Source organism: Molothrus aeneus, chromosome 15 (genome assembly GCF_037042795.1).
Source record: "Molothrus aeneus isolate 106 chromosome 15, BPBGC_Maene_1.0, whole genome shotgun sequence".
NCBI classification, from domain to species: Eukaryota; Metazoa; Chordata; class Aves; order Passeriformes; family Icteridae; genus Molothrus; species Molothrus aeneus.
This window is the reverse complement of record NC_089660.1, coordinates 16,481,550-16,611,781: the sequence shown is the minus strand read 5'-3', so window position 1 is coordinate 16,611,781 and position 130,232 is coordinate 16,481,550. Positions and strand designations below refer to the sequence as shown.

General features: G+C 54.7%; 2 protein-coding genes across 2 annotated transcripts; both read right to left on the bottom strand.

The window, feature by feature from the left end:
* Positions 1–41,596: 41,596 nt before the first annotated feature.
* Positions 41,597–106,163, bottom strand: LOC136563227 (uncharacterized). The gene is made up of 8 exons (XM_066560465.1): positions 103,550–106,163; positions 102,171–102,401; positions 99,578–102,115; positions 97,100–97,194; positions 93,460–96,298; positions 63,322–63,380; positions 48,778–48,866; positions 41,597–43,997 (listed from the first exon to the last, which is right to left on the bottom strand). Exons 1-8 carry the CDS (start codon positions 106,034–106,036, stop codon positions 43,771–43,773), a joined length of 8,565 nt encoding a protein of 2,854 aa, XP_066416562.1. The 5' UTR covers positions 106,037–106,163; the 3' UTR covers positions 41,597–43,770.
* A 6,312-nt stretch (positions 106,164–112,475) lies between these two features.
* On the bottom strand, positions 112,476–115,067 carry LOC136563226 (protocadherin gamma-A7-like). Its single transcript, XM_066560464.1, has 2 exons — positions 112,611–115,067; positions 112,476–112,523 (listed from the first exon to the last, which is right to left on the bottom strand). The coding sequence occupies exons 1-2, from the start codon at positions 115,065–115,067 to the stop codon at positions 112,476–112,478; spliced, it is 2,505 nt and encodes an 834-aa protein (XP_066416561.1).
* Between the last annotated feature and the right edge of the window lie 15,165 nt (positions 115,068–130,232).

The following is a 130,232-nucleotide window of genomic DNA, read 5'->3' as shown; positions in this document are numbered from 1 at the left end:
CCCTCCTGCCTTGAAACACTCAGGGAGAGATTGCAGGGTTTGCCATGGGCCCTTTCACCCCCAAACCTTTCCTGGGGCTTTCCCTGCTCACCCCATTTCAGGTGGGGCTGGTTCTCCCTTTATATCCATCCTCAACCCTTTTTCCCATCCCACAAGAGAAAATTTGGGTGCTCATCCTAATGTGGAACTTCATATAAATGAAATGTAATGAAATTTCTCCCACATGGAAAACTGCATCACTGTGCAGGGCAGTGGCATTAATTTTTAAGAATTGTGTGTGTGAAATATTTTGGTTTTAATATAAATTGCTGTCATTTTCCTGAGGATTTTAAATGTAACACAGCAAGGAAAATAGAAGTGTAAAATGGAAGGAGAGGCAACCAGGGGAGCTCAGGGAGTGACAAAGCTGCTAAAAATTTGTTAAGCAAAAATAATTTCAGTCTCAGATCCAGCAGGATTTGGCTCTAAATGAGGTCACCCCATGTCAGGTGGGAGCTGATTCTCCCCTCAAATCCACCTTCAACCCTTTATCCCATCCCACAAAAAAACCCACAAAGTTTTGGGTGCTCATCCTAATGTGGGACTTCAAACAAATGAGATTTAATGGGTTTTTTCAAACTTGGAAAATTAAATAATTGTGTGGGGCACTGGCAATAATTTTTCGGAGCTCTGTGTGTGAAATATGTTGATTTTAATACAAAATACTCTCCTTTTTCTGGATATTTTGAGTGTAACACAGCAAGGAAAGCAGAAGGGAAAAAGGGAAGGGAGAGGCAACCAGGGGAGCTCAGGGAGTGACAAAGCTGCTGAAAATTTTTAAGCAAAAAGAATTTTAGCCTCAGATCCAGCAGGATTTGGCCCTAAATGAGGTCACCCCATTTCAGGTGGGGGCTGCTGCTCCCCTCAAATCCACCTCCAGCCCTTTATCCCATCCCAAAAAAGAAAACACAAAGTTTTGGGTGCTCATCCTAACATGGAACTTAAATGAAATTTAAAGTTTTTTCAAACCTGGAAAATTATATAATTGTGTGGGGCACTGGCAATCATTTTTAGGAGCTGTGGGTGTGACAAACGCTGGATTTAATACAAAATACTCTCATTTTCCTGAGGATTTTGAATGTAACACAGCAGGGAAAATAGAAGTTTGAGAGGGGATGGAGAGGCAACCAGGGCAGCTCAGGGGGTGACAAGGCTGCTGAAAAAAAAATTTTAAAAGAGAATTTCAGCCTCAGATCCATCAGGATTTGACCCTGCACTGACACAGTCCTGGATTAATAGTTGGATATGCAGGGAGCAGCTTGCAGGGTTTTCCATGTACCCTTTCACCCCTAATCCTTTCCAGGCACCAAACCTGGTCACCCCATTTCAGGTGAGTGCTGGTCCTCCCCTCACGTCCATTTTTAACCCTTTTTGCCATCCCAAGAGAGAAAATATCAAGTTTTGCGTGTTTGTCCTAACATGGAACTTCAAAAAAATTAAATTTAATGGGTTTTTTCAAACCTGAAAAATTCCATAATTTTGTGTGGCACTGGCAATAATTTTTAGGACCCGCGTGTGCAAAATATTTTGGTTTTAATACAAAACACAGTTATTTTGGGGGGGATTTTGAATGTGACACAGCAATGAAAATATAAATGTAAAATACGTGGCAGGGAGAGGCAGCCAGGGGACCTCGGCGGGTCACAAGGATGCTGAAGCTTTTTAATCAAATATTTTGACTATCACAAGAATTTTAATCACCCGGTTAGGGAAATTTGGGGGTTTTTTGTTGCCTGGGGTGTGCGGGGCTGGATCAGGGCCGGCGAGCTCCTGGCGCCCCCAGACCCATCCAGCAGCAGAGGGTGCTCATGCACTGCTGTGAGATTCCTCCTTCTCCCTCAGCCATCTTAGGGAAACATTTCCCTGCCCTGCAGTCTCCATTTTATGTTCCTGACGCAGAAAATAAAAAGGTCAGCACGGGGGGGAGGGAGGATGGGCCGGGGGGGATGCGGGAGGAGTGAGGCAGAGCTTGGCTGTGGGGTCTGGGGTGCCAGGGCGGGATGTGGGGCTGCAGAGGGGGGCACTGAGGGTCTGGTGCCCAGGGGGGTGCAGGGAGAGGGGCTGCAGGGAGGGAGGGCAGGACTGGCCAGGGGGGAGGTGGAATTCCAGCTGGAATGCTGCTTGGAGCCCCCAGGGCGGGGCTGCCCCCTCCCTGCATCCCTTCCTCCATCCCTGCATCCCTCCCTGCAGGATGCTGCAGCTGCAGGCTTTTTTTAACCCCTGTCTCCACAGGAGGCTGAGCAGGTCCCCCAGGCTGCCTGGAAGCAGGATGGGGTAGAATGGAGCTCAGGATGGGATCAGGATGGGATCAGGATGAGCTCAGGATGGGGTAGGATGGAGCTCAGGATGGGATCAGGATGGGCTCAGGATGGGATCGGGATGGGCTCAGGATGGGGTAGGATGGGATCAGGATGGGATCAGGATGGGATCAGGATGGAGTTAGGAAGGGGTCAGGATGGGCTCAGGATTGGGATCAGGATGGGGCTCAGGATGGAGCTCAGGATTGGGATCAGGATGGGCTCAGGATGGGCTCAGGATGGGCTCAGGATTGGGATCAGGATGGGGTAGGATGGAGCTCAGGATGGGATCAGGATGGGATCAGGATGAGCTCAGATGGGGTAGAATGGAGCTCAGGATGGGATCAGGATGGGATCAGGATGGAGCTCAGGATGGGATCAGGATGGGCTCAGGATGGGATCAGGATTGGGATCAGGATGGAGCTCAGGATGGGCTCAGGATGGGGCTCAGGATGGGATCAGGATGGGATCAGGATGGGATCAGGATTGGGATCAGGATTGGCTCAGGATGGGGCTCAGGATGGGGTTCAGGACTGGGATCAGGATGGGATCAGGATGGGATCAGGATGGAGCTCAGGATGGGGTTCAGGATTGGGATCAGGATTGGGATCAGATTGGCTCAGGATGGGATCATGATGGGCTCAGGATGGGATCAGGATGGGGATCAGGATGGGCTCAGGATGGGATCAGGATGGGGTTCAGGATTGGGCTCAGGATGGGATCAGGATTGGGATCAGGATGGGCTCAGGATGGAGCTCAGGATGGGGCTCAGCTTTCAGCCCTTGCCAGGCTCCCCAGCCCGGAGGAACTTTCCTGTTTTCATTGTTCAGGACACCAAGATCTGTCCTTGTTCTTTCTTTCCTTCCTGCCTGCACACATTCGGGAGGGGGTGGGGGTTGCCCCAGCTCCGTGACCAACAAACCCTGGCAGCAGCAGCAGCACCTTCCCCAGCTGTGTGGAGAGTCCCAGGAGAGCTGCCAGCGTTTATGGAGCAATTGTTGTCATCATTCCCATTTGTGGGAGCCTTTTTTTGTTACTCATCGCTGCCTGCTCCGTGCTGAGCAGCGCTGAGGGGTGAGCAGACACCCCCAGTCCGGGATATGAAGCAGCCCAGGCGCCCAAACTGCTCCAGTTCCACCCACCCACCCAGCCAGGGATGCTCAGGATGGGCTGTGGTCCCCCCTGGCCCCTGCCTGTCTGTGCCCTGTGATGGGCACAGCACATCTCCCCCTTCCATGAGGGCTCTGGGAGCTTCCAAAGGTTTCCTGGGATTCTCTGAGTGCTTTCCAGGCTAAGGAGAGCAGTTTGGGGTTTGGGGAGGGGTTTTTTGTGGCACCTCAAACCTGAGAACCCAAGTGCTGTGCCCTCCCCTTCACAGGACCGTGCACAGAGACAATCGGGGCTGTTGCTGCATCCAACAAACTTCAACCAGCCCGAGCTGCCAGCTCCAAAACCTGCCCGAGGTGGGGATTAAACACTCCCAAACTGGGGCCAAGTCCATCAGCAAACTCGAACAAAAACCCTGGGAGAGCTGACTTGTGTGCCCAGGCAGCTCATCCCTCAGAGCCAGGGAGGGGAGGAATCCCTGTGGCACCATTCCCAAATCCCTGTGGCACCATTCCCAAATCCCTGTGGGACCATTCCCACAAATCCCTGTGGGAGCATTCTCAAATCCCTGTGGGACCATTCCCACAAATCCCTGTGGGAGCATTCCCAAATCCCTGTGGGACCATTCCCACAAATCTGCTCCTTCCACATCCTGCCTGTCCTTGGGCTTATCCTACACCCAGTTTATTGCAAACTCTTTTATTCCTTTCCTAAAAGCCTGCTTTTGCAGCTCAGTGGAGTCAGTTTTGGTCCGTTTTGGTCAGTTTTGGTCCATTTTCATCAGTTTTGGTCTGTTTTGGTCAGTTTTAGTCAGCTTTGGTCCGTTTTGGTCTGGTTTGATCCGTTTTGGTCAGTTTTGGTCTGTTTGGTCTGTTTTGGTCTGGTTTTGGTCAGTTTTTGGTCGGTTTTGGTCAGGTTTTGGTCAGTTTTGGTCAATTTTGGTTCATTTCAGTCAATTTTGGCCTGTTTTGGTCCGTTTTGGTCAATTTTGATCCATTTCGGTCTGTTTTGGTCAGTGTTGGTCAGCTTTGGTACATTTTGGTCAATTTTGGTCAGTTTTTGGTCTGTTTTGGTCAATTTTGGTCCATTTCAGTCCATTTTGGTCCGTTTTGGTCAGCTTTGGTCAGTTTTGGTCAGTTTTGGATCCATTTTGGTCCATTTTGGTCCATTTCAGTCAATTTTGGTCCATTTTGGTCAGTTTTGGTCGGTTTTGGTCCATTTTGGCCAGCTTCGGTCCATTCTGGCCAGTTTTGCTCAGTTTTCCCCCAGCTGCTCCATCCCTTTCCCGCATCCCACACGAGGATGCTGCCGGGCAAGGAAACATCCCAAAGCCTCTGTGCTTTCTGGGGACACTCAGCTCACTGCGAGCGACTTTTCCTTTAAATACCCCGAGCTAAAGCTCCCTTTGTCTGTCATCTTGCTCCTGCCTGGAGACGAAAATAGGTCAGTGATTCCCGATTCCGTGCCGGGCTGGCGGAGGCAGCGCTGCCCCAGGCGGCGGGAGGGCTCGGGAGGCTGCCGGAGGCGGCCCGGCCATGGGGGAGGGATGCTCGGGATGCTCGGGATGCTCGGGATGCTCGGGATACTCGGGGTGCTCGGGATGCTCGGGGTGCTCGGGGTACTCGGGGTGCTCGGAATGCTCGGGGTGCTCGGGGTGCTCGGGATGCTCGGGGTGCTCGGGATGCTCGGGGTGCTCGGGGTGCTCGGGATGCTCGGGGTGCTCGGGGTGCTCGGGGTGCTCGCAGAGCTGGCTCAGCCATTGGCTGTCACAGATATATTTTCTGAAAAATCCCTTCTCTGGGGTTTTTCTCTTGAGAAGCTGAGAGGCTTCAGGAACAAAATGCAAACAATAATTATCTGATAGCTGTGGAATGTAGTTTGAAGATCGTTTACTAACAAGGGGATCTTTGGTTGGTCTCATGTGAGTTGTTTCTACTTGATGACCAATCACAGGTGCAGCTCTGTCGGGACTGTGATCAATCACAAGATTTTATTATTCATTCTCTTCTTTGCGAGCATTCTGCTGTCTTCTTTTCTCTTTCTTTAGTATCGTTCTAATAGATCATTTTCTTTTCATATAACATAATACCATAAAATAATAAATCAGCCTTCTGAAACATAGACTCAAAATTCCCATCTCTTCCCTTGTCCTAAAAGCCCACAAACACCACCCCGACAGGCCAGCTCCGGGGCAGGGATGCTGGCCGAGGTGGCCATTGGCCAATGGCTGGGGCAGGGATGCTCGGGATGCTCGCAGAGGGGGCCCAGCCATTGGCCAGCGCCGGGGGAGGGATCCTCGCCCTCCCTGCGCTGTTGCCAGGCAGGAGCCGCGCCCGGGGCTGCAGGGGGAGCAGCAGCAGCCCCGTGCCCACCTCTCACCCGGCACAGTTGGGTTTTCAGGATGCTTTTCGTGATGTCTTTTTGAGGGCAGAAAATTAAGGGAATAAAAAGCAGTTCATTTATTGAAGGGCTTTCAGGTACATTTAGGGCAGATGAAGCCCATCCAGGGCTGTTGGAAGCCTGGATGCTGAGGATTTTAAACTTTCGGTGCTGAAAGGCACAGACCCGCAAGAGAACACTGCATTTGGCCTGAGGCTGTGGAGAGGACTTCCAAAATGGAATGATAGCAGATTATGAGATGGGGGCTTCCAAAAATGGCTTCCAAAATTGAATGATAGCAGATTATGAGACAGGGGCTTCCAAAAATGGCTTCCAAAATTGACTGATAGCGCAGATTATGAGACAGGAGCTACACCCAAAAATGGTCACGGGTTTTCACACTTTTATAAGTTTCGTCCATTTGCATATTGGGGGTTAATGTTCTAATTACAGCTTCAGGTAATGAAGTCATTTACCCCCAGTTTGCTCCCTCCCAAGTCACTTTTGTTTTACATTTCTCAGGGCCTGAGGTGTTCTTGATTCCAGGCCTGGAGAGGAATTGTTGTGTCTGCCCAAGCTGGGGAAGCAGCAGCTCCCACTGTACATGGAGTTCAGGGCTCTACACTAAAGAACTGCAGGGTTACAAATAGATGAAAAATACAAAAGCTGAAATCCTGAGGCCTATCCCTGCTCAGGGTGCAAGATTTGGCATTTGTGGGCACCCCAGGATGGGCACAGCCCCCGTTCCTGCTTGCTCCAGCCCAGGGTGAGGCACTGAGCGTTTAGGCACTGAGCAGGGAACAGTAAAGGTAAGAAAGCTTTGAGGAAGTTGTGAAAGCAGGCCTCAGAAACAGAAAGGAAAAAAAACCAACAAAATAACAAAAAACCCCAAAGAAAAACACACCAAAAAACCAAACAAAAAAAAAAAAAAAACCCAAAAAACAGAACAAAACCAAACCAAAAAAAAAAAAAAAACCAAACAAAAAAACCCAGGAACTTTGAGCTAGCTGCAGCTGCAAATCTAAAAGTAGAAAAGTTAACAATGGTACAGCAAGCAAGGACATGAAACAATGGTTTGAGTTTTGGGCTTGGCCAAGATAGACCTTAAGACTGCAGAAAAATCTGCTTAGCAAGGTAGCAGAAGGTTTTAAGCTTAATAATAGAGTATTGTGTGTTGTTGATAGAAAGCAGACAAGCGAGCTTTGTGTGAAGCAGGTGTACGTGCACTTTGAGTGGTTGGCTAAAAATCTTTATTATTTATTTCTTTCTTTTTAACTATTAGCTTTAGCAATGTGCTATTGGCTAGAAAGTGTTCAAGATGCTCTGGAGCAAAGCAATCTTTGGCTGCTGCTGGCTGTGCATGGGCTTTGCCACCTTCCCACTGTCTCAGCCATGCAGTGAGGCTGATCCTATGAGCATCCTGGATACTTTGTTCTCCTATGAGGGAAGGCTGAGACGATTGGGACTGCTCAGCCTGGAGCACAGGAGGGTCTGGGGACACCTCAGAGCCCTAAAGGGGCTCCAGGACAGCTGGAGGGGGACTGGGGACAAGGGATGGAGGGACAGGACAAGGGCTCATGGTTTTAACTAAAACTGGGGGGACTCAGACTGGATACAGGGAAGAAATCCTTCTGGCAGGGTGGGCAGGCCCTGGCACAGGTGCCCAGAGCAGCTGGGGCTGCCCCTGGATCCCTGGCAGTGCCCAAGGCCAGGCTGGGCAGGGCTGGGAGCAGCCTGGGACAGTGGGATGCTCCTTTAAAGCCCCTTCCAGCCCAAACTATTCTGTGACTTTTCATACATGCAGAGATGCTCTCAGCACCTTCTCCTGAGAGAAAAATTGCATTCATTCCTGCTTTTCCCCCACTCCAGCTCCTCCTCTGTGCTCCTTGCAGCATCTCTGCATTTCCCCTGGTGTTGGCTAAAGGTGCCCAGCCAGCCTCACGCACAAATCCATCCTCAGCGTCTGCTGAGCTTGTGCTAAACACCAACTACAGCAGGAAAATTCCTTTTTCAGGCGCAGGGAGGAGGAATAAATAGGGGAAAAGAGCAAAAAGGAGAAGGGAAAACTCCCCAGTGGCCACCTGGGCTGAGAAGCAGCAGGAATCCCTCACTGATCCCTTTCTCCAGGGTCCCCCGGGTCCTTCTCCCACTCTCTGAACCTCCCCATGGTCAGACCCGAGGCTGGAAGTGCTGACTGGAGGGGGCTTTGATTAGGAGCAGATGCTAATTCCCCGTTAATTAGCCTGCTGAGCCCTGGTGATGATTAGCGCTGCTTTAATGCCCCTTGTCCCCTCTTGTTGTGGTCTGAGGGTCCCAGGCTGAGGTCAGAGCTCCAAGAAAGGGCAGGAAAAGGGAGAGGAGCATTCCCAGCCCTTGTAATTAACTCTTGTAATCGCTGCCACACACAGCCCCGGGCTGGGCTGGTTTTGAGATAAGGGTTAGAGATCTGCAGCTTAGGGCACTGTGTGGCCTCAGGGTTAGTCCTAGGCCGGGATTTGGCAGCTTTCCCAAGGAGAAAGACACTGGAAAATCTCTTCTGCCTGCCCCACATCCTGTCTGGCAGCAGGGCCTTTATTTCCATTTCCTTTATTTCTAGTTTTCTTCCCCATCCTGCTTTCTGGGAATGGTTTTTAGTTATGACCAGCCAGAGATGAATTCAAGTCCTGGTAAAAGAAAAAAAAAAAAAAAGAAATGAGAAAAAGAAAAAAAGAAAAGAAAGAGAGAAGGAGAGAGAGAGAGAGAGAGAGAGGGAGAGTGAGAGAGAAAGAAAGGAAGAAAGAAAGGAAGAAAGAAAGAGAGAAAGAAAGGAAGAGAGAAAGAAAGAAAGAAAGAAAGAAAGAAAGAAAGAAAGAAAGAAAGAAAGAAAGAAAGAAAGAAAGAAAGAAAGAAAGAAAGAAAGAAAGAAAGAAAGAAAGAAAGAAAGAGAAAGAGAGAAAGAAAGAGAGAGAGAAAGAAAGAAAGAAAGAAAGAGAGAGAGAAAGAAAGAAAGAGAGAAAGAAAGAAAGAAAGAGAGAGAGAAAGAAAGAAAGAGAGAGAGAGAAAGAAAGAAAGAGAGAGAGAGAAAGAAAGAGAGAGAAAGAAAGAAAGAAAGAAAGAAAGAAAGAAAGAAAGAAAGAAAGAAAGAAAGAAAGAAAGAAAGAAAGAAAGAAAGAAAGAAAGGAAGGAAGGAAGAAAGAAAGAAAGAGAAAGAAAGAAAGAAAGAGAAAGAAGGAGAAAGAGAGAGAGAGAAAGAAAGAGAAAGAGAGAGAAAGAAAGAGAGAAAGAGAAAGAGAGAGAAAGAAAGAGAAAGAGAGAGAAAGAAAGAGAGAAAGAGAAAGAGAGAGAAAGAAAGAGAGAAAGAGAGAAAGAGAGAAAGAGAGAAAGAAAGAGAGAAAGAGAGAAAGAGAGAAAGAGAGAAAGAAAGAGAGAAAGAAAGAAAGAAAGAAAGAAAGAAAGAAAGAAAGAAAGAAAGAAAGAAAGAAAGAAAGAAAGAAAGAAAGAAAGAAAGAAAGAAAGAAAGAAAGAAAGAAAGAAAGAAAGAAAGAAAGAAAGAAAGAAAGAAAGAAAGAAAGAAAGAAAAAGAAAGAAAGAAAGAAAGAACAAGGCAGGCTACCAGTGGCTTTCACCTCCATGGACATCAATTCATCAATTATTCCCCTTGCACTGATGAATTCCAGTTTTGTTCCCTAAATTTCCAATAAATAAACCAACCCTATTCCTGTAGGGAAGGCAGCTTTAGCATCACATTTCAAAGTGGGGAGCATCTAGATGAGGGAATTTTGGACTGGATGGATTTTGAAGATCCAAGCAATAATTTTTTATATATATGTTCTAGAAAATCTATTTTCCCTGCCCTTGTTCCCATTCAGAAATGTGGTTGCTTGGCTTCACACCCCCATCCTTCTTTTTTTAAAGGCAGGAAAAAGGGAGAGTTAAGAGCTCCCTATTTATATTCCCCAAATATCCTGAGAGGGTCTCAGTTGTCCTGGATTTTTCACAGAAATCCTGGGTTGTCCACATTGGAGAAATCTGGTCTTTGAAATGGGAAAACTTCAGTGGAAAAAGTCATTTTCCCCGGACACATTTAATTCCAAACAGAAATAAAACATTTTGGCTCTGCAATGTCAGTAGGAAAATCTCATTGTGATTTTTTCCCCTTTCTGCAGTGCAAGAAGTCAAATCTAAGTTGTCAGAACTAAAAAAGTTTCCTGCAGAAGAATTTAAGTGAAGAATTTAAGTGTTCCTGGTGCTGTTTAGCCCTGCTGGGGGATAATGGGGGGAAGGGAGTGGGGTGGGAATGGGGAGAGCAGGGTCCTGACCCAGGGATGGGGCTCCCAAAACCAGGACCTCAAAGGAGAAACAGGGCAGTGGAAAATGAAGCCAGTGCTGTCCCCAACACAAGGTTTGAGAAGCACAGGGAGGGTGGAACACCTTGGAAATGGCTTTTCCTGTAATTTTTTCCCTTTAATTGATCAGAGCACTATTTTTACCCAGTTCAGATGCACTCAGGGCTCAGAGGCTGCTCTCTGGGGAGGAGGAGGAGGATTCTGTCCTTGCTGATTCATTCAGCCCTGGCTCAAGATCTTTCTGGAAGCATCTCCTGTGCCCAGGTGTCAGAGTTGGGACAGAGACAATACAAAGCAACACATTCCATTCTCAGAAGGCTTTGAACTGTTTTTATAATAGCCTGAATGCTTTTTATACATTCTTACAAACCTCCTAAGTTTACACTTTACTCATTGGTCAGGAGAGACAAACAAAGTGCTCTTTGGAGCAGGTTTCTCTTATTTCTCCTTCTTTCTTTCTTGGTTTCTGTGTCAACGACCTTGGTAGGAAATTCTTTCAGGGGTAAACATTAATCTCTTACCAAACTCCTCTCTGGCTCACAGAAGTTATTGTAAAACCTCTTCCACCCCCAGGTGTGTGTGTAACCTGTCTGCAGTTGGCACCCTGAGATTCTCCTTCCTCCTCCTCAGCTCCTGGACATCTCTCTAAATCCATTTCTGGCCCTGATCATGGACACTCAGGCTGAGATCTTGTAAAGAGGGCAGGGTTAGATTTAATTTCAGAAAGGTTAGATTTGATTTCAGAAAGGTTAGATTAGATTTTATGAAGGTTAGGTTAGACTTTACGAAGCCTAGATTAGATTTTAGGAAGAAATTCCTCCCTGGCAGGGTGGGCAGGCCCTGGCACAGGGTGCCCAGAGCAGCTGTGGCTGCCCCTGGATCCCTGGCAGTGCCCAAGGCCAGGCTGGACACTGGGGCTTGGAGCAGCCTGGGATGGTGGGAACTGTCCCTGCCATGGCAGGGGTGAGATGGGATGGGCTTTAAGGTCCTTCCAATCCAAAAGGCCCAAGGATGGGGTCTGAGTGCAGAACTGCTCTGAAGACAGAATCTGCCTGTTCAGAAAATGTTCCTGTTGCTGTAACAAGTTGGGAAGCAGCACAAGAGCAGCTGTTTCTCATTAAGTGCCTGTTCCCAGGCCTGTGGGGCTCCAAAAAGCAGCAGGTCTCTCCATGAGCTGCTGCAGGACCTGGGGCACAGCCATGCTCAGCTCAGGAAGCATCTCTTGATCTCTGCTGAAACACATCTTTGCCTCATCCTCCTGCTGCTTTCTGGGCTTGTCCCCGTGCTGGGCTCTGCCTCAGGCCAGCAGGACACAAATTCCTGATTGGGCTGAGGCCTGTGGGGCTGCAGGAGTCCTTTAATGCTCTCTGCATCTGATGCAGCAGGTGGGAGCTGGGGATGGCAAGGGAAAGCTCCATCCCTGCCAGGGCTGTGCCTGCACAGCTCTGCCCCTGCCAGGGGGCACAGAAGGGCTCAGGAGGGGGGACCTTTAAAGGCCTCTGCTCCACCCCTGCCATGGCAGGGACACCTCCCACTCTGCCAGGTCTCCAAGGTCCAATATCCAGCCTGGCCTTGGGCACTGCCAGGGATCCAGGGACAGCCACAGCTCTGGGCACCCTGTGCCAGGGCCTCCCCATCCTCACAGGGAAGAATTTCTTCCTAAAATCTAATCTAAGCTTCCTAAAGTCTAACCTAACCTTTCTAAAATTGAATCTAACCTTTCTGAAATCGAATCTAACCCTGCCCTCTTTACAAGATCTCAGCCTGAGTGTCCATGATCAGGGCCAGAAATGGATTTAGAGAGATGTCCAGGAGCTGAGGAGGAGGAAGGAGAATCTCAGGGTGCCAGCTGCAGACAGGATACACACACCTGTGCCAGGGCCTGCCCACCCTGCCAGGGAGCAATTCCTGATTCCCAATATCCCATCCATCCCTGCCCTCTGGCAGTGGGAGCCATTCCCTGTGTCCTGTCCCTCCATCCCTTGTCCCCAGTCCCTCTCCAGCTCTCCTGGCGCCCCTTTAGGCCCTGCAAGGGCTCTGAGCTCTCCCTGGAGCTTCTCCTCTCCAGGTGAGCACGCCCAGCTCTCCCAGCCTGGCTCCTGAGGGGCTCCAGCCCTGGAGCAGCTCCATGGCCTCTCTGGACTCATCCAGCAGCTCCAGGTCCTTCCTGTGATGCCTTGTGAAGGCCCTAGAACAGAGACCAGACAGAGCTAAAGAATAAAGCAGGGATTTATTAGGAGGCCTCAATGGATCCACCTTGGGCAGCACAAGAGCCCAGCCAGGGCTGCGCCCAAAATGAAACAAAATGGTCACAAAATGCACGGCCGGGCACGGGGTCTCACACTCTGATCAGTTCTGCTCCATTTACATCTTGCAGTTCATTGTCCAATTCCAGCTTTAGCCCATGCAGTCCCATCCTGCTTGTTTTTCTCTCTCCAGCCCACATTGTTTGTGCTCTTGGCGCTGAGATTTGGATCCTTTGTCCTTGGTCCCCAGCTGGAGCAGGAATTGTTTTGTCTCCCTGCTCTGTGCACAGAGCTCACCATGCCCTGATATGAAGCACAGACCCACACACTAAAGCAGCAGAGAATCTGAAAATATAAAAGCTGAAACCTGAGGCATCACCAGTGCTGTGGCCTCCAGGGCTGGATGCTCCAGGTGGGTTCCAGGAAGAACACCACAGGATTTCCAGTTCCTGCCAGCCCCTGCTGCTGGCCAGGCTCCCAGTCCCTCCTGCACAGTCCCCTTTTCCTGCTCAGATGTTTTCCTGACCAGATTTCCTCACATCCATCTCCAAAAAACCCAGTCCTGGGATCAGAGTGATGCCAGGGCAGGTGAGGTGATTGCTGGGGGTGGGGAACAGGGAGCTGGATCATGGCAGCTCCAAGCAAAGCCAATTTTAGCTCCTTGCTGAGTCTGCAAAGCCCAGGGCTGCATCCCAAAGATGCTTTATTTGAGTGGCTGCAGTGGAAAGCTTTTTATTCTGAAAGCTGTGGCTGTGCTGGGCTGCACTGGGAGGGAATTATTGATGGAATAAGGGGATGTGATGCCTGGGAGGAAGGATACCTATTGTTCTGTCTGGGATGAAAGGCTGCTGCTGCTGCTGCTGCTGAGTCAGTGGTGGGAGGAAGGAAAGCAGGAGCAGGATATGGAGAGCAGATGCATCCGTCCCTGAGGGGCTGAAAGCTCTGCTGAACCCCTGACTGTGCCCCCAGTGCTCTGCTCTGCCTGACCTGCTCCAATGTTGGCATTCAGCCCCAAATCTTCTCCTAACCCCCCAGAAAATCCCAGCCCCTCCCCTGTCCCAGGCTGCACTGGAGCTGGGCACTCCTCAGAATCTTTTTACTGCTCAAGCTCTTCTTTCAGTCTTGAAACATCTTCGAGCAAATCCAAAGGAATCCCCCTTTTTGTTTCACCTTGCAGACTGGGAAAACATTCAGATCTCCCCTGGTGAGTGTGTCCCAGACCAAAACACTGTAAAGGAAGCTGGGGAGAGCCTGGGTGCTGCCTTGGGGAGCATTTATGCTGCAGAGAGCTCAAACCTGCCTGGGAAATGCCCAGGAACAGGAGTGTGATGAGCTTTGCCCATGCTCTGAGCACACCCCCACATCCAGGGGTAGAAGGATGAAGGATCACATTTCCCAGATCTGCTGCTCAGAAATTGCCTGAAGCAGTTCATTCTCTTTTGGGGGGGTTGTTTGTCTGTATCTAAAGAAGGGGGGTGAGCCCCACTCCTGGCAGGGAGGTCAGACGGTTCTCAGAGGGTACAGCTGGAGTCCTGATGACTCCAGGATAGGAACTGCTCCTGCTTAGAACAAATATTTTAGGAATGTCTTCCTCTATTTTTATGTCTTTTTTTTTTCAGTGTCTGCTGAGAACTTGAAGAAAAGCTTGAACAAGACAAGGGGATGGATTTTGAATGTGCAGTGGAATATTCTGAACTTCCCAGCTGACACAGATAAGATAAGAGTGACAAATCTGTGGGGGAAAATTGACAATATCCTCTTGCTCTTAGGGAGAAAAACGTTTCAAAGAGGATGTGAGCTATGACAAAAGGAGGCCATTTCCCCTTGTCCACCCTTCCCACAGGAGGTGAAATGTCACCCCAGCACTGAGCAGATTAGGCTGGGCTCATCTTTGAGTGCCCTTGAGCTTCTCTGGGCAGCTGTGCCAGGGTCTCACCACCCTCCCAGGGAAGAATTCCTCCCCAGTGTCCCCTTCCAGCTGCCCTGCCATCCCCAGGAACATCCTTAACTGGAGCAGATTTCCCAGAGCCCCACTGCTCAGCTCTGCCATGCTCCTCACTCCCCCTTAAAGAGGATTTAACCCCTTTTGTGTGGTATTCCCCCTCCCACCCATCACAGCAGCTGTTCCTCCTGTCCTGCAGGAGCTGCCATGGACAGGCAGGAAACTCAATCTGCCAGGCTGGGGAGGGGAGAGGCAGAGGAGAAGCAGCAGGGAGCAGCTGCTGGACATGGATGGGGTGCAGCTGGGTGTTTGGGGCAGCAGGAGCTGTGGGTTGGATGCAAAGAGAGCTCCAGATGAAGAGAGGGATGCTCTGGAGCTGGATCCCCAAGGATGGAGACTTGGGGCAGCACAAGGGGCATTTCAGTGAGAGGAGAAGCCTCGAAAGCAGCAATTTCAGGTTTGCCTGCAGAGCTCCCCCTTCATCTGAGGGACACCCCACAGCAGCCCCAGGGCTGTGCAAAGGCTGCTGAGCTCCAGAGAACCTTCTCCATGCCCACGTTGTTTGTGCTCTTGGGCCTGAGGTTTGGATCATTTGTCCTTGGTCCCCAGCTAGAGAAGGAATTGTTTTGTCTCCCTGCTCTGTGCACAGAGCTCACCATCCCATAATATGAAGCCCAGATCCACACACAGCAGCACAGAATCTGAAAAAATAGAAAAACTAAACCCTGAGGCATCACCTGTGCTGTGGCCCCCAGGGCTGGATGCTCCAGGTGGGGTTCCAGGAAGAACCCACAAAATGGCTTCTTTTGGCCCTAAAAAATGCAGCAATTTGCAGCCCAAAGGCTGTGCACCCCTGCAGTGCTGCACTCCTGTATTCCATCTCCTCCTGGATTTCCTGGGAAGCTCAGTGGGTGTCAGCACCAGAGCTCTTTTCCCTCTTCCCAAGCTGTGATGCTTGCCAGAATCCTCCATTCCAACCACACACATTTCACATTTATTTCAATGTGGTTGAAAAGGGAGGAGGGGACAGGCCATAAATATTCTTTCCCAGGGCTGTTGTCTGAGCCTGGGAATACCCAAAGGAGTGGAATGGCCCCAGTGGGGTTGGCTCTGTGGGATAGACCTGTGCAGCCCCTGGTGGCTCTTTCACCACCCCAAATGTGTCTGTACCCCTGGCTGAGTAAATCCCCCCACAGCAGACAAAGTTTTGGGGAGCAGAGAGGACCTGGCCTCGCTCCTGGCACTGCCCATATTTTCACATTTCCACTTTCCTCCCTGGCTCAGTACATGCTCAGGGACATGGGTGTAGAACAAACCCTGTCATTTTGTGATGAAGCAGCCATTTCCTTCACATTTTTCCTACATTACCCACGAAATTTGGAAGTTACTGAGTGTAATTTTGGAAACCTCCTGAGCCTGCAGCCAGCCCAGGCACAGACCTGCAACAGTGACCCCTCTCAGCAGTTGTGGCTGCTCTGAATTCAACCTTCTGCTTGGCCCTGGGGGTTAATGTGGCTCTGCATGTCCCCTGCTGTCCCCACGGCGTGGGCCTGCTCCCTGCTACCAGATGCATTCTTTGCTTCCAACATATGGCCTCAATTACTGTCCTCTCCCTTGATTTCCTGCCTCTCTGCCTTTCCTGAAACTCATCCCCTCCTCCTGGCAGCCTGAACTGCCTCCTCTCTCCTGCACTGAGATGCTTTGCAAGCTCTCACATTCCTCCCTGCCTCCCTGCTGCTGCTCTGCTGCCTCTGACCAGGGGGTGCTGGTGCAGAGCAGGCACAGAGGAGGCTCAGACCCCCCAGGTGCTGTCACTGAGCCCAGGAGCCCCAAGGTCTGGCTGCTCACAGCCAAACTGCCCAGCCCAGTGTCCAGCAGGGCTTTGTCCAGAGTCCCCCCCTCCCTGAGCACCCATCCCACACCCCCCTGCGGTTTTCAGGGGTTTTTTTGTGTTTGATTTGCAAGGCTCAGGCTCCTTTTTATTTCCATCCCTCCTGAGGCTGGGGGCATTCCCAGCCTCTGCCCTTTGAAAGGATCATCAAACCACTCTGGGTTTCCCCTGGGCACTGCCTGGCCTCGTTCCTGGGCACTTACCCCTGCAGAAAAGCCATGTGCCCATGGCTTCTGCCTCTCAAAGCTTTGGAGGAGGGGAGAGGGCTCTGTCAGTGGCTCTTTGTGGGAAATGGATTTGTAGAAAACCCTCAAAACTTGACAGAAGGCTCATAGAGTGTGTAAAACCTGGAGATAAGAAATGCTGACTTGGAAATGCCATGGAATAGGACAGACATTGTTGAGAGAGAAATGGAGCTAGAAACAAGTTTCAAAGGATGGCCTTGTAAAAAAGGCTAGATACTTTGGAGACATAGAACTATGAAAAATGCATTGTAGTGGGAGCCATGAGGGGTAATTTCGTATTATTGGCTTTAAGGCACTTACAACATGGTGTGACAAAAGCTGATAGGCCAAGAAATGTTTATAGTGTATTGTAATTAGGAAATAATTGGCTTCTGATTTATAACGTGTATTGTCTCACCCTTCTCATGAGACTGAAAATAGAAGAAAAGTTTTTAAAACACCTCTCAGCTGCCCCATCTCTGGGTTAAAAAAAAATCCAACATTTCTTCAGCCCCTTCCTGCTGCTGGGGGGAGCCCCAGGCCCTGCAAATCCTGAGCAATCTGAGCTTATTCAGGGCTCAGGGGGAGCTGGGACCGGTTCAATCCCACAAACAGCCAGTTAATGATTCCCATCCCCTCGCTGGCACGTTTCAGGCTTTGGAAGGGGGTCTGGCCAGCAGCTGTGCCAGCAATTGTAGCTCCAAAAGAGCATTTTCTTTCTGTGTCAGCTTTCAGCCGTGGCCCCTCTGCATTCCCCTGGTGCCTGTAGATGCCAGAGTTTCCAGGACTCCTGCTGCTCCAAGCCCCTGGGAGTCTTCCCTCCCATCCAGCCATGGAGCTGTGTGATGGGGAGGGGGTGAAGAAGGCACTGCTGGCCCCGTGTTTGCTTCCTCTTCCTGTCCCGTCCTTCCCTGAACGTGGGAGAGGCTTTTTCCCAGGATAAAAGCAGCTCAGCAGCATTTGGGAATGGCAGGAAAAGCTGAGAGCTGCACCTCTGAGCACAGCAGTGCAGGGGAGCAGTTTGGGATGCAGTGGGGGATAACAACATTTACAGCTGAGCAGCCACAGCCATGTTCAGCTGCAGCAGCCCCCTTGAATAATAAGGTTTCTATATCATATATATAATTTTTATCTATATTAAATATTGGAAAAAATATTTTTACAATATATAAATAATATATTTTTACAATATATAAATAATATATTTTTACAATATATAAATATTGTAAATATAATACATTTTACATTTAATACATATTTTATAAAATACAATAAATATATTTTTACAATAGATAAGTACTGTAAATATTTTAAAACTGTATTATTATAAGCCTGGACACTGGTTTCTGATTTTCTGGTTGAGCAATGCCAACAGGAGCATCATTGGTGGAGTCACCATCTCTGGAAGTGTTCAAAAAGTGTGGATATGGCACTTGAGGACATGGTTTAGAGGTGAACACAGTGGTGCTGTGAATTTGATGATATTAAAGTTGTCTTCTCCAACCTCAACGATTCTGTGATCCCCTGAAATGTGTGGCACCTCCCCAAATTCCTCCTCACCTTCTCCTGGTGCCTCTTCCTGTTGAGAGCAGAGGTGGAAGCGTGGAGAAGGAAAAGTCCAAATTTCTGAAATCAAATTCTAAAAATCAAAGCATTTTTAGAAATCCTGGAGTGCACAAAAGCTGGAGGGGAGTGGATGGAGCACAGAGCTGAGGATCCAGATCACAACATCCCTCCACAGCCCTTGAGTGGTTTGGATGAGTTCATTCCAAAGCTGCCACAGGGCCACCACCCTGTCTCCCCCTCAGAGACACTTTACAGCTCCCCAAACCCACTCCAAGCACCCCAAAAGCCCCAGCAGGTGTCAATCACTCAAACCTCCCCCAGAACTTCGAGGGGTGAATTTGGGCAGGTTTGTCCCTACCAACTCAGATCCCAGTGCTGGGGCTGCTCCTTCCCAGGACACCCCAAAGCTTCAGGGGCTATAAACCAGCACCCCAAAGCTTCAGGGGCTGTGAACCGGCACCCCAAAGCTTCAGGGGCTGTGAACCGGCACCCCAAAGCTTCCTGGGGCTCGGGGCTGTGAACGGGCACCCTCAGCCTCCCGGCCTCCCCTCAGTAGCCCCAGGGGCTCTCCGGTACCGGCCCTCACAGACCCAGAGGCGGTTCCGGTGCCGGCCCTCACGGCCCCAGGGGCTCTCCCAGCCCTCACGGACCCAGAGGCGGTTCCGGTACCGGCCCTCACGGCCCCAGAGGCTCTCCCAGCCCTCACAGCCCCAGGGGCTCTCCGGTACCGGCCCTCACGGACCCAGAGGCGGTTCCGGTACCGGCCCTCACGGCCCCAGGGGCTCTCCCAGCCCTCACGGCCCCGTGCCCGCGCTGGGATCTGGGGTGCCGGCAGGTGGCAGCCTGGGCAGGCGGCACGGGCAGCCTCTCGCAGATGTTTAATGGGATTTCGGAGCTCTGGGATCCATCGGGAGCTGTTGTCACGGAAACGCAGATCTGCGAGAGCCCGGCCTTAACCCCCTCGGTGCCGGGGAGGATGCGCCGGAGGGGAGCGCTCCGTGCCCGGGGCTCCCAGCCCCTGAGTGGCTCTGTAGGGTCAGCTGTTTTATTTAGGATTGGAGTTCCGATTGCCTTTTAAAACCTGCCTCGGTGCTGCTGGAGCCCCGGTGCCCCAGGAGGGATGTCCTGTCGCCTGCCTGCGTGTCCTGCTCCTCTCCTCTTCAAATTTGGGAGGTTCCCACACCAAAAGCTGGACCAGTGGGTGAGGTTGGGTGCCCATCTCCCATCTTGGGGGACAAATATCCTACTAATGGCTGCTCCCAGCGCATCCCACCCCACTCGGGGCTGGGGCTGGACGGGAGAGGGCACCAGAGCTGCGCTGCCACGGGGGCGGTGGCCGTGCATGTGTCACCCCCGCACGTGGGGGACAGCCCAGCCCTGTGCCGGAGAGGCCGAGCAGCTGCGGCCGGGTTAATCTGCTTAGGCTGAGCACAGCACGGGAGTGAAAGGGAGATTACAGGGCAGGGGGGCTCCGGCAGCCCGGGATGCTCATTGGAGAGGCACCAAGAGACACCTGGGGCGAGCACAGAGGGAGAAGAACCCGGGGGAGATGAGAAGAGCAGCCAGAGAGGCCTCAGTGGGCAGCAAAGAATAGCTGGGGGCTCAGAGGAATGGAAAGGCTTTAGGAACATGCCCAAAAATCCTTGTGGAGCATCCCCCACCTCCTTCTCCCCAGGAGGAAGGTGTTGCCAGGCAGTCTGGGCCCCAATCCATTCCCTCCATTCCAGAGGGGGGAGTTGGATGCATTTCCAGCCCCCAGTCACACTCAGGGGCATAAAAACATTCCCTAAAACATATTCAGAATGGAAACCCACTGGACTTTACCCTCTCCCTGAAGGACATGGGATATTTGCTGTGCTTTCCTAGGGTAGGAACAGGATGCCATTTTCTGGAGCAGAGCAGGGTGTGAGGCTGCTGCTCACAGAGGCTCCGTGAGGGATTCAGGGGCTGGAATTCCCTGTTCCTAACACGCTGCTCTCACAGGTCTAGTGTTTTCCTTGCCTGTGGCTATTGGGGCACAGTGATGGATGTTCCATGGGGAGTCCTGCACTCCTGCCATGTAGAAGAGGTTTTACAGTGACTTCTGTGAGCCAGAGAGAAGTTTGATAGGAGGATCCATGTTCAACCCCTGAAAGAATTTCCTACCAAAGTTATTGACACAGAAACCAAGAAACAAAGAAGGAGAAATAAGAGAAACCTGCAACTGCCTGTTCCAATGAGCACTTTGTTTGTCTCCTGACCAAAGAGTAAAGTGTAAACTTAGGAGTTTTGTAAGAATGTATAAAAAGCATGCATGCTATAATAAAAACAGGTCTGAAGCCTTCTGAGAATGGAGTGTGTTGCTTTGCATTGTCCCCATCTCTACCAGGACACTGCTGGGGCAGGGCAGCGTGGCAGGGCAGGAGTTGCTCACTGAGCTGTGTCTCTGCTGTGCTCCTTCCACAGGGTGCTCCAGGGCTGGGAGGGATGGAAAAAAGCAGTACCTGCTCTTATTTGTAGTGTTTGTTCCTTCCTCTCAGCTGTCAAGGAAACCATGGCATGGGCCACATACCCAGCTGGGGTTGCTGTGGTTTCTGACATGTTCTGGCCTTTTAATTCAGATCCAAAATAGCTTCTCCACCCCTCCATTTGTGCTGGCTGACAGAGCACCTTCCTCAGTGCCATCGTCTGTTCTCCTGCCCGGGAATGAGGCCCAGAATGCCAAAGTGTTTCTTAGAATCATAAAATCACTGAATAGTTTGGATTGAAAGGGACATTTAAAGGTCATCTGGCTCCAACCCCAACCACCTTCCACCAGGGCTGAAGAGTGGGGAGGAAGATCTCTCAACCAGGCATTTGGAAAAAAAAAAACAGAGTAGAGAGGTAGAAGTGGGGATGCTACAACTTTTCTATTTCTCACACAGAAGGAGGAGAAAGGTCAGGAGAAGCATGAAGAGAAATCTCCAAAGTTTCCACAGCCTAGGCTGGCAGTGGGATTTTTGCTCATCTTTTACATGCAGAAAAGAGCAGGGATTTAAAGTAACATTGAGAGGTTGGAGCATGTCCAGGGCAGGGAACGGAGCTGGGAAGGGGCTGGAGCCCCAGGAGAGGCTGAGGGAGCTGGGCAGGGGCTCAGCCTGGAGCAAAGGAGGCTCAGGGGGCCCTTGTGGCTCTGCATAGCTCCTGCCAGGAGGGCACAGCCGGGGGGGCCGGGCTGTGCTCCAGGGAACAGGGACAGGAGCAGAGGGAACGGCCTCAGGCTGGGCCAGGGCAGGCTCAGGGGGGATTTTGGGGAAATTTCTTCACTGAAAGGGCAGTCAGGCCCTGGAGCAGACTGCCCAGGGCAGTGCTGGAGTCACCATCCCTGGAAATGTCCAAAGGCCACATGGATGTGGCACTGGGGACACGGCTCAGTGGTGACCACAGCAATGGTTGATGATCTCAGAGACTTTTCCAACCTAAACAATTCTGGGATTGTAATGGACTCTTCTGTCTTTTGGCCACAGTGGGTCTGGGGTTAATCTGTGCTTAGCCCAGCCTTGCTGACCCAGCAGCCAGCAGCAGCTTGGCCCCTGCCATGTCCTGGTGCTGTGACACTCGAGGTGTCCCTGTACCCCCTCCCTGATGGCATCAGCTGTGGGCACAGCACCCCATGTGTGCCCAAATGCCACCTCAGCTGGTGGTGACAGTGTTCCCTGTGTCCCAGTGACACTTCCCTGAGCTGGTTTCACCCCTGCAGCTCTTTCCCAGAGGATCACTGTGTGCTCAGACCACAGGAATCTCTCTCACTGCAATCAAAACCCTGAGGGGACACTGAGCACTGTCACAGCCATTCCAGACCCAGCTTCCCTTGGAGGGGAGGAGTTCCCCTTCCACAGCTGCAACAACAAGGGAGGGTGCAGGGGACACAAGGGCTCCACTCATGGGGGTAGGAGCCAGGGCAGGGAGTCCCAGGCCCATGAGCCTGAACTCTGCCTGTCCCCATGGGATTTTCTTCTCCTGACCCTTGGGTTTTCCCTTTTTCTGCTCTTTTCAGAAGGTGATCTCAGGGCAGGGTGGCATCTGTGTGGTCCTGTCATGGCTGAACCCTGGTGAGCTGCTAAACACCAGCAGCTGCTCAGTGACCAAACACCTGCCAAGGAGAAGTGATGAATGAATTCCTTATTTTGCTCTGTTTGCAGGCTCAGCTTCTGCCTTATCTATCAAACCACCTTTATCTCAACCCTCACCCTTGCAGTCCTGCCCCCATCCCGCTGTGTGGGGCAGAGCTGCCAGGCCTGGGCTGGGTCTGGCATTGCTCTGGGTGGGATCCTGCTGGAGCTGGTGCTTCCCTGAGCCCACCTCCCCATGGACCCCCTCTCTGATGCTCTGTGCAGCTCTCCCAGTGGGGTTCTCCTTCAGCTGTCAGGACATTTCTCCATGCCCTGTCACAGTGCCAAGGAAGGCAGGAGGAGCTCAGTGTGGGGGCCGTGGCAGCTCTGATCCCCATTCCCACTTTGCCCAGGCAGCTGAGCCCATTCAGCCTCCTGCAGCTCCATCCCCAGACTTGGGAGGAAGGGGAAAGCTGTGGGGCTACTGCTTGAAGGAGCTGTTGTGGGGCAGTGAGGTCAGGGAGAGGGAGAAGCTGCAGTACCATCCAGGGAGGGGAGAGGACCAGGGCAGGGTGTAGCAATGTACCTGAACAGCTCAGGCTGCAGTGAGCACCAGCCATGCCCCTTGTAACTGCTCTTATCAGAGTCTTCTCAGGGCCCTCTGGATTCCATCGAGGTTACTAAGACATAAACTGTGCTAAAATAAGAAAAAAGAAGCTGAGAAACTGAATTCCAAGACCACAAGAACTGGATAATGGGGAGGGATGAAGCACCTGGACTGTCAGCAGTAAGAGCCTGAAATGAGAGGTGTGGGACTGCAGGCAGCTCTTCAAAATGTGTTCATTGTATACAAAATGCTGTTTATTGTGTGGAAGATGTTACAGCAGTCTCAGGTCGTGGGTGACAGAGCCAGGCCTACAGCTGACAGCTATAGGCAAGCCTGAAGACAATTTAATTTTGGTTACATTGCATTATATATTTTTCTTTGCTGAGCATCTTAATACATAACTACCAATCAACACCTTTACTATTACTTACAGCCTATCACAACTACCATCATTACCACATTATCATCATAACTATCCAATCACATGAGTTAGTATGTTACAGTTTAAGATTAAAGTTGTTTTTCAGTTTTCTTGCAGTGGAAAATTCTTAGACCTTTTTTCAACTTGCCACATGGCATGTCTGTTTGTCTGTGGTATCTTCCTGCTTCTTCTAAGATCTATTTCTGCTTGGTAAAAACATCTTTTTGTTTGTGGTCAACATATCCTTTGCTCTAGTCATAAAACCTCCTTCCAACTCAACTTAACCTTCGCTTTTGTAGTTGTCCAGTAAGACTGGCTCAGCAATTGCCAATTTACACATCTATTGTTCTTCTATATCAAAACTTGCTTCCATCTCTGTTCAGCTCTCAGGTTCCACATTCAGAGAGCTTTCTGCCAAGCACACATACCTGTGAAACTTCTTCTTGTCCAACTTTCATCCTTCCCAGTGACCAGTCCCATACTCTGAGAGGTGCACACGGAGCAGGTGGACAAGACAAAGGCACCAGTAAGAAATGTGTGACCAGCATGTGAAGAGAGCTAGAATGCATAAATAAGTGCATAATATAAACAATAAACAGCTTCTGATTCATCATATTGGTAAGTTGTCCTGAATTTCCCACAGGGCTCAGTGTCCTGGGCTGGCTCAGTGCTTGTCCTGCCCCCAGAGCTGCACCTGCACAGTTCAGAGCTGCTCTCTGGTTTCAGTGACTCAGCCAGTGTCCTTCTCTGTCACCTCGATGTCACAGCTCTGCCATCTGCTCCCAGCACACAGGGAAGTGAAGGCAGAAAATCGATCCCAAATCCAACACTGCCAGCCCAGGGGGAGCAGGGCAGAGCCAGGCTGGATGTGGGGGACTCTGATTTCTCAAAGCAGGCCCTGGTGCAGAGATCAGACACGTTACCCCAGTGCCCAGGCCCTTCCCTGCCCTGTGGGCCGTGATGTTCCTCTCTAACCCCAAATGGAGCCAGGGGAGCAGGGCAGGTTGCAGCTTTGCCAGTGACAAAACCATGCTGGGACAAAAATCTGTGTGTGGTAGGTAGAGGCAGAAATTTCTGAGTCTTCCTGAAGTGTTTTGTCAGTCCTGTCCAAAGCCACTGCAATCACAGATTGCAGATCTGCTGGGGATAAAAACCAGCATCTTTGGGCAGGGGTTTCAGCCCAGCAATCCCTTGGCCAAGCCATAAACACTCATTGCCCAAAATGCTATTAATTCTCAGTAACTCTGGGGTTTTCCTGTCCTGCTGCTGATGGCAGGCTGATAAAGCCCATCTGAATTTCCAAAGGGGTCTCTTGAAGGAGCTGAGTTCCTGTGGGAGGAGAGGGGAGGTTCCTACGTGGCTTCAGCTGGGTATTGAGCTGGCTAAAAGGCAGGAAACAAATTACAGCAGGCAGGCTGGCAGTAGTAGGAATATTTCTGACAATGTTCCAGTAGGGAAAAAAAAAAGATGGATTGTGAAGGGATGCAGAGGGAGCTCACCTGGATGTTTGGTGGCTCAGAGGGCCACAATGATGCTGTGGGGGCTGGGAGTGCTGGGGAAGAGAAGGCTCCAGGGAGATTTTAGAGACCCTTCCAGTGCCTAAAGGGGCTCCAGGAGAGCTGGAGAGGGACTGGGTACAAGGGATGGAGGGACAGGACACAGGGAATGGCTCCCACTGCCAGAGGGCAGGGATGGATGGGATATTGGGAATGAGGAATTGTTCCCTGTGAGGGTGGGCAGGCCCTGGCACAGGGTGCCCAGAGCAGCTGGGGCTGCCCCTGGATCCCTGGCAGTGCCCAAGGCCAGGCTGGAGCAGCCTGGGACAGTGGGAGGTGTGCCTGCCATGGCAGGGGTTGAAACAAGATGATTGTTAAGGTCCCTTTCACCATTCTGTGATTTTATGATCTCAGAAGGATTTTCGTGCTCTGACTGCTTTTCCCATTTAACTCCACAAACAGAGGGATGCTCCAAGCCAACAGTTTCCAGCTGGAGCAAAACATGGATGTGTGGGGTGTCCATATCATCTCTGCAGTACTTACAACCTCAAAGCCCCCTCTGAGATTGAGAAATCCTTGAGAAAGGAAAGAGAGGAAGGAAAAGCAACCACAGCAGTGGCTTTTTTCTTCCCCTTTGTTTTAATTTCGCTGTGCTGCCTGCAGCTCTGGCTGTGCTGCCTGAGGAGGGACCTCATGAGCCAGATCAGGTGCAGAGGGAGGCAGCAAAGGCGGTGGGATAGCCCTGGAGCTGCTTAATTCAGGAAAGGGGCACGGAGGAGGCATATGAAATGAAAAACCGGAGGTGTTTGTGTCCCCGTTTGTAAGGAAGAGCTGAATGAAGCTGGGAGGGGCAGCTTTAAATGCCAAGCTGTCACTTCCCAGCCCTCCCCTGCACAGGATGTCGCAGATCCTTACGGTTTGTCCGGGTTAAAAAAAGCAATGGGATCCATTTATGGAATAAAAAGGTGGGAGGATGTGAGAAAATTCACTGTTTGAGAAAGATGAGAGCGTCGGTGGGGGCGTGAGGGAGCTGCAGGGAGCGGAGGCAAGGGAGGAGGGAAGGAGGGCAGGAGGGAAGAGCAGTCTGCCGGGTTCGTGCTGGGGTGGGAAGGGGGTTAGCCGGGGGGAGAGACGGGCTGTGGGAGGAGGATGGCTCTGCCCGGAGGAGCGAGAAGCTGTCGGGCTCAGGAGAGGGACTGGGAGCGTGGGAGAGCAAAGCCCGGGGGGAGCAGGGGCTGCCGGCTCAGAGCGGGGTTTGCAGGGCAGGAGGACAAGCGGTGCATTGAGAGCAGGCTCCGGCTTCCTTTCAGCCCCGTCCAGCTCTGCCCAGCCCAGCTGGCAGCTGGGGGGACACCCCGCATCCCCCCCTTCCTGCAGCCCCAGGGGCTCAGGCACAAAGCCTGGCAGCTCTGAATGCTCCCTGTGTTGTCTGCGCTCGCCAAATGCTCCATCCCTGCTGCTGCTGCCAGAGCCCAGGGGCTGTGACCCAGCAGCAGCACCCACACACAGCCAAAATAATCCCCACGGCTGGGGGGGACAGCTTGGAAGGGGGAGGGATGGGAGATGTCCAGGTTTGGGGGCTGGGGGTCCCCTCCCAGGCAGGCTCTGTGTGTGACAGCCCCGCCCTGCACAGCTCAGTCCTGCCTGAGCCCCGCTGGGCACAGCCAAGTCTGTCATTTAGGGCTGAGGACACACCCAGAGGTGGCATCTCCTGCCCACTGTGCCGCAGTTCCATCTTCCTGCATCTGCAGAGGGGGCAAATGCACCAAGGAGGGACGAGGGGGATTGTCAGGGATGCTCCAGTGCTGCCTTGTGCAGGCTGGCCTAGAACAGAGGCTGCACAGAGCTAAAGAATAAAGCAGGGATTTATTAAAAAGCCTCAATTGATCCACCTTGGGCAGTACAAGAGCCCAGCCAGGGCTGCACCCCAGGTGAACCAAAATGGTCACAAAAATGGACACCTCATCATGGGGTCTCTCACTTTTTTAAGTTCTGTTCCATTTGCTTATTGGAGTTAATTGTTCAATTATAGCTCAGTCCATGAGGTCCCATTCTTGTCATTTTTTCTCTCTTCAGCCCACGTTTTTTCTGCTCTTGGGCCTGAGATTTGGATCATTTGTCCTTGGTCCCCAGCTGGAGCAGGAATTGTTTTGTCTCCCTGCTCTGTGCACAGAGCTCACCATCCCCTCATATGAAGCCCAGCCCCACACACTAAAGCAGCACAGAATCTGAAAAGTATAAAAGCTGAAACCTGAGGCATCCCCAGGGCATGGAGATGGTGAGAGAGGGGTGCTCAGTTTGTGGTTGTTATTTAACAGTCACCAAAAGGATTTTAAATCCTACAGCCTCTTCCTGCCCAGTCTCACATGCCTGCCTTTGGAGGAGGGGATGCCTCAGGAGCTGGGGAGGACAGCACGGGAAGATGTTCAGCCCTGGAAGAGTTAAATCCTCCCTCCTGCATCGCCTGGGCAGTAACTCAGCTGCTGCTATCCCTGAGCAGGTCCCCTCCCTTCTGCCGCCTCCTCCCGATGTAAAAACGCCGCTCCCGGGGCACCGCGGGCCGCTGCCGGTGCCAGCCCCGGTGCCAGCCCCGCGGCCGGGCCGTGCCACCCTCACCCCGTGCCCTCGGCCACCCGGCTGGCACCGGCAGCTGCTCTAATTCGGGGTTCCTGCCGCGGGCGTGGCGTCATGAGCTGGATGAGCTCCGGCTTTAAGCTGCAAAGGCTTCTTAAGGGGAGAAACCCCTGTCTGGGTCCGGTTATTGGGGCACCGGGGCTGGGCTTAGCGGGATAAGGCCGGGGAGCGGAGCGGGGGGGCCGGGGGGGCTCTGATCCTCTGCTGGCACTGCCCGGGAGAGCCTGGGACAAAAACCTCCGGCACAGAGCCCGCCTGAAGCGGGGAGGCACGGGGGATGGACAGGGTGAACAGGAGATGCACAGGGGATGCACGGGGGGCACAGGGAATGAATGGGACCCACAGGGGATGCATGGGATGCACAGGGAATGCACGGGATGAACAGGGAATGCATGGGATGCACAGGGGATGCATGGGGTGTACAGGGAATGCACAAGGAATGCAGGGGATGAACAGGGAATGCATGGGATGCACAGGGGATGCACAGGATGCACGGGGGGCACATGGGATGCACAGGGAATGAATGGGAGGCACATGGGGCGCACAGGGAATGCACAGGGAATGCATGGGATGAACAGAGAATGCATGGGGTGTACAGGGAATGTACAGGAGATGCATGGGAGGAACAGGGAAGGCACAAGGAATGCACAGGGGATGCACAGGATGCACGGGGTCCACAGGGAATGAATGGGACCCACAAGGGATTCAAAGGGAACACATGGGAGGCACAGGGAATGCATGGGGTGCACAGGGAATGCATGGAGTGCACAGGGAATGCATGGGGTGCACAGGGGATGCACAGGATGCAGAGGGAATGCATGGGATGCACAGGGGATGCATGGGGTGCACAGGGAATGCACGGGATGAACAGAGAATGCATGGGGTGCACAGGGAATGCACGGGAGGCACAGGGGATGCACAGGATGCACAGGGGATGCATGGGAAGCACAGGGAATGCACAGGAGGCACAGGGAATGCATGGGACGCACAGGGAATGCACGGGAGGCAGGGCCTGCTAAGGAGGTTGTGTCTAGAGCTCCACAGTCCCATTTGGATCACAGGGCTGCCCATTGAGAGCTCTGAGGTTCTCTGGCGTTGGGGTGCGTCCTGGTTTAGGGCAAATTTGGGAGAGAACCTCCAAGGGTTCCTCTGGAAAGCAGATTCAAGCAGCCCCTCCCCAAACTGTTTTGGAAAAAAATACCTCCTCGGAGAAAAGTGGATAAAACTGTTTATTTAACAGGCAAAGCATTCACCAGCACAAAAAAAAATGAACAAAATAAACAATAAAAGCTCTTGCACTCCAAAAGAGATGACAAACTCAGAAAGTTTATTTTCGTGGGTTGCAGCAACACTCACTCAGTCTCTTATCAGTCTCTTATCAGTCCCTCTGGCCCAGGCCCAGCCCGGTGGGCCACAGGTGGAGCTGCCAGTGCTCCTCTGGGTGTTTATTGGTTTCTCTGGGTCTGGATTGAAGGCACTTGAGATGGTAGCTCATGTTCAGACTCAGGTGTTTATTATTTTTATCAGTAAAACAGTCCCACTGCTGTGAGTTCTGCAGCTTTTCATTAGAAGGCACAAAATGGCCAACAACCTCTTGTTCCAAGGGCTTTTAAGGCTAAACTATCCATTAAGAGCTGACACCTGAATTATTTTCCCTTTTAACCCAATAACTGATCCCAAAGTGCCCACAATGGGGACTTTTCTGCCCAATTACAAAATGCCACCCAAACCCATGGAGAAGGAGGAAGAAAAAGGAAGAAGAAGAAACCCAGGACAATACCCTGTGCCCTCCATCTTGCTTCCATCCACAACCTACTAAAAATCCCAAAACCTCAATTTCTCACCAAGGGATACACCTACACTACTCTCTGGAATCTGTTTCAGACTTTTGTGGATTCCAGTCTATCTTGAATCTGGGAAACTTTCTCTATGAATGAGGGTCAAAGTCAGTGCTGTCCTGGGGGTCAGGGCACCCCAGAGCAGACAGAGAAATATTCCCAGGGCCCTGGGTTTCCACAGGTGTTCAGTCCAGAGCAGGTTTAAACAGTTCCAAGAAAAAGAAAATCCACAGTCCAGGGAACTTCTCTGTCTCAGCTAGCTAAAAACTGACTAAAAAAAAGCAAAGGAGAGCTCTGTCCTGCTGTCTGTCCATCCACAGACAGCACAGTCCAGGAGCAGGAATGTGGAGGAGTGAGAGCAGTGTCTGAAAACAAACTGAGCTTCTTCTGCCCCCCCTTTGCTCTCAGACCAGTCTTAAAGGTGCAAAATTTATTTCTGGTGTAAACAGACCCATGGGGGTACAAGCATCATAAATTCAGCCCAGGACAGGTGAACCAGGGGATGCCTGAGGCCTGAACGTGGGGCACTGACCCCAGGGACAACGTCTGGACTCCCCTGTGTCCCCAGGTCTGGTGACCCCTGGGGAAGGTTTGTGCCAGAGCTGGCCTGGATGAGCTCTCCCCCTGTTTTTACCTTCACCTTGTTTTCAGAGCCAGCAAAGGCAGCAGGGTGACAAGAACTGGAGCATCCCTGAGCCCAGCAGCTGGACACTGATCCTGGAAAAAGGCAGAAAGCTGCTGGACCCAAATGAGCCTTCAGTAAGTAAAATAAACTCTCACTCTGGGTCCTGGGCATGGCTGTGAAGGGTAGTTCATTCTCCTTCAGGCTCTTGGGGCTCTTTGTGGCAGGGTCTGTGCTGTTTTAGCTCTCCTGTCCTGTGGGAGCATCGGGGGGTGGGACAGACGGACAGCAGAGATCCCTGAGGCCAGGGCTTGGAACTTGGGGTTTATTGCAAAGGGCCTGGGGCAGGGCCCTGCTGGGAGCTGCCAAACACAGCTCAGAGCAGGCCTGAGAGAAGAGAGGGGCAGAGAGGATGAGAGGGTGAGAGAGTAAAATGGTAAGAGAGTAAAAGGGTAAGAGAGCGAGGTTCCCGTTCCAATACAATAAATCTTCTTCTGTGTTGAATATTCTCATTCTCACTAACCAATCTAGTCCAATACACAAATCCTATAGCATTTCCATACAGCCTGTAAGAATCATTACATTACCATACTGTGCTACATTTTAAACCCTAAAAACTCCTCTTTGGGCCCCTCTGCCAAGCTGTAGGGTCTGCTCTGCCCCTTGGAGCTGTCTGCAGGCAGAGGGTGTTGTTCCATCAAAAGGGGATCACCTTCAGCTGGCCATGCCATTGTTTTCCAGTTGTTCAGTAACCAAGGTATCTCAAAGCTTGCTTTCATTTCAATCTCACTTATAGTTTCTATATTCTCAAAATCTTTTACCAGACAATCATATTTATAAGGCTTTCCTGTTTCATCTTCCCCAGCACTGTCCCATTTGGGTCTGTCCCTGCTGACAGCTGAAGGGTCAAAGGCTTCAGCCAAGGGGAGGAACATCAGCTGAGGTGCTGCTGGTGGAGCAGGCTGGGCACAAAGGCAGGGACAGAGTAAAGCCACAGCTGTCCCTGCACATCACTCCATGCTGGGGTCACAGCCAGGGACCCCAGGTCTGGTCCTGCAGGGCTCTGGCTCCTGGTGGAGTCATCAGTGGGAACAGCTGTGCCCCAGCTTGTGCCTTACATGTTTTGAGTTCTTTTCTTGTTCTAATTTAACATTTTTATAACATTGAGGTAAGGGAGGGATCCATAACAGCTCAGCATCAGCTGGGGCTGGCACAGAGCCTGGCTGCTCTCACATCCCTGCAGGAGGGGGCAGGCTGATCCCAGCCCGGGTAAGAGCTGGGGCCTTGGGAAGGTGGAGAAGGAAAGAGGGTGACTGGAAGGCTCATGGAGAGAAGGCATTGGCACCTTCTGGTCTGGGAGAGCCAGCACAGGTCTGGGGACATGGCTGGGGTCAGCATTTCCTGCAGGAACCTGTGCACACAGAGTGCTGCTGGGAGCACTGCTCCCTCCTGGGGTCACACAGAGCCTTTGAATCTTTAATTTTAATGCACTTCTCATAGAAATCACAGAAAGATTTGGGCTGGGGGGGAACCTTTCAGCTCCCCTTGTCCCAACCCCCACCATGGGCAGGGACACTTCCACTGGAGCAGATTGCTCCAAGCTTGAGTAAGAGCTCAACAGCAATAATAATTCCATTTTTCACAGCATTTGGGGCATTCCTGGAGCTCGCTCTCACACCGCGGGTTGGAAGCTCTAACACAAACCCGAGCCAGCCGAGGGCAGCGTGTCCCCCGAGCCAGCTCAGCCCCTCCCGGAGCGTGGCCGGGCCAGCGATGCCCTCCCGGTCCCTTCCCGGTCCCTTCCCGGTCCCTTCCCCGTCCCCTCCCGGTCCCTTCCCGGCCCTTCCCGGTCCCTTCCCGGTCCCTTCCCGGTCCCCTCCCGGCCCTTCCCGGTCCCTTCCCGGTCCCTTCCCCGTCCCCTCCCGGTCCCTTCCCGGCCCTTCCCGGTCCCTTCCCGGTCCCTTCCCGGTCCCCTCCCGGCCCTTCCCGGTCCCTTCCCGGTCCCCCGGTCCCCTCCCGGTCCCTTCCTGGTCCCTTCCCGGTCCCCTCCCGGTCCCTTCCCGGCCCTTCCCGTCCCCTCCCGGTCCCTTCCCGGTCCCTTCCCCGTCCCCTCCCGGTCCCTTCCCGGTCCCTTCCCGTCCCTTCCCGGTCCCTTCCCCGTCCCCTCCCGGCCCTTCCCGGTCCCCTCGCGGTCCCCTCCCGGCAGGGCAGGGTTCGGAGCGCCTCTTTGTGCCGGGCACAGCCCTCGCTGCCCGTCCCTCTGCACCCCAGTGTGACAAACACAGCCACTCTCCTGGGAACGTTTAAAAAGTGTAATAAAGGACAATGGGAGACAAGGAGCACAGAGCAAAGGTTATTATGGCAGCGTGCATCCTGGCACTCAGCCAAGAGCACACTGTTATCCTCGGGGATAACACCCTTAAACACCTTTTAATTACATCAGTGTCTGCATATTCATAGACCCTTATGCACAGTAAACTTTTCCCCAAAACTTGTTTACGTGTTCCAAGAACTGTTCTGCACATCTCCTCCTTGGATCTGCCTTTTTAGAGCACGAGGATTCCTTGGTTGTGACTTTCGTCCATTCTCATCCCCTCCAGTTTTGTGCCCTGGCCCACTCTGCCTTCAGCCAGTGAGTGCTGCTGGCTGGCAGATCTGTACAGGTGTCCCCATCCTGTGTGCATTGGGTGTGATCCCATCCCAGCAGGCATTTAACACAAGCACACTGATATCAGCCTTTTCACTGAGCTTAATGAGCAACAGACATAAAAACTACATCTTTATAACAAAGGTACTTTAACAACACACATGTAAAATCCATTTTAATATTTGCAAAAAGCCAATAATATAATATGTATCTACATATATATAATATGTATCAACAAAAATAAATAATATAATATAATATAATATAATATAATATAATATAATATAATATAATATAATATAATATAATATAATATAATATAATATAATACAATATAATATAATATAATATAATGTAACGTAACGTAATACAATATAATACAATATAATATAATATAATATAATATAATATAATATAATATAATATAATATAATATAATATAATATAATATAATATAATATAATATAATATAATATAATATAATACAATACAATATAATACCATATAATACAATATAATACAATATAATATAAAAGAAGAAGAAGAAGAATCAACACCAGGAGCTGCAGATCCTGAAGGAGGATGGGCCCTTGGGAGGAGGTGGGGGCATTCCTGCACGGGGGCTCTGTGCTGGAAAGGGGAAAGGGACAGAAATGCTGGGTTTAGAGGGCAGGATTTGCTCTGGTTCAGCCTCTGGCCACACCCCAGGGAGTCCCACTCCAACCTGGGTGAACCCTGGTGCTGCAGGGGTGTGGGATGGAGCACTGGACACACAGTTTGACCCCTGCCCATCCCTTCAGGATGGGGTGAGGGAGTCACGAAGGGTGGGCAGGACAATTAAAGCACTGGTCCTGTATAGGAAATGAATTTGTAGAAAATTCTCAAAGCTTGGCAGAAAGTTTATATGCCTTGATTGTTGTAATAACAATGTTAGTGATAGTGCCTTGTGTACTCCACTGTACTCAACAATTGATGGAAAAAGGCATCAAAGAAGGTTTTTTTTCTGTACAAGAGAGGGGGAGAAAAGTGGGAAATGAACTCGTAGAAAATTTTCAAAGCTTGACAGGAAGCTCACATAGTGTGAATCTGTATTCAAACCTTGAGATAAGAAATGCTGACTTGGAAATGCCATGAAGTAGGACAGACATTGTTTGAGAGAGAAATGGAGCTAGAAACAAGTTTCAAAGGGTGGCCTTGTAAATAAGACTGGATACTTTAGAGAAATAGAACTATAAAAGATACATTGCAGTAGGACCCACGAGGGGTAATTTTAGATAATTAGCTCTAAGGCATTTACAGTATGGTGTAGCTGAAGTTGATAGGCCAAGAAATGCTTATAATATATTGTAATTAGGAACGAGTTAACTTCTATAAATTATAAATTATAAATATATATTATCTATATTTTTTAAAAATACATATATATATAAATTATAAATTATAACTTCTATATAAATTATAACATCTATATTGTTTCACCCTTCACATGAGACTAAAAGCAGAGTAAAAATTTTTTAAATGCCTCTCAGTTTCCCCATCTCTAAGTCAAAAAAGAGCTCAATCCAACAGTCCCAGCACCTGGGCTGTGAGAGGGCTCCTCGCGGGGCCAAGAGCTGTGCCACCCTCCTGTCAGGGTGCCAGTGCTGGCCAGGGCAGCCAGGAGCTGCCAAATGCCCTGGAAAGCTTCAAAAGGAGAGAGAAATTGGGGCATGTGAGCTGAATTTGGGCCAGCCTGGAGCCCTGCCTGGGAGTTTGCATTTCCTTGTACCAACTCCCTTTTTTCCATGCCTTTGCAGCTGTGGGAAAGGGATGCTCTGAGAGCAGGGTGTTATCATGGCAGCTTTTCTGTACAAAAAAAGGAGAAATAAACACGATTTTTGGTACAAAAATGTGATTTTTGTCTCCACATCCTAACTTTGCTGGTGCAGAGCTGAAGCCAGAGCCCTGTGGCACTGAGCTGCAGGGAGCTCATCCAAGCTGGAGGGGCAGCTGAGGAGCTGGAGCAGCATCACAGCTGTGGTGGGTTGGGCAGTGCCACCACATCCCCAGAGAAGGCTGGAAATCCTGTTCCCTGCCCTGAAAACCCAGCTTGGCACACAGATGTGGTGTCTCAGAGCCCAGACACAGGCTCTGGCGGATGGAGGTGTCCCCCCTGCCCAAATGTCCCCAGGGCTGAAGGCCAGGTGGGTGGGAACTGGGCAGGGCAGGAGCCACCCTCCCTGTGCAGCCTCTTGTCACAATGGATCTCCCCAGGGACAAACCAGCAGCAGAGCCCTGCTCACTGCACTGGAGCCTTTGTGTCCCCGAGGTGTGCAGAGCTGTGTGGCAGCTCTGTGACAGCAGAGTCCCTCCTGGTGACCCCCAGAGGGTCCCCCTGCCCTTGCAGTCACACGAGGAGTCCCAGCCCAGCCAGCAGCTGAGTTTAGAGGTCAAAGCAGCCAGAACTGGGCCAGGCTGCAGCTCCCTGCTGCCCTGCTGGGATCAAGGACACCTTCTCCCAGATGGCCACTTTGGCAGGACAAATGTTCATCCACGTGGCCCTGGTTTGGTGGCACAGGGGGTTTGTCCTTGGGACTGGTTTGGTGCCAGGGCAGCACAGGGACACCCCAGCCCGGGCTGTGCTCCTGCCCCGGGGCCCAGGGCTCCCTGCAGCAGCTGCTTTGCTGCCCAAGCCCTGCTGGCACCTCCTGGTGGGTGCTCCAGGGGCTGCCCAGTCCCTCCTTGTGGCCAGCCCTGTTGGAGCTCTGGATGCTGAGAATTTCAGACTTTCTGTGCTGACAGACTCTGACCCCCAAGAGAGCACAGCATTTGACCTGAGGCCGTGGAGAAGGCTTCCAAAATTGATTAACAGCACGGGGATTATGGGTGTGCAGTTTGATTAGAAGTGTGTAATATCACAAGGTAGAAAAACAACACAACCCCAACCCCTCCTTTACCCCCTGCCTGAGGTGGGGAGCAGCCCTGTCCCCCCTCCCTGCCACCAGCGTGGACACCTGATGGTGGCCAAGAAGAAGAAGGACAAAGACTGGGCATGCCCAGATTCCTCCATCTTGGGACCTTGAACCCCCATTCTAAACGCCTCAAAAATCTGTTTTTCACCCTGTGACAAACTATCATTCTACTTAAACTCTCTTGAGTTGTAATTCTTCATATAAGGTTGGTAATTTTTTCCATGGGTCAAGATCAAAGGCCCGGGGGTCTTGGGCTCTGTGCCAGGGTCTCTGAGCCCCCCGGGCAGGGGCTCGAGCCCTCCAGGGCAGCCAGAGGAATTTCCTGGGTTCTGACAGCCACCAGCCAGGTCTGTGTCCCAAAATGTCCCTGCCTGTTCCCCAGCCCCCTTTGCCACCCCATTGCTGCAGAGGTGTGGGGTGGAGCCCCCAGAACAGCCCTGGCTCCACCAGGCTTTCAGGAGCAGGTCCCACAGGCATGGACACACAGGGACTGCTGGGATAATTTAAAATCCAGGGCAGAGACCTGATTATTGCCCTAGTTTGCATCAAATCTCAGTTTGGGTGTTTTTAGCAGCCTTTTGATGAGCTTGTCAATGACAAGTTGCTAATTGAGGAGTGGGAGGCCCACAGTGTCCTGTGAAAACGGGGGGGAAAAAAGCCAGGATTAAAAAAACCCCAAAAAGCTGTTTAAACCTGGCACTGGGCCTGACTGCAGGGAGCAGGGGGATGGAGGGGAGCCAGGCTGGGGAGGCCTCAGAGAGACCACGGGGGTGCTGCTGCTCAGTCAGGGGGTGGGGACACCCCAAATCTCTGCAGGGGCTGGGAGAGCTTCAGGAGGGACACCCCCATCACCCCGGGGTGCTGCAGCAGGGGGAGGACTCTGGTCTCTCACAACATCAGCTCCCTCCAGCACCCAGCAGAGCTCCAGGCTCCACATCTTTTTATTCCACACCCCCCTCAATATATTCATTGATTTATAAATTCCCTACACGTTCTGCTGGGCTAACAAGCACACTTTAAAGCACAAGCTAAAACATGAGGTAAAAAAGGATGGGGGAGAGATGAAAAAACGCTGGGTTTAAATATTTTTGAAGTTATTAATGGTACAAACCACATTTTCTTCCTGCACCCCTGTGGATTATCTCTGTGGGGACGGTGGGGTTGTCTGGCCCCTCCCCTGGCACCCAGGAGCCCCTTCCCCATTCCCCTCTGTCCCTGCACAAAGCAGCTTTGTCTCCCTCTTCCTGTCCCTCTGCTCCCCCTGGCCGCTGTCCCTCCCTGGCGCCTGTCCCATCTCACCCTGCAGCACAAGGACCCTCCTCCTCCTCCTCCTCCTCCCTTAATGTGGGGGGAGTCCCAGCCCCCCAGTGCAGCTCACAGAGCCCCCCAGTCTGGAGGGGATGGGGAGGATGGCAGGGTCCCCACTCCCATTGTCCCTGGCAGCTCTCAGGGGGATGGGGAGGATGGCAGGATCCCACCCCAGCCCTGGCAGCACCCACATGCTGGGGCCAGGGGTGCAGGTGGCACTGAGTGAGGGTGGGCACTGCTCCCCAAAGCCCCTGTGCTGGGGTGCCTTGGGGGGCTCTTTTCCTCCTTGGTTTAAGTGGCTGCTCTCCCTTCCCTGTGGAGCTCACCCAGGAGGGCTCCTCTCAAATCCCAAATCCCAAACCCAGCCCCACTGTCTGAGCCCTGTGGGATCCCGGGATGTGTCTCTGCTCCCCAGCCCCAAACTGGCAATGGCTCCCAAAGCTTGGCCAGCAGGGTGTGCTGGGCCCTGTGTCACCAAATCCCTGTGCCCACGGAGGAACACACCCCAGCACAGCTGGATCTGCTCCCTTTCCTGCTCCCAGAGGCCCCAGAAAAGTTTGGGGTGGTTTGGCTCAGCATTGCTGCCGTTCTGGGGGAGAGGGGCCCAAAACCCCCTCCCCAAACCGGGCCTGGCTGCTTTTGTCATGTGCCAAAGGGAGAAGGGGCAGGCAGGCAGCACTGGGCACGGGCAGCCCCTGCACCTTGCCAGAGCAGCATTTGGGCTTTTCTTGGCTTTTTTGGGTGGGGATTTGCAAAGTTCTGCCTTTGCAAAGCTCCCTGTGGTTAATGGGGCTATAGGAATGCCTGAGGGAATTAACAGAGCCCGGTTTGGGGGGCAGCCCTGGGCTCGGGGGGAGCAGAGGGATGTTCCTGCCTGCAGGGGCAGCAGCAGACCCTGGGACCAGGCGCAAGGGCTGGCTCGGTGACAGTGACCTTGGCAAGTCCCACCCACAGCCCTGCAGGGGCCACAGCGAGTTCCAGCAGGGTGTGGGGGCTCGGGAGAGGGGAAACCCACAGGGGCATCCCCTTGGAGCTGAGCCCTGCCAGCCGCTCCGTGCCCTAACAGCCGTGCCCAGAATCCTTGTCTGCTTTGCCCTCATCCCTCCTGGCACTGCTCTCCTGCCCTCCTCTCTCCCAGCCCCATGACCTCAGGCTCTGGCTGCTTCCCTAGCACTGATCTCCTCGGGCACCCGGCCACCAGCACGGCTGGGACAAGGGCTCTGTCCCACAGGGAGGACAGACAGACAGACAGAGTGTTCTCGCAGCAGCTCACGGGGAGGCCACCAGCAGGTCACACGGGCTGCAAAAGGGCAAAATCCCACCACATCCCATTTTCCCCGGAGAGCGGCCGAGGGCTGCTCCTGCCCCTTGCCGTGATGGATGAGCCTTTGGCAGCCCCGAGTCCCAAAGGGGGCGGCCAAGGGCCAGCAGGGCCCTCCCTCCCCCCTCTCCTTCCCCGCGGTCACGAGGTCTCAGTCAGCAAAAGGAAAATTTTATTCCATCTACGCACGCTTTATTATTGTTAAAAATAATAATAAATCCCAGCGGCAGGAAGTGAATTTAGGAAGCAGAAAGGGATGTGGAGGATGGTGAAACACCTCTCGCTTCCCCCTCGGGGGGAATGTGAGGTGTGAGAGGAGCCGGCTGTGTCAGGGGCAATAAAACCCCAGGGCAGTCATGGGCAGGGGGGCTGGGGGGCATTTCCCACCACATCCCCTGCTATGGATATCCCCTCTCCTCACCCGGCCTTTTGCACCCACTGCCCCCGTGGATCCCTTCTGGACGTTTTTTATCCCAAATACTTGGATTTCCAAGTGCTTTTGGATGGCATTGGCTGCCCTCCCTTCTGAGGTGTTTATGGCAGGAGAAGCCCCTGCTGCCAGCAGCTCCAGGGGTGTCTTCTGCTCTGAGCAGCCTCCAGCTCCCAGTGTCTGTGTCACACCCAGGGTGACCTCCCCAGTGCCTTTTGGGACCCCAAAGGAAGGGGTGAGGGAGACCTGCATGAAAACTCAGCTTTTTGGGTGATTTCCACCCCCTGCTTTGCTGGGTGAAGTCATGACTGGAGGAGCTGCTGATGGGACTCAGCCCATGACCACAGCCTGATGGAGATTCCAGCTCCCCACCCAGCCCTCCCTGGGGCCCAGTGACAGGTCAGCTCAGCTCACATCCAATGGAAAACTGGCTTGGCTCTATTATTTTCTTTTTTTTTTTTTTTTAATTTTAATTTTCTGTTGTCTTTCGGTTTCAAGGTCAGCTGGAAAAAACCCACAAAACAAAACAAAACTGCTGCAAACAAGGGCTCCACTGGTTGGTGACATGGGACCAGCACTACCTGTGGCACCTGGATGCTCCAGCTCTGCCAGGAGCAGGGAGTGAGCTGGGGACAATCCCCAGAGGGGGAACAAAGGGGGCTCCAGCACTGTGTGACCTGCTCCTGCACCACCGAGAGCTTCCAGCCCTGCTGCCTGCGGGGTGTGGAGGCTCCCTGGTCCCACACCAGGGCTGTCCCTGGGAGGGGAGGGAGAGTGCTGAGCTAATCCCAGTGGTGGGGAAAGGAGATGGAGAAGGAGGAGAAGCAGTAGCAGGAGGGCTGGAAGGAAGATGGGGGTGCCTTCACCAGGGTGGAGGAAGATCTGAGCCCCTCCTGGCAGTGGAAGGATACTCAGAGAACCCAGCATGGACACCCTGGCCAGGCACAGGACCCCATCTGGAGCTGGCTGGGCACCTCAGAGTTTGCTCTCACCCCACACAGCCCCTCACCCCCACAGCCAGCAGCGGGCACAGGGGCTGGGACCCCCAGCCCCAGCCCAGCAGAGCCCCTCGGTCCCCAGCAGGGCTGCAGTGAAACACCTCCCGCAGCCAGGAGCTCCTTCCCGGGAGCAATGCCAGCATCCCCGCCGTGTCCCAGCAATGCCAGCATCCCCACGATGTCCCAGCAATGCCACCATCCCCACCATGTCCCAGCAATGCCAGCATCCCTGCCATGTCCCAGCAATGCCAGCATCCCCACCACGTCCCAGCAATGCCACCACCCCCGCCATGTCCCTCACATCCAATGGAAAACTGGCTTGGCTCTATTATTTTCTTTTTTAATCACTAATCACTAATCACCCCCCGCCTCCGGGGGCCCTGTCCTGCTTCTCTCTTTGTGTCCCTTTTGTCATGACCGTGACTCCAGCTCTGTTCCCGTTGTCTCCCCCGTGTCACCCCCGAGCTCGGGAATTCCCGCAGCTCCCCACGCTGCTCTGAGCACGTTCCCGCTCCCGCCTGTCCCCGCTAATTAGCGCGGCTGACCGACTTTCCTTCATCAGCGCTAATTGGCCAGGTCTGTGTTCGCGGCTTCCCCTTCCTGGCTCTCGCCGTGCCCTGCGGTGATTTCAGCGAGAGAGAAGGGAAATGAAATGGAACTCGAGGTGCCTCACATCAACACCCGCAGCTGGGACACGGGGACCCCGCGGGGCTCGGGGCACCGGGAGCCTCCTCAAGCCAAACCCAGCCCTGAAGCTCTGCAAAGCCTCTTTGTTCCCTGCCAGTGGTGGCTGTCACCCCCCTGGGGACCCACTCGTGTGACCATCCCCGGTTCCTTCGCCACCAGCCCTCAGACACCCGGTGGCATCACCAGCCAAGCGGGCAGTGGTACCCGGTGCCCTGGGATGAAGCCACCCAGCTGTGACAGGTGTTGGGGACAGCCCGTGGGTGGCACCTGGGAGTGCTCAGCCCTGCTCGCCATTAGCTGCAGGTCGATGGGATTGATCCCCCTGGAGCTGTCCCTGATGCAGCCCAGGTGACCCAGCATGGGAGGGACAGCAGCTCGGGGCTGGGGACAGAGGACACGGTGACACAGGGGCCCCAGAGCAGCAAATCCCTGCCCTGGCACTGCCCTGACTCCCACCGCCTCCCCTGTGGTCTGGGACCACCTGTCCCAAAGGAGGCCACCCCTCATGTGTGTGTGTGACCAGGGCTGTCCCCGTGGGCACAGGGGAGGCAGGAGAGCTGGGTCTGCGGGGTGCAAGGGAATTTGGGGTGAGGGATGTCCCTCTGAGAGATGCATGGAGATTCTCAGGGGTCTGTGTGCAGCTGGAGGGGGGTTTGGTGTCTCCATGGGGCACTGGGGGATTTGGGGAGTGTCTGTCAGTCTGCCAGGGGGGCTCAGGGGGTGCTCGCTGTGGGAAAGGGCAGAACTGGGGAGGTTTGGGGGGCAGAGCATGGAGGGCACAGAGCTGCACCTGGACAGAGACACTGGGTGGGGATGGATGGGATCCAGGAACGGGGAATACACCCTGCACACCTCCTGTGCTCTGCTAACAGAGGGAAGCAGCCCCAACCCCCAATCCCGGGCTCTGTCTGTCTGTCTGTCTGTCTCCTGGGACTGCTCTGCCCCCGCCTCCTCCACCCTCCCCCTCACATCTGGCCAGCAGCAGCTTATTTTTTCCTCCAGGGTTGCGACATCCTGAGCCACGGGATGTTTTGCCTGAGCCTGTGTTGGACCCCTGGAGGGGGAGGGTGGGAGGATTGTCTTGGCCAGGGAGCTCCAGTGACAATATCTGAGTGCCCTCCCACCCACTGTCCCCAAGGGCAGAGAGGGGGGAAAAGCAAATCAGACCAGGGCTGGAGAAAGGAGAGTGGATTCCTGCTGGTGATGGGGAAGGGTGATGGAATTCCAGCTGGGTCTGGTTCTCCAGATCCTCCAGGACTGGGCAACAGTGACCAGATCCCTGCAGTGATGGAGAGGGGCAGCTGGAACCTCTGGGAGCTGCAGCTACCAACCCCATCATGTCCTCAGTCATGATCCACAGCCAGGTCACCCTCCACTCAAAGGCCTGGGTGACCAGACAATGGGGGTGCCACCAGAGCAGGCCTGGGGACACAAGACTGCGGGTGCCCCTAGAGCATCCCCACTGCTGGAGCCAGGCAGGGGCTGAACCACCCCCTGTCAGCCAGACCCCACCCGTGCCTCCCTTTTCCCACCAGAATAAACACCATTCATTCAGAAGAAACCATTTTATTATTTTTTTTTCCCAAAGAAAAAAAGCAATATAAATATTAGAGTATAAAACTTGCGTGTAACACATCGACATTGGTCTATATGGGTATAAGAAGGATATAAGCATATATATAATATATAAGTATAATTCAATATTAGACACATTGAAAGGGCAAACGTGTTTCATTTCACACACACTCGGAGCACAGACCACATGGAAAGAAGATACAGAGAAAATTGAAAATACTGATGTCCACAAGTTAGTTACTGCAATTAAAAATAACACGCCACTAAATACACGACACTCACTACGCTACCTCAGATTGCAGATTAAAAAGAAAATATAAAGACTACGATTCAGCTACAGCATTTCTAGAGGGGGGCAGGTGGCAGCTGCAGGGGACAGGGTGGGAACCGCTCCCAGTGCAGCCAGCGCCGGAGGAGGCTGGATCTGGATGGAACATGGAGGATGCTCCTGCTGCCCTGGTTTGGGGAGGGGGCAGGGGTGGGGAGAGCCTGGCTGAAAGGGCTGGGTCTGCTTGGGTGAGTTACGTGTTAGTGATTAAAAAAGGAAAAAAACAACACCAACCCCCCTGGGAAACTCGGTGTGGCCCCTTCCGGGCCACCCCACAGCTCCTCCCCTGGCTCTGGCTACACAAAGCCCCCATCTGCCTCTCCCGGGGGCTCAGAGCTGCTTTGCTACGGGAAGCTGGCCTGGTGCTTTGGTGATGGGCACATGGAGAAACTCTAATCCCCATCCTTCCATTCTCCTTGCAGGATACGAAGCCCAAAGCCAGCGGGAGCATCACCTCCTCCTCTGGGCTGGCCCCGCGTGCCACTCCCCAGTCACTGCCCCCCATTTTGCAGCGTCACCCCCTGCTCTTGGGTCCCTTGTCTGGATCTGGTCCCCAAACACCACCGAAACAACCATCACTTACTCAGCCACCAACTCTGCACCAAAGCCATGCACCGGCAGCTCTGCGGATCCCACCCTTTGGGCGAGACCCCAAGAACCGCCCGACCACCCCAAAGAACCTTTGGGGCCCGAACTAGAAGCAATACTGAGTTTCCCCACCCCGCCTGAGCCATCCCACCCCCTCCCACCCCTTCCCCAGGGCAGCCCGGGCGGCTGCCGGCGCGTTCACACCACGTGGGCATGCGAGGACTGTGCGGGTCCGTGGAGCTACGGCGCTAGTGCAGGTGTGAGGAGAGGGACGTGCATGCAGACACCGTGTGCAGACAGTGAAACCTCGTCCCCGTGTCCCTGGGGGACCTGGCCAGGCCTGGCCGCGGGGGAGCGAGGCTCTCTTAGCCTTAATTCCATAAGAACATCGACTGTACATATAAATATTTACTGCAAAGAAGGTTTGAGATGTGTCTGCTCTTCGGAGACCCCTAGAACCGCCGGGGCAGCTGCCGCACACCTCGGCATGCTCCTCATGAATTCCCTGACTCTCACACAGCTGGAGGGCTTTTTCCTTATCATATTTCAGGCCATTAGTGGTTACACTTTAAAAAAAAAAAAAAATTAAAAAAATGCTTAGGATGCAGCTTTGCCATATTCCCTTTGACTCATGCAATATAAACACTTTTTTTTTTTTTTTTCAGATGACAGGTAAGCAGGAACTGAAGCACTCCCTACCAACTTCCAAATTCCAAAAGCCATCACTATTCATTGACTGGGGGTGAATTTTACAAATGGAAAATTTAACAGCAAAGAACTGGAGCGTGGGCTCTAAGCTAAGAACTTCTTTTTCCTTTCCAAAAAATAGCTGAAGGGCTATAAATTAAAAGATCCACATTAAAATTATTTACACTGGGCAAAGCCGAGCACAAGCCTTGTGCCTTTCTTGGACTACCTGGGAGCAAATTGGATCCAAAGACATGGCAAAAGACCTTCCGCCCTTGCATATTCTAATACCCGAGGGATTGTATAAAACATTATTCACAGGGCACTTGTTTGTGTTGGGTTTAGATTCCGGATTGGTTTTCATCATGAGACCTGAGAGCAGCGAGCCCCTGCTCTCAGCCCTGATGATGACGAGATACATTCGCAGCATTTCCTACTTTTGCACCACAAAAAAAATTCACATTCGTCCTCCGGCCTGGGCTGTGGTTTTGGGGGAGTGCTGGAGCCAGCTGCCCTGTAGCTCTAAGGTCTCCTTTTTCTTCTTCACTACTTCTTCTCCTTCTTCCCGGATTTCTTCTTGTTGCCTCCGGCGGGGGCGGCGTTCTTGGCGTCGCGCTTGCCGGCGGCGTTGGTGAGGGTGGCGTTGCTGCCCGGGATGTACACGTTCTGCCGGTAGTCGGGGACGTGCTGCAGGGTGAACTGCGGGCCGTAGCGGGCGCTCAGCCCCATCGTGCCATTGCCGCCGCCCAGGGTCGAGTTACCGTCAGCAGCTTCTGTAGGGAACGCCGGGCAAGGGGGGAAAGACAAGGGCGGGATGTTAAAGGCAGCTGGAGACCCCCAACCCAAACCCCAACAGGCCCACAGGGTGTCAAACCCAAAGCAACATCACCTTTCAGCTCCCCACGGGGCAGCCTGGCACAGACCCCCAACCCAAACCCCAACAGCCCCACAGGGTGTCAAACCCAAAGCAACATCACCTTTCAGATCCCCACAGAGCAGCCTGGCACAGACCCCCACCCCAAACCCCAACAGGCCCACGGGGTGTCAAACCCAAAGCGACATCACCTTTCAGCTCCCCACAGAGCAGCCTGGCACAGAACCCCCAGCCCAAACCTCAGCAGCCCCACAGGGTGTCAAACCCAAAGCAACATCACCCCGCAGCTCTCCACGGGGCAGCCTGGCACAGAACCCCCCTGAAACTGCCCATTACGAACATATTGTGCAGTCACACCATTAGTGATGCATTAAAGGAAATCCAATATTTATTTATTTTTCCGCCGCATTTAAAACCCTGCCCGAGGTATTTTTCTGCACACAGGTTTATTCAGGGAGCAGGACACGGGAGAGGAGAAAGAGAAAACCCCTCCCCTGCAATACCACAAAATGGCTCTAGGAAGCCGAGCACGGAGGAAATCAATGCCAGAGCGTGTCTGATGGTCCAGATCGGGGAGCAGGGGGAGGGGAAGGCGAGTTCATTCCTGTCGCTATGCAAAGCTCCAGCACGGAGCGAGCAGTGGGGAGGGGCACAGGGCCCCCCGGGATGCTGGAGACCAGATGGAGACGGGGGATGCACGGGGGCAGGGGGAGAAGGAGCACGGGGGGATGGCAGGAATGAGCGATGCTGTTGCCATGAGCTGCTGCACGATCTGCTCCAGTGCAGCTGCCTGTGCACGGCTCAGGGTGGGATCCTTCTGAAACGCTTTGCTGAAATTCAGCCTTTGTCTGAGACTGTGGCTCCCATCTCAGCCTTTGACTGCCTCGTGCTCATGGCTGGGGCCAAGCTCTCCTGAAGGATGGGGACACCCAGCCAGGGCACCCAAAGGGTCCAAGGCAGAGCCCAGGGGTGCTGCTCCCTCCTTCCAGAGGCAGAGGGATTGTGAGAACAAGAAAAACAACGAGCAGAGGTGGTGGGCTGGGTCCCCTTGCGTTTCTCCTCACTCCAGACCAGCTCTGTGCTGCCTCTGCTTTCCCCTAAGCAGATGGAGGTGGCTGAGCCAGCCAGAAAGCTGGACAAAAAGCTGGACAAAAAGCTGGAGCACATCCCACCATCCCTGAAATATGGCTGTGTACACATTCCCTTTGCAGGGGTCGGAAGGATGAAGCAACTGCAGTTTGAGAAGCTGCAGCTGCTCTGTTGGAAAAACACAGCGAGGCTGAAAACAAGAGGGATATTGTGCACTGGGGCAAGGCTGTGGGGTGCAAACAGGGAAATGCCTTTCACTTCCTGCTCTGGAAGCATTCCCCACAGCAGAATTCTTCCACAGTCCCCATGAAATGGGTTCCAGACCCTACAGGGCTTGCAGGACATTGTGCTGGGGAGATGTGTCTGTAATTAGTGACATTTATTGCTAATCCTCCCTCGCCTTAGCAGCACAATATTTCATTAGCAACCACCTCAAGCCCCACCCATGGAGGTGTTAGAAATGACCCCCATGGGGTGGGATAACTGGAGATGTGCAGGGACCATCTCACAGGTGGACTGCTGTGAAGAGGTTTTACAACAACTTCTGTGACCCAGAGAGAAGTTTGACAAGAGGATCCATGTTTACCCCTGAAAGAATTTCCTACCAAGGTCATTGTCACAGAAACCAAGAAAGAAGGAAGGAGAAATAAGAGAAACCTGCAACTGCCTGTTCCAGTGAGCACTTTGTCTGTCTCTTGTGACCAATGAGTTAAGTGCAAACTTAGGAGTTTTGTAAGAATGTATAAAAAGAAAAAGCATGCAGGCTAGAATAAAAACAGGTCTGAAGCCTTCTGAAAATGGAGTGTGTTGCTTTGCATCGTCTCCATCTCAACTCTGACAGACTACAGCCTCCAGCCATGGAAGAATTGTTTTTTCTTGGCTGTCCCAGCTGGAGCCAGCCCAGCCAGAGGCTGGGTGCACTCGAGCACCTTCTCCTCCCTGGGGATTCCTGCCCTGTGTCCCTCCGGGGCCACCCCAGCGCTCTGAGCAGTGAAGGGCTGGGGGTGCCAGCACCACCCAAGTCCCCATGAATTAATTTGCAGTCTCAACACAGCTTCCAGCAGGGAGAAAAAGGCACTGGTGAAGTTCCCAGCCTGCCATGGGTCCCGGGTAAGGACGACCGGCTGTTTCTAGGTAACCCTGACATTAAGGCTGAAAAGAAGAGAGAACAGGAACAATGGAAGGTTCTAAATGGGCACCGAGGTGCTCTTGCCAAGCAAAGCACTTGAGCTCTTGTTGCTGGAAAGGTCATGCTCAGCCTCTACCAGCAGCCTGTCATTATCCCAAACGGTCCTGAGGAGGAAAACAAGAATTTGGGCTCTGGCAAAAATAACCAGGAGTGGCTCCATCGCCCCCGGGGCAGCCCCGGAGCAGGTGTTGCTGCAGCTGCTGGTGGGGCTTTCAGGGCACCCAATATAGGGTGTCTGCCCCTGCCTGGGGGCACAAGGACCTCCCCTTTCTGCTCTCCCACCATCCCATGGCACCTCTCTAAATTCTCCCTGGAGCCAGAGTATTTTAAGGACAGGATGTCTGTCCTTGAGAGTCTGGGGTCCTGGAGCATCTGTGCTCCCTGGGCTGTCCCAGCAGCTGCCTCTGCCCATTCAGATCACTCCAAACACTGTTTTTTCATTCTGTTCCCGGCTGCAAGGCAGGAAGGTCCAGAGGAAGGAGAGAGACAGAACCCTGTCTGCAAGACAGCAAGGTCACAGCCCTGGGGGGAAAATCAGGACCCCAGATACTCTGTGATGGCAATTTAACCATTGGGGAAGGGATTTAATCCTCAAAGGACTGGATGGTGCAGGCCTGGCCTGGCAGGCCAGCAATGCCCCCCTGCTGAAGCCAAGGAAAACACCTGGGCCAGGGTGAGGACGCATCCAAGGCATCGCTGTGACCCACGTGTCACCCCGGAGCTCAAACTGAGCTCAGTGGGTGACAGTGAAACATAAGGATTATTTAAATGGCCAGGAAATCACACCCAGGGATGGATAGCACAAAGCTTAATGGGCAATTAGCGCTGCCCCTAATCAAAGCCTGCTCCAATCAACACTATTGGCTTAAAGAGAGAGCAGAAAGGGGACAGAGAGCAAGGGTGACACGAAAACGCTGTGCTGGAGGGAAAACTGCTGCTGGGTGCCCATGCACACATCCAGCACAGAAAGGGCCCGAGCAGGATGGATGAGGCACAGCCATTATCTGCAGGAGGGATTTGATTTCCATCAGTGGACCCGAGCCGTGTGGGACAGGCTGGGACAGTGGATTGGGGAGATTTGCTGCAAATGGGCCCGGGGCTCCATCAAAGTCGGTGCTTAACCTGGAAGGGACCCGCTTAGCTCTGATCCTGGGGATTGCTGGAGCAGCAGCCAGAAAAACAGCTTTATTTACCAGCAAGGAAACCGGATCTGGAGCCACTGGGTGATGATAACCACATGCAAGCCCAAGGGCTGTTTTTCCATGGTCGTTTTTCAGAGCAAAGACACATTTTCACATTGTTCCTTTCTCTGGAGTGTAAACAACTGCCTTGCCCCAGACCTTGTCCCCCTCCCCAGCCACGGCAGCTGTCTCCTGGTGTCTGCAGAGCAGCAAAGCTCAGCTGCAGCAGCTTTCCAAGAAAGCAACACCAAAGCCATCCCTCCTCCCTCAGATTCCTTCCCTCCCAACAGCTCAAAGGAAACATCCTAAGCATTTTGCACAGGGTTTTATGGCTGTGCTTCTATTTTTAAATCAAGGGGGGGGGAAAGACTTGAAGGTATTTATAAATAAAGGCTCTATGAAAAGCAGGCTCTTTATCCATAGTGCTGCACAGAATGATAATTGTCCTGGTTTCACACAAAGCCATGGAGGCTGTGGCCGCGTGGGAACATCCCTCCCTGCCCAAGGCTTCTGCACAGCCATAAACCAGAACAAACCAGCCCCAAACGACCCCAAACCCTCCTGTGAATACAACTGCAAGGAGGCAGCAGCAGCAGCCAGGGGAGGAAACCTTGGTGAGCCCATGGCTGAGCAGAGGGGCTCAGGGAGCTCCTCTGCACACAAGGTTTGTTGGGAATACTGAGTCAGGCACTCCCTGTTTCCCTTGGTCCAGCCACACACAAACTTCCAGCCTTCCCTCCTCCTCACCTCACAGCAAGTTTCATTTACTGTGACTTTCTGGAACCAAGCAGTCCATAAAACATCATCTCCAGACTGGTTCTTCCATGTAACACAACCCCAGCACAGCCAGGTGGTGTTGTTTCAGTACAAAGCAAACAAAGTTTGGGTGGAAGAAGTGTCCCTGTGTACAGGAACAAGGTGTCTCCTCTGCCTGGATCCCTCCTGACCCCTCTCTCTGCAGGGATATCAGTGCTTTTCCCCCTGGATCCCTCCTGACCCCTCTCTCTGCAGGGATATCAGTGCTTTTCCCCCTGGATCCCTCCTGACCCCTCTCTCTGCAGGGATATCAGTGCTTTTCCACCAGCTTTGGGATCTGTTGCAGCAGAACCTTTGCAGGCTAACCCAGATAAATCAGTCCCACGGCATCTCCTCTATCAGCATGACCCCAGGTGCCCCCCAGAGCAGGAGTCAGGGTTTTCCCAGGAGTGATGGACACCAACCATTGGCTGAAGCCAGGATCATGGCTTGGAGCATCTCTGTGTCAAACTGGTTGTTGGGCCAGGCTCCAGCTTCCTCTCCATTCTGGGAGCTGTGGGAAAAGAAAACAAACAGCAAGTTACTCCAGTTCAGTCAGGAGGAGTGGGCTGGACCAGTGCAGGCTTTAAATCCTCCCATAAACAGCACTCAGGGTCCATCCAGGGCCCACTTTCAGAGTGTCCATCCCTCACCAGGCTCTTGAAGAATAACCACCAAAAGCACTTGGGGACTCCATGGTGCATCCAGCAACACCTTCCTAACTCCTGCTGCCTTCAGAGGCCACAGCCAAGCATCTCATCTCCTCCAAACCCCCCCAATGTGGAATCACAGAATGGTTGGGTCAGAAACATGAAGATGATCTATTTCCAACCCCCTGCCATGGGATATAATGTCATCCATTGCCAAAATTACAGTGTCATATCACAAAAACTGCAGTCCCAGAGCCCCATAGGTGCATATCCACCCCTGTTTGCCCAGGTGCTCTGCCCTTCTGCAGGCTGTGAGTGGATGCACCTCTCTGTGACCGTGTTCACAGGGGTTTTTGGCTGAGGGAAGAGATGAGGATCTGACTCCATGTTTCAGAAGGCTTGATTTATTCTTTTATGATATATATTACATTAAAACTATTCTAAAAGAATAGAAGAAAGGATTTCATCAGAAGGCTGGCTAAGAATAGAATAAGAAGGAATGAATAACAAAGGTTTGTGGCTCAGCTCTCTGTCCGAGCCAGCTGACTGTGATTGGCCATTAATTAGAAATATCCAACATGTGCCAATCCCAGATGCACCTGTTGCATTCCACAGCAGCAGATAACCATTGGTTACATTTTGTTCCTGAGGCCTCTCAGCTTCTCAGAAGGAAAAATCCTGAAGAAAGGATTTTCCATAAAAGATGTCCGTGACACCTCTCAAGCTCTTTCAGGTTACAACTCCATTCATGTGATGGAGGGTGAGAAAACCCCACAGTGTGGTGGGAATTTGGGTCATCACAGAGCAGCTGCCTGGCACCACAGAACCTGCTCTGAACAGAGGCCAAGCTCAGTGCTGGGGAGGCTGGAGCAGCAGGGAGAGGAGAGCAGGGAGCATCCGAGCATCTGCCTTGGCTCTCCTTGGCTGCTGGGGGTGCTGAGCACCACAGATCAGCCTGGGAGAGCTCAGGGGATGCTGAGAGACTTTGGCTGAGGAGGTTTTGTGGCTGAGGCTACAATCAGCACTCTGTGCAGGCTAACAAGCCTGGCTTTCATGTCTGCCAGGTGTCAGCTGTGCTCAGCCACTGCTCACTGCTCAGGGCTGTGCTCCCAGAGCCCCTCCAGAGCCCCCACACTTCCTCAGCATCTCACCAGCTTCCTGGGGTCCCCTCTGCTCTGTCCCTGAACGACCCCACCACTCAGATCAGCATTGTCTCCTCTCCCAGTCCCTGCTCTGACCACCCACAGCCCTTCCATCCATTGGAATGCCAGGATTTACCCCTTGGAATGCCAGGATTTACCCCTTGGCTGTGTACCGGCTCCCTTGGGATGAGGGCTGCCCTGGGAGCTCTCCTGAAGTGAGGTAGGGGAGGATGTGGGGTTGGAAAGCCCTTCCCATGAAAGGACCTTACCCCATTGCCCAGGAAAGTGTTCAAACCACCAGGCTACAAGGCATGGAGGTGCCTCCTCCACCCCTGTGGTCCCAGCCCTTATACCCAGGAGCTGCCAGACCCCAATGCCCTGCTCAGACCCCAATGCCCTGTTCAGACCCCAAGACTGCTCAGACCCCAAAACCCTGCTCAGACCCCAAATCCCTGCTGAGACCCCAACTCTGCTGAGATCCTGAAGCCCTGCTGAGATCTCAGCATCCTGTTCAGCCCCAGATCCCTGCTCAGCCCCCGAATCTCTGCCCAGCCCTGCCCTGGGGTGTCCCTGTGCCCGAGCTCTCAGTACCCTGCATGCTGCCCCTGCCAGCGCAGGCACGGCCGGTGCCAGCTCAGTGCCAGTGCTGGGCACCAGATGGGCTCCTCACGCCCTGCTGAGCATCCCCTGCCTGAGTGCCCCCTCCACCTGTGCCCTCACACACAGAACAGGCTCAATATGGGCATTTTGGAATGGGGATGGACCCACAGGCACTGTTCTTGAAGGTTGTTCATGCCACAGTGACCTTGGAGCTGCACCAAAGCCCTGCAAGGAGAGAAGCCTTGAATGCTCATGAGCTTTCAGCATCCCTGTGAAATCCTGCCCCATGCACAGGGTGCCCAGAGCAGCTGGGGCTGCCCCTGGATCCCTGGCAGTGTCCAAGGCCAGGCTGGACACTGGGGCTTGGAGCACCCTGGGATGGTGGGAGGTGTCCCTGCCATGGCAGGGGTGGCATGAGATGGGCTGTGAGGTCCTTTCTAACCCAAACCATTCTGGAATTCTGAATGTAAGTTCAAACTGCCATTGAAACACAATATCTGACTGTAAGGATGTTGTGCACACACTCCCAGGTGCTCTGCACCAAATCTGGTCTTAAGCAACTCATCCAAAGATGTGCAGGACCTGAGCCAGGACCACAGGACCGTCCCTCCTGTGGGAGCACTGGGGGGTAGCACGGTCGGGATGGATGGAGAGCAGAGATCTCTGCAGCCAGGTCATGGAATTTGGAGTTTATTGCAAAGGGCCTGGGGGCAGGGCCCTGCTGGGAGCTGCCAGGCACAGCTCAGAGCAGGCCTGAGAGAAGAGAGGGGGAGAGAGGATGAGAGGGTAAGAGAGTAAAAGGGTGAGAGAGTAAAAGGGGTAAGAGAGTAAAAGGGGTAAGAGAGCGAGGTTCCCATTACAATACAATAAATCTTCTGTGTTGAATATTCTGATTCTCACTAACCAATCTAGTACAATATACAAATCCTATAGCATTTCCACAGAGCCTATAAGAATCACTACATTACCACACTGTGTTACATTTTAAACCCTACAAACTCCTCTTTGGGCCCCTCTGCCAAGCTGTAGGGTCTGCTCAGACCCTTGGAGCTGTCTGCAGGCAGAGGGTGTTGTTCCATCAAAAGGGGATCACCTTCAGCTGGCCACACCATTGTTTTCCAGTTGTTCAGTAACTGAGGGATCTCAAAGCTTGCTTTCATTTCAATCTCGCTTATAGTTTCTATATTCTCAAAATCTTTTACCAGACAATCATATTTTTAAGGCTTTCCTGTTTCACCTTCCCCAACACCTCCCCTTCTGTATCCCGTGCCTGAGCCGTCCCCAGCCGGGCACAGGGCCCTGCTCTCACACCAGTTCATCTTTGGGGGATGCAAATGAGCACTAATGGAGCAGAGGCTGCCCCGGCAGGACCCTGCAGGCAGCATCCTGAAATCCCTGCACATCCCGGGGCATCCCGGGCACCATTTCCAGCCCTCCTGCACGCCAGGGGTGGTGGCACAGTTTGAAAACACCAGAAGTGAGGCGTGCTCCCCTCCCAGATTGATTCCTCCGTGGTGGGTGTGCCGAGACCCCCCCATGCCAGGACAAGGTGGGGACAGCCCTGGGGCTGCAGTGACCTGTTAATGGCACAAACTGGCTGGGAATAGAGCCCCGGGCTAGATCCAATAAAGGACTTGGGAACCTGAACTCCACTGCAAACCAGAGTCCATTCAGGCTCCCGTTAACCCCAGCAGCTCCTGCCCCTCACCCAGATGCAAGATGAGGCTCCCAGGTTTTTCAGGGCTTCAGGAAAGCTGCTCAGAAACATCCCTGAGCCTCCCAGCCGCTGATCCTGCCTCTGGGAGCTGCCCTGATGTGTGGGTGGTACCCAGAGATGGGGGGAGAGAAAGCGCAATAAATACCAAATACATTTTGGGGTTTTTTTTTAATGTAGTATTCCAGTGGTTTGAACTCTGCTGTGAAATCAAAGGCTCAGGTTCAACTCCTTCTTTGATGTGGCAGCGCCAGCATCACATTTCCCACTTCCCAAAATACTCTGTCCTCCTCTTGCACCCCTCCTTCAGGCTCCCCTGTACAGACATTCCTCCAGTCAAAGCCTCTGTGTCCTACAGCACTGGGAATGCAGGAAGGAAAGGCTCACCCCGAGGTCAGGAGATTCACCTGCACCAGGACCCCCTGAGCTCCCCAGCCCTTGGCCCCAGGGCTGCAGGAAGGCACAGGCAGCAGAGCTGGCACCCCTGGGCACCAGACCTGGCCAGGAACGGCTTGGAAAGGGAGGCCTGAGGGGTCGGGGTGGTCCCTGCAGGCTGGGAGGGGTCTGAGTGGCACAGCCCAACCCTCCCGAGGGGGGTGGCTGTACCAGGAGCTGTGGATCTTGCTCAGCTGTTCTAAGCTCTTGGTTTGGAGCTGAGTGTCTCAGGAAGGAGGGCTGTGCATCACCAGCCAGCTCAGCATGGGCAGCACTTCAGACCCTTCTCCTTCCTTGTGGTCTCACTGGGGGATGAGCAGGTGAACTCCTGCCATGAGCCTCACCAGCCCCTCCACTTTGAGGGGCACCCAAAGCCCTACCTGCCCTTAATTCCCTGTGGGATCACAAAATCAGACTGGAAGAGGGGCACAAATCATAGAATCCTGCAATGGTGTGGGTTGGCAGGGTCCTTAAGGGTGCTGCAGTGCTCCTAGGTGCCACCTTCCAGGCACAAGGAGCTCCCCCAGCCTCTCCCGCCCTGCCCTGGGCTCCAGTGCTCAGATCATTTTGGTGGCCCTGCTTTTGTTGCAGTGAGGAGCCCAGAATTGGGCACGGTGCTCCAGGTGTGGATCTGTGGGTGCCACGGGGGAATTGAGAGCAACTTCTTGTCCTGCTGGCTACAACCTGACCAGTAAAAGCAGTAAAAGCAGTCAGTCTCCACCACAGCAAGGGTGCACTGGTGATTCATGTTCAACCTGGCACCCTATGTCCTTTTTTTCACCCTTACTGCAGCCAGTGTTCCCAAATTTTGCACCAAGAGCCCCAAAGCTGTGTGCCTGCTCCTCATGACGCCACGTAGAAAAGCTATTTTAGAAATGCCTTAGCATTGCAAAAAGAAAAAAAAAAAAAAAGAAAAAACAAAAAAGGGCATTGAACTCACTTCTCTAAGCAGGAAATTCAAGTGTCTCAATTACTTGCAGCGCAATCATCCAGAATTCAGAGGCACAGAAAAAAAACCCAAGGGCTGTAATCTAAAAACACCCAAAAATAACTTCTCACAGTGGAGAATGCACACAGCTGATGGCCAGACCTGGCTGCCTTCCACAGCTATAGGATGGGGCTGTGAGTCACAGCTGTGAATCACTGACTCCACAATGAGCAGCCCTCCCTGCCCTGCTGCCCTGCCCGGGGTGGGCACACCCAGAGCCCCCCTGGCACTGCCACCACCCCTCCACAGCCTGGGATGCTGCTGCAGGGAGCCTGCCCAGACTGGGAGGGCTGGTTCCTATGGAAATACTCCAGGGGCTGGCTGGTTTTAATACAAATGTTGTTGATTCAATAGGGTGTTTTTCTAAAAACCCATCCCCCATAGGATAGATTTTTCCTTTTTTCTTCTCTGTTCAGTTCTACTCCACACTTCAAAGCTCAGAAAAGAGCTGGCTTTCATTTTCAGGAATGCTTCCAGCATAGCTAGAACTGAGAGAAGGAATCAAAGCCACATTTGAGACAAAGCCAGGGTGCAGCATCTGCAGGGGCTCAGGGTGTGGTGGACACGGAGCACAGGCCAGGTGCTGTGTCAGGAGAGGCAGGCACAGCCTCTGAACCACCTGGGGCTGCCTTCAATAAACCTGGCTACATGGAAACCAGGGAATAACCACACAAAGGGCTTTCCATCTTCATGGAATAACCACACAAAAGGCTTTCCATTTTCATGGAATAACCACACAAAAGGCTTTCCATTTTCATGGAATAACAGACAAAAGGCTTTTTTGGCAGTCCTGCCACAGCCCCACTGCATCCCAGCACTGCCCCACTACCGAGAGCTTCCACAAGCACCCACACCAGGGGGGCACTTGGGTGCTTTGCTCATCAGCTAATTTGCAGCACCCTCAGCCATCAGGTCCCTTTTTATCTTCCACTTCCAGCACAAAATTATTCCATTTCGAGCACAGAATTATTCATTTCCTTGCGGGGTTGCCATGGAGCTCATCACTATGGCAGCCAAAGGCCTCGCAAACATTTATTTGCACAATCGCCCGATGGATTCCTGAAAAATTGTTTTCCTTGCTCTGCAGCTGGAAACACGAGTCACAGCAGCGCCACAACAAACTGGGAGAGTTTATTCGTGCCAGAGCAGTGCTGTCAGAGCCCGGGGGATGGAGAGGGCAGCTCAGTGCCCCAGGGCACTGCGGGGTGCCTGGCAGGGCTGTGGGCAGGGCTGTGGGCAGTGCTCAGGCTGGGGATTCTCCCAGGACACCCTCAGCATCCTCTCTCCTCTCTTTCTGGGGCTTTCTGGCTCCTATGGCCGTGCCCTCTCCCAGCCAGGACCTCTCCCAGCCCATGCTCCTGGCTATTCCCAGGCCAGGGGCTGTGACTGGGATTTGCTTCTCCTCCCGGCCTCTTCCCCTTTCATTCCCATTTACACGCCAGCCCCGGATGCTGCTCCCCCTTCCCCTGGGGCAGCATCCAGCCCTCCCCTCCCCACGCAGCTCCCAGAGCCAGGGGTACCTCCAAGCCCATTCCTCCAGCCCCACGCCAGAGGAGACCCTGCTCGCTGCAGGCTGTCCCCCTGCCCCATCCCCCTGCGCTCCTCTTCCTCTATCCCAGCTTCCTCCCCATCCCCCTGTGCTTCTCTTCCTCTCTCCCAGCTTCCTCCCCATCCCCCTGTGCTTCTCTTCCTCTATCCCAGCTTCCTCCCCATCCCCCTGTGCTTTTCTTTCCTCTATCCCAGCTTCCTCCCCATCCCCCTGTGCTCCTCTTCCTCTCTCCCAGCTTCCTCCCCATCCCCCTGCGCTTCTCTTCCTCCTCCCCATCCCCCTCTGCCTCCCACACGCGGCTCCAGCCGGAGGCAGCAGCGGCAGGAAAATCTCAGCCTGAACATTCCCCAGCTGGCAAAGTGACAAGTGACAGGGAGCAGAGCCGGTGCTGAGCCTCCGCTGTGCTCCAGGCGTGTGGGGACACTGCCCCGAGCCTGGGGACACTGCCCTGAGCATGGGGACACAGCCCTGAGCATGGGGACACTCCCTGAGCCTGGGGACACTCCCTGAGCCTGGGGACACTGTCCCAAGCATGGGGACACTGCTGTGAGCCTGGGGACACTCCCTGAGCCTGGGGACACTGCCTGAGCCTGGGGACACTGCCCAAGCCTGGGGACACTCCCTGTGCCTGGGGACACTGCCCCGTGCCTGGGGACACTCCCTGAGCCTGGGGACACTGCCCTGAGCCTGGGGACACAGCCCCGAGCTTGGGGACATTCCCTGTGCCCGGGGACACTGCCCCAAGCATGGGGACGCTCCCTGAGCCTGGGGACACTGCCCTGAGCATGGGGACACTCCCCAAGTGTGGGGACACAGCTCAGGGCGAGCATCCCTCTGTCCCACTCCCCACGCCCGTATCCCACAGCCCCCCACCCTCCCCAGCCCCAAAAGCAGGATCAGCTCCAGAAGTGCCACCATTCCCTTGTCCCCTGTCCCTGCTGGCCCTTCCTCCCCAGCCCCTTGGCTCATCCCAGCAGCTCCAGGGCCTGAGGGAGCCTGGGTGAAGCCCAGCTTTAGGATCATGACTTTGCAAAGATGCCACTGATAATGTTAGCGAGGAACTGTGAGTGGGGGGAGCATTTCCAGCCCCCCAAAGCTGGGGAGCCTCTACATCCCAACCTGTGGAGCTGCTGGGATGCTGCTCTGCTGGATGAAGGCAGAACAAAAGCCAAAATGTTCCTAAAATGGGGCCAAGGCATCGATCCCTCTCCCTGGAACTCCTGTAACCCTCCTGAAGGAGACAGAGCCCAGACCAGTAATTATTTCCCCCAGGCCATCCTGCTACCATCCATGTCCCAGACATGCCAGGAAGGATATTTTGGGAAATTCTTTGGAAAGGTTGCTGTCCCTGTTTTTCAGAGCCATCTCTGCAGCCCACCATGGCATGTGCTCAGCTGTGCAGGAAGCAGATGGAGGGAGAAAAATTAAACTAATACACATAGCACCTGTTAAATCACCTAAAATAGCTTTTCTATACATAAAACTGGTGATGAAACCCCTGATATTCTGGGGGCTCTCCACAGTGTGAACCACATCCCATCACCTGGATATTTCCTTTCCTCTACAAAAGACTTTACTTTTGTCCCACTTGGCAGGATCTGGAGGGTTCAGACTTTGCCATGACAAATGCAGATAAAGGGATTATTGGCCCAGAATGGTGCATAAGGGAAGGAAATACTCAGCTTAAAAGGGCTGTGTGATGTAGAAAGAAGCCCAAATACTGAATCTGCTGAGATTTGGGTTGTTTGTAGCCAAAAGGGTGGCCCCTGCAAGCAGGAGTGCTCACGGGTGGCAGAGAGGACAGCTCTGTGGTCTCCTGATTGTGGAAGGGGAGGTGGGGTGGGACAGGACACATCTCTACAAAAACCTTCAGCTTCCAATCCCAAAATCACATCAGCTCTGCAGGAAGAGGGGCAGGGAGAGGAGTTATCCAGAGAAAAGTCCTGGTCCCAGCATCAAAACAGCTCCTGCCTGCCCTGCAACCCAAATCCACTCTAAACTTGCACCCCAAGTCTGCAGCCCGTGCTCAGAGCAAAGCCAGGCTCTGAGCAGCCTCACAGTCATTTAAAAGCAGTGCTTTGTCTGTAGGGTTGATAGGAAACCCCAGCAGTTAAATCACAGCATTGCTAGGATGGAAAAGCCCTCTGAGATCATTGGGTCCAGCCATGAACCCAGCACTGACAACTCCAGCACGAACCCAGGCCCCAGGTGCTGCATCTGCACAACTTTCAAATCCCCTCAGGGACAGAGACTCCAGCACTGCCCTGGTATCTGTTCCTACTCCTGACCACCCTTTCAGAGAAGAAATTTTCCCAATATCCAATCTTAACCTTCCCTGGTGCAAACTGAGACCTTTTCCTGCTCCTGTCCCTGTTCCCTGGAGCACAGCCCGGCCCCCGCGGCTGTGCCCTCCTGGCAGGAGCTGTGCAGAGCCACAAGGGCCCCCTGAGCCTCCTTTGCTCCAGGCTGAGCCCCTGCCCAGCTCCCTCAGCCTCTCCTGGGGCTCCAGCCCCTTCCCAGCTCCGTTCCCTGCCCTGGACACGCTCCAGCCCCTCCAAGCCATGAAGCTCTCAATTGTCTTCAATCTTTTCTGTTCCACAACCCACCAGGTCAAACCTGGCAGATAAAACAGTCTGGCCCTTCCTGGGCTTCTGTGGTTCCCTTCAAGGTGTTTGCTGAGCAAAAGCCACAGGAGCAGGCTGGGGACTGGTGTGGGCTTCATCACTGGACACAAACAACCACCCCAAATACTCCCCAAAAAGACTTCACTCCCAGGCTCCCCAGGATGTGGCAGAAGTTGGGTGATTTGAGCTGTTCAGCCCCAAGGATTTGTTTGGCAGGGGGAAATCCCCTTCAGAGCAGAGCTCCTTCACTGGCACAGCTCCTCCTGCACTCAGAGTCACAGCCCACATTAAACACAGCAGCTCTCACTCTTAGGAGAACACTGTCACTTAGATTAGGGCTGTAACCCTTCAAAGCAATGCCCTCAAATAGAATTCCAGAGGCTGCTGTGATTTTTTTCAGGCTGCAGGGCTCCACTCACACCTTCCCCATGCCTTGGGGAGGCAGCTGACAGCAGCTCCACACTGCACATGCTGCAGGAGTTGTGGAGGAATCACTACTCAACACTGAACAGGCAAACAAACACAACCCAGTCAGAAAAAGCTGGAATTTTAGCCCAGAGACTGTTACAACTTTATAATTCACCCAGAATGGGAATGGGTGAATTGCAGAATGTGTGGAACCACACCTGGCAAAGCAAATACCACTGCTGGCTTAACCCTGGGGTGTGTTTGGGATGGCAATGTGAGGATTGTAATTATTTCCTAAACTTCCCACAGGGGCACTTCCTTCTGCTGCTCCTCTTGCTGCTGTCAGTGAGAAGCTGCAGCCTGTCCAGCAGCTCTGCCTGTGCCCATTTCCACATTTTCCATCAATGAGCAGAAGGCAAATCCATCAGTGTTTATCTGCACAGCCCCACTGGTGCCCTGTGCTTGTAGCACCTGCTTTTGGATCCACTACAACACCACACAAACTCCCAGCGTAAATTCCTCAGTGTTTACAACACCCCCAGACACCCCTGGGGCTCCTGGGTCTGCCTTGATTTATTTTTAGGAAGGATGTGGGCAAAGCCTGCAGCTGTGGCCGGTTGTCCTTCAGCTGGGTAAGCCCAGGAATGTCCATGGTTCCCCCTCTGGCCCCAGCTGCTCTGGGATGTCCCCCCCAGGCACACATGTGGGATCAGTGTCCTGGTAGACTGTCATGCACCCCAAAAACACACCCCAAGCCCCCCCTTGGCAACACCTGCATGCTTTGAGCCACAAGAACACCCCTGAGAGCTTAAAGGACTTTTCTTCATTCCTCTCCCCAGCCCCAGCACACACAGGCAGCCTGTTGATAGTCCTGCAAGCCCAACTCTTGAAGTTCTTGCACGAAAACAAAACAAAGAATGAAAAAAAAATAAATCCCTCTTTTCCTTCCTGGCTCTCTGCTCTCTGTTGCTGCAGCATCTCCATGTGAGCCCCAAGCCCCTGGTTTGTGGTGGGGGATGATGGCTGGGGGCAGCCAGGGCAGCTGTGGTGCTGTTTGATAAACAAGGGAAGCCAAGTGAACATCACCATTGGCTGTGCTCAGCCAGGGAGGGGAAGCCTGGCTAGCAACAGCTTTGGGAAGCATTAACAAAGGGGGATTTAGGATTGGAGCAGACACATGGAAGGGGGCTGTGAAATGGCAACTCTGCATCTCCTCCACACGCTCTGCTCCTCCCTCCCCTGGAGTTGCCATGGATTCTCACACTGTTCCCACCTCCCTGTGAGTCCCTGCCGCTGTCTCTGGGGTGGCTCCTGCCTGCCATCTCCTCCCAGCCTGCCCACACCGCCCAGAATTGTCCTCAGCCCTGCCACAGGATGCCTCCCAGACCTGCCTCATGTCCACCTGTGAGAAACACAGAGCCCTCCCCATCCTCCAGGCAGGAAATCCTGCCTCCAGCCCGGTGTTTTCCTGAACAAATCATCACACACAGCCCCAAACAAAGAGCAGCCAGGGGCAGGCAGCACCACAACAACAGGATGGGTCCTTTGTAGCAGCCCCAGTCCCTGCACTCTCCTCCCATACACCACCAGCGTCCTCCCACAGGGAAACCCCACAGTGATGATCCCACAGGGATCTCCTGAGATGCTGCTGGACCATTCATTTACTGCACTTTGGCCAATTCATCACTGTAATCTCTGCTAGAGCCACTGATCTGATTTACCCAGGAATGGCATCTGCTGCTTGGAATCAGTCTGGATTCGTTTCCATTTGCCCAGCGACAGCATGGGTGTGGTTTTTTAAGAAAAACAAACCACAAACATCATTCAATTAATCATCCTATCCTCCTATTTCTGCCAAACAAGATTAATTCTGTTGTGCTCAGGTCTGCCTCGCTACCACATTTTCAGAGCATATTGTCTGAGCTCCTCTCTCCTGAGCATGTGCACCAGAGCTCTCCCGTGCTTCAGAACAAAGAGCAGATTCCCTTTGTTGTCCTGGAGCAGCAGCAATGTAGGAGATCAAGAGCTGGTCCCTGCCTCCTTGAGCTTCCCCTGTTCTGCCTGGTTCCAGGTGCCCAGAGACAAGGGGGATTTGCTGTGATGGGCAGGGCTATGTGGACAAGAGACAGGATTGTTTCTTCCCCAGCTCCCATGGAGACAGCAAGGCAGAAATCCCAACACGGGTTTGAGCTCGTTTCTGGCTTAGGGTCAGTGCCAGGCTCCCCCCAAACCCCTGGCCTAAGCTGCTGTGTCTTTATTATTTATGTGTCTTTATTTAATTTGGGTCAAATAGAGTTAAGAGCACATCCTTTTTTTGATTTTCAGCTGAAGGTCGAGCTGTGCTCCCCTAGCACCAGGCAGAGCCCTGCACTTCAGAGAGCTCGTGGTGCTACAGAGCTTCACCTGTCAGCAGGAGACACATTTGTACAGGGTTTAACAGCAGAGAGAGAGAACAGAGAGAGCCAGGCTCAGGCAGCTGCTCTTGCCCCCTCTTTAATGCCTGTGCTACCAAGCAGTGCCTGGGGAATTCACACACCAGGCATCAAAACTCTGGGAAGAGCACGGGAACAGCACAATGGGGAGTGGGCTGTTTTCCAGGATCTGCCTGTTTGATCACCAGGGAGATGTCAGGGCTGGGCACTGAACATATGAGAGCACTTTCTGTTTCCATCTTTTAACAGTGTCACACGGGTTTGGATTAAAAACATCCCCCTTCATTTAACCTAAAACAGGATGAAAGAAACGGGGAAAAAATCTGCAAGAGCAGTTTTGTTGCAAATGTGGACACAGGCAAGTGGGGAAAATGAGCAGGAATTAAAATGCACTGAGTTTTTCCAGTTATTTCAACAGCAGCCTGTGCTTCAGCAAAATCTCTTTCCAAAGTTAGGGTTCAGCCCATGCTGTGGGACCCCCCTGCCACAACACGGGGCTCAGAGCAGCCTGGTCCAGAGGAAAGTGTCCCTACCCATGGCAGGGGGTGGAAAAGGACGAGCTTGAAGGTCCCTTCCAAGCCAAACCATTCTGTGATTGAACAGCAGCTGTTCAGGGGCTGTCCTGGACACCCAGGTCACAGATCCTCAGCAGTGACATCGTGGCTCATGCACCAGAACTGACATGTCCCACTCCTTCAGCTCCCCACACACCCTCTGAGGCTGCCTTTCCTCTTGCCCTCTCTCTTCCCACACCACAGCTTGTGAAGAGACCCAGGCAGGGGCTGGGAGCTGGGCTGAGTGTCACTGTCCCATGACCTGAGGGAAGTCCCTGTCACTGAGCTGAGGGGGTCTGGCTGCATCAGCTCTGCCCTGAAGAGCCCAGCATGGTGCTGGAAGAGGAGCAGCAGAGCCTGCTCTGATGGGGCTCATTTACTGCCTCCTCACAGCAGAACAATTACAGCAGCTGTGGTGCACTTCTGCATTAGCAGGGCTTTGTTAATTGTCATTTCAACTGGAGCGGAAATGCTAAGGAAGATTTTCCTTGATTAAAATGTTGTCAGTGATAGGGAGCTCAACAGACCCCTGAGAAAACCATTCCAGCTATAGCTTTGCATTAAAGTCCAAGGCCAGCTTCTACTATGAACACTTAATCTAATTACATCAAACCCTCACTCCATTTCAGCTTTATCAGCTGGAATAGCAAAGTTTAATCACTTCAACAAGTTGGCTCTAGCAATCTCTTAATTTTCTGATAAGATAAATTATTGAGCCAGACCCAGGGAAAGAGTCAGGCACAAGCAGCTGCTGCAGATGTTTAACTGCAAGCTCTGACACCAAAATCCATCCAGCACCCACTACTCCCATGTCACCATTTGAAACTCCACAGGAGCTGTCCAAGTGGCCAAGGAATGGCAAAACACAGAGATACAGTGCCTGAGCCAGCCAGATGAGCAAGGACATCACCCACATTTACTCCTGATTATTCAGAGAGTATAACCCTCAGCTATGTCCCAAAAGATATAACCCTTTCACATATAAATTATCCTGGAGCCAGTCTCCTCAAACACAGTAACCTCTGGTTGGGTATTCACAGAGAAAGGTGCAATTCAGTTAAAGCTCTCTCTTTCAAGGGAGTTCACCCTCTGAAGAGGATCCCTGTTCATGAACCAGGAGAAAAGATGGGAGAGGCAAAGAACAACATTTTGTTGTCAGTGGTCTCTCACTGTGCACCAAGACAAGCCAAACATTGGTGGGTCAGAGGCAAGAGAGCCCCAGTCAGGAGCAGGGCACTCACCCAGGAGGTCTCTGCTCTGCTGCTGGGGCCTCTCTGCTGACCCCACACACACAGAGAGGTGCTGGAATCTCCCTCACTGGGGATATTCCAGAAGTGTCTGGACACAATCCTGTGCTGAGAGCCCTGGGATGAGCCTGCTGAGCAGGGGGGTGGGAGCAGGTGAAGCTCTGTGGTTCCTTCCTCCTGACCCATCCTGTGGCTCTGTGGCACCTCAGCAGCACAGAGCTCAAGGCTCCATGGCTCGTACAGGAGTGATTTCCAGTGGCCTCCATGAAGGGAGAGGCATTAAGATTTTTGACTCAGGAAGGAATTTACATGCTCAGAATCTGCTTTAGCAAAGAGCCCTTTCTCTGTGAAACCCATTGTCCAGCCCTCCAGCCATCTCCCAACTTCACCTGGAGCTCCTTCCAGTTTCTGAGGAGCAGACACCAAACCCAGACACACCACTGCCAACAGCAGCTGTCACAGCCCCAACAAACACAGCTGACACAGGAGCAGCCCTATTTCTGACTCCATCAATGACAGGGACAGCCTCTCTCAGAGCTGCCACTCATGGACTGCCCAGCATTGAAAGTGGCACACCAAGAAAAGAAATCTTCATCCCACAGAAAAATGAAGAAAGAGCCACTTACCCACTTGTTCCAGGTCTCTGGGTCTGAGAGAAGCGCCAGTCTGTGTTAGGCTGAGCTTGCTGCAAAGAAAAAGAAGAGTTTTAATACCTCCTTTCTTGCCTTTGAAAATGAAAGTGAACTGATCCTGGATTATTTCAGTCTGGAATATCAGCATATTCTGTCCAAGTGAAGCAAATCAATTAGAACAAAGAGAAAGCTCCCCCTCCCCTTTTTCTTGAGTATTTCTGAAGCAGCATGAATACCAAAAAGCATGACAAAAACTGTTCAGAGAATAATCTTCCAAAGCAGCTCAGGAAACCAGGCTGTGAAAGAAATGAAGCATGAAATAAACTGATAAGGGCATGAATTCAGCAGGAGCAGTGGTACCACAGTAATGAGCTTGGAGGAGGAAGGGGGTGTGAGGGGGTGGCAGAGTTAATTGATACTGAGAATGATGCTCTTAATACTCTAAGGTGAAATGGTAACAGACCCTCCTAATCTCTCCTTCTTCTGTCCTTAAAAAGGCCTGCCTGAGATCTTGTTTTTATGCATGGTATTTGAATGACTTTTCCTAGCTGTTGTGGCCTTGGAGCACTACAATATTTTTCTGTCCACAGAAAAAAGAATAAACTTCCGACAGCAAGAGGAAAAAGCATTATTTGTTTAGGAGACACAATAACCTTCAGACACAGCAGCACACTTTGTAACCTCATTAATAAGCCCCCATATCACTCTCTGCCCGTGTTATTTTACAACCAGACAATGAGCATTTTGTAAATAAGGAAGGACATGGAGCAAGCTTGTATATTCCTGTTTGAATCATGCCTTTGTGGAAAGCACTAAATAGCACAACTGTTTCTGTCGGGAAAACACACACACTTCCGAAAATCATGATCATCTTAATGAACTCCAGAGTGATGACACACTACCTGGAAAGGACAATGCTTCCCTCAGCTATTTTAGGAAGGAGCAGTTCATAGTCCATACATAGTGGAACATCAGTTTTATAGGATTATTCTGCTTGTACATGCAATTACTAAGGAAAAGTGAAGACGAGTAGAGCTGACCTAGATTTTTATTTAGGAGATGTGCTCTCACTAATTTCTCTGCAGCTTTGATGATACTCATGAAAGAAGATATTAGAATAAATTACTCCCCTAAAATAGATGCCCCACTGGTCCCCATGCTGCATGCAAATGAAGCTGTTGAAAGACTTGCCCTCCAGTTTTCAGATACGCATTTCTGCACACACTGGCACACAATACTGCACTAGATAAGCCCTTCCCAATATTTTGAGTAGCCCTTCCATATTTTGAATTCCTGTTGTAATTACCATTTTCAAATTTAGGGCAGGTATTTGTGACACAAAATTACTTTACTTTTTATATCCCAAAGTTATAAAAGCTCCAGCTAAACACAGTCACCTACATCTATATTTAGGCATCTGAGTACAAACAGCTCAAGTTTTCAAAGCTTGCCGCTCCTCAGCCTCTGCAAGCCAAGGGCACATAAGGTCACCAGGATCTTTGTGAATAATGTCACTCCTGACATTTCAGTATTTTAGTGCTGAATACCGAATTCAGCTCCTCACTCAACATGACCAAGCTGGAAAATGATCCCTGGCTGAGGCACAGTCAGTAATTAATAACACTTGGGGTTTGAGAAATGAGAAATTTCCACAAGGCACTCTCTAAAACTGAGCAAAAGAAATACAGGCAGACTTTCCTTTCAGATAACCGCCTCCGCACCACAGCTCATGTGCCATATAGGAAAAATGAGTTAAACAGAACCAAGAAGTTAAACCCCCAGAAAACCTGTTCCTGACCACGCTAAGAATCACTTCAAATAGAAACAACTACGAGCAGGGCTAAGGGGAAACTCTCCCCTGCTACAAACACAGAGTCTTTGATTCTATAACGCTGCTCAGCCCCTTCCCCCACCTCCACCAAGCCGAGCCAAAACTTTCACCTGCCCCCTCCCAGGAGATGACAGTGACACGTGTTCCCTGAGGCCACCATCTCAGGAGGAAGGACGGACCGAGAAGAGCCGAGTGGCCTGGATATGACAAACTGTTGCACTGAGCAGAGAGGACAGTAAGGAACAGCCATCTCTTACCCCGTCGCAGGGACTCGCTAAGGTGCTGGTCACCTGCTCATAGGCAGCCACGGTCTCCGCAGTGCTAGAATGGCTGAAGGGCTTTACAAAGAGGAAATCGCTCTGCTCGGACATGGGTGAGAAACAAGAGGTGTAATTCTGTGCCTGGGAGGTCAAGCCCGCTCCTCCCACGTCCAGGTACTTGATGAAGCCATCTGGCTTCATCTGCCCTCGGAAATGGGAGGCGGGCTTGCGGCCAGTCCCTCGGCAGCAACCCGCAAAGGTCCAGCTGGCACTGCCAGCTTTGAGACACCGGGCAGCCACCAGCCCGAACATCACACAGGACACGAGGGAGATGGACACCAAGGAGATGATGAGGTAAAGAGTTAGGTTGGTATCCTCGGAAGAAGGCTGGGGGAGGTCCAAGGACTTGGAGAAGTCCTGCACACTGTTTTCCTCCGGAGAAATGACTATTACCACGGAGGCTGAGAGGGACGGCGTGCCATTGTCCCTCACTTCAACCACCAGCCTGTGGGAATCTTCTGACTCCCTGAGAGCCTGTGCAACCCTTATCTCTCCAGAGCGGCGTTCCACTTGGAAAGGCAAAGCCTCAGCAGACTCCTGCAGCTGGTAGGACAGCCAGGCATTATGGCCACTGTCAGCATCAACTGCTACAATTTTAGTTACCAGATAGCCGGGCTCTGCCAAGGCGGGGATGGCTTGGTGGAAGGCAGAGCCCTTGGGGACAGACGGGTAGACAATGTTGGGAGCATTGTCATTCTCATCCAGGACAAACACATGGACCACAGCAGTGCTACTCAGAGCAGGAGACCCAGCATCCTTCACCTCCACAGGCACCTGGAACACCTTGTCCTGCTCGTAATCCAGAGCTCGCACGGTGTAGATGGTGCCATTGTCCTGATCGATTCGGAAGTAGGTTGAGATAGGTGCATCCTGCATCCCATTGTCCAGGATGGAGTAAGACAGCTTGGCATTGCTACCCTCATCAGGATCTGATGCTGACACTGAAAAGACAGAAGTTCCAGGGAGGGAGTTTTCCTGAACGTGAGCTGTATCAAAAGGGCTGGAGAAATTCGGTGCGTTATCATTCACGTCAGCAATGCGGAGATAAAAGGTTTTTTGTGTGGCCCTCTGGGGGGACCCTGAATCCACAGCCCTCACTGTGATGTTGTATCCACTGGCCTTCTCCCGATCAAGGGGACCACTGGTGACCAGCGAGAAATGCTCTTTAAAAGATGACACCAGTTTAAACGGGAGCTCTTTTGCTATCTGCAGACGGACCTGCCCGTTGTCACCCGAATCGCTGTCCTTCACACCAATGAGGGCGATCACCGTGCCTGGGGCTGCATCCTCCTGCACTGGGCTGGAGACAGAGGTCAGCACGATCTCTGGGCTGTTATCGTTGATATCAATTAATTCCACTCGCAGGTGACAGTGGCCTTCCATGGCTGGGGATCCCTTGTCCCTGGCTCGAACCGCAATCTCGTAAGCACTGGATTCCTCATAATCCAGAGGGGCTTTGGTTCTGATCTCCCCTGTACGGGCATCCAAGGAGAACAGTTTGGTGAATTTACCAGGTGCATTATTGCTGGTTTTAAAAGAATATTCCACATCCCCGTTGGGACCTTCATCCAGGTCGGTGACATTCAGCTTAGTGACCAGAGTGCCCACAGGCACATTCTCCTCCAGAAGTACCTTGGATATGGGTGGGTCACAGACAGGAGGGTTGTCATTTGCATCCAAAACATGGATGGTAACCCTGGCAGTGCCAGATTTCACAGGATTCCCTCCATCCAGGGCTGTCAGTGTTAGATGATGAACAGGCACTTTCTCTCTATCCAGTGCTTTTTCAAGTACGATCTCGGGCATTTTAACACCATCTCCTCTCACATTGATGCTCAGGGCAAAATGCTTGCTGGGGCTGAGCTCATAGGTGGAGATGGAGTTGGAGCCCATATCTGGGTCTTCTGCTACTTCCAAGGGCAGCCGAGTCCCAGGGTTGGCTACCTCAGTGATCTCCAGCACCACCTCTGGCTTGGGGAACTGGGGCGCGTTGTCGTTCACGTCGAGGACATCCACCTCAACACGGTGGAGCTGGAGGGGATTCTCCATGACGAGTTGGAGGTGCAGAGAGCACGTGGGGCTCTGCCCACACAGTGCCTCCCGGTCCAGCCTGCTGTCCAGGAGGAGCACACCTGCCGCCAGGTCCACCTGGAAGTGCCGCTGCCCACCCTCGCTCACCAGGCGCAAGTTGCGGGCGGCCAGGCTCCGCACCTCCACCCCCAAGTCCTTGGCCAGGTCGCCCACAGAGAAGCCCGGCTCGCGATCCTCGGGCACGGAGTAGTGGAGCTGGGCGCAGCTGGGAGCCGGCAGGCAGGAGAGGGCTGCGAGCAGCAGCGGGAGCTGCCATGGCAAACTCTGTCCCGCGAGCATCCCGGGCCGGCTGTGCAAACGGAGCAGCGCGGAGAGGAGCGGCGGCGGCTCCGCGCAGCCTCCCCCTCCTCCCCGCCCCCGCAGCCGGCCCCGGCAGCCGGAACCCCTGCGCCCGGAGGGGGTCCGAGCCGCTTGTGCAGGGAGGAAGCCGCCGCCGGAGCCGCCGGAGCCGGACAGGGAGGGATGGAGGAGGCGGGGGAGGGGGCGAGCGCAGCCCGGCCGGCTGAACGGCTTCTCGACACGCAAAGACACACAAAGTCGGCGAGCGGAGGGGATGGACCGAGTGACAGTTTTACGTCTCTCCACAGCCCCCTCCTCCTCCGCCTCCTCCTTTTTCTCTCCCTCCTCCTCCCCTTCTCCATCTCACCGCCTTCCCCAAAATACGCACGGCGTAGCCCTCCCCTTCCCTCGCTGCCGCCACTCCGCCCCCGCAGCGCCGGGAGGGCGCCGGGGACTCCCGGCAGCGGGGGGGAACCCGCTCCGCCCCGCCCGGCTCCTGGCACCGGGCATCGGCGGACACCCCCTCCCCAAAGCCGGCCGGGCTCGGTGCCGAGCCCCGCCAACACCGGGCTTGTGTTCAGGCTGGAGACCACACCCCCGAGCTCACCTCGCTGCACAGGGTGGGATCCGCGGAGGGTTTCACAAACATGAACTCGCTGATATCCGAGACCGGCGAAAAGCAGGAGCGGTAACGAGGGGCGGGGGGTGCCGTAGCTGTCACCGGCACGCCCATGACAGTGTCCCCTTTCTTAGGCTCATAGTGCAAGTGCCCAAAGATGTGGCTGGGAGGAGGCTGAAGCGTGTTCACGCTCTCCACGCAGCCGCCCTGGCTGGCAGGTGCAGAGCCCCGCCGGAGGCACCGAGTGCCCAGCGCTGCCAGTGCCACCAGCGAGACGGTGGAGATGAGCACCAGGGACACAATGAGATAAAGCGTAATACTGGGCAAGCCCCCACCATCAGCAGCCTGAGCCTCGGAGCCCTGCAGGGCCTCCGGACCCTTCTCCTCCACCAGCACCACCAGTGTGACAGCTGTGGAGAGCGGGGGCTCCCCGGCATCCCGCACCACCACCAACAGTTCGTGCTCAGAGGCGTCCGTCTCCTGCAGAGCCCGCATGATCCGGACCTCCCCGGAACGCAGGGCCACGCTGAAAAGCCCCAGGTCTGTGGCTTCCACGAGGTGGTAGGACAGCCAAGCATTGCGTCCCGAGTCCGCATCTATTGCCACCACCTTGGTGATGAGGGCAGGAGGGACGATGGAGGGGGAAATTCGGAGCTGAGTAGCAGAGTCCTCCCCAGCCCTGGGGAAATGCACCCGTGGGGCGTTGTCGTTCTGGTCCACTATAAAAACATGAACCAGTGTTCTGTTCCTCAGGGCCGGGGAGCCACCATCAGAGACCTCCACGTGGAACTGGAGATAGGTGGTTTGCTCATAGTCAAAAGGGAATTTGGCGGTGACCTGCCCATTCGTGGGATGTATCGAGAGGTAGCGAGTAGGATCCAGGCCTGGATCTGTCCCACCAGCTCGCAGGATGGAGTAGGACAGGCGGGAATTCTGCTCCGAGTCGGGGTCGGCAGCAGAGACTGTAACCAGCACGCTGCCCACTGGATTGTTCTCTGCCACCAGCACTTCATAGGACGCTTGCTCAAACTGGGGAGCGTTGTCATTGACATCTATCAGGGTGATTGGCAAGATGGTGTGGCGGGAGAGGGGCGGATTGCCCAGGTCCGAGGCAGAGACGGTGACGTTGTAGTAGGCAACATGCTCCCGGTCCAGACGGGTGCTGGTGAGCAGCGAGTACTGGTGCTCGTAGTCCTTGCGCAGCTGGAAGGGAAGATCTGGAGACACGTGACACAGGACCTTGCCCTGCTCACCAGAGTCCCTGTCTCTGACGTGTATCACGGCCACCACTGTGCCCGGCAGAGCATCCTCGCTCAGGGTGCTTGAGAAGGAGGTGAGAATGACCTCAGGGGCGTTGTCATTGACATCAGTGATTTCCACCACCACGCTGCAGTGCTCCTCCATCGTGGGCGAGCCCATGTCCTTGGCCTCCACTTCGATCTCATACACTGTCGCCTCCTCAAAGTCCAGGTTGCCCTGGACACGAATCTCCCCAGTTTGCTCATCGATGGCAAAGATCTGGCGTAAGGCAGCTGAGTTGTGGCTACTGAGGGAGTAGCGGATGTCTCCGTTGGGTCCTTCGTCCACATCCGTGGCATTTAACTTCACCACGAGGGTGCCCAGCGGCGAGTTCTCCACCAAGCGTGCTCCATATGATGGTCTGTCAAAGACCGGGTGGTTGTCATTGGCATCCAGGACCTGAATAGTGATGCGTATCTTGCTGGACTGTGGGGGAGAGCCCCCATCTTCAGCAGTCAGGACCAGGTAGTGGAAAGCTCTGAATTCCCGGTCCAGGGCCCGCTCCAGCACCAGCTCAGGGAACTTCCCACCATCAGTGCGGGCCTTCACGTTGAGGTTGAAGTTGTCATTGGCACTCAGGTGATAGGTCTGCAAGGTGTTGGTGCCCACATCGGGGTCCTGGGCTGGCTGGATGGGGAAGCGGGCACCCAGAGACGCCAGCTCGTAGATGCGCAAGGACACCTCATCGCTGGGGAACTCCGGGGGGTTGTCATTGATGTCCAGGATCTCCACCTCGATACGGTAAAACTCCACCGGGTTCTCGATGGCAAGTTTCAAGTGGAGGAAGCAGCGTGGGTTCTGCCCACAGAGCTGCTCCCTGTCTATCCTCTCGCTGACCATAATAACACCGGTGTTCACATTGACAGAGAAGTACTGGGAATCCGAATCCGACAGTACCTGCAGATTAGCTGCCGCCAGTTTAGCCACATCGGTGCCCAGGTCCTTGGCGATATTGCCCACAAAGGCACCGCGTGTGAGCTCCTCCGGGATGCTGTATCGGATCTGAGCAGATGAGCTGTGCAAGAACAAACAGAAGGAGAATACACGCGGCAGCCCCAGGGACCGGCGCGCCTGCCCTGCCCTCGGCATCCTTGCCGGGTGGCCGGCCGGGGAGCGATGCCCTCGGCGCCGGGGGCCGCGCTCAGCGCTCGCCGCTCCCATTCATTGTTTGGGGCGGACGCGGCTCGACGGGGCGGGGGGAGCGCGGCCGCGCAGCCGCCCCGCCATTGGCTGCGGGCGCGGCGGCGCCGCTCCAATCGCCGCGCTCCTTCCCCAGGACAGCAACACCGGCGCCAATCACGGCCCGCGCGCCGCCGCCGCGCGCCGCGAACCGGCGCGGCCGCTCCGCGCCCCGCGGGGACCGCGCCGAGGAGCGCCCGGCAGCGCCGGACCCGCCCCGGCATCGCCGCTCACCTGGCCGCGGTCCCGCAGCGTGCCGGTAGCGGGCAGGAAAGCCCCGCTTGCCCTCGGCAGGGTGGCGGGGGTTGGGCAGGGCCGCAGGAAGGTGAAGTCGCTCCGCTCGGAGCCGGGGGAGAAGCAGGTGCTGTAGCACTGCGACGGGGAGTCGGTGGGTCGCAGCGTGACCTCCATGTACTTAAGGGTGCCGTCGGAGCTGAGCTGGAGTTTGGGACTGGAGTGCTTGCAGAAGTCCCTGGAGGGCGACTCGCTGAGCCAGCAGCAGCAGTAGGGTGAGACGGCGGCACGGCCCCTGCGCCGGAGGCACCGGGCGGCCAGGAGGGTGACGGTGGCCAGTGCCACCGTGCTAATGGCTGCCAGAGCGATGATCAGGTAGAAGGTCAGGTCCGGCTTTTCCTTGGCACCAGCCAGGAAATCCTGAGGCTTGAAGCTCTCCTCCAGGGCTGCCTCCTCCAGGGCCACAGTGATGGTGGCAGTGGTGGAGAGCGGAGGGTCACCGTTGTCCGTCACCAGGACAAGGAGCTGCTGCACTGCCATGTCGCTGTCCTGGAAGGCACGCGCGGTCCGCACCTCCCCCGTGTACAGCGACACGTGGAACAAGGAGGGGTCGGTGGACTGTGGCAACAGTCGGTAGGAGAGCCAGGCATTGTGCCCAGCATCTGCATCCACTGCTGTCACCTTGGCCACCAGGTAGCCCGGTGGGGCAGACAGTGGGACCCTCTGGGGTGCCGGCACATCGCTGTCACTAGCAGGGTACAGGATGGTGGGGGGATGGTCGTTCTGGTCCAGCACAAAGATGTAGACGGTAACATTGGCATAGAGGGGGGGGGACCCCGAGTCCCTCACAACCACAGACACTGGCAGAACCTGCAGCAGCTCGAAGTCAAAGGTGCGCTGAGCATAGAGATTACCATTGTCAGGGTTGATGTGGACAAAGGAAGAGATGGGGGCATCCTGCACTTGGCCACTCTCTATGGAGTAAACAAGCCGGGAATTATCCCCGTCGTCAGGATCTGAGGCAGAGACGGTGCACAGCAGGAAGCCAGGCGGGTTGTTCTCCTGGAGAAAGGCATCGTAGGAGGGCTGTGAGAAGCGTGGGGGGTTGTCATTTACATCAGATATATTGAGGAGCAGCGTGAGTGTGGTGGTGAGGGCAGGAGAGCCACCATCCTGGGCAATCAGCTCCACTGCGTACTGTGAGGTAGATTCCCGGTCCAGGCTCTTCTGGGTGACCAGGGAGAAGTGGTTCTGAAGGGACCTGATGGCAAAAGGCACATCGGGGGAGATCTCCAAACTCACATCCCCGTTGGCCCCCGAGTCTCGGTCCCGTACATTGAAGAGCCCCACGACAGTCTCTGGTGGGGTGTCTTCTGGCACCGGATTCAACAAGGAAGTGAGCAGCACCTCCGGGGGGTTGTCATTGGCATCCTCCACTTGTACCTGCAGCACACAATTGCCCTCCATCTCCGGGACCCCTCCATCATGGGCTCGCACATAGATCTCATAGAAACGGGATTCCTCAAAGTCCAGGGCCCCGCTCACCCGGACCTCACCGGAGTGGGGATCCAGGGTAAAGAGCCTCCGCACCGAGTCGGAGGTGTGAACCCCGAAGGAGTACTGTGTCTCCCCATTGGGACCCTCATCGGGGTCAGAAGCATTGACCCGGAGGAGCACAGCCCCCACAGGTGTGTTCTCCGGGACCTTCACCTTGTACGTGGTGTGGTCAAAGGTGGGAGCGTTGTCATTGACATCCAGGACCTGGACCGTTATCTGCGCCGTGCCCGAGCGCGCTGGGCTTCCCCCATCCACAGCCGTCAGCACCAGCTGCACCTCGGGCTGCTCCTCCCGGTCCAGAGCACGCTCCAGCACCAGCTCCGGGAAGAGTTTGCCATCCGGCTGCTGCTTGACGTCCAGGGAGAAGTGGGAGTTGGGGCTCAGCCGGTAGGAGCTCACAGCATTGGTGCCCACGTCAGGGTCCTGCGCGCTCTCCAGGGGGAAGCGCGCGGCCACCGTGGCAGACTCGGCGATGCGCAGGGTGCGGTGAGCGGTGGGGAAGCTCGGGGAGTTGTCATTCAGATCCAGGATCTCCACTTCCAGGCGGAAGAGCTGCAGGGGGTTCTCTGTCACCACCTGCACCGACAGCACGCAGCTGGCAGCTGCTCCGCACAGCCGCTCGCGGTCCAGCCGCTGGCTCACCACCAGCGCGCCGCTGTCCAGGCGCACGGCGAAGTAGCGCAAGCTCTCCTCTGAGCCCAGGCGCAGCCTGCGACCCGGCAGCTCCTCCACCTTCAAGCCCAGGTCCCGGGCCACGTTCCCCACCACGGTTCCCAACTCTGACTCCTCAACCACCGAGTAGTGGATCTGCCCGGAGCCCCAGCCCCAGCCGCAGAGCAAAAACAAACTCAGTACTTGCCATTTCCAGGCGGGTCGCTGGAGGCTGGCACTCTCCATGTCCGTGCGCATCCGGCCCGGGACACGGCAGGCACTGAGGAACTGCGAATAAATCCCTGGGTCTCTCTTGCACGGCTTAGAAAACAGCTCCGGGGCTCCGGCAGGCTGCGGCTCCAACTGTCAGCCTCCAAGCAGAGGGGGTGGGCTGGGGGAGGGGAACTGAATCACAGCCCCAGCGCGGAGGTGGGAGGGGGGGTGGGGGAGAAGCAGATTTTCCCCCCCTCGCTTCAGATCAGCGCCCAATTGGCCGAGAGCTCCATCCCCTCTCGGCCAGCAGTGGCTCCGGAGGTGCGGGAAGCAGGGGCCTGAGCCGGCAACAGCGGGGCTGCCACCCCCGGCCTCCCCTCTGCCAGCCTGACTCACTTGCTCCGACAGCTCGCTCTGCGTTCACAGGGAAACTGCACGTCCTGGCAGCCTGGAAGCAAGGTACAAGCCCTCCCTGTGTGCTCCCCCTCCACAATGGTGGCTTCACATCATGCCCACAGACAAAGGGCAGCTGTCATGAACGCAGGCCAAAGGACTTTTCATGCCCGATAAAAAGGTGCTTGTTAGAGCCCCGAGGTGCCAAGGGCTCTTCTCTCACCCCTCTTCTCCCCCTCAGCTACTGCTTTGGCTGCTGCCTGCACCCCATGATTGCCTCTCTGAGTGAGGCATCGCTGCCACCAGTACCACCACCGGCCAGGAGACCTTGCACTGGGAGCGGGACACCCACCCCTGCCAGCCCACCGTGTGAGTGGCTGGCTGAAGGTGCAAAAGCAAAGGCAGGTGAGCCATTCAAAGCCAAAATACAATTGCTCCAAATGCATATCTGACTGCAAACCACTTCCTCACCCTGGGGCAAGGAAGGGGTCAGTCTTCACAGTACCCAAATCACTGCCAACACACAGAGCCAGACAATAAGGCCACTAGATCACCACAGGATCACACCACCAGGTCAGGATCTCAGACTGGGAAGGAAGCCCAAGCCTCCCACCTGGCACTGATACTCTGTGGCAGGTGACAGCTTTGCAGCCAGTCTCCTGAGGGCAGAAGCAGGGGTCATAGCCTCCCCAGGGGGGAGCGCAGAAATTTCCTGCTCTTCTTGTCACAGACGATATTGGCAAGCCGCATACTTTTAGCTCCATTCACATCCCTGCAGAAGCCTTGTGCAGTCAGAGTCTACAGAATAGCCTGGGTTGGGAGGGACCTTACAAATCATCTCATTCTGACCTCCTGCCGTGGGCAGGGACATTTTCCCCTAGACCAGGGTGCTCAGAGTTCAATCCAGCCCAGCCTTGAACGCCTCCAGGGATGCGGTAGCCACAGCTTCTCTGGGCAGCCTGTACCAGTGCCTCACCACCCTCACAGGGAGGAATTTTTATACCTGTTATCTAATCTAAACCTTCTGTCAGTTTAAAACCATTCCCTCTTATCCTGTCACTGCATGCTTTTGTAAGAAGTCCCTGTCCGTCTTCCATCCTTGGTGCACTGAAGGCCACCCTGCCCCTCCCCTGGGTGCACACAGACCCTGGGGGCTGCAGTGCTGTGGCAGACAGGGGACCCAGCACCTGCCTGGGATCCTGCCTGTCCCCACCACCTGGGCACCAGAGGGACCTGGGGAACAGCTGGGAGAGGCTGAAGGCTGCCGTGCCCGGCACAGGGGACAGCGACAGGGACAGCGACAGGGACAGCATCCTTCTGCCGACAGCAGGGACCGTGAAGGTGCTGCAGTCCAGGGTCCTCCCTCCCGTCTGCAGCACCTCCCTGCCTATTCTGAGCCGTGAGGCGGGACCGCCCTGCTGCCAGTCAGGGAGAGACACCGGGAGGAACCTTAGGAATGGTGAGAACACTGCCCAGGTCCCACCTACCGCCGGCTCCGGAGGATGGGGGGGAAGGCGTCCTTAAAGAGACAATGCAGAAAAACACCGGACAAGGGATTCCCCAGCACACAGAGACCAATTCCTTCTGGTACACATTCATTCCCCCAGGGCGGTACCACCAGCAGGAAGCTGTCACGGTAACCTTGGCTCTGGAATATGCCCTGTCCCCATCCCAGGCTGAGCCCCAGACTATACAGCTGGGTGACAGAGCTTTCCATGGCAACACAGGGTCTGCACCCCTGGGAATGGGTTTGGTGCTGCTGCAGTGCCTCAGCAGAAGCCCCTGCAAAGCCCACATAGCCTGGGAGAAACCCCTCAGTGTCCTGAGATGGCTCAGCCAGCAAGGATCTGGAGCAAGGGCTTTACACAGGGATCATGCGGCTGTTTGGGCCTGTCAAAGCTTGGGATGGGGACAGTGGGACAAGGCAGGAAGGGTATGGGGTGTCTGGGATGGAGAAGGAGATTCCACAGGGTCAGAGCTCACTCTGTGGAAAGGCACCAAGCCAGACAACCCAGGGATCACTGGAGATCCTGCAGGTAGGATCCCTCATGGTAGAACACACCACCTGCTAGAGACAGGGCCAGCACCCTTCCCCCTGCATCCCTTTTGGGGGCTGCCTGTGCCCTGCAGAGCAAGGAGGTGTAAAGCCTTTGCAGGCTTGACACAGTCTGTTGTCACCACAAAGACTGAAAATCCAGGGCCCAGAGCCAGCCCAGCTGATTTCTCACTGCCAGTGCCCTTCCAGTGCAGTACTGGGGGGTAGGAGGGAGTCATGGCTGGGGCTTGCTGCCCTCCTTCCACCCCCAATCTCAAATCATTTATTGCCCTCACCCCCAAAGGCATCTTGTCAGGACATTTAGGTGGAGGGGACATCCTTGTCCCCAGCCATAGCACAGCCCACACAATGCAGAGGAACACTTGCTCCTGCAGCTGCTGCAGCCATTCTCACCTGCCACAAATCAGAAGTGCTGAGTCTGAGCAGTGACGCAAGCCAGGGAAAAAAATAAAAAGGCATAAAATAATTCTGAGAGGTTTCTGCCTCCATCTGTGATTTGGCCACAGTGAGCAGGCAGCACACGCAGCCTCACCCCCATGAACAGCTTCCGCTGCACCTCACTTCCTTCTGCTCTGAGGAACCAGTCACTCCTACCCACTGCCTCCCAGGAAGGACAAATTACCAGCACCAACGACCTTGGAAATCCACCAGATCCACACTCCCCCTCCACTGGATCCACTACCTGGCCTCACCTCTGAAGATTGAAGCATTCCTGTAATTGAAAGCTTTCAAATTAAGCAGCACAATTCTCAACGGGGGAGAAGCACAGAAGCTGCTGCCATGCGCAAATTCCTTCCAGCCTGCAGTCAGGACACCAGACATCACCCAGAGACAGCATATTAAGAATCATGCAGAGCTCATAATAGGGCATTTGAACAACATCTCAGTGGAGGACTCAGCATCCTGCTCAGAGCCAAAGTCCAGCTCAGCAGAACCCTGCAAGCAACGGGGGGCAGTCTGCAATCCCACCCCCTCCCCCAGAGTGAACATCAGCACAGAACTTCCATGGAAATAAAACCGGAACCATTCAGGAGACAAACATGAGGAACGGCACAGATGGAAGGACTGCTCTATGACCACAGTCAGAGGAGCCAGCATCACCCTTCAGCTCTGCATGCTGCTCTGTGAGAGGCAACACGCCCATCCCCAGCTCCCAGCCCCACCTGCGCCCCAGCTCTCCAGCCCCCACCAAGTCACGACACACAGAGATTCAAATGTTCCCCCGCAGTTCAAGTGCTCCCCTTGGCTCTCCTTTTGCAAAGGGAAGGAAACACCATTAACAGCAAACTTTGTGCCAAGGATTAACCAGCGGTTTCAAGCTGACCTCAGCCTCCACTGCTTACTCATGCAGGGTGCACCCAAAACTGCCTCCAAAAGACATATGATTGCCAACATGAGGAAACTGACTCACTTGATCCTGCTCATCACAGTGCAAAAGTCATCAGCCCTCAGGATGGCTCATTTGACTCCAAAGAACACCTGCTCAGCTGTAGCTGAACTCTTTAGGGGCGTGGCACAACTGGATGTCCCTCCCAACCCCAACACGCAACCACAAGCGTATGGCACAAAGGAACCGTGGCTCTGCCCAGCGCTGGGACACGCCAAGGAAGGAGCTACGTTACCTCAGCAGGTGTGGGGAGCCGGCTGGCAGTGCCCACAATCTGGTGGTACAGCCCTGGCTCACCATTCCTTATGGTGCCCTGGCGGCTCCCCAAGGGGCTGGAAGTGAAGGGCTTTTTACACAGGAGATCACTCTGGCGAGAGTCTGTGGTGAGATAGACCTGGTGGTAGAAGCTGGGTGGCGTGAAGCCACCCCTCACAGCATCAATGTGGTTGAAGGGCCCTGGTGTCCTGTACGTGGTGCTCCTAGAGCTGTTGTACAGCTCCCTTGACTGCCTCCACTTGTAGCACTTGAAGATGCCCACGGACAGCATAGTGATGAAGAAGGCTGCTGACACCAAAATCACAGCCAGGATGAGATAGAAAGTCACATGTCTCCTGGGATCACTGGCAGGTGCCACATCAGTGAGGTCAGTGAGCACCTCCTTGACCGTCTCGGCCACAGAGATGGAGATGGTGGCACTGGTGGACAGCACAGGCTCCCCATGGTCTTTCAGCAGGATGACTAAGGTGTGCTCAGGAGGATCATCCTCACGGAGCTGGCGGGCCGTGAAGATCTCCCCGTTGTGCAGCCCAACCGAGAAGAGGCTGGGGTCAGTGGCCTGCAGCAGGGTATAGGAGATCCAGGCATTGTACCCTGCATCCGCATCCACCGCCACCACCTTGGTGACCATGTGGCCAGCAGGAGTGCCTGGTGCCACCACATCGGTGTAGGTGGCGGTGGTGTTGGGTTGAGGGTACAGCACCGTTGGGGCATTGTCATTGAGGTCAGTGACAAACACACTGACTGAGACATTAGTGGCCAGAGGTGGAAAGCCACCGTCCTGGACCTGCACCATCATGTTGAACTCCACCTGGTCCTCATGGTCCAGGGAGGTGAGCAGGTAGAGGGTGCCATTATCCCGGTTGATGGAGAAGAGATGGCCAAAAGTGGTGTCACCCAAAAGGGTATAGGAGAGGTGGGCATTGCGCCCGAGGTCCGGATCCGTGGCGCTCACGTTAAGGATGGGGATGCCAGGCATGTTGTTCTCAGGAACATAGACATCATAGGAGTCCTGGGACGACCTGGGAGCATTGTCATTGACATCTGACACCTGCACCAGGATGTGTTTTACTGCAGACAAGGGTGGTGAGCCTGAATCCTTGGCTGTGATAGTGATGTTATACTCTGCTGCCTTTTCCCGATCCAGAGCTCCTTCTGTTTTCAATGTGTAGTAATTTTTAAGGGAGGAGCTGAGCATGAATGGGATCCCAGGGGAAATAAAACAGTTCACCAGGCCATTGTCATGGGAGTCCAAGTCTGTTACACTCAGCAGAGCTACGACCGTCCCTGGGGCTGCATCTTCAGGCACAGGGCTGTAGACAGAAGTCACTGTCACCTCTGGAGCATTGTCATTCACATCCACGACTTCCACCAGCACTTTGCAATGAGCCACACCAGGAACGGCTCCCTTGTCTTTAGCCTGTAAGTAAATCTCGTACAACTTTGTTTCCTCATAGTCCAGCTGTCCCTTGACCCTCAACTCCCCTGTGGCTGAGTCCAGAGCAAAGAGTTCTCGTACCTTGGCGGGGGTGTGGCTGCTGAAGGAGTAGATGATGTCTCCATTGGCCCCATCATCCAGGTCGTACGCACTGATCCTGGCGACCAGGGTACCGCTGGGCGTGTTCTCCCTCACACTCGCCTTATAGGTGGACTGGTTGAAGACCGGGGCATTATCGTTGGCATCTACAACGTCAATGTGGATCTGCACGTGGGCCGAGCGTGGCGGGCTGCCTCCATCCAGCGCAGTCAAGACCAAATTCAGCTCCCTTTGCTCCTCCCTGTCCAGCTCCTTCTCTAACACCAGTTCCGCATACTTGCTGCCATCCACCCTCGTCTGCACGTCGAGCGCAAAGTTCGGGTTGGCGCTGAGCTGGTAGGTCTGCAAAGAGTTAATTCCCACATCGGGATCTTGCGCGCTCTCTAGCGGGAAGCGCGCTCCGGCAGCCACCGACTCACTGATTTCCAGCCTCGCCTGGCTGCTGGGAAAAACCGGGTCGTTGTCATTGATGTCCTGGATCTCTACGGTGCCGCTGTACAGCTCGAGCGGGTTTTCCACCACGATCTCAAAGCTGAGGGAGCAGGGAGAGAGCGCGCCGCAAAGCTCCTCCCGATCTATCCTCTCGTTCACCAGCAGCGCTCCGCTCGTCAGATCCACCCCGAAGTACTTCTTGTTGCCGCCGGACACCACCCGCAATCGGCGCCCCGGCAGCCGCCCGAGGTCCAGCGCCAGGTCGGCTACCACGTTCCCCACCGCGGAGCCTCTCCGCGCCTCCTCGGGGATCGCATAGCGAATCGCGGCGGAAACCCAGTCGGAAGCGCCGAACAAAAGCAAGAGGCTCAGTACCTGCCCCGTCGTCACCCCGCGGCTCCTCACAGCAACGCCGTTCATCGCACAGGACGGCCGCGCTCTCCGCCTCGCCCCCCGCCCCGGCTAGAAACTCTCAGCTCGCCGCCTCATGCCGCTGCCCAGCGGCCCCGGGAAGCGGCGGCGGGGAGCCGGGCATTGCTCGGCGGGCTCGGCGGTGACTCACTCGCAGAGTCTCTCTGAGACCGTCTGCGCCTCATCCCGGCTCGGAGCGGGGCCGGGCCGCCAGTTCCCCCCCGCTCCATCATTGGCCGACAGCGGCACACAGAGTCCCGGCCAATAACTGCACAGAGCGCGGCGCGCCCGGGCCGCCCCGAGCGCCGCCGGAGCGAGCGCGGCGACCCCGGCCCCGGGACAGGAGCGGGCAGGAGCTGAAGGGAGGGCACAGCCCTGCGAGAAACCCCCTACGGAAACAGCCAGGCAGGGGGAGCGCTGGCAGAGGCAGGATAGATGGGGCACGGGGACTGCGTGTGTGGGCAAGAAGCTGTACAAGTCGGCAGAGTGACGCCAAAAAGGGCGATACGGACACGTGAGGTGTTTGGGGTGTGTGCGTCCCGGGGACACCTCGCTGGAATGAGGCATTAGGAGTAAGAAAGGGAGGTGGAGAGGGCGGGAGGATGAGTGAGGAGGGCTCTCCCGGGTACGCAGGGTGCCAGGGAGAGCCAGCACGGGCACGACGCGCCAGCTCCCAGTTTTTCTCAGGACCTTCCCACCCAAATGCCGGTCCTCCCACCCAAATGCCTGGCCAGCCCCTTCCAGGGAGGAAGCCCCTTTCGAGGCGTCGGGACGTCGCTGCTCAGTATGCCACCAAAGCGGCGTGGCCGGCAAAGCGACAGTGATTTCGTGCTGCCGTGTTTATGAGCAGCTCCTCCGGCCGCAGCACCGAGCCTCGCCGCAGGGCGGCTCCCGCCGCTGGATTTTCAGGAGCATCACCCCTCCTGCGGGATCCTCACTGCCACCACTATCCCAGCAGGCGTCTTCCCCGACAAACCGCAGAAATCTCGGTTTAATATGCCCTCCTACTCTCGAAATCTCCCAGGTTGCTCCCCGGTACTTTTTTGCACCAGCCAGACTCAGGGCAATCACGCTGTGTGACCTGCGGTGCGGGTTCACCGGGCTGGGAGCGGGTCCCGTTCCCGCGCAGCAGCAGCAGCCTGGCAGCTCACAGCGCCGGCAGTGCCTGGTCAAAAACCTGCCTTAGGGCTGTTGTTACTGTCATCAACAACTCGTGCTACGTGGGCTTTTCCGACTTTTCTCAATTTTTACGCACACATAAGGATAAAATAACCGTAATTCCGGCATTCGTCATCTGTCACCCGCAGAACCGCTCGGCTCTCACGGGGTAATGAAAACGGACGAGGATGCTTGATAAGGGAGCGTCAGGCACCCTGTGAAAACCCAGCTGTGACACAGCGCCCAAGTGTCATCCCACAAACGACACTGATAAGGAAGGCAAAAACCGGACTGGAAACCAGCCCCCGCGTTCATTTGCTTATGGAGGCTCCCAAAGCCTTGCAGAAGTGGCTCGGAAACTTGCGGCGGGTTATTTGTTACCCCGCTAATTGTGGGGGCTGAGCTCGTAGGGGCTGCAAGCCACCCGCGCCAGCGCTGACAGCGACATTCGACAGAGCGAGAGGGATCTCGGCTCTGCCTGCGTGTCCTCGCCCCGCACAATCCTAAAAGCTGCCGTGAGCACAGGGGATCCACCCAGAGACGCAGCAGTTCGGCGCTTACATGAAGAGTTGGCAGTATCGAAAGGTCGGCACAATCTGTCCTATCTACATGCTCAGCTATTTCCGTTTCTCCTGATTAATCGTTGTCAAAAGATAAACTTTATCAGTGTTATTTATCATTCTTATCACCTGTCCACAGAATGTGATAAAAGTTCACATAGCATTCACATGTGATAGGGTTTCACACAAATAAAATCCAATATGAATCATCTAACGTTCCCAAAGCACTTCTTTTCTCATAGAAAACCAAATCCCAATTGTCTTTGTTTCTTACATATAATCTAAAACCAAGAAAATCCACAACTCTCTTTGACCCAAATCTTGAAATAGTCTTCAGCAACTTTTTTCTCTGAAATAAACTCTGAATCTTCTTCCCAACCACTGTAAGTTCTGAATCATTTTTCCAATCACTGCCCATTTTAGGTTTTTCCTACACGCGATTTCTCAGCGTGGGGACCACATTCTGGAGCAATTTCCCTCCCTATGTATGAGTGCACACACCACCCGTACCAGAGAACCTTCTCCGTTTAATCCAGCAGCAGTGGGATGGCCAAGCAGTGAAGAGATGAGTAGAAAAGAGATTTTAGGAAAGGCATGAAAGACAGAACATTTCCATCTACTGTATTTCAATTAATCTGCAGACATTACATCTCCTCCACCTTGATGGGAAGCCTGAATATTGCAGACGACGCTTCAGAGCATCTGAAAGCGCCATTTTGAAGGAGAGGAGTGAAAAAGTACAACAGCAAAGGGGGAAGACGCCTTCCCCTGCACCAGGAATTCCTCCGGGGACTGGTTCAGGCCAAATTCCTCCCTGAACCGCTGGGCATTTTCCTTGACTCCACTCCAGGGAAGCCTATGGCAGCGGGCAACAAAAAGCTCCTTCTGCTCGATGCCAGTCTTGGAGCTACACTGAAGCACCAGCTCCGACTCTACAGATGGAGGGGAAAAGGTGAGTTACGGGTGTACACAACACGTTCTGTTAAAGGGGTTCAGAGCGCTAAAGAACCGACCTTGACAGAAAAGGAGAGAATTCCAGCGTAGCTGCCCCACTGGGTAAACACTCCGGGATAGATCACACATCGTTATCACATGAAAGAGCCCAAATGTGGCTGAGACAATTAGTGGTCACTAGACCCAGGCGAAAGGGTTGTCTCAGCTTCAGTCTCCACTACACTTTTGTTCCCGCTCCACCCCGAGTCCACCTCACCACTCCAGTTCGGTGAAACTCGCAGCTGTCTGTGCTTCTCCAGGACAGACAGAAATACTGAAAACATTTGCGTCGGACCTCAGAGAAAATGAGCAATTTGCGGATAAGACTTGGCAGGTCAAAAGGATGAGTCAAGATCTCAAGTACACCCCCCCTCACTCACACCCCCAGGTCCCTGAGCTAGTGAGCAGGGTCCCGGCACGTTCAGATCTGTCGGGTCCCCACTGATCACCCACAGCAGAACAGAGGGAAAAAAGATTAACAAAAACTCATTGAGAGGGAGCGTAGGACAGAAGCTCACCTGTGCCGAGCTCCCAGGGCTAGGAGGGTCCTTCCCAGAAAGAGTGCCTGAGCCGGGACCAGCGGACAGGAGATCGGCAGACAAGGCTGCCGCCCCTGGTCTCAGGAACGTGAAGTCCTTCTGCCCCGACTCGGAGGCTAAACACACCTCGTAGGAATAGGGCAAGGGCAGCGTGCTGCTGCAGTAGTTGTACGGTGCTTTTGAGCCCAAGGTGGAATACAGTTCCCTATCAGAAGTTATAAAAATGGGAGGGCTCCTCGACTGTCGACATTTAAAGAAAAAAACAAAAATGACCGTGGAAAAGAATAATAAGGACACGACGGAGAGCGACACAACGAGAATGAGGTTCAGATCAGACGTCAGGAGAGATACAGAGTCTCTATCGCTCAGCTCCGGCAGCGCCTCCTGCAAGCTCTCGGCCAGCACCACGTGCAGCGTGGCCGTGGCCGACAGCGCCGGCTGCCCGTGGTCCTTCACCACGGCCACCAGCCGCTGCTTGGCCGCGTCCCGCTCGCCCACGGCGCGCGCCGTGCGCACCTCACCGCTGTGCAGCCCCACGCGGAACAGCGCCGGCTCCGACGCCTGCACCAGCTCGTAGGACAGCCACGCGTTGCGCCCCGCGTCCGCGTCCACCGCCACCACCTTGGCCACCAGGTAGCCGGCCTCGGCCGAGCGCGGAACCACCTCGAAAGGCGCCGCCGCCGCCGCCCCTCCCGGACCCTCTCCCGCCGCCGTCGCCGCCGCCGCGGGCCAGAGCACCCTGGGCGCGTTGTCGTTGCGGTCCAGCACGAAGACGCGCACCGTGGCCGTGGAGCTGCGCGCCGGCGAGCCGCCGTCCTGCGCCCGCACGGCCACCGTGAACTCGCGGCACTGCTCGTAGTCCAAGGAGCGCTGCGCGTACAGCGCGCCGCTCCGCGCCTCCACCGACACCAGCGGCGCCGCGCCCGCCGCGCCCGCGCTGCCGCCCGCCAGCCAGTAGCTCACGCGCCCGTTGGCGCCCGCGTCCGCGTCCCGCGCCTGCACGCGCAGCACCAGCGCGCCCGCCGCGTTGTTCTCCGCCACGTACGCGCTGTACGCCGCCTCCTCGAACACCGGCGCGTTGTCGTTCACGTCCGACACCTCCAGCACCAGCTCCCTGCTGCTCCACAGCGCCGGCCTGCCCCGGTCCCGGGCCACCACCGTCACGCGCTGCTCCGACGCCTGCTCCCGGTCCAGCGCGCCCGATGTCACCACCTTGTACGAGCCGCCTGACGACGCCACGATCGACAGCGGCGCCTCTCCCGACAGCGAGCACGACACCTGACCGTTCTCGCCGGAGTCCGGGTCGTTCACGTTCAGCACGGCCACCACGGTGCCAGCTGGCGAATTTTCGGGCACCGGGCTTGATAGTGACAGAACCGTGATCTCGGCCGCGTTGTCATTCACGTCCTGCACCTCCACCTCTACCTTGCAGTGGGCTACCAAACCGCCACCGTCCCTCGCCTCCACCAGCAACATATAGCCTCGCGTGTCCTCAAAATCCAGCCCCTCTTGCAGACTTATCGTCCCGCTCTCTGCATCCACCACAAACTTCTGAAGCACCTTGGCCGGCATTTTCCCGAAGCCGTAGGTGATGCGAGCATTGGTGCCGGCATCGGCATCAGAGGCTGTCACATTCAGCACCGTCGATCCCGGGGGCGTGTCCTCGCGCAGGCTGACGCGGTACCGGTCCTGCGCGAACACGGGTGGGTTGTCATTGGCGTCGGTGACGTTGATCCACAGCTGGGCGGTGCCAGTCCGGGGCGGGTCTCCGCCATCCAGCGCAGTCAGCAGCAGACGCAGGCTCGGCTCGCTCTCTCGATCCAGTGCACGGCGCAGCACCAGCTCCGCGAGCTTGCTGCCGTCCTGGCTCTCCTTCACCTCCACTGCGAAGAACCCGTTGGCCTCCAGCTCATAGCCCTGCAGCGAGTTACTGCCCACGTCCGCGTCCTCGGCAACACCCACAGCAAATCTGGCACCAGACGGTGTAGACTCAATGATTTCGTAGTGGATATTTTCCTTAAGAAAGCGCGGCGCGTTGTCGTTCACGTCCTGGATATCCACCTCCACATGGAAAACGTTCAGCGGGTTGTGCACCAGCACCTCGAAGCTGACGGAGCACGTCGCCGACTCGCCGCACATCTCCTCCCGGTCCAGCCTCTCGTTCACGTACAGGTTCCCGTTCTCCTCATTCACCGTGAAATATTTAAGCTGCTTCTTGCCGGCAGACGCCACCTGCAGCTTGCGCGCCGGCAGCTCGTCCGCGCTGAGCCCCAGGTCCCGCGCCAGCGGCCCCACGAGCGAGCCTCTGCCCAGCTCCTCGGGGATGGCGTAGCGGAGCCGCTCGGCCGCCGCCCGGCACCACACGCACAGCAGCAGCAGCAGCAGCGCGGCCAGCAGCGCTCGCCCGCCGCCCGGCCCGCGCCTCTGCCGCCTCTGCCTCACCGCCATTCTCTGCCCACTGCGCTCGCCGCGCTCCTGCCGACTGCCGCTGCCCTGCCTCCCTTCCAGCCGCTCTCGCCGCCCAAAGCAGACACCGCTCAAACACACCCAGCTCGCCGCGCCGCCTCTCGCCGCCTCTCGCTGCTGCTGCTGCTGCTGGCGGTGCCGCTGCCGCTGTGGCCGGCGCCGGCCGAGCGAGCAGCCTGCGGGGGCAGGACGCTGCGGCGGCGGCGGCGGCGGCTCCAGCGCCGCTCGGCGCCGGCCAACAGCGACACCCGGAGGCGCCGCCGCGACACTGCAGCCGCCGCATGCCCGCGCTCAATGGGGCCTCGGCCCGGGCCGCACCGTTCGCTGCTCACCTCCATCAGCTACCCAAAAACGCGAGTCGAAGTTCAGTTTGGAGAATTTTTTAATACCCGTGGAAAGGAGAATCGAGGAGCTCTGTTCGGAAGCAAAACTGCAGAGCCTGGCTGGGGAACGTGTAGAGGCGGAGTGGAGGATCACGCAGACTTCGTACAAGGGGGCACAGGTGAGTACACGTAAGTACAAGCGGGTGCACTGTGCATCAAATGCCTTGCAGATTCCTATCCCTTCTGTTACTGCTGTGGGCTCTCTTTACCCAGCTCTTTTATTTCATTTCTACCATCTCTGTGAAGCAACGTCAACAAAATACTTGGGAAGAGAAGCCCTTGTATAAAAGAAGCGCCAGGAGCAACATCTTCTTTCTGGAGATTCTTGTTTATATTCCTTTTATTTTATATCACTCTCACAGTAACTGTGACTGGGAGGAAATGGCAAGTCTTATTCTCTATTACAGCATTATCCTTACATGTTCCCTGTTTTACAAATCATGGAGATTACCACAACTTCTTGTCCTAGAACTGGGAAGAATGACCTGTTAAAGCACTTCTTCAAAAAGCTTTTTTCAGTGAACGGCTTAATTAAGTAGATCTAAGAATGGGGAACTACTGAAAAAGGTATCCATGCTCCCAGGATACTTCAGTTAGCAGCGTGCTGAATTTTTTACTCTGAGAATTGTAAAAATTAGGGTTAATACTCCTCTGTGGTGATGCCTGAGGCATACATGACATGTCAGCTACCTTTCCCAGGACAGAGACTTCGAGATAAAAAGACAACAAAAAAAAATTCAGAAAAATTAATCTTAGAAGGCCACAACTAGAGAAGGCAATTTGCCCAAGGCTCAAACACCCTGACATGTCTTTTGCCACAATAAAATGATAAAACACTGAATGCTCCTGGCTTGGGATGGTCTGAAAACAGAAATGATAGAACATTCTTCAGAGTACACCTGTGAAAAAACACTTGCTCCACCTCAGTGCCTGTTTGTGCTGACTCTACCTCTCTGCAACAACCAAAGGAAATCACAAAATACAAACTCTCCACAAACCAACAGTTCTTGTTTCATGACCTTATAGAGACCAGGGCATGTTATGATCAGCTGAACCATTCCAAGCACTACCCAAACCAGGCTTTGGGAAATTACAGGTACAGCAGGTTTTACCAACACTCCCATTGCTGAACAAAAACCTCCATTAATTCTTACTGTGCTCATTCACAGGGTCTTGGTCATAACTCAGTTCCCACTTAAGCCACTCTTGCCACTGTCTCGAAAAAAACAAAGACAGAAACTACAAGGCTCCGTTTTTATCTCTTCTTCTGCTGCAGCAGTTATTAGGAAATGATTGCTCAGCCTCAACATTGCTGTGAGAACAGGCTTTTCCTCCACGACAAGAAGCAGCCACACTCTGGCTTCAGAGAGAGAATGCTGAGAAAGTAGTAAAGAAAAATCTCACCCTTCCTTACCCTTTGTTGTATTTAATAAATTCGACACTGCTTTCAAATACTTGACATTAATTGAACACTCTGTGTTGTACAACAAGTGTGATAAATACAAAAACAGATGACTGACTTTTGGAAAAACCTTCAACCAATAAACAGTTCATGATAAAAATACCTGTGTATGTCTAAGAGTCCAAACCTGTGAGCAGTACTGTGATCAAGAAATGAGCATTGGTAAATGAACTTTGGCACATTAGGACCTACTGTCACTCCACCCTCGGCTACAGCACCATCTCTCTGAAAAAGGCACAATGGCGAAGAGTAAAATAGACAAAAATTGCCCATAGAACAGCAACAATCCTTTGGAAATCTACTTTTGTTTGGCACAACAGGCTTCTCGTGGACAATCAGGTTATTCTCACAAAATCCCTCCAGGTGCAGTGACTCTGGATTCTGCTCACTGGCTGCTAAGGAGCACAGAAGGAAAAAACAACATTTCTAACCAGTGATGCATTAACAATGTACATAACACTCTTCCTCCTACATTGCATTGATTTTAAACTCTCAGCATGGAAAGATTGAGCTCTGCTACACGAGAGAACAACACAAAACAAGATTTAAGGTTCTGTAAAAAGCACAGACAAACAACCCTTACACGAGCATATCTCATACCTCAACATTTCTTGCAGTGCCATGCTGCCTGTAACGCATCTCAGCAGAAATCTCAACAATGCATTCTAATTTCTAGATATTCACCCATAATTTGAAGGCATAAGAAGAGGCCTATGGTCTCTAATCTGAACCTTCTGTCTGGGAACATCCAGTTCTTCAACTCCATCTTTGCAGGAGAACAGTGATGATGCATCACCAAGGTGACGAACCAGTGCTAACATATATAATTTAGATTTAACAACATTAGCAAAAAGCAATTGTGCTACTCTTCCACCATCTCTACTCACTCCCGAGTGTGAAGCTCACTTTTTACTCCACCACAGAAATTCCCACAAGCAAACTCAAAAAATGCCTGGGAATGGTCTCCTGGAAAAAAAGAGACTGCTACAAAAAATTGACAGTACTGCAACTACTGGATGGGGAACACTCAATGAGACCCTTTCAAAAGTCAGAAATGCAACAAACCCAAAACAAAGCAGTCAAACACGGGTCCACGTTCAATTTCAAACAACGGCTTATATATTAATAATACTATTATTAAATAGTATTTATCCTAAATACTACTTACAGAAAAGTAATACAGGGAGAGTGATAATTAAGTATACCAAAGACAGACTTGAGAAGTATGCCGCTGTTAAAAATGCATACTACAGTGTAGTTCACACTCTGTTTTAAACGATAATACAAATAAAAAAATGTAAGGCGAGGGGGTACTATATCCACGAGCAAATAATGATGCAGAGGGGCGGGGAAAAAAGGAAAAAAAAAAGCCATAAGATTCCATACAACACTAAAAATACTATCGCGAACTTAACATTTCTAGACGGGAATAAAAAGTTTTCTCAAGCTGCCTCAAGCACATGTGCTGTCGAGAAAACAGCTGATACTGACAACAACGCAAACTTCCGCTTCTTTACCATGCAATACAGTAGAATAGCAGACCAAATACTGGCGAGACGACCGGAATTAAACAACCTGCACTCACAAAAACAAACGAGCTCAATCACAGATTCTCCAGCAGAGAAGAGCTCGAATTCTCCTAAAAAGCTCACCAACCATAACACAGAGATCCGACTCCTACGTCCACCACCCCGCAGCAAGAGGCACCAGCGCATCTCTCAACGACGCCATGCCTAACATGTCAGAGGATTGCCCTACTCAGGACAGAGACACCAGGGGGATAAGAGGACAGGGAAGCACCAGGAGGAAGCGTCACAGCCAGAATGCGATCCGAGAAACTCACCGAGGAAGGGGCGGGATCCGAGGGGAGGGCGCCGGCCGGGTCCCCGTCCCCGAGCAGCGGCGCGGGCTCGTCGGGCGGCGGCCGGGCCGGGAGGGTGTCGCAGCAGCTGGCGGCCGAGAAGCGCAGGTGGCTCTTGCGCGAGTCGGCCGTGAGCGACACGTCGTGCGAGTAGGACTGCAGGAAGGCGCGCACGCCGTCGATGCCCACGAAGTGCGAGACGGGCACGCCGCGCAAGGCGCCGCTGTCCGGCGGCAGCAGCTGCTGGCGGTGGCAGCGGCGCAGGCGCAGCGCCAGCAGCAGCAGCAGGAAGGCCACGAAGAGGCACGAGACGGCGGCCACGGCCAGCACGAGCCAGCGCGTCAGGCTGGCGGCCGGCTCGCCCGGCGCCGCCGCCTCGTGGGCCGCGCTGCCCAGCTCGGCCAGCAGCTCGGCCACGCTCTCGGCCAGCACCACGCTCAGCGTGGCCGTGGCCGACAGCGCCGGCCGCCCGTGGTCCCGCACCAGCACCAGCAGGCTGTGGCGCGCCGCGTCGCGGGCCAGCGGCGAGCGCGCCGTGCGCACCTCGCCGCTGTGCAGCCCCACGCGGAACAGCCCCGGCTCCGTGGCCTTGGCCAGCTCGTAGGACAGCCACGCGTTCTGCCCCGCGTCCGCGTCCACCGCCACCACCTTGGCCACCAGCGCGCCGGCCTCGGCCCAGCGCGGCGCCAGCTCCACGCCCGACCACGCCGCAGCAGCGCCCGAGCCCGCCGCTGCGGCCGGCGCCGGGTACAGCACCTGCGGCGCGTTGTCGTTCTCGTCCACGATCAGCAGCCGCACCGACACGTTGCTGCTCAGCGCCGGCGCGCCGCCGTCCTCCGCCCGCACGCACAGCTGCAGCTCGCGCAGCTGCTCGTAGTCCAAGGAGCGCAGCGCGTACAGCGCGCCCGTCTCCGCCTGCACCGACACGTACGACGACAGCGGCGCGCCCCGCACCCGCCCCTCCGCCAGCCGGTAGCGCACGCGCGCGTTCTGCCCCCAGTCCGCGTCCGTGGCGCGCACCGTCAGCACCAGCGCGCCCGCCGCGTTGTTCTCCGCCAGCCGCGCGCTGTAGCGCTCCTCCAAGAACACCGGCGCGTTGTCGTTCACGTCCAGCACCCGCAGCGCCAGCACCGCGCTGCTCTGCAGCGCCGGCGACCCGCCGTCGGCCGCCCGCACCGTCACGTTGTACTCCGACACCTGCTCCCGGTCCAGCTCTCTCGCTGTCACCACACGGTAATATTCGTCAAAAGACTTCTCTAGCCGGAACGGGACGTCCTTGTCTATCCAGCAGCGCACCTCGCCGTTTGCCCCCGAGTCCCGGTCCTGCACGTGGAGCAGGGCGACCACCGTCCCTGATGGAGCGTCCTCGGAAATCTCACTTAGTGCCGATCTCACCAAAATCACCGGCGCATTATCGTTTATGTCTCTGACAGCGATCGTTACTTTGGCAGTGTCGAAATTGTCTCCTCCATCCCGTGCCTGCACCTCCAGTTCGTAAGAGTCTCCTTCCTCAAAGTCCAGGCTTCTCACCAGAGTGATCGCTCCACTCTGAGAGTCAAGATGGAAAATATTCGATGCCATGTCCGACACTTTTTTCAACGAGTATTTCACGTGACCATTCGGCCCCTCGTCGGCGTCCGTAGCCGTGACAGTGACAAGGGTGGAGCCCAGGGGCACGTCCTCGGGCACACGCACCGTGTACTCCGCCTGGCTGAACACGGGCGCGTTGTCGTTCGCGTCCACCACGGTCACGCGGATCCGAGCCGTGCCCGTCCGTGCCGGATCGCCGCCGTCGCTCGCCCTCAGCACCAGCTCGTGAAACGCCGCCTCCTCCCGGTCCAGCGCCTTGGCCAGCACCAGCTCGGGACGCTGATCGCCGCCGGGGCCCGCCTGCACGGCCAGCGAGAAGTGCTCGTCACCGCTCAGCTCGTAGCTCTGCAGCGAATTCCGCCCAGAGTCCGGGTCATGAGCCTCGGGTAAGGGAAATCGCGACCCCGGGGATGTCGTCTCACCTATTCTCTCTTCCAGCTCTATTTCCTTGAAGCTCGGTGCGTTGTCGTTAATGTCCGTGATTTCCACTTCGATTCGGTAAACCTGCATTTCCCCTTCCACTATCAGCTCACAGCGCAGCACGCATTTCTCCACCAGCCGGCACAGCTGCTCTCTGTCGATCCTCTCTGCCGTCACTAAATGTCCCGTCTTTCCGTGCAAAGCGAAATACTGCGTCCTACCTTCGGAGACCACTTGGATGCCGCGATCTCGGATCTCCGTCAGCTGCAGCCCCAGGTCCTTGGCCACGTCGCCCACGAACGAGCCCTTGGGCATCTCCTCGGGCACCGAGTAGCGCAGCTGCCCCCACGCCGCCTCCCACGCCGCCAGCAGCGCGGCCCAGAGCAGAGCTCGCTGCCGCCGGCCCCAGCGCCTCCCCGCCGCGCACATCTCGCCCGCGGAACCGCTCGTTCGCTTGCAGCTCCTCACCGCCAACCAAGACAGCTCCGGCTCTACTCCAAGCTTCTCTACGGTATTTAAGCCACCGGCTCCTCCGTCTTGCTATAGAATGGCTCCGCACCGCGGACACGCTCGCAGACCTGCCGGCCGCCGAGCCAGACCCCGAGCGAGCGAGTGATCGAGCGGGTCCGCAGCGGGCGGGGCTGCCGGTCGCGCTCCGAGCTTCCTCTCGCTCCTCTCGGTCAACAGCGGCGCCCGCAGCCTCCTCCCGGCACTGCAGGCACCGAGCGCTGCCCAGCGCTGCCCGCCCTGCCTCGCCCACCGAGAAGCTCGTGCAGGTGGGACATGACCGCTAAGAACACGGCGCTTTTCGTCCAGCGCGGATTTCCAGCTTGGGCTTTTGATCCTGGTTTCATCCTCCTCCCCTGAAGACGTGACAGAAGTAACACGCCTCCTGTGATTATGCGATTCCTACCGCCCGGGAAAATGTCTTTGTCATGATCGTATAACATGGATGAAACTATCTCTGAATGTGATGTCTGGGCTATCACGAGTTTTACTGCATACGATCAAAAGCGCTAACTCCCGCACCAATTCCAGTTTTTATATGAGTCGTGCTTGAAGAACAGCCTTTTAGCGATACACATAGTGTTAAGGAACAGGAGAACAACTCATGAACAGTCACTGTGTTCACAATGGTCACCGAATCCAGCACTGCAGGGAAGGTCGTTGCTATTTTGCGCCTGCACATCACACACTACTCCTAATAAATCTGCGTTACTCCCCCTTCTTCAGTCACAACCTCGTAATTTTTCATTACAATTTTTCTCAATATAGACAATGCTCACTCTGATGACTTAATACTTGGGCATTAAGTCAAGTATCGGCATCATCTAGATGATAACGGCACTAAGGTCAGGCACAGAGTTCGGCTACTTAGCAGGTAATAAATACAAAGTTGGCCCCACCCACAGAGAGCTGTTTTGAAATCCTAAATTAAACTGACTGTGGAAGCATTCCTACAGCAGCCTTCCCTCAAAATAAGGGGTTTGTTCCACGTATCAGAAAGTCCAAATACATAGCATTGACCAAAAGCTGTCGGGAAGGAAACTCTCCAAACCAAGCCCGTCATGTACATCTCATTGTACACAATAGAGATGCACCTTCCTCCTTAATACAAGTAGCAATTAGAAAAACAGAATTTTCCTAAATAAAATCCTGCAGCTGAATCAGAATGTGTCACGAATTAAAATGCGATTCAAAACTCCTGAACGGTAAGAACCTCCCACTGACGCGACCAAGCTTGCAGCAGATGAGGCAGCAATTGCCGGTTCGCAACACTTGATGCAAAAAGCAACACGAGAAAGGATTATTTCACGGCATCGTGGAAAAAAATAGAACCACTATGAGACTCAGCGAAGAAAAAACCACAAGAGCTCGCTGCCACCAGCACGCCGTTATTTAAACGCGCAGAAGGAAGGAATTGGCTTTACAGACCTGAGGTGCCTCCCGTACGGCCGGTGGCTCTCCCGTCACGGCGGTGCTGCTCAGGCTCGGCTTGTCGCAGGAATCGCCGCCCAGAAGCTCCTCCGCCGACAGGATGGGCACCGGCGGCGGCGGCGGCCAAGCGGCCTCGGGCAGGGCGCGGGCGGGCGGCGGCACGCACAGGTTGTAGGAGTAGGGCAAGGTGCCCTCGCAGAAGTCGGCCGGGAAGGCGGCGCCGGCCAGCGAGAAGCGCTGCGCGCCCAGGCAGCGCAGCACGGCGGGCGGCCCGGCCCGGCGCAGCCGCGCCAGCACGGCCAGCGCCACGCTCAGCACCAAGAGCGCCGAGAGCAGCGCCAGCGCCAGCACCAGGTAGAACTGCAGCTCGGCCGCCGCCGCCTCGGCGCCCGCCGGCCGCTCGCTCAGCTCCGGCAGCGCCTCCTGCAAGCTCTCGGCCAGCACCACGTGCAGCGTGGCCGTGGCCGACAGCGCCGGCTGCCCGTGGTCCTTCACCACGGCCACCAGCCGCTGCTTGGCCGCGTCCCGCTCGCCCACGGCGCGCGCCGTGCGCACCTCGCCGCTGTGCAGCCCCACGCGGAACAGCGCCGGCTCCGACGCCTGCACCAGCTCGTAGGACAGCCACGCGTTGCGCCCCGCGTCCGCGTCCACCGCCACCACCTTGGCCACCAGGTAGCCGGCCTCGGCCGAGCGCGGAACCACCTCGAAAGGCGCCGCCGCCGCCGCCCCTCCCGGACCCTCTCCCGCCGTCGCCGCGGGCCAGAGCACCCTGGGCGCGTTGTCGTTGCGGTCCAGCACGAAGACGCGCACCGTGGCCGTGGAGCTGCGCGCCGGCGAGCCGCCGTCCTGCGCCCGCACGGCCACCGTGAACTCGCGGCACTGCTCGTAGTCCAAGGAGCGCTGCGCGTACAGCGCGCCGCTCCGCGCCTCCACCGACACCAGCGGCGCCGCGCCCGCCGCGCCCGCGCTGCCGCCCGCCAGCCAGTAGCTCACGCGCCCGTTGGCGCCCGCGTCCGCGTCCCGCGCCTGCACGCGCAGCACCAGCGCGCCCGCCGCGTTGTTCTCCGCCACGTACGCGCTGTACGCCGCCTCCTCGAACACCGGCGCGTTGTCGTTCACGTCCGACACCTCCAGCACCAGCTCCCTGCTGCTCCACAGCGCCGGCCTGCCCCGGTCCCGGGCCACCACCGTCACGCGCTGCTCCGACGCCTGCTCCCGGTCCAGCGCGCCCGATGTCACCACCTTGTACGAGCCGCCCGACGACGCCACGATCGACAGCGGCGCCTCTCCCGACAGCGAGCACGACACCTGACCGTTCTCGCCCGAATCAGCATCGTTCACGTTCAGCACGGCCACCACGGTGCCGGCCGGTGCGTCCTCGGGCACTGGGTTCGAGAGGGACAGAATGGTGATCTCGGGCGCGTTGTCGTTCTCGTCCGTGATGTCGATCTGAACTTCGCAGTGATCAGTGAGCCCACCTCCATCCGTTGCCTCCAAGCCGAAGATGTATTTATTCTTCTCCTCGAAATCGAGTGGACCTACCGTCCTGATCTCTCCACTCTCGCTATCGATAGCGAACAATGAGAGCACGTCGTCTGGGACGTTGCCAAGGGAGTAGGAGAGTTGCCCATTTGAGCCAGCGTCTGCGTCCGTGGCCCGCACCCGCAGCACCAGAGACCCCGCGGGCAAATTCTCCGCCACTCGTGCTTCGTAGACGCTTTTGCTGAACATGGGCGGGTTGTCATTTGCGTCTGTCACGTTGATCAGAACCAGAACAGTCCCAGACCTTGCAGGTTCCCCGCCGTCCACTGCTGTCAGCACCAACTCAAAGGAATTCTGCTTCTCCCGGTCCAGCGGTCTCTCTAGTACTAATTCCGGCTGCTTCTTTCCACCCGTCTTTTCTTTCAGTGTTAGGGAGAAGGACGGGTTGCTTGTGAGGTGGTAAATCACCAACGAGTTTCTACCCACATCCGCATCCCGGGCCATTTCCAACGGAAAACGAGCACCCGGAAGCGTCCATTCACCAATCTCGAGATCCAGAGCAGCCTTCCTGAAGGCCGGGGAGTTGTCATTCACGTCTTCAATGGATACCTCCACATGGAAAACGTTCAGCGGGTTGTGCACCAGCACCTCGAAGCTGACAGAACACGTCACAGATGCGCCGCACATCTCCTCCCGGTCCAACCTCTCGTTCACGTACAGGTTCCCGTTCTCCTCATTCACAGTGAAATATTTCAGCTGCTTCTTGCCGGCAGACGCCACCTGCAGCTTGCGCGCCGGCAGCTCGTCCGCGCTGAGCCCCAGGTCCCGCGCCAGCGGCCCCACGAGCGAGCCTCTGCCCAGCTCCTCGGGGATGGCGTAGCGGAGCCGCTCGGCCGCCGCCCGGCACCACACGCACAGCAGCAGCAGCAGCGCGGCCAGCAGCGCTCGCCCGCCGCCCGGCCCGCGCCTCTGCCGCCTCTGCCTCACCGCCATTCTCTGCCCACTGCGCTCGCCGCGCTCCTGCCGACTGCCGCTGCCCTGCCTCCCTTCCAGCCGCTCTCGCCGCCCAAAACAGACACCGCTCAAACACACCCAGCTCGCCGCGCCGCCTCTCGCTGCTGCTGCTGCTGCTGGCGGTGCCGCTGCCGCTGTGGCCGGCGCCGGCCGAGCGAGCAGCCTGCGGGGGCAGGACGCTGCGGCTGCGGCGGCGGCGGCTCCAGCGCCGCTCGGCGCCGGCCAACAGCGACACCCGGAGGCGCCGCCGCGACACTGCAGCCGCCGCGTGCCCGCGCTCAACGGGGCCCGGCTTTGGCCGGGGCTCAGCGCCTGCACCGGCCCCGGGGGCTCTCCCCGACTGCAAACACCCACAGCTCTGGCTCGGTGTGAGTCCAGAGGCGTTATTTTGTCAGATGCGCTTTTTTGCATTCTTTCAGTTCATGATATTTAGTCCCATTGAAACCTCAGATGGAAGTATTCATGGCAGAGCAATACAGAAAGGAATTAAGCCGCTCTTAAAAAATTCGTAATTAATCTATAAGAGCAAGGAATGATATTATAGTAAGGGATGACATTGGGAACCTTTCAACTCTCCCTCATGCATCTTGAAATCTACCTCCCTTTCATGGGACACATTAACTTGAGAAACAGATCAGCCTAAAACAAAGTTTAGAGCTCTATGATAAGAACGAACAACGCTAATTATTTTTTTCTGAATCATGAAATATCTTCTTTTGTGTTTCCATACTCGAGAACTTTAGAGTGAATAAGTGCAAAGCCATTCCTGAGTCTTTCATAGAACCAAATAAAAGATGTTTTACATCGGAATTATAAGCCATTCCATCCAAGCAACATGGTTCCTAATTGCTGGATGCCTGTCATTCACTTTCAGCAAAGGGATCACAGGGAAAAAATGACACAGGCCTAGACCCCAGAGATGAAACCTAACTATTTTCCAAAATAAAACCCCTTTGGCACAACAGTTTCCTCGATCAAAACCACCCACTCAGCCTACTCAAACTGCATTCCAAGTCTTCAGACACAACCAACATGGCTCTGGCTATTTAGACAACACTCCTGAAACCACCACAATGTAGAAATTCATATTTCTTCTTTTGTCATTTGTGGTAGCTACACAACACACATGCTTGTCTTGTACCAAGCACACAGGACCTCAAACCACACAGCCCAGTCACAGTTATTTCCTTGGACCATGAAAAAGAACTTGGAACCACAGGTGAAGGCCTCATCAAACTACAAGGACAAATGGAACTTTACACATTTCTTTTATCCATTTCAAACCATACCACAGTAAACTCCTACACTGGCCCTGTCTCTGGACAGAAAGACTTTTCTCTGTCATCACACAATACAAATCAAGTTTTGAGGACAGACACTATTAAAAGTCGCTCTCACATCTTTTCAAATCCCAAGAATCACAACACCAATGCGTGCACAGCAATTCTTCTGCTCATCGCAATAATTTCAACAATTCTGAAATGTTGTAAAGGCTATAAGACATCAGCATCTCAATTTGTGATCCAGTCATCAAAGTATCACTCAAAGGTAACACCTTCTTTGTCCAGCACATGGGTTTTCTAGAGGATGGCTGACTCTCCTACTCTGAATGCAAGGTTTCCCTCTGCACCCAAAAATTACCATTCCCAGAAAACATTATGAAACTGAAAATTGAAATGGTGAACACACAACCTGGCCCTTTGAGTACAAATGATGGAGTATCAAAAAATGAAGACACCTTTAGACAACTTTCAGGAAGTCGTGAATAAATACACCAATCAAAAATACACATGCCTTGTCTCCAAAATTACATTCTCACAAACAAATCTCTCCTCATCCCCTTTTGATGGAGAGGCGCCATCAAAAGAAAAGTTCCTCCCACAGCTTCCCATTGCCGTGGATAAAGTTTCACTTCTCAACCTGAGTACGAGTCAAGCATGACTCTTTCTTCCAGTAAATCTTTATGAAAACACCTCTATTAAAACGAGCAAGGCAAATGGTTTACATCTGCAGAAAGGAGAGGATCAAGAAAGACTCTCGGTGATGATGGCACCAAGGTCAAGCACGGAGTTCGGGTACTTAGCAGGTAATGAATACAGAGCTGGCTCCACACAAAATGCCCTTTATAGCACTTGCCATAAGAACTTAATTAAACCAATTATTAAAAAAACACAACAACCTTTGAACACACAGGAAGAACCTCCCAAGGCTCCCCACACAGCTGAAGTAAGATCTGTTCGGGCAAATTTACCAGGGAAGAAGAAAATCACATTGCACAAAAGTAGGGCTGAGCACTGAACAAGGACAAGAGCAAACAATGTCTCTCCTGTTTAAAGGATCTCCACACTCAGGTCACAGAACTCTCGTCTCCAGCCCTGACCAACATCCAGGGTATTCTCTGACCCTCAAAATCTGCAATATTATGTAATTCATAATCTGCAATATTATGTAATCAAACCCCAGCTAAAGAATCTTTAACATCCACCACCATCAGACCATCCCCATTTACCAGGAAGGGCAGTTGGATTTCTCTGCAAGGTTCAATAGCCTGACCTTTCAGATTATCTCAACACTAGTAGGTACAGGAGAAGAGTATCTAGGAAATGAAAAATCCAAAAAAAACATTCACACAGGAGCTCACACCAAAGGCCATGCCCACAGGTCCTCAATGTCATTTTTTGCACAGTAAAAAAAGGAAAAATGCAAGGAACCACAACAGCAGGTCTCCTATAAAAACTAGGACAAATTGAATTTCTACACATTTTACACCTTTTAGAATTCAGGAAAAAAAAAAAAAAACAACAACCAAAAAAAAACAAAACAAAACGAAACAAAACAAAACAAAAAAACAATCAAAGCAAACTTTTAATCTGCCCTGTACCTACAAAAAGAGATTTTTTCACCCTGGCCTAACATTATGCCACAGGGCAGCTAAAAACGCAGTCAGCCTCCTTTGAAAGAAAAGTGGTGGTACACAAAACCTCCCACTGTCTGAGAATAATCCCAGATACCCAAAGAAAATGAGTGCTACTATCTAAAATTAAATACTCTCAAGAACATAAACGATACGCAGCTCTAACAAGCACCCAGTCATCACAACAACTGCTCATCCTCCTTCAGCACATGGCTAACTTGGAAGGCAACGATTCTGAAAGTTAAAGTGATGTTTCACACCAAATGACTAAGTGTTGTTCCAAAACAAGGTCTATCTGCTCAGGAACCTGTGTCATCGAGAAAACACCTGAGCCTCCAAACAATGTAAATTCCACTTGCATTTGATGCAACACATCCACTGAGAATATAGAATGCTGAGAGGAATTACACTTGTCGGGAGAAGAAATGAAGAAATAAACGCAACTCTGTAAAAACACAAAGAACAAACCTCCAGCCAAGAGCAACCTCCCTTTTCCGATCGTGCCCACCAAATTTAAGGCTAAACACAGATCCACGTCAACCTGCCTGTGGCAAGAAGCACCAGACAGGCCTCAGAGAGCCGATGAAAGGGGCCTCGCCTTCTTTCTCTGCAAATCTTCCTACGCCGTACACAGTACACGGGAAGAAAGGAGAGGGGAGCAGTGCAGGGAAGCGTCGCACAAAGAATTTGGTCCCAGAAACTCACCGAGGAAGGGGCGGGATCCGAGGGGAGGGCGCCGGCCGGGTCCCCGTCCCCGAGCAGCGGCGCGGGCTCGTCGGGCGGCGGCCGGGCCGGGAGGGTGTCGCAGCAGCTGGCGGCCGAGAAGCGCAGGTGGCTCTTGCGCGAGTCGGCCGTGAGCGACACGTCGTGCGAGTAGGACTGCAGGAAGGCGCGCACGCCGTCGATGCCCACGAAGTGCGAGACGGGCACGCCGCGCAAGGCGCCGCTGTCCGGCGGCAGCAGCTGCTGGCGGTGGCAGCGGCGCAGGCGCAGCGCCAGCAGCAGCAGCAGGAAGGCCACGAAGAGGCACGAGACGGCGGCCACGGCCAGCACGAGCCAGCGCGTCAGGCTGGCGGCCGGCTCGCCCGGCGCCGCCGCCTCGTGGGCCGCGCTGCCCAGCTCGGCCAGCAGCTCGGCCACGCTCTCGGCCAGCACCACGCTCAGCGTGGCCGTGGCCGACAGCGCCGGCCGCCCGTGGTCCCGCACCAGCACCAGCAGGCTGTGGCGCGCCGCGTCGCGGGCCAGCGGCGAGCGCGCCGTGCGCACCTCGCCGCTGTGCAGCCCCACGCGGAACAGCCCCGGCTCCGTGGCCTTGGCCAGCTCGTAGGACAGCCACGCGTTCTGCCCCGCGTCCGCGTCCACCGCCACCACCTTGGCCACCAGCGCGCCGGCCTCGGCCCAGCGCGGCGCCAGCTCCACGCCCGACCACGCCGCAGCAGCGCCCGAGCCCGCCGCTGCGGCCGGCGCCGGGTACAGCACCTGCGGCGCGTTGTCGTTCTCGTCCACGATCAGCAGCCGCACCGACACGTTGCTGCTCAGCGCCGGCGCGCCGCCGTCCTCCGCCCGCACGCACAGCTGCAGCTCGCGCAGCTGCTCGTAGTCCAAGGAGCGCAGCGCGTACAGCGCGCCCGTCTCCGCCTGCACCGACACGTACGACGACAGCGGCGCGCCCCGCACCCGCCCCTCCGCCAGCCGGTAGCGCACGCGCGCGTTCTGCCCCCAGTCCGCGTCCGTGGCGCGCACCGTCAGCACCAGCGCGCCCGCCGCGTTGTTCTCCGCCAGCCGCGCGCTGTAGCGCTCCTCCAAGAACACCGGCGCGTTGTCGTTCACGTCCAGCACCCGCAGCGCCAGCACCGCGCTGCTCTGCAGCGCCGGCGACCCGCCGTCGGCCGCCCGCACCGTCAAGTTGTACTCCGACACCTGCTCCCGGTCCAGCTCTCTCGCTGTCGCCACACGGTAATATTCGTCAAAAGACTTCTCTAGCCGGAACGGGACGCTCCCTTCGAGCGAACAGCGCACCTCACCATTCACCCCCGAGTCCCGGTCCTGCACGTGGAGCAGGGCGACCACCGTCCCCGACGGGGCGTCCTCGGAAATCTCACTTAGTGCCGACCTCACCGAAATCACTGGCGCATTATCGTTTATGTCTGTAACGCTGATCGTGACTTTGGCGGTGTCGAAAAGGCCTCCTCCGTCCCGTGCTTGCACCTCCAGTTCGTAGGAGTCGCCTTCCTCAAAGTCCAGGGTCCGCAACAGAGTGATCGCGCCCATCTCAGAGTCCAGATGGAAAATATTCGATGCCATGTCCGACACTTTTTTCAACGAGTATTTCACATAACCGTTCAGCCCATCGTCGGCGTCCGTGGCTGTGACGGTGACGAGAACAGAGCCCAGGGGCACGTCCTCGGGCACACGCACCGTGTACTCCGCCTGGCTGAACACGGGCGCGTTGTCGTTCGCGTCCAGCACCGTCACTCGGATCCGAGCCGTGCCCGTCCGTGCCGGATCGCCGCCGTCGCTCGCCCTCAGCACCAGCTCGTGAAACGCCGCCTCCTCCCGGTCCAGCGCCTTGGCCAGCACCAGCTCGGGACGCTGATCGCCGCCGGGGCCCGCCTGCACGGCCAGCGAGAAGTGCTCGTCACCGCTCAGCTCGTAGCTCTGCAGCGAATTCTGGCCCAAGTCTGGGTCATGAGCCTCTGTCAGTGGAAATCGCGATCCCGGGGCTGTCATCTCACTTATTCTTTCTTCCAGCTCAACTTCTTTGAAGCTGGGAGCGTTGTCGTTAATGTCCGTGATTTCCACTTCGATTCGGTAAACCTGCATCTGTCCCTCCACTATCAGCTCACAGCGCAGCACGCATTTCTCCACCAGCCGGCACAGCTGCTCTCTGTCGATCCTCTCCGCTGTCACTAAATGTCCTGTCTTCCCGTGCAGAACGAAATACGGAGTCCTACCTTCGGAGACAACTCGGACGCCGCTCTCTCGGATCTCCGTCAGCTGCAGCCCCAGGTCCTTGGCCACGTCGCCCACGAACGAGCCCTTGGGCATCTCCTCGGGCACCGAGTAGCGCAGCTGCCCCCACGCCGCCTCCCACGCCGCCAGCAGCGCGGCCCAGAGCAGAGCTCGCTGCCGCCGGCCCCAGCGCCTCCCCGCCGCGCTCATCTCGCCCGCGGAACCGCTCGTTCGCTTGCAGCTCCTCGCCGCCAAACAAGACAGCTCCGGCTCCGACTCTGCTCCAAGCTTCTGCACGGTATTTCATCCACCGGCTCCTCCGTCTTGCTATAGAATGGCTCCGCACCGCGGACACGCTCGCAGACCTGCCGGCCGCCGAGCCAGATCCCGAGTGAGCGAGCGATCGAGCGGGTCCGCAGCGGGCGGGGCTGCCGGTCGCGCTCCGAGCTTCCTCTCGCTCCTCTCGGTCAACAGCGGCGCCCGCAGCCTCCTCCCGGCACTGCAGGCACCGAGCGCTGCCCAGCGCTGCCCGCCCTGCCTCGCCCACCGAGAAGCTCGTTCGGGTGGGACATGACGGCTAAGAAGACGGCGCTTTTCGTCCAGCGCGGATTTCCAGCTTGGGCTTTTGATCCTGGTTTCATCCTCCTCCCCTGAAGACGTGACAGAAGTAACACGCCTCCTGTGATTATGCGATTCCTACCGCCCGGGAAAATGTCTTTGTCATGATCGTATAACATGGATGAAACTATCTCTGAATGTGATGTCTGGGCTATCACGAGTTTTACTGCATACGATCAAAAGCGCTAACTCCCGCACCAATTCCAGTTTTTATATGAGTCGTGCTTGAAGAACAGCCTTTTAGCGAAACACATAGTGTTAAGGAATAGGAGAGCAACTCATGAACAGTCACTGTGTTCACAATGGTCACCGAATCCAGCACTGCAGGGAAGGTCGTTGCTATTTTGCGCCTGTACATCACACACTACTCCTAATAAATCTGCGTTACTCCCCCTTCTTCAGTCACAACCTCGTAATTTTTCATTACAATTTTTCTCAATATAGACAATGCTCACTCTGATGACTCAATACTTGGGCATTAAGTTAAGTATCGGCATCATCTAGATGATAATGGCACTAAGATCAGGCACAGAGTTCGGCTACTTAGCAGGTAATAAATACAAAGTTGGCCCCACCCACAGAGAGCTGTTTTGAAATCCTAAATTAAACTGACTGTGGAAGCATTCCTACAGCAGCCTTCCCTCAAAATAAGGGGTTTGTTCCACGTATCAGAAGGTCCAAATACATAGCTTTGACAAAAAGCTGTCGGGAAGGAAAACTCTCCAAGCCAAGCCCGTCATGTACATCTCATTGTACACAATAAACAGGCACCATCCTCCTTAATACAAGTAACAATTAGGAAAACACAATTTTCCTAAATAAAATCATTCAGCTGAATCAGAATGTGTCACGAATTAAAATGCGATTCAAAACTCCTGAACGGTAAGAACCTCCCACGGACGCGACCAAGCTTGCAGCAGATGAGGCAGCAATTGCCCGTTCGCAACACTTGATGCAAAAAGAAACACGAGAAAGGATTATTTCACGGCATCGATGAATAAAATAGAACCACTAAGAGAATAAGGGAAGAAAAAAAACCACAAGAGCTCGCTGCCACCAGCACGCCGTTATTTAAACGCGCAGAAGGAAGGAATTGGCTTTACAGACCTGAGGTGCCTCCGGGTCGGCCGGCGGCTCTCCCGTCACGGCGGTACTACTCGGGCTCGGCTTGTCGCAGGAATCGCCGCCCAGAAGCTCCTCCGCCGACAGGATGGGCACCGGCGGCGGCGGCGGCCAAGCGGCCTCGGGCAGGGCGCGGGCGGGCGGCGGCACGCACAGGTTGTAGGAGTAGGGCAAGGTGCCCTCGCAGAAGTCGGCCGGGAAGGCGGCGCCGGCCAGCGAGAAGCGCTGCGCGCCCAGGCAGCGCAGCACGGCGGGCGGCCCGGCCCGGCGCAGCCGCGCCAGCACGGCCAGCGCCACGCTCAGCACCAAGAGCGCCGAGAGCAGCGCCAGCGCCAGCACCAGGTAGAACTGCAGCTCGGCCGCCGCCGCCGCAGCCTCGGCGCCCGCCGGCCGCTCGCTCAGCTCCGGCAGCGCCTCCTGCAAGCTCTCGGCCAGCACCACGTGCAGCGTGGCCGTGGCCGACAGCGCCGGCTGCCCGTGGTCCTTCACCACGGCCACCAGCCGCTGCTTGGCCGCGTCCCGCTCGCCCACGGCGCGCGCCGTGCGCACCTCGCCGCTGTGCAGCCCCACGCGGAAGAGCGCCGGCTCCGACGCCTGCACCAGCTCGTAGGACAGCCACGCGTTGCGCCCCGCGTCCGCGTCCACCGCCACCACCTTGGCCACCAGGTAGCCGGCCTCGGCCGAGCGCGGAACCACCTCGAAAGGCGCCGCCGCCGCCGCCCCTCCCGGACCCTCTCCCGCCGTCGCCGCGGGCCAGAGCACCCTGGGCGCGTTGTCGTTGCGGTCCAGCACGAAGACGCGCACCGTGGCCGTGGAGCTGCGCGCCGGCGAGCCGCCGTCCTGCGCCCGCACGGCCACCGTGAACTCGCGGCACTGCTCGTAGTCCAAGGAGCGCTGCGCGTACAGCGCGCCGCTCCGCGCCTCCACCGACACCAGCGGCGCCGCGCCCGCCGCGCCCGCGCTGCCGCCCGCCAGCCAGTAGCTCACGCGCCCGTTGGCGCCCGCGTCCGCGTCCCGCGCCTGCACGCGCAGCACCAGCGCGCCCGCCGCGTTGTTCTCCGCCACGTACGCGCTGTACGCCGCCTCCTCGAACACCGGCGCGTTGTCGTTCACGTCCGACACCTCCAGCACCAGCTCCCTGCTGCTCCACAGCGCCGGCCTGCCCCGGTCCCGGGCCACCACCGTCACGCGCTGCTCCGACGCCTGCTCGCGGTCCAGCGCGCCCGATGTCACCACCTTGTACGAGCCGCCCGACGACGCCACGATCGACAGCGGCGCCTCTCCCGACAGCGAGCACGACACCTGACCATTTTCCCCCGAATCAGGATCGTCCACGTTCAGCAGAGCCACTACCGTGCCGATCGGAACGTCCTCGGGCACGGGGGTCGACAACGACAGCAGCGTGATCTCGGGCGCGTTGTCATTCTCGTCTATGATGTCGATCTGCACTTTGCAATGTGACACTAAACCCCCACCATCCTTCGCCTCCAGGCCGAATGTGTGTTTACTCTTCTCCTCGAAATCGAGGGGACCCACTGTCCTGACCTCTCCACTTTCGCTGTCGACTGTAAACAACGAACTGATGGTACCGTGGACGTTGCTGAAGGAGTAGGAGACCCGCCCGTTGGTGCCCGCGTCTGCATCTGTCGCCCGCACCTTCAGCACCAGCGACCCCGCTGGCAAATTCTCTGCTACTCTCGCCTCGTAGAGGCTTTTGCTGAACACGGGTGGGTTGTCATTTAAGTCCGTCACGTTGATGCGAACCTGGACAGTCCCGGACCTCGCGGGATCCCCACCGTCCACCGCCATTAGCACCAGCTCAAAGGAGCTCTGCTTCTCCCGGTCCAACGCTCTCTCCAGTACCAATTCCGGCTGCTTGCTCCCCTCAGAGCTCTCCTTTAAGGCCAGAGAGAAGGAGGGGTTGCTGGTGAGATGATAAGTCAACAGTGAGTTCGTTCCCACGTCAGCGTCTTGTGCCGTCTCCAGGGGGAAACGAGCACCGGGAAGCGTCCATTCACCGATCTCCAGTTCCAGAGCAGCTTTGCTGAAGGTTGGGGAATTGTCATTCACGTCCTCGATCGACACCTCGACGTGAAAAATGTTCAGCGGGTTGTGCACCAGCACCTCGAAGCTGACGGAGCAGGTCGCCGACTCGCCACACATCTCCTCCCGGTCCAGCCTCTCATTCACGTACAGGTTCCCGTTCTCCTCATGCACAGTGAAGTATTTCAGCTGCTTCTTGCCGGCAGACGCCACCTGCAGCTTGCGCGCCGGCAGCTCGTCCGCGCTGAGCCCCAGGTCCCGCGCCAGCGGCCCCACGAGCGAGCCTCTGCCCAGCTCCTCGGGGATGGCGTAGCGGAGCCGCTCGGCCGCCGCCCGGCACCACACGCACAGCAGCAGCAGCAGCAGCGCGGCCAGCAGCGCTCGCCCGCCGCCCGGCCCGCGCCTCTGCCGCCTCTGCCTCACCGCCATTCTCTGCCCACTGCGCTCGCCGCGCTCCTGCCGACTGCCGCTGCCCTGCCTCCCTTCCAGCCGCTCTCGCCGCCCAAAACAGACACCGCTCAAACACACCCAGCTCGCCGCGCCGCCTCTCGCCGCCTCTCGCTGCTGCTGCTGCTGCTGGCGGTGCCGCTGCCGCTGTGGCCGGCGCCGGCCGAGCGAGCAGCCTGCGGGGGCAGGACGCTGCGGCGGCGGCGGCGGCGGCTCCAGCGCCGCTCGGCGCCGGCCAACAGCGACACCCGGAGGCGCCGCCGCGACACTGCAGCCGCCGCGTGCCCGCGCTCAACGGGGCCCGGCTTTGGCCGGGGCTCAGCGCCTGCACCGGCCCCGGGGGCTCTCCCCGACTGCAAACACCCACAGCAGCAGCTCTGGCTTAATTCCACTCCAAGACCTTTCTATCTGACATGTGCTGCCGGGTGCTTTCAGGCCATTCTTTTCAGTCACATTGAACACTCAGAAGCAAATATTCATTGCAGGGCAGTAAAGAATGGAATTCAGCTGCTCTTAATAAGAAGACGGCCAGTCTACAGCAGCAATAAAGGATAATATAGGGAAGACTTCAAGAGCTTTTTCTCACTTTGTCACATAAATTGTAATTCATTATATTCTTCATTTATTGAGATGAATTAGTTGCAGATATAGATCAGCCTAAAGCAATGTAAGCATACCCTATCCCAACATAGAAGAATTACATTTACTCCTTTCCTTCTGACTCATTAAAGTTGCTTCCTTTATATCTCCATATCTGTGTGCCAGACAATGGAGAGCGCAAAGAAATGCTGAGTGCTTCATAGAGTCAAACAATATTTTCAGTTCCCAAGTTAAACTTTCTCTAAAGGCCAACTAATCCACACAAATGACATGAAAAGTAACACTTTCTGCTAGACTTGAATGTTGGAGACACGTCCAAAACTTCTTTGGTTAATGCCTTCTCTTTTATCACAATCCACACTGAAAGGCTTTCTCCTAATCAAATCCTCCCTTCTCTTAGTTAAAAACACTTCTTGGCAGTTCTACAACAGCTGGCCCAGGTAAACACAGCTTTGTCCATATTTCCTATAAACTTATTCATAAACTGACACAGCAAAAACAAACGTTGAAAGGTCTACACAGACCTATGATTTCTCTATGTTTGAAGACACAAACTACTGCAGTCCTTCATCATAACAGAAATGTTCCAGCACTCAGACCACTTCCATGATCCTTCTGGGAACTCTGGCATGTCCATTGGAATAGTGGCCCAAGAGCTGCATGCAGTCCATGCTCTCACAAAAAGAGTTCAGAAGGGAGGAGGGACCACCCTCGAACCTGCCAGGCAGAGAGCTTGTCATGCAGTGCAGGACACAATTCCAGCAGCAGGTGCCCATGGGCAGCTCATGGCCCACCTCAACACCCACCAATAACCCAAAGCACTTCTCTGCAAAGCTCTTCCCTATCCCCCACTCTCTGTTTCAACTGGGGATTGCCCCACCCCAGCTGCAGGACCTTGCACTTTGATCCATTCCATGATGGCTGCATGGGGCCACTTCTCCAGCTCATCCCTGGCTGCCATCTCTGCCCTGCACTGAATCAACTCCAGTTGGTGTCAGCTGCAAATTGCCTGAAGGTGCCTCAATCCCATTGGCCATGCAGGTGCTGAACAGAACTGGGCCCAGTCAGGGCCCTTGAGGGACAGCACAAGTCCCTGCTCTGCACCTGGCCATGGAGCCACTGTCTGTAACTCTCTGCAGGTGACTCTCCAGCCTGTTCCTCAGCCATGTGACAGCCTCCAGCTGATTGCCCAGCATGTTCCTCTGGGGGATGCCTGGGGGACACTGCACACCTTCTCCCACTGGGCCCTGCTCTGTCCATGGAAACCTTGCCTGGGCTGGCTGCTCACTCTGCACTTGGACAGCTGCAGCACAGATGATCCTGCATGATTACACTACAGACAAAAGGTTCCTGGCTGAGCACACCAGGAGTGCTTGTCAAACCCTTCCTCTGTGCAGCTGGAAACATCACAGCTGGGTGTGGCAACTGCACCTGCACTGGGGCAGCTGGCACACAGGAGACCTTCCACATGAGATCAGACACCCTGAGGCTGAGCTCATGACCACAAGCAATGCAAGACTCAGAAACACATGGAAATGGACACATGCAATGACATTTTGTGGGTCTGCCTTGCTCTACAGAACCAACTCAGATCCCACTGCACTCCAGCAGGCACAGCCTGGTCTTATCTGTGACATCTGACCAGCAAGGCAATGACCCAGTTCTTCTCTAGCCTCACACACAGAGCTCCCCTCTCTGCTTTTTCTTCCATGCCAGGCCACTGTGAGGTTTTGCTTGTAGCCATCTCCTCACTGCTCAAATCTCTCATGAGATGATAATGCACTGCAGCCACACCCAGAAGGGAGCTACAATTGTCTGCTCACCACCATTATGATAAGGAACTGAAGGATTCTAGAGCACACAAATGATAAACAATCATACTAAAAAATCAGCAGTCATCCAACTGAGAATGGCTCATCAAACCATTGGCTGAGAAGGAATCTTCTCCCCATCTTTATCACATGCTCTGTTCCACAGAGAGGCAAAGTCTACTAAAGTCATATTTACATTTATTTCTCCCAACAGGAACAGAACACAAAGTCACTCTCATATCTCCTGCCTTCCACTCCCACTGCAACAAGAGAAGGGGACATTAACACACCATACATTGCTCAAAACAGATGGATTGTTGATAATAGAAAGTATAGCTACACACGGAGTAAATCAAGGGAAAACAAAACGAAAAAAAAAAACCAACTCTACAAAAAACAACAACAATATCAACAAAAAAAAGACCTGCAGAAAACCCCTAACATGAATCAGATAAGGATAGGAAGCATTAGTGAATAACAAGTAGTCATTGATGCTCACTGTGAAGTCTTCCAGGCCTTGTTTGCAGGCCTTAAAATCGATACCTGAGAGCACCTGGAAGTTACTGAGGTCTCAAGGGGCAAGTGTGGCTCTCAAGACTCCCACAGCACAAGAGGATTGGGAGGTTCATTTGAACAATGAGTCCTCTCCTCATCAACTCTTTCTATTACATGGCCTGCTCACCTGGCCCAGGTAGGAAACCACCACTTTAAACAACTTCTCATTGGCCTCTTTCTCAAGGTAAATCTTCTACAAATCACAACAGATTCTCTTATTGCTTCTGCTTCCTATTTCCCACGCACACTCTTTAGTTCTAAGTGGCTGAAAAAAGGACATCCTGAAAAACATCAGTCACTGTTTCATATTTCAAAGTAATGACCAGAATTGAGGAAATGAGCTGCAACCTTCCTGGAAACAAAGGCGTGAATGAAAGTGTAATTACACTTCTGAAGAAACACTATATCACAATGTGGCCTAGAGAAACAGATAATGGCGGTTTCACACAGGATTAATTACCTCTTCCAGCCAACAATTATAGTTCTACATGAACAGTTACTGTGCAAAATGTTATTGTTAGAAGACTGTAATTATCTTTCATGACTGAGACACCAGGATCAGAACAGCAAGGGCACTGCCTCTGGCACCAAGCATGAAATCAAACCATTTCTCTGCCAAGCCCACACTGAGTCCCCCATTTGCCTGGCACAGAACTGAGCTCTCACCCTCCTCACTCTGCATTCACAGCCTTTGCTTTCACCATCAATGCAAACCAAAATTTTGGTTTCACGTTGGCCACAGAGAAAGCAACAGCTTGGGGAAACATCCATTCATGAAGTTGTATTTCTTGAATGAAATATTCAAGGTCAGGCTGGCTGGGGCTCTGAGCCACCTGCTCTGGTGGAAGATGTCCCTGCCCATGGCAGAGGAGGGTGAATGAGAGGATCTTAAAGTCCTTTGCAACACAAACCTTTCTATGATTCCGTGTGTCTAGGATAAGATGATTACATGTACAGCTTCAAGGGATGGGTTAGAGACACTCTCCCTATTGGATAATTATACGTTTTGGAGTTTGCAGAATTCCCAGGATCAATGAGGATAACTTTACTCCAAAAAAATACAGAAAAAGAAAAATACAAGCAAAACAGCAAATAATCCAAACCAAACCAATTACACAAAGAAACTAACATCAACCCAGCCAAGAGTGGGAAAACACCAGAAGAGTATCAATCATGGCCTCACATTGCAGACTGGCTCAACTGAAGGATATACACAACCCTGGAAACTGGACTGGAACCAATACACAGGGGCCTCACACAGGAGTCACTCCACAGGCCCCACACTGTCACTGCCTTGGATACAAAGAGAAAGGAAAAGCTTGGAACCACAGCTGGGGGCCTCATCTAAATACCAGGACAAACAGAACTGGACACAATTCATTCATTTTGAACTGTATCACACTGAACTCCAGCACCAGCCCTGTCTCTGCATACACAGACTTCTTCTCTCTGCCAAAACATAACACGACAGAAAATTTTGTAATCGAACATCATTAGAAGAAAAGTTGTGTGCACAGCTTCTCAGAGCCCAAGCATCACAACTAACATTATTCTGCTCCTCCATATTACTTAAACCAGAGGGAAATGTCATACAGGCCATAAATCATTACCAGCTCTGTCAAAGACCCACACATCCAAGTATCACCTCAAAGGCAACATCACCATTCTTCAGCACATGGACTCCTCAAAGCATGTGTGACTACCACTCTTGATGCAAAGGGATATGGATCCCAAACTAGGCCATTTCAGTCCAAAGCACACAAGGGAAAATCATAGGACTCCTCCTGACTCATTGTGCAGAAGGCCAGCAATAGCCCTGGGGATCAACAAAACACCTGCCATGTCTCCACAGGACCTCATCACACACCACACACCCAACACTAGCTCCTAACCCTTCCCGCCTCCCATGGATGGCACAGATCATCAGAATTTAGAGAGACTCCACCAAAAGGAAAGTTACTCAACCGTATCTTCTTACCATGGATAATATTGGACTTCACTTACGAGACAGTGGACAAGAAAAAACATTTATTACAGAGACATTTGAAGAAACTTGTCTAAGGAAATGTCTCTGTCTTTTAAACTATAAACATGAAAGAACCATCTTCAGATCATCAGAAGAATGAGACAGAAAGTTAAAGCCTGCAGAATTGAACAGCTCCCAACACTCTTCTGGGTTTATATAACTCAGAGTAGATGATTGATGTTGTTGTTTAGAGGCACTGAATACACAGCTTGCAATTCCCATACCCCATCTGTCAAAAGTACAATGTTAAGCTTTGAAGTGACACCATTATGATGACAAACAAATACATATTAAGAACCTGTCAAGGTTCTCCATGCAGCTGGAATACAGATCTTCTAAACAATTACTTTGGGGCAAAGAACTCCACATTCCTTCATGCTAGAGATAGGAACTGAAAAGGGAATGGAGGAAAACATTCCCTCGAGTCTTTTAGCAGACATTCACACACAGCTCACAGCACTCAGATTCCCAACCCTTCACACCATCCATGGTGTCCTTTCACCCATACACCTTACAAACATGGGACAGTGGAGGCCCAGTTCCCCAGACCATTGCTCTTCCCAGCACCAATTGCACACAGCTCTCTGTACATCTCTGTGCTGTGCAAGCTACATTTGCTGCTCATTGCAGTTCTGGGAAGAGACTTCATAGGTCTCAAAGGAAAAGCCAAGCAGTCTTCCAAGAGACACTGACGCAGTGAATATCTGCTCACAGGGAATGATGCCCACCTTGTATCTCCCACTGCACCGTGAATCTTTACCTTCCCATCCAGGCAATTCCCCACGCTAAATAATTTCGAGCCAAGGCTCATCCAGCTCCATCTGACAGAGCTCTACCTTAAAATACAATTACAAAACAATCCGGTTCTGCCGTTTCCTCCTTCACACACAGCCACCCAAAGGCTTTTCAAAGAATCTCAACTTCAAGAGGATCTTTCATCCTCATAACAGGTAGACAGACATCGTCAAGGACCACTTGTTGCCTGGTCCAGTCCTCTCTTGGGGACAAAGACCAAAGCGTGGATGATACAAACACTTTTCCTGCTGATCTCCACTATGTATCATGGAGATCGATAAAGGCTGATAACAACGTGCAGAGAGGTTCCACGCGAAGCCATCAGCATTTTGATCAAGACACATTCTACCTCTTAAAGCACATGTGCTCTTGGGAAGACATACAAGCCTGCTAAAAAGTTGTATTTCTTAATAACGTGACCCATCTCTTCAGAAGAGCCAGTGCTATCAGGAGCACAGTTTCTACACGGCACAGCTGATACGGGGGAACAACACTTGGAACCTGGTCGATACCCAAACCTCCGACCTAATCAACAGCCTGCCAGCAGCAGCCTTCTCCCTCCTTCCTTCTTCACGAACTGGAAGGCTGAGGACCCACGCAAGGTTCACACAAAGACAGCAATGGGCACCAGCCTTTAGAATTTCACCAAAGGAAACTTGACCATGTTTTTAGACAACGTCTCCTGTGAAACACGGAGAACACGGCGGGGAAAGGGCAGGGCTGAATCACAAGAAAGCGTCGTGGAGAAAATCTGACCAGAGAAACTCACCGAGGAAGGGGCGGGGTCCGAGGGGAGGGCGCCGGCCGGGTCCCCGTCCCCGAGCAGCGGCGCGGGCTCGTCGGGCGGCGGCCGGGCCGGGAGGGTGTCGCAGCAGCTGGCGGCCGAGAAGCGCAGGTGGCTCTTGCGCGAGTCGGCCGTGAGCGACACGTCGTGCGAGTAGGACTGCAGGAAGGCGCGCACGCCGTCGATGCCCACGAAGTGCGAGACGGGCACGCCGCGCAAGGCGCCGCTGTCCGGCGGCAGCAGCTGCTGGCGGTGGCAGCGGCGCAGGCGCAGCGCCAGCAGCAGCAGCAGGAAGGCCACGAAGAGGCACGAGACGGCGGCCACGGCCAGCACGAGCCAGCGCGTCAGGCTGGCGGCCGGCTCGCCCGGCGCCGCCGCCTCGTGGGCCGCGCTGCCCAGCTCGGCCAGCAGCTCGGCCACGCTCTCGGCCAGCACCACGCTCAGCGTGGCCGTGGCCGACAGCGCCGGCCGCCCGTGGTCCCGCACCAGCACCAGCAGGCTGTGGCGCGCCGCGTCGCGGGCCAGCGGCGAGCGCGCCGTGCGCACCTCGCCGCTGTGCAGCCCCACGCGGAACAGCCCCGGCTCCGTGGCCTTGGCCAGCTCGTAGGACAGCCACGCGTTCTGCCCCGCGTCCGCGTCCACCGCCACCACCTTGGCCACCAGCGCGCCGGCCTCGGCCCAGCGCGGCGCCAGCTCCACGCCCGACCACGCCGCAGCAGCGCCCGAGCCCGCCGCTGCGGCCGGCGCCGGGTACAGCACCTGCGGCGCGTTGTCGTTCTCGTCCACGATCAGCAGCCGCACCGACACGTTGCTGCTCAGCGCCGGCGCGCCGCCGTCCTCCGCCCGCACGCACAGCTGCAGCTCGCGCAGCTGCTCGTAGTCCAAGGAGCGCAGCGCGTACAGCGCGCCCGTCTCCGCCTGCACCGACACGTACGACGACAGCGGCGCGCCCCGCACCCGCCCCTCCGCCAGCCGGTAGCGCACGCGCGCGTTCTGCCCCCAGTCCGCGTCCGTGGCGCGCACCGTCAGCACCAGCGCGCCCGCCGCGTTGTTCTCCGCCAGCCGCGCGCTGTAGCGCTCCTCCAAGAACACCGGCGCGTTGTCGTTCACGTCCAGCACCCGCAGCGCCAGCACCGCGCTGCTCTGCAGCGCCGGCGACCCGCCGTCGGCCGCCCGCACCGTCACGTTGTACTCCGACACTTGCTCCCGGTCCAGCTCCTTCGCTGTCAGCACGCGATAGTAATCCTCAAAAGATTTCTCCAGCCGGAACGGGACGTCCTTGTCGAGTGAGCAACGCACCTCGCCGTTCTTCCCCGAGTCTTTATCATGTACGTGCAGCAGGGCGACCACCGTTCCCGATGGGGCATCCTCAGATATCTCACTTAGCGCTGACCGCACGGAAATCACCGGCACGTTGTCGTTTATATCCGTCACGGCGATCGAGACTTTGGCAGTGTCGAAAAGTCCGACGCCATCCTGTGCCTGCACCTCCAGTTCGTAGGAATTGCCTTCCTCGAAGTCCAAGCTCCGCAAAAGCGTGATCTCTCCAGTCTCAGAGTGCAAGTAGAAAATCTTCGACGCTTTCTCTGTGATTTTTTTAAACGAGTATTTCACCTGCCCGTTTACACCCTCGTCCCTGTCCGTAGCCGGGACGGTTAGGACGACGGAGCCCACGGGCACGTCCTCGGGCACACGCACCGTGTACTCCGCCTGGCTGAACACGGGCGCGTTGTCGTTCGCGTCCACCACCGTCACTCGGATCCGAGCCGTGCCCGTCCGTGCCGGATCGCCGCCGTCGCTCGCCCTCAGCACCAGCTCGTGAAACGCCGCCTCCTCCCGGTCCAGCGCCTTGGCCAGCACCAGCTCGGGACGCTGATCGCCGCCGGGGCTCGCCTGCACGGCCAGCGAGAAGTGCTCGTCACCGCTCAGCTCGTAGCTCTGCAGCGAATTCCGGCCCGAGTCCGGGTCATGAGCCTCGGACAGGGGAAACCGCGACCCCGGGGCCGTCGTTTCGATCATTCTTAGCTCTATTTCTGTCTCTCTGAAGCTGGGTGCGTTGTCGTTAATGTCCGTGATTTCCACTTGGATCCCATAAACCTGCATCTGTCCCTCCACTATCAGCTCACAGCGCAGCACGCATTGCTGCACACTCTCGCACAGCTGCTCTCTGTCGATCCTCTCTGCCGTCACTAAATGTCCCGTCTTCCCGTGCAAAGCAAAATACCGTGTACTACCTTCGGAGACAATGCGGACGTCGCGATCGCTGAGCGCCGTAAGCTGCAGCCCCAGGTCCTTGGCCACGTCGCCCACGAACGAGCCCTTGGGCATCTCCTCGGGCACCGAGTAGCGCAGCTGCCCCCACGCCGCCTCCCACGCCGCCAGCAGCACGGCCCAGAGCAGAGCTCGCTGCCGCCGGCCCCAGCGCCTCCCCGCCGCGCACATCTCGCCCGCGGAACCGCCGGCACCGCAGCACCGCCGATCCAATCCCGCTGCCACTCAATGCTCTCAGCTCCTGCACCGTGCGCAGCTGCCGCTGCCTCCGCCTGGCTCCACAATGGACCAGCACCGCGGGGACGATCGGGGACCGCACGTTCGGACAGGCAGCGAACAACCCAGTGAGCCGATCCGCAGCGGGCGGGGCTGCCGGTAGCGCTCCGAGCTTCCTCTCGCTCCTCTCGGTCAACAGCGGCGCCCGCAGCCTCCTCCCGGCACTGCAGGCACCGAGCGCTGCCCAGCGCTGCCCGCCCTGCCTTGCTCCATACAGGCCACGGTCGCCACCGAGATGTCGCTTTTCGTCCAGCGCCGATCTCCTGCCTCCGCATTTCTCCAGCCCATCTCTGCTTTCATCCTCCAGGCTATCACCATCGGGACGAAGGCAGAGGCATTCTGTGGCCGGCGATCTTTAACCGCACGGGAAACCCATCATTTATTCATGTCATTATGGAAATAATGTCCATATGTAAATTAAAACTAATTTTTCGTATTTCACCCTGTAGCTTATTCTTAAGATTATCCTTTTTGTTCAAAAACATCTTCAATAACAGCCCCGCAGAGAGAAAACGGGAAGATATTACATCCCGAACACACAGATCTATTCGGTTCTTTAACACAAGTGGGATGAGAGCAATTGCATACTTCTTGAATTCAGTGAGCCCATTGTTACAGAATTCAATTAAAAGTATAAATAAAGATGCAGCTTAAACTCTCAGGGGAATCTTTCAGGACTGGAAATACTTGATGTCCTTTCCTAAGATATGCCCAGTGTTTCCTTAGTTCATACAGGTTTATAGTTATTCAAGTCATTCTATGTTTCCTTTTTTTTTTTTTAAATCAATGTGCGAAGCACTGAAGCTCGTTAGTAAACTAATCATCTAAATATTACTTAATGACGTTGATATGATATGTGCTCAAGAAAACAATCATGGAACCGGAGAACAAAAGTACAATTCTTGAAACTGCGCTGACCACTAATCAATGTGTGAATGGGCTTGATTCAAGTGCCTAAACCCTCCTCTGGCCAATCTCCCTCATATGGGATCCCTTAATATCTCAGATGTTTATCCTAATCAAAAGAACTGCAAAGTTTTGCTGTTCTCGAGATATTTGAGACCTGCTAAAACCCCCCAACATCCTTGTGAGATAGAAAAATAACAATCTCTGAAACAGAAATCTTTCAGCATTCTCACCAGTGTATGAAATAAAGATCATGAAGAGCAAAACAGAGCGAACGGCCAGCCAGGACGCATAACGAAGCCATCTGGTCCCACTACTGCATTCCTGCCAAAACGAGCGACAATCTCTACCTTCACTCAGAAGAAAGACTGAAAGGAACTTTCCACATTCCTTTCCTTTCTAAATCCAACCGTGAAAAAAAAATATTAACGAATGGGTTTGGGTAAAGCTATATACAAGTTCCAAGCACATCCTTTCTGAAAAAATCAGTCAGGAAAGAAATATCTCCAGCACCAGATGTCAGTGCTATCTCTTTTTTTCCTCGACGCCGTCATGTAGAATCCGCCATTCTCGTTCCACAGAATACGAACCTGCTTTCAATATTGCTAAAATATTCTAATTTATGTATCTCAAGTGTTAAAGACAAAACCGCGAGCCTGAAGCTGAACCTGTGACCAAGGAAGAACCAAGTGCTTCCTGCTCTCCATGAACGGGGGATAGCCCGTTCCTAAACTCAGCCCGTCACGGAGACAGGACTCTGCAATTCACATAAACCCGACTCCGAGAAATAAGGAGACACACTGAGAAACACCTCTACTAGCCGAAAGGAGAGCTATAATCAAAACCTGTCAGCTGAAGCGCTTACCGAGGGAAAATTAAAACCTTCCGCCGCTGCGTGGGGATACACATGAAGAATCCCCAATGAGAACAGGCCGAGAATACCCGGGGAAAAAAAAGATGATGTTTGGGGAACTTTTAAAAAAAAGAAGAAGCTCAGGCTTTACAGACCTGCGGTGCGTCGGGTTGGGCCGGCGGCTCTCCCGTCACGGCGGTGCTGCTCAGGCTCGGCTTGTCGCAGGAGTCGCCGCCCAGAAGCTCCTCCGCCGACAGGATGGGCACCGGCGGCGGCGGCGGCCAAGCGGCCTCGGGCAGGGCGCGGGCGGGCGGCGGCACGCACAGGTTGTAGGAGTAGGGCAAGGTGCCCTCGCAGAAGTCGGCCGGGAAGGCGGCGCCGGCCAGCGAGAAGCGCTGCGCGCCCAGGCAGCGCAGCACGGCGGGCGGCCCGGCCCGGCGCAGCCGCGCCAGCACGGCCAGCGCCACGCTCAGCACCAAGAGCGCCGAGAGCAGCGCCAGCGCCAGCACCAGGTAGAACTGCAGCTCGGCCGCCGCCGCCTCGGCGCCCGCCGGCCGCTCGCTCAGCTCCGGCAGCGCCTCCTGCAAGCTCTCGGCCAGCACCACGTGCAGCGTGGCCGTGGCCGACAGCGCCGGCTGCCCGTGGTCCTTCACCACGGCCACCAGCCGCTGCTTGGCCGCGTCCCGCTCGCCCACGGCGCGCGCCGTGCGCACCTCGCCGCTGTGCAGCCCCACGCGGAACAGCGCCGGCTCCGACGCCTGCACCAGCTCGTAGGACAGCCACGCGTTGCGCCCCGCGTCCGCGTCCACCGCCACCACCTTGGCCACCAGGTAGCCGGCCTCGGCCGAGCGCGGAACCACCTCGAAAGGCGCCGCCGCCGCCGCCCCTCCCGGACCCTCTGCCGCCGCCGCCGCCGCGGGCCAGAGCACCCTGGGCGCGTTGTCGTTGCGGTCCAGCACGAAGACGCGCACCGTGGCCGTGGAGCTGCGCGCCGGCGAGCCGCCGTCCTGCGCCCGCACGGCCACCGTGAACTCGCGGCACTGCTCGTAGTCCAAGGAGCGCTGCGCGTACAGCGCGCCGCTCCGCGCCTCCACCGACACCAGCGGCGCCGCGCCCGCCGCGCCCGCGCTGCCGCCCGCCAGCCAGTAGCTCACGCGCCCGTTGGCGCCCGCGTCCGCGTCCCGCGCCTGCACGCGCAGCACCAGCGCGCCCGCCGCGTTGTTCTCCGCCACGTACGCGCTGTACGCCGCCTCCTCGAACACCGGCGCGTTGTCGTTCACGTCCGACACCTCCAGCACCAGCTCCCTGCTGCTCCACAGCGCCGGCCTGCCCCGGTCCCGGGCCACCACCGTCACGCGCTGCTCCGACGCCTGCTCGCGGTCCAGCGCGCCCGATGTCACCACCTTGTACGAGCCGCCCGACGATGCCACGATCGACAGCGGCGCCTCTCCCGACAGCGAGCACGACACCTGACCGTTCTCGCCAGAGTCTCTGTCCCGAACTTTCAGCACGGCCACTACGGTGCCAGTCGGGGCATCCTCGGGCACGGGACTCGAGAGTGACAGAATGGTGATCTCGGGTGCGTTGTCGTTCTCGTCCGTGATGTCGATCTGCACTTCGCAGTCATCGCTGAGCCCGCCTCCGTCCGTCGCCTCAACGCTGAAGACGTATTTTTGCTTCTCCTCGAAATCGAGGGCACCCGCAATCCTCACTTCCCCGCTCTCGCTGTCGATAGTGAACAGCGCCCTGACAGAGTCCGAGAGGCTGCCAAAGGAGTAGGACACTCGCCCGTTCGAGCCTGCATCAGCATCCGTCGCCCGTACCCGCAGCACCACCGACTCCACTGGCAAATTCTCCGCCACTCGCGCCTCGTAGACGCTTTTGCTGAACACTGGCGGGTTGTCATTTGCGTCTGTCACGTTGATGCGAACCTGGACAGTCCCGGACCTCGCGGGGTCCCCACCATCTACCGCCATCAGTATCAACTCAAAGGAACTCTGCTTCTCCCGATCCAACAGTCTCTCCAGTACTAATTCCGGCTGCTTCTTTCCACCCGGCTTTTCCTTCATTGACATTGAGAACGACGGATTGCTGGTTAGTTGATAAGTCAGAATTGAGTTGCTTCCTGCGTCTACATCTCGCGCCATCTCGAGGGGAAAACGAGCACCGGGAGGGATCCATTCACCGATCTCGAGATCCAGAACAGCCTTGCTGAAGACCGGGCTGTTGTCATTCACGTCCTCGATCACCACCTCGATATGGAAAACGTTCAGCGGGTTGTGCACCAGCACCTCGAAGCTGACAGAGCAGGTCGCCGAATCGCCGCACATCTCCTCCCGGTCCAGCCTCTCGTTCACGTACAGGTTCCCGTTCTCCTCATTCACCGTGAAGTATTGCTTCTCCTCGCTCAGCCGCAGCTTGCGCGCCGGCAGCTCGTCCGCGCTGAGCCCCAGGTCCCGCGCCAGCGGCCCCACGAGCGAGCCTCTGCCCAGCTCCTCGGGGATGGCGTAGCGGAGCCGCTCGGCCGCCGCCCGGCACCACACGCACAGCAGCAGCAGCGCGGCCAGCAGCGCTCGCCCGCCGCCCGGCCCGCGCCTCTGCCGCCTCTGCCTCACCGCCATTCTCTGCCCACTGCGCTCGCCGCGCTCCTGCCGACTGCCGCTGCCCTGCCTCCCTTCCAGCCGCTCTCGCCGCCCAAAACAGACACCGCTCAAACACACCCAGCTCGCAGCGCCGCCTCTCGCCGCCTCTCGCCGCCTCTCGCTGCTGCTGCTGGCGGTGCCGCTGCCGCTGTGGCCGGCGCCGGCCGAGCGAGCAGCCTGCGGGGGCAGGACGCTGCGGCTGCGGCGGCGGCGGCTCCAGCGCCGCTCGGCGCCGGCCAACAGCGACACCCGGAGGCGCCGCCGCGACACTGCAGCCGCCGCATGCCCGCGCTCAACGGGGCCCGGCTTTGGCCGGGGCTCAGCGCCTGCACCGGCCCCGGGGGCTCTCCCCGACTGCAAACACCCACAGCAGCAGCTCTGGCTTAATTCCACTCCAAGGCCTTTCTATCTGACATGTGCTGCCGGGTGCTTTCAGGCCGTTCTTTTCAGTCACATTGAACACTCAGAAGCAAATATTCATTGCAGGGGAGTAAACAATGGAATTCAACTGCTCTTAATAAAAAGACGGCCAGTCTACAGCAGCAATAAAGGATAATATAGGGAAGACTTCAAGAGCTTTTTCTCACTTTGTCACATGAATTGTTATGCATTATATTCTTCATTTATTGAGATGAATTAGTTGCAGATATAGATCAGCCTAAAGCAATGTAAGCATACCCTATCCCAACATAGAAGAATTACATTTACTCCTTTCCTTCTGACTCATTAAAGTTGCTTCCTTTATATCTCCATATCTGTGTGCCAGACAATGGAGAGCGCAAAGAAATGCTGAGTGCTTCATAGAGTCAAACAATATTTTCAGTTCCCAAGTTAAACTTTCTCTAAAGGCCAACTAATCCACACAAATGACATGAAAAGTAACACTTTCTGCTAGACTTGAATGTTGGAGACACGTCCAAAACTTCTTTGGTTAATGCCTTCTCTTTTATCACAATCCACACTGAAAGGCCTTCTCCTAATCAAATCCTCCCTTCTCTTCGTTAAAAACACTTGTTGGCAGTTCTACAACAGCTGGCCCAGGTAAACACAGCTTTGTCCATATTTCCTATAAACTTATTCATAAACTGACACAGCAAAAACAAACGTTGAAAGGTCTACACAGACCTATGATTTCTCTATGATTGAAGACACAAACTACTGCAGTCCTTCATCATAACAGAAATGTTCCAGCCCTCAGGCCACTTCCATGATCCTTCTGGGAACTCTGGCCTGTCCATTGGAATAGTGGCCCAAGAGCTGCATGCAGTCCATGCTCTCACAAAAACAGTTCAGAGGGGAGGAGGGACCACCCTCGAACCTGCCAGGCAGAGAGCTTGTCATGCAGTGCAGGACACAATTCCAGCAGCAGGTGCCCATGGGCAGCTCATGGCCCACCTCATCACCCACCAATAACCCAAAGCACTTCTCTGCAAAGCTCTTCCCTATCCCCCACTCTCTGTTTCAACTGGGGATTGCCCCACCCCAGCTGCAGGACCTTGCACTTTGATCCATTCCATGATGGCTGCACGGGGCCACTTCTCCAGCTCATCCCTGGCTGCCATCCCTGCCCTGCACTGAATCAACTCCAGTTGGTGTCAGCTGCAAATTGCCTGAGGGTGCCTCATTCCCATTGGCCATGCAGGTGCCGAACAGAACTGGGCCCAGTCAGGGCCCTTGAGGGACAGCACAAGTCCCTGCTCTGCACCTGGCCATGGAGCCACTGTCTGTAACTCTCTGCAGGTGACTCTCCAGCCTGTTCCTCAGCCATTTGACAGCCTCCAGCTGATTGCCCAGCATGTTCCTCTGGGGGATGGCCTGGGGGATACTGCACACCTTCTCCCACTGGGCCCTGCTCTGTCCATGGAAACCTTGCCTGGGCTGGCTGCTCACTCTGCACTTGGACAGCTGCAGCACAGATGATCCTGCATGATTACACTACAGACAAAAGGTTCCTGGCTGAGCACACCAGGAGTGCTTGTCAAACCCTTCCTCTGTGCAGCTGGAAACATCACAGCTGGATGTGGCAACTGCGCCTGCACTGGGGCAGCTGGCACACAGGAGACCTTCCACATGAGATCAGACACCCTGAGGCTGAGCTCATGACCACAAGCAATGCAAGACTCAGAAACACATGGAAATGGACACATGCAATGACATTTTGTGGGTCTGCCTTGCTCTACAGAACCAACTCAGATCCCACTGCACTCCAGCAGGCACAGCCTGGTCTTATCTGTGACATCTGACCAGCAAGGCAATGACCCAGTTCTTCTCTAGCCTCACACACAGAGCTCCCCTCTCTGCTTTTTCTTCCATGCCAGGCCACTGTGAGGTTTTGCTTGTGGCCATCTCCTTACTGCTCAAATCTGTCATGAGATGATAATGCACTGCAGCCACACCCAGAAGGGAGCTACAATTGTCTGCTCACCACCATTATGATAAGGAACTGAAGGATTCTAGAGCACACAAATGATAAACAATCATACTAAAAAATCAGCAGTCATCCAACTGAGAATGGCTCATCAAACCATTGGCTGAGAAGGAATCTTCTCCCCATCTTTATCACATGCTCTGTTCCACAGAGAGGCAAAGTCTACTAAAGTCATATTTACATTTATTTCTCCCAACAGGAACTGGAAGAAATGTCACTCTCATATCTCCTGCCTTCCACTCCCACTGCAACAAGAGCAGGGGACATTAACACACCATACATTGCTCAAAACAGATGGATTATTGATAATAGAAAGTATAGCTACACACGGAGTAAATCAAGGGAAAACAAAACGAAACAAAAAAAAAAACTCTACAAAAAACACCACCACCACCACCAACAACAACAAAAAGACCTGCAGAAAACCCCAAAACATGAATCAGATAAGGATAGGAAGCATTAGTGAATAACAAGTAATCATTGATGCTCACTGTGAAGCCTTCCAGGCCTTGTTTGCAGGCTTTAAAATTCATACCTGAGAGCGCCTGGAAGTTACTGAGGTCTCAAGGGGCAAGTGTGGCTCTCAAGACTCACACAGCACAAGAGGATTGGGAGGTTCATTTGAACAATGAGTCCTCTCCTCATCAACTCTTTCTATTGCATGGCCTGCTCACCTGGCACAGGTAGGAAACCACCACTTTAAACAACTTCTCATTGGCCTCTTTCTCAAGGTAAATCTTCTACAAATCACAACAGATTATCTTATTGCTTCTGCTTCCTATTCCCCACACACACTCTTTAGTTCTAAGTGGCTGAAAAAAGGACATCCTGAAAAACATCAGTCACTGTTTCATATTTCAAAGTAATGACCAGAATTGAGGAAATGAGCTGCAACCTTCCTGGAAACAAAGGCGTGAATGAAAGTGTAATTACACTTCTGAAGAAACTCTATATCACAATGTGGCCTAGAGAAACAGATAATGGCGGTTTCACACAGGATTAATTACCTCTTCCAGCCAACAATTATAGTTCTACATGAACAGTTACTGTGCAAAATGTTATTGTTAGAAGACTGTAATTATCTTTTATGACTGAGACACCAGGATCAGAACAGCAAGGGCACTGCCTCTGGCACCAAGCATGAAATCAAACCATTTCTCTGCCAAACCCACACTGAGTCCCCCATTTGCCTGGCACAGAACTGAGCTCTCACCCTCCTCACTCTGCATTCACAGCCTTTGCTTTCACCATCAATGCAAACCAAAATTTTGGTTCCATGTTGGCCCCAGAGAAAGCAACAGCTTGGGGAAACATCCATTCATGAAGTTGTATTTCTTGAATGAAATATTCAAGGTCAGGCTGGCTGGGGCTCTGAGCCACCTGCTCTGGTGGAAGATGTCCCTGCCCATGGCAGAGGAGGGTGAATGAGAGGATCTTAAAGTCCTTTGCAACACAAACCTTTCTATGATTCCGTGTGTCTAGGATAAGATGATTACAAGTACAGCTTCAAGGGATGGGTTAGAGACACTCTCCCTATTGGATAATTATACGTTTTGGAGTTTGCAGAATTCCCAGGATCAATGAGGATAACTTTACTCCAAAAAAATACAGAAAAAGAAAAATACAAGCAAAACAGCAAATAATCCAAACCAAACCAATTACACAAAGAAACTAACACCAACCCAGCCAAGAGTGGGAAAACACCAGAAGAGTATCAATCATGGCCTCACATTGCAGATTGGCTCAACTGCAGGATATACACAACCCAGGAAACTGGACTGGAACCAATACACAGGGGCCTCACACAGGAGTCACTCCACAGGCCCCACACTGTCACTGCCTTGGATACAAAGAGAAAGGAAAAGCTTGGAACCACAGCTGGGGGCCTCATCTAAATACCAGGACAAACAGAGCTGGACACAATTCATTCATTCATTTTGAACTGTATCACACTGAACTCCAGCACCAGCCCTGTCTCTGCATACACAGACTTCTTCTCTCTGCCAAAACATAACATGACAGAAAATTTTGTAATCGAACATCATTAGAAGAAAAGTTGTGTGCACAGCTTCTCAGAGCCCAAGCATCACAACAAACATTATTCTGCTCCTCCATATTACTTAAACCAGAGGGAAATGTCATACAGGCCATAAATCATTACCAGCTCTGTCAGGGACCCACACATCCAAGTATCACCTCAAAGGCAACATCACCATTCTTCAGCACATGGACTCCTCAAAGCATGTGTGACTACCACTCTTGATGCAAAGGGATATGGATCCCAAACTAGGCCATTTCAGTCCAAACCACGCAAGGGAAAATCATAGGACTCCTCTTGACTCATTGTGCAGAAGGCCAGCAATAGCCCTGGGGATCAACAAAACACCTGCCATGTCTCCACAGGACCTCATCACAAACCACACACCCAACACTAGCTCCTAACCCTTCCCGCCTCCCATGGATGGCACAGATCATCAGAATTTAGAGAGACTCCACCAAAAGGAAAGTTACTCAACCGTATCTTCTTACCATGGATAATATTGGACTTCACTTACGAGACAGTGGACAAGAAAAAACATTTATTACAGAGACATTTGAAGAAACTTGTCTAAGGAAATGTCTCTGTCTTTTAAACTATAAACATGAAAGAACCATCTTCAGATCATCAGAAGAATGAGACAGAAAGTTAAAGCCTGCAGAATTGAACAGCTCCCAACACTCTTCTGGGTTTATATAACTCAGAGTAGATGACTGATGATGTTGTTTAGAGGCACTGAATACACAGCTTGCAATTCCTATACCCCATCTGTCAAAAGTACAATGTTAAAGCTTTGAAGTGACACCATTATGATGACAAACAAATACATATTAAGAACCTGTCAAGGTTCTCCATGCAGCTGGAATACAGATCTTCTAAACAATTACTTTGGGGCAAAGAACTCCACATTCCTTCATGCTAGAGATAGGAACTGAAAAGGGAATGGAGGAAAACATTCCCTCGAGTCTTTTAGCAGACATTCACACACAGCTCACAGCACTCAGATTTCCAACCCTTCACACCATCCATGGTGTCCTTTCACCCATACACCTTACAAACATGGGACAGTGGAGGCCCAGTTCCCCAGACCATTGCTCTTCCCAGCACCAATTGCACACAGCTCTCTGTACATCTCTGTGCTGTGCAAGCTACATTTGCTGCTCATTGCAGTTCTGGGAAGAGACTTCATAGGTCTCAAAGGAAAAGCCAAGCAGTCTTCCAAGAGACACCGAAGCAGTGAATATCTGCTCACAGGGAATGATGCCCACCTTGTATCTCCCACTGCACCGTGAATCTTTACCTTCCCATCCAGGCAATTCCCCACGCTAAATAATTTCGAGCCAAGGCTCATCCAGCTCCATTTGACAGAGCTCTACCTTAAAATACAATTACAAAACAATCCGGTTCTGCCGTTTCCTCCTCCACACACAGCCACCCAAAGGCTTTTCAAAGAATCTCAACTTCAAGAGGATCTTTCATCCTCATAACAGGTAGACAGACATCATCAAGGACCACTTATTGCCTGGTCCAGTCCTCTCTTGGGGACAAAGAACAAAGCATGGATGATACAAACACTTTTCCTGCTGATCTCCACTATGTATCATGGATAAAAATAAAGGCTGATAAGAACGTACAGAGACGTTCCACACAAAGCCATCAGCATTTTGCTCAAGACACATTCTACCTCTTAAAGCACATGTGCTCTTGGGAAGACACATGAGCCTGCTAAAAAGTTGTATTTCTTAATAACGTGATCCATCTCTTCAGAAGAGCCAAGGCTATCAGGAGCACAGTTTCTACACGGCGCAGCTGATACAGGGGAACAACACCTGGAACCTGGTCCATACCCAAACCTCAGACCTAACCAACAGCCTGCCAGCAGCAGCCTTCTCCCTCCTTCCTTCTTCACGAACTGGAAGGCTGAGGACCCACGCAAGGTTCACACAAAGACAGCAATGGGCACCAGCCTTTAGAATTTCACCAAAGGAAACTTGACCATGCTTTTAGACAAAGTCTCCTATGAAACACAGAGAACACGGCGGGGAAAGGGCAGGGCTGAATCACAAGAAAGCGTCGTGGAAAAAATCTGACCAGAGAAACTCACCGAGGAAGAGGCGGGATCCGAGGGGAGGGCGCCGGCCGGGTCCCCGTCCCCGAGCAGCGGCGCGGGCTCGTCGGGCGGCGGCCGGGCCGGGAGGGTGTCGCAGCAGCTGGCGGCCGAGAAGCGCAGGTGGCTCTTGCGCGAGTCGGCCGTGAGCGACACGTCGTGCGAGTAGGACTGCAGGAAGGCGCGCACGCCGTCGATGCCCACGAAGTGCGAGACGGGCACGCCGCGCAAGGCGCCGCTGTCCGGCGGCAGCAGCTGCTGGCGGTGGCAGCGGCGCAGGCGCAGCGCCAGCAGCAGCAGCAGGAAGGCCACGAAGAGGCACGAGACGGCGGCCACGGCCAGCACGAGCCAGCGCGTCAGGCTGGCGGCCGGCTCGCCCGGCGCCGCCGCCTCGTGGGCCGCGCTGCCCAGCTCGGCCAGCAGCTCGGCCACGCTCTCGGCCAGCACCACGCTCAGCGTGGCCGTGGCCGACAGCGCCGGCCGCCCGTGGTCCCGCACCAGCACCAGCAGGCTGTGGCGCGCCGCGTCGCGGGCCAGCGGCGAGCGCGCCGTGCGCACCTCGCCGCTGTGCAGCCCCACGCGGAACAGCCCCGGCTCCGTGGCCTTGGCCAGCTCGTAGGACAGCCACGCGTTCTGCCCCGCGTCCGCGTCCACCGCCACCACCTTGGCCACCAGCGCGCCGGCCTCGGCCCAGCGCGGCGCCAGCTCCACGCCCGACCACGCCGCAGCAGCGCCCGAGCCCGCCGCTGCGGCCGGCGCCGGGTACAGCACCTGCGGCGCGTTGTCGTTCTCGTCCACGATCAGCAGCCGCACCGACACGTTGCTGCTCAGCGCCGGCGCGCCGCCGTCCTCCGCCCGCACGCACAGCTGCAGCTCGCGCAGCTGCTCGTAGTCCAAGGAGCGCAGCGCGTACAGCGCGCCCGTCTCCGCCTGCACCGACACGTACGACGACAGCGGCGCGCCCCGCACCCGCCCCTCCGCCAGCCGGTAGCGCACGCGCGCGTTCTGCCCCCAGTCCGCGTCCGTGGCGCGCACCGTCAGCACCAGCGCGCCCGCCGCGTTGTTCTCCGCCAGCCGCGCGCTGTAGCGCTCCTCCAAGAACACCGGCGCGTTGTCGTTCACGTCCAGCACCCGCAGCGCCAGCACCGCGCTGCTCTGCAGCGCCGGCGACCCGCCGTCGGCCGCCCGCACCGTCACGTTGTACTCCGACACCTGCTCCCGGTCCAGCTCTCCCGCTGTCACCACGCTGTAGTAGCTGCCGTGAGAGCTCTGCAGCCGGAACGGGACATCCTTGTCGAGCGAGCAGCGCACCTCGCCGTTAGCACCCGAGTCCCGGTCCTGAACGTACAAAAGGGCTACCAAAGTTCCCAAGGGGGCGTCTTCTGAGATCTCACTTAATGCCGAGCGCACGGAAATCTCAGGTGCGTTGTCGTTGATGTCTGTCACAGTGATCACGACTTTCGCCGTATCGTAAAGAGCCCCACCATCATATGCCTGCAGGTCCAACTCGTAGACATTGCCTTCCTCAAAGTCCAGGCTTCGTCCCAGAGTGATTGCTCCCGTCTCAGAGTCCAGGTGGAATATCTGCCATGACGTCTTTTTTTTTTTAAACGAGTATTTCACGATTCCGTTCGGCCCCTCGTCGGCATCCGTAGCCGTGACGGTGACGAGGACAGAGCCCACGGGCACGTCCTCGGGCACACGCACCGTGTACTCCGCCTGGCTGAACACGGGCGCGTTGTCGTTCGCGTCCACCACGGTCACGCGGATCCGAGCCGTGCCCGTCCGTGCCGGATCGCCGCCGTCGCTCGCCCTCAGCACCAGCTCGTGAAACGCCGCCTCCTCCCGGTCCAGCGCCTTGGCCAGCACCAGCTCGGGACGCTGATCGCCGCCGGGGCCCGCCTGCACGGCCAGCGAGAAGTGCTCGTCACCGCTGAGCTCGTAGCTCTGCAGCGAATTCTGGCCCGAATCAGGATCGTGGGCGTCTGGCAGGGGAAACCGCGAACCCGGGGCTGTCGTTTCGCTCATTCTCAGCTCTGTTTCTGCCTCTTGAAAGCTAGGTGCGTTGTCGTTTATATCCCCAATCTCTACTTCGATTGCATAAAACTTCATTTCCCCCTCCACTATCAGCTCACAGCGCAGCACGCATTGCTGCACACGCTCGCACAGCTGCTCTCTGTCGATCCTCTCTGCCGTCACTAAATGTCCCATCTTCCCGTGCAGAGCGAAGTACTGTGTCTTACCATCGGAGACAACGCGGACTCCCGGGTCGTTGATACCCGTCAGCTGCAGCCCCAGGTCCTTGGCCACGTCGCCCACGAACGAGCCCTTGGGCATCTCCTCGGGCACCGAGTAGCGCAGCTGCCCCCACGCCGCCTCCCACGCCGCCAGCAGCACGGCCCAGAGCAGAGCTCGCTGCCGCCGGCCCCAGCGCCTCCCCGCCGCGCACATCTCCACCGGGGCACCGCCTGCACACCAACACCGCGAGCAGCTCCCCAGTGCCCACCGCCGACCTGCCTCACTGTCGTTCTCCGGCTCGCCGCTCCCGACCCCTTCACAGGCAGCAGTCCCCCCGCTTCGCTGCAGAACGGTTGAGCACAGCGGGGACGATCGCAGACCGCTCGATCGCCGAGCCTAATACAGAGCGAGTGATCGAGCGGGCCCGCAGCGGGCGGGGCTGCCGGTAGCGCTCCGAGCTTCCTCTCGGTCAACAGCGGCGCCCGCAGCCTCCTCCCGGCACTGCAGGCACCGAGCGCTGCCCAGCGCTGCGCTTCTGCCTTCCCACGGACAGCTCGGGAGGACCCGATATTTGCCACCGAGACAATTTTCTCGTGCAGCGGTGACCTCCTGCACCGCCTTTTCTCCAGCCCACCTCGGCTTTGATCCTTCAGGGGATCACGGTCGGGATGAATGTAGACCCATTCCGTGGGGGTGGTGCTTTTACCGCAGGAGGTACTAGTAACTTACTAAAGGCAATATATGTAAATTAAAGCATGTTTATCACATTTCAAGCTCTAGATTACCATCAGTCTAACCCTGTTTGTTCAAAAACCTCTTCAGCAACGGAGTCTGAGATTGAAAACATTAGATACACACCCACACACGCCGATAACCTGAGCTATCAGGCTCATTAACACAAGCGGGATGAGAACAATTGCATGCTTCTTGAATTCAGCTAACTTTTATATGATTATTACAGATAGAAATAAAGATGCAGCCAACAGTCTCAAAGGGAAACTTGAAGGGACCAAGAGTCGAATGTCTGAATCTCGCTATTCTCAGTTAAATTTAGTATCTCCTTACTTTTTACACATTTACACCTTCACCAAGTAATTCTACAGCCACAAGGAAAAGAATTTATCAGGAATCAACTTGCAAAGCATTGAAGTGTATTAAGAAAGTATCACAGGAATACTTTCTTAATCACGTTGGTACAACAACTCAATGAAAAGAGTTGTAGAATAGTAGGAAAATAGTACAGTTTCCCGCTCAAAACTCTGATTAGCCATGAAAAATGTACAAATGAGTTTGATTAACGTGCCCGAACTGTCCTTTGGCTAATCTCCTTGATACTGTCATATATTCCTATCTCAGATGTCTATCCATGTGAATAGTCAGAATTTTAAAATCTCGCTGTTGTCCAAAAAATCAACATCTCCATAAATCTCAAACCCTTAGGGTAAAGACGAGAGGAAAAAGAAAAACATCTGAAGCAAACCTTTCTGTACCTTGACCTCTGTATGAAATAAATATCATGAAGAGTAAAAACAGGAACTGTCAGTCAGGATGCAAAAACGAAGCCAAGCCCACTCCTGCATTACCCCCTAAAAGAAGCGACATTCTTTTCTTTCACTCAGAATGCAGAACACAACATTCCAGAAACGTTTCCTTTGAGTCCAACAGGCAACCCCCCTCAAAACCATTAATAAACGAATTTGTCTAAAGCTATAAACAAGTCTCAAATGCACTTTCTGAACCAAAACAGGAACGAAAAAAGATACAACATCATTGTCAGTGATTTTTTTCCTGTGCAACTACATCACACAGAATCAGCAATGGAAACGCATTTTAATTTTTAGAGCACGA

What these genes read in the sequence shown, in the direction of transcription:
- LOC136563226 (XM_066560464.1), bottom strand. Translation starts at nt 115,067, where the DNA reads ATGTGCGCGGCGGGGAGGCGCTGGGGCCGGCGGCAGCGAGCTCTGCTC. An exon ending in CGGACCCCGCCCCTTCCTCG is followed by an intron (nt 112,524 to 112,610) that starts GTGAGTTTCTCT and finishes CGTGTTTCACAG; the next exon opens with GAGACGTTGTCTAAAAACAT.
- LOC136563227 (XM_066560465.1), bottom strand. Translation starts at nt 106,036, where the DNA reads ATGGCGGTGAGGCAGAGGCGGCAGAGGCGCGGGCCGGGCGGCGGGCGA. An exon ending in CCGACCCGGAGGCACCTCAG is followed by an intron (nt 102,402 to 103,549) that starts GTCTGTAAAGCC and finishes CCGTCTTCTTAG; the next exon opens with CCGTCATGTCCCACCCGAAC. An exon ending in CGGATCCCGCCCCTTCCTCG is followed by an intron (nt 97,195 to 99,577) that starts GTGAGTTTCTGG and finishes TTGTCCTTGTAG; the next exon opens with TTTGATGAGGCCTTCACCTG.